The sequence below is a fragment of the Zalophus californianus genome, chromosome 2 (genome assembly GCF_009762305.2).
Source record: "Zalophus californianus isolate mZalCal1 chromosome 2, mZalCal1.pri.v2, whole genome shotgun sequence".
NCBI classification, from domain to species: domain Eukaryota; kingdom Metazoa; phylum Chordata; class Mammalia; order Carnivora; family Otariidae; genus Zalophus; species Zalophus californianus.
Genome location: NC_045596.1, coordinates 148,249,817 through 148,355,985, shown reverse-complemented (window position 1 = coordinate 148,355,985; position 106,169 = coordinate 148,249,817). Strand labels below are relative to the sequence as shown.

Genomic DNA, 106,169 nt, shown 5'->3' with positions numbered 1-106,169 from the left:
GCTGTCCTCAAATGCATCTGCACCTCCCTCCCCCAGCACTGCTGGGGGTACCAGCTTCTTTGAAAAAATATCCTGGGGAGATGTGCTCTTTAGTCAGCAACCCTGAACTCTATGAGATCATCGTCATAATTTCATACAGAAATTTTGAAAGAAGTCAATAAACTTTGGCAATGTGCTGTGGGCATATGAGCTTGTTAGAGAACACATGTAGTGATCGTGAAGAGTTGATGACAATTCAGGATCCTCTTTTTTGAGGCATCTGTTTTCATTTATATTCAGTTGTTCATCTGCTATTCATTCAGGAAGGCTTATTAGTAGCTTAGACATATTTAAGCAGTTGACTAGTTGAATCTACATAGAAAGCTAATAATATAGATAACAGTCAGAGAAGATTAAGGCAGATTTCATTTTATACACACACACACACACACAAACACACACACACATATATATAAAATACACACACAGAGACATTACAATAGCAATTCTTTTAACTGTAGCCTTATCGCTTTTATTTGCACTAGAGCACATTATGAATGATGCTGTGGTTCTGAGGCAAGTGGACCATTGAGTTCTGATTCACAACCTAGAGCTCCTGTGTTCAAAAGGTGTCCAGGACTGTGCTGGGAAATGAACGTGGGTCTTTATCCCACAGCATCAGACAGACTCACTCATATGTAAGGCATTATTTTTATGTTAAGGCAAGTAAGGTTATTTTATTAAATAGAATTCAAAATTTGTTTTGAAACCAAACACTTGGAGCACAGGCTATGTACCTTTCCACTTCTATGACTACACTTTGACTCTTCTAGCCACGTTTCATTTACTCGTTCATTCTTAAACAGAACACCAAAAGCACAAGACATGAAAGAAAATCATTGGCAAATTGGACTTCATTAAAATGAAAAACATTTGCTCTTTAAAAATGCTATTAAGAAATGCAAAGGCAAGCCAAAAACTGGGAGAAAATATTCACAAAACATATGCCAGATGAAAGACTTGTATCCAGAATATATAAAGAATTCTTACAATTTAATAATAAGACAAGTAACTCAAAAAAAAAAATGTCAAACTGTCTGCCAAGATGGTTATATAATACCTGCCAGCAGTGTATGAGAGTGATCTTTGGCATGTAATGACAACTCTGTCTCAGAAATAATGGTAGAACACAAAAATAGTCACAATCTCTTTCCAAGAAATGGAGTCCATCTCCCCCCACCACACACCCCACCACCATATTTGAAACCTGGTAGGACTCATGACTTGCTTTGACCAACAGAATACACTAGAAATTAGGTGGTGCTAGTTCCAAGCCTGGGCCTCAGGAGATCATACAGCTTCTACTCAGGAGCTTTTGGAACCATGAGACTACCCAGGAACAAGCCCCAGCTTATAGGCTGGAGAATGAGAAACATTGTAGAGGCTCTGGTGTCTAAGCTAAGGCCTTCACAGCCCAGTCAGGCTCTGACTCACAAGGACCAGCTAGCAAAGGCCCCCTACCCCCCCGCCCAGATTGCTGTCCACAGAACCATGAGTTAGATTCAGGGTTGAAGTTTTAAGCCATTAACTTGGGAGGTAGTTTGTTAATCACAATGGTTAAATGATATGGACATCTCATAACACAAGTATCTACCAAATTGGATTGTTGAGATTTCAATGAGATCTGTAGTCTGTCAGAGTAAGTACTCAAGTAGGTTAGCAATGATTAGTGCTATTGTAATTTTTTATAAACATTGTTTTGTGGGGGAGGAGGCTTTTTCAAAAGGCTGGCACTTCACGGGGCTACTGTATTATCTGATAACCTATGAAAGTTTCCATTTTGAAAAGTACATTATGAGCAATATAGGCTGAAAATGACTCTTCCTGATAAGAGAGGTGGAGACGCTTCTCTTCTAGATGATGGCTGTTAAATGTAAACACATTGTTGGTGCAGAGAGGAAGAAACTTTATGGTTCTTCTCCCTACTGATCTAACAGCTCATATTCTATCAAATTAAGCTTCTTGTCTCATGTGGCATCAAGTTGAATCAAACAGATGTACTTGAGGGAGCAGGGGAAGGAGAATGTGAAATTGATATGGTTAAAAACACAGTTTCCGAGAGGACTACATGGAGCAAGCTTGAGCAGAATATTTGATTGTTGTTTCACCATTAGTTGGAAATTTTAGCTGCATTCCATTAAAGTTATTGCAAACAATGATGCTCATCAGAATATAATATTCAGGATTTTATTCCAATACATCTTTTCATGCCCCTAAGCCCCAAACTATAAAAGGTATTTCTTAAATATATTCTTAAAACTGTAAATGCTGATCAAGCATTAATCCTTTTTAGTCTTCTTTTTTTTGCATAATTTTCAAATTTTTACAAAGTCTTTCTCAGCAGCGAGTGCATTAACTGTTACACTAACAAGTGTTGATGTAGTTCCTGTCTTTTCCCAAAAGGACTATAAAACTGCAAGGCTTTTAGGATTTAAGGCATAGATATAAATATTCAACCCAGGTGTTTCTAAATCACCTTCCACAATCTCAAACGATGCTATACTTGAATGGCTCTGGCAGAATGTCTTAGAGGGTCTTCTGTTTGTATCTAGTTATGTTACATCCAGAAGAAATGCATACAATAAAGCAAAGCCTGCTGACATATTTATTTTTAGGATAGTTCTGTCATATGAACTTTATAAGCATATTTGAAAATCCAGCTGTGGAAAGGTATGCATACTAGATAAATGGCTATTGGGCATTTGCCAGACCACAAAGTTAAACTGTACATCGCAAAGAAAAATTCTAAGCCAATGTTAGAGCAATTCATCCTTTTAAGTTAAATCTTCAATTAACCACCTGATTTCTGTCAATATCAATATAGCAATCTGTTTTATGCCTATTAAAAATAAGAAAATAGATTACAATGTTTTTCTGAAACACTCCTAAATGTGATGTCTTTTCTGGTTTTTAAACATCTTATCTAAGGGTTTCTATAAATAAAAAAGTCCTCTGTGCCCAATGTAATCAATTTTCCACTTTCAGTAAATTTCAAAGAACTCTACCCTCCACAAGAAGTGTTGGCTCAACATTCTGGTGCATTGTTTCTATTATCAAATGCATTATTTAGAGAGGAATGTCTCCATGTGTTCTAGACTTCAATCCTAAGCATTATTTCCCTCCAATTAGAAACAAAATGGCATTTATTCCTCCAAAAATAGATTTGCTGAAGCCAGAATTTATGGATATGTTCAACCTGAATAATTTTCTCTTTATGGCACCTCTGATTCTAGCCCTGTGTATTGAACAAACATCTGAACCTGAACAGTAAGTAGTTGTGATTAATGCATACATTACTTGCAATCTTTGGCCATTCAAATGTGAAGTCATTTTGAGACCCAGACCACTTGGGGAAATATTTTCTGTCTTAAATATGGTCATAAAAATAAAAGTGAATTTTGTTTGATTGAAAGGATGTGAAAAAAGTCTATGTTAACAATTTGAGGCATCAATAAATGCGATGAAAGCAGCCCAGGCCTTTAGGTTATGGCCAGCCTATGGAATTGGTTTATAAGATGTGGTTGATGCAATTAACGCCATGAATCTAAAGTGTTGCCAATGTTGCATGTTCAAAGAGAAAGCAAATGCTGTCCCCATTATCTTCCTTTCTTTGCATTGCCACAGCTTTTTCCTGTTCCGCTGAAATGAATGGCATGGTTCAATTTGGAATGTATAATCACATCTTAGTGAGCTTAGATACAAAGGACTTCATTTATTTTCTTATCCCTCCAGCTTATGTGGAACACTCTGACCTTAGTGTGGCTACGAATCCTACAACAAACTGATTTTCCTGCCCAGCGCCTTCTGCTGCTTTCATTGTTAAGCTATGTGTTAATTCCCTCCGTGCTTAGCCAATGTTTTTGCCCTTTCTACTACTCTGGATATATACATATAACACTTACGGGTAGAGCTAATAGGCAGTGAGAGGAAAGTAAGGATGGGCTACTTTGGTACCTCTGTAACTTTGAATTTTTCTCTAGTTGTCTTGTACCAACTTTGTATATTTTTCCCCTAAAGTTGTTACAAATATTTAAGTTAATGAAGCAGGTCTTCTATTTTAAGAAATCATGTATTTTTTTCTACCCTCTATAGCTCCCATTTACCACGACAATAAAGGAATGTTAAAGCTATAAACCCACATGAAGAGAATGCGTGAAGGGTTATCAGCAGAGGTTTATATCTGGCAAATGGAAATCAGATGAACAGTGTTACCTGTCCAGGAGGAAGAAAAAAGTCATAAGATGGGGTGTACCTGTTTGGAGAGCTGGAGCTGTGAAGGGAGCAAGCTTTTCAGGCAGAATTCTGGAGAGCCTCTAAACTTAGTAAAGGAGCTCCACAAAAACACCAGAGAGGGAGACAAACCGTAAGAGACTCTTAATCTCAGGAAACAAACTGAGGGTTGCGGGAGTGGTGGGGGGTGGGAGGGATGGGGTGGCTGGGTGATGGACATTGGGGAGGGTATGTGCTATGGTGAGCGCTGTGAATTGTGTAAGACTGATGAATCACAGACCTGTAGCCCTGAAACAAATAATACATTTTATGTTAATTAAAAATAAAAACGTGAGAGTATGGCAAGGAAAAAAAGACACGGGATCCAAGAAATAAAGATTTAACACAGGAGGAAGGCCAAGGAAAGTTCCATAATGAATGGTGAGTTTCCACTTAAACTGAAACCCCTATAGACGAGTATAACTTATAGACATAAAGTCAGAAATAGATACCAATTACCTTAGTCACTGTTATCCTGAAAATACTTCCTAAGGAAATAATAATGTCATCAAAGAGCTCCATGTAGAAGTGTTTATCATGGCACTTAACTGTTTTTAGGAACTTTATAAATCAGCAAAATATGCTAAGAGAAAATTTTTTAAAAGATTATGGTGTCATACCTGGCATGTTGAAGGTTAAATGTTCAACTTTTGGAAAAGAATATTTTGTAGCTACTAAAATCCAGATTGTGCATTTGAAAACATATTTAATGTGGGAAAAGCCCTTGAGGTTCATGAAAATAAGTTACATCTAAAATAACATTTATTTTTAATAACCCATATAATCACATAAATATACATAGATAAAAAGTTAAAAAAAATAGATACACCAAAACATTAACAAAGGTTATTTCTTTGTTATGAATTTAGTACAAATTTGCTCTTTGTACTTTTAAAAATTGTCAAGTGAAAATGGTCTTTTTAACATGTTGAAAAATGAACATGTGGTATATATATTCAGAATAAGAGAAGATTGTATATTCTTATATAGTCATTTTATAGGAAGTATGAAAGTTGAAGCTAAAACAAGTACTCTTATCTAAAAAATTCAAGTTTACATATTCTTTTTGACCTAAGGGTAGAGGATGTTATTTGTAACTCCTCCAAACTCATCTCTAAAAATTTAACAGGACAGTTCAGTAGTCTATTTTTACCATAAATCTATCTTAAGCAAGGATGTTGATAACCTGAAGGTTAACATATATTCATTAACTTTTTTTTTTACAAAATCAGAACAACGTAATCCAAACAGTCTTATCCTTTTTTTAAACCTAAAAACAAAACAAAAAAATCAAAAAAGAATCTCATGAAATACCTTTTGAACTTTTTCCCTTCAGTTTCTCACAGCATAACGTTTTTAGTTCCCATGAGTAAAGTACATGCTCAAAGATGTAAAGTGTGAGAACATTATCCTGGAAGCAAAATATTATTGTTAAACCACCAAATATATTTTAACATTGACCATTTCATAACTTTGAAGATATACCGAAACAATTAAACAGATCTCCTTCAACTTCTGCTTTTACAACTTATACAAGCAACTAAAACTGTACCATGAGGTGAAAGGCTAACAACTTTTTTGAAAATTCTTGAGATTAACCCTTGTTAAAATGTGTAATTTTTGTGTGTTTGAGCAAGGAGCTTTCCTGGGTATTTTCCTGTTCGTCCTGATTCACCTTCCTAATGAAATCGGAAAGTATATAATTGCCAGTACTCTTTACATTCCAGTCTTAAATGATAGTTGTTTGTCATAAATTTTTCTACGTAACTTGAGATTTAAAAAGCCACTTTCATTTATGAAATGTTAAATGATACTCTGGACCAAGGAAGTCAAGAGCAATTGATACCATCTATCTAGAATTCAACTGGCTTGAGTTGTGTAATAATACAGTATCATAGCTTTTGCATGTTTCAAAGTGTTATAGTTAAAACTCATAGTTAAAGAACTAAGGTCTGGGGCACCTGGGTGGCTCAGTCAGTTAAGAATCTGCCTTCAGCTCAGGTCATGATCTCAGGGTCCTGGGATCAAGCACCGGGTTGGGCTCCCTGCTCAGCAGGGAGTCTGTTTCTCCCTCTCCCACTGCCCTGCTCATGCTTTCTCTCTCTCAAATAAATAAATAAAATCTTAAAAAAAAGATGATTTTTCCTAAAAATTACACACAATTTTCTGGATACATCATGATACCCATACAGTCTCTAATAATAACGGTGGTATTTTGGTTCACGCAAATTAGAAGTCCATAGGTAGATCTGGCTTTGGAAGAAGCTTCTTCCAGCAATTCAAATACTGTTTTGTACCGTTGTGCCCTTTAAGATACTGGCTTCTTTGGGTTCACATGGCAGCTTTTCACTCAGGCACAAATAACCATTAGCTCCAGACTTGAATCCTCATACTGCATTGTACAGAGTAAGAGAGTCTCTCCTGGTAGCTAACGTGGAAAAGGAAAGAGGTTTCTCTTTCTCAAAAAGACCAAACTCCTTAAAACAACAAAATAAAACAAACCAAACTCCTTGTCCACAGTTGGGTTACCTGCTCATCTGTCATAAACAGTATCTGAGAATAAGTAGAATGAGTTATAATGTAAGTAGACCCACACCTGAATTCATGTCGCTTAAAACTATGCACCTCAGAAAGGGAAGGCATTGTTGCCCATTAGGAAATTTGGGTGAAGTCCCCAAAGGAAGAGAAGTATGAGAGTGCACAGCAAATAAGTGTCTACTATATCTATCACAATTACATAGATTATTTTATGTTAATAATTGTTCTACTTCCTCACTTTTCAGGGAAAACAACCAAAACAAAAAAACGAATTCTATGGTCTTTAACTCCATGACCAAAGTGAACAATGTAACATGTTTTTGACTTGAAAATAAGTCCCAGATGGATAAATCCACAAAGGCTGCATTTTCCTGTGATTGGAAGAGCAGAGAAGACAGGGATAGTACCATGACGTATCAGAAACCGTCTTAGGTAGTACTAAGAAAACCCATTGTATTTGCGTCCCTTAGGAGAACTTTATAAAACTACTGCCAGAAAGTTATGATTTATGCAGAAACTAAATCATTCTTTGGGGTAGACATTGCACTAAATTTAGATCAATTGTATATAAACAAGACCAACAAATCAGTATGTTTAATTATCTGGAATTGTACGTGGGAGATTATTTATCCTATTGGACCCATTTGAAGGCATGGCTTTTTAAAAGTGACTTTCTTTCTTTTTTTTAAGATTTTATTTATTTATCTGAGAGTGAAAGCGAGAGAGATCATAGAGGGAGAGGGAGAAATAGATTTCCGGCTGAGTGGAGAGCTGGATGCGGGGCTCGATCCTAGGACCGTGGGATCATGACCTGAGCCGAAGGCAGACGCTTAACCGACTGAGCCACCCAGGCGCCCCCCTAAAATTGATTTTCCATAGGACTAATATCAACATTCTTTGATGACTATCATCCATTTGAGACAAAAACATCCTTTCTTTTCCTTAGCCCACTAGTCAACCATTCTTTGATTCTATTTCCTCGGTATTTCTCTTTTCTATTTTCCTTTTGTCTCCAATACTGTTTCTTGGCTGTAAGCCTGTGTCTCTCCTGGACAGCGTAACAACTCCCTAACCAGTCCTGTACCTCTACCTTTGTCATCTTCTAATTCCCCTTCTAAAACTCACCCTCCACCCCAGCAATCTTTGTAAAATGAAATTCTGGTCCCCATGGCTTCCCGTTGTTTCACAAGGTAATGCTCCTTACGATGATATACAAAATTTTACCTCTCCAGTCTCATTTCTCACCAGTGATTACTACCATTTTTTTTTAACAATTTCATGCAGTGCTACTATGAATACCATGAATAAGTATCAGCTGAGAGTCATGGGGGATATGTGCTCAAAGCCCCTGGGCTTCCTCTTAGAAATTTTTGTTTTCTACCAAATCCCTGCAGTAACTTCTGGAACCTCCCAGAGTTTCATGGTGCCCAGTTTGAGAACTAGGGCCCCGAGGCAAATCTCTCTGTCTGGGGGAAGAAACCAAGGCTCAGTGTTTGAACTACTTGCCCCAGGAACCCTCGACCAATGTCATCAGGAAGGAAAAGGTGGGAAAATATGCCGGAGTGTGATGGGTGCTCAGAAGGTGGCCTTGATCTCAGGCTTTGTCTGCCTCCAACAAGGCCACTGCAATTGTTCGGTCCCACAGGTATGAAAATTGAGGGCTTCGGCCAATGTGACATCACACCTGACCTTGTACCCTTGGCATCCAGACTGCCAGCTCCCCTTCTCAACCTCATTGGCTTCACTGTGAATATGAATAACATCAAAGAAGGAATTTGAGCACTGGCACCACTTTCTAAATGACTCTATTGGGGGAAACCAGGGCCGGCAGAGCAGAAAGTGTGGATGAGGACAGTGTAGAAAACACGGATGTGGAATGATCTGGTCCTTCTCCATGACTGGCAGTTTGAAATCTTTTGCCAGTTGAGGCTGAAAGGGTTTCCAGGTGGCATGTGGAAAAGGAGACCATCTCCAGTTCTTATAAAGCAGCTGAACAGCTCTCTGGAGTTGGTCAGGCTGGACAGCCAGGCCATAACCGCTAGGACATGCCTCTTGTTGACCCTGTGTTTTGTCCATGTGAACATCTAAATCATCTGAGAGATACAAAGGTGTTGGTTTTAGAGCTGTTAAACTCTTTTAACATTGGCATTTTCTCAGACAGGTCCAGACAGTTGTCCCTCAGTACACACACCTGGACTTTGGATGGATTGGTGGGCTGGGGGTGGGGCAGTCATGAGCCGCATCTTCTTCATGCACGCAGTGGGGATGCACACTGGCCTTAGCTCCAGCACCCGGTTCTCACAGTCTTCAGGACTGGAATTCCCACTTGGCTACAACTTAGCTGTTTTCCCTTCCTTGGTGAGATTTCCGGGCCTCTGCACATCTATGGTTTCCTTTACTCATCAAATCAATGAGGTAATAAATTCCCTTTTGTAGTGAAACCAGTATAAGTTAAGCTATTTGTGCAATAGATGCAGGATGCTGAAAATACGGTCAAGTAGCTTCCAGTCTGACATATTTGCAGGGCTACCCTCTGTGTGAACTGCCAGTGCTTCAGGAAGCCCTCATCTTTCCAGGCAGTAATTCAAGTACTTAGTATTAATGTCAAATTTATTTTCTGTTTTCTATGGCTTGTGCATTTTTGGTTTCAAGAACTATTTCCCTACCCCAATGTCATAAAGACAATCTTTTATATCAGTGTTTCTCCAACTTTAATAGGCATATTCTTAAAATGCAGCTATAGCTCAAAGGTGATGTTGATATTGGTGTTTACAGACCTTACTTTTTTATTTTCATATTTATGTCTGATTTCCTGAAAATGATTGAATGGTGTAAAAAGAGGCTTTGACTGCATTTCCCCCTATATTGATAGCCATGTATTCCTACAACTATTTACTGAATAATCTATCCTTTCCCCACTAATCAGTAATGCAATATGTGTCCTAGATCTTATTCTACATACAGTCTATTTGGGGGCTCTCTGCTCGAATAGCCTGACTGCCCTGAACTACTACAATTGTTTTAAGAATTCTGATTACTGTTATAATTACTACAGCTTTATAAAAGCCACACCCCATTTTTCCTCAAAATTGTCTTAGTTTTCTTTGGGGACTTTTTCTTTCTTAATCTCTATGATCTTAAATTCTGGAGGAAAATACTAAAGGTTTAGGTTGGAATTAATTGTGAAGAAACTATAAGCTGGGTGAGAATGGACAATCTTTATTGAGTATTCCTAGCATGAAGATGGTAGGTCTCTCAATTAAGTTAGGTTTTCTTTGTTTTTATTTTACATAAATTTTATAATTTCCTACATGAGGTTCACACATCTTTTTATTATATTTGTATCTACATTCATTTTCTATTCCTTTCATATATATGTACACATATATAAATATATACATATATATATGAAAATCTCCATTCATGGCTCCTCTATAGAAATAAAAGTGATTTTCGTATAGAGATATAATACACCCAAATCCACCAAATTTTATTAATTATAAAAATTTATCTAATTGATTTTGGTTTTTCTACACAGCCCTTCTCATTGCTAAAAATCAGTGATAAAGAGAAATCTTAAAAAAGCAGAGTAAGAAGATTTCTGTAAAGGAACAAAGACAAAAATGACAGACTTCTCATCAGAAATAATGCAAACCAAACAACAGTAAAGAGGCATTTTTAAATTCCTAAAAGGAAGAATAACAAACCTGTTCACCTAAAATTGTTATACCCAGCAAAAACATCTTTTTTTCACACCTTTTGAAAATGAAAGTGAAAGGCTTTTTCAGAATTCATCACTAGCAAACTAGTGAGAAGTTAAAAAAGCCCCTTCAGGCAGAAGGAAAATGATGCCAGGAGAAAATGTGGCTCTACATAAAGCAATAAATACCAGAAATGGTAAATACATGGATATACATGACTTTAAAACAAAATTATTTAAACCTCTTTATTTTGTTTATTTATTTGAGACAGAGAGAGCACACAAGCAGGGGAAGCTGCAGAGGGAGTTAGAAGCAGGCTCCCCGCTGAGTAAGGAGCCCAACCCTGGGGCTTGATCCCAGGACCCTGAGATCATGACCTGAGCCAAAGGCAAACGCTTAACCGACTAAGCCACCCAGATGCCCCTAAACCTCTTTAAAAAAGAAAGAATGACTAAAGCACAATTAATGACAATGTTTTGTGGAGTTTATACCACACATGTAGAGGTAAAATATATAACAAAAAGCTTGAGAGGGAATGGAAGTATGTTATAATGTTCTTGTACTACTTGAATTAGTGTAATATTATTTGGAGATAGCCTATAACAAGTCAAAGATTTATACTGCAAACCTTAGGGCAACTACCAAAACCAAAAAGAGAAGTATACTTATAATAAGCCAATGAAAGAGAGAAAATAGAAACACAAAATTCATTTAGTTCCAAATAATGCAGGAAAAGCAGCCAGAACAACAACAAAAGAGGAACTAAGACAAAATGGGAAACAGAAAATAAGAAGGTGGTAGATTTTAAACCCAACCATATCCATAATCAAATTAAAAGTAAATGACCCAGACACTCCAGAGATTTTCAGATTAGATGAAAGAGCAAGACCAAATTATATATTACCTTCAGGAAGTCCACTTTAAATACACCCACAGATACTTTAAAAGATGGGAAATAATTACTATAATACTTTCTAAAAGAAGGCTGGAGTGGCTATATTAATGTCAAAGTAGATTTCAGAAGAGGATATTACTAGATAAGCAGGGCCATTTCATAATGATTGTCAATTTGTCATGAGGAAATAGTCAAAATGTTTATATATCTAATAACAGATTCCCAATACATGAGAGAACTAAATTTTTTTGTAGCCTCCAACTACAAAATTATAGTTGGAGATTTCAACCCACCCTTCTCTTAATAATTAATACATAGATCAATTGGATGTTAAAATTTAGAACTTCTGCTCTTTAAAATACAGTTAAGGAAATGAATGAGAAGCAAGATTGGGAGAAATCTTTACAAAACATGTACCTGACAAAGGACTCTTACAGCTCACAGAAGACAACTCTAATTAAAACAGGGAACATGGGACACCTTGGTGGTACAGTGGATTAAGTGTCTGGCTCTTGGTTTTGGCTCACATGGGGATCTCAGGGTCCTGAGATCTAGCCTCATGTGGGACTCCATTCTCAACACAGTCCGCTTAAGATTCTCTCTCCGCCGCCTCTGCTCCTCCCACTTGTGCTGTCTCTCTCTCTCAAATAAATAAGTCTTTAAAAAAATATAGGGAACAGCTTTGAACGAAACTTCACCAAAGAAGATATACAGATAACAAGTAAGTATATAGTGCTCAACATCTTAGAGGAATGTGAACTAGAATTACCATGAGACACCATTATGCACAGCTTTAATCGGGTCCTATTCACTGCACTGTTGAGGGAAAGATTACCACCCTAAAGTAGTGGAGATTGCCCAACATATGACACCGAATACAGGACAGATGGGATTAACAGTTTAAGTTACATGTGCTCACAGCCTGTGGGGGAAGGACACTGCATGCCATGCAGGGCCACCCGGGAGTAACACTTGGAAACAGTAAGCAATTAGGGGCTGTGGGAGGTAAGCTTCATAGCATTATGAGGTGCCCCCTGGTTGCTACATAAGGATGTGATTGGCTTCTCTGAATAACTGTCTGGCATGAAACTGGAACCTGCTACTCAGGAACAAGCAGGAACTGTGCCTGGTCCCCCTGGTAAGGAGGGTGGTTTGTCTGGAGAATCCTATCTGTGGCAGCAGAGTGGGGAGGACCATTTATGGTTAGGCCATGTGAGGCCATGTGAGGCCCTCCCTATCTTACCAGATGTCAAGACAGCACATAATTTCAGCCTTACATTCAGTCTTTCATCGCACGCACCCACTAAATGTTGATTAAACCAAGTGTTGGTGAGGATGCAGAGAAATGGAATTCATAAGTTGCTGGTGGAGAAAGTAAAATGGAACAGCCATTTTGGAAAACAGTTTAGCAGTTTCTCAGAAAGTTAAACATAACTTTGTCATGTGACTCAGCTATCGTTCTTAGCTATTTATCCAAGAGAAATGAAAATGTGTATTCAAACAAAGACTTGTATTCAAATGTTCCAACAGCTTTATTCATAATATCCTCAAACTGGAAATAACCATCAACTAATGGTACAATACAGAAATTGTGGTATTTCCACATAATAAAATAACTACTCAGCAATATTAAAGGAATGAACTACTAATACACACAATATGGATGACTCTCAAAAGCCAAATACTATGGGGTTACATTTACATGAAGTTCTAGAAATGGCAAAATTAAAATGACAAAATATAAATTTAGGGGTTGCTAGGGACCAAGAATGGAGGGAGAGGAGTAATTTCAAAGATGCATGTTCTGCTGTATGTTGATTAGGGTGATGGTTACAAGAATGTATACATTTGTCAGAGCCTAGGTTGGTGAATGTGATTGTATTTAAATTATTCCATAATAAGACTGATGAAAATACATGAGGGGAACAAACCCTCAAGGCCTTAGGATTCTACTATCAGCAAATTACCTCAGGGCGGGTGCTGTTTTAGGCAAGTTGGAGACTTGTCCTGTAGGAATTTCTTCTCACGTCCTGCGGTATTTATTGTGTTTTCTATTGAATATTTGATGGCTTGTTGCAGGAGTTTTTAAAAATTTTTTAAATATCTTGTCTACCATATTGCTACAAGCAGAAATCTCATTTTCTCTCAAAATTCACTGGCTTTTAGTGCTTTAAATGAGACCTATGTATTTTGTGCAAAATTTCCTCACCTTTTTTAATGGGAGAAACTTCTACTTGGGCTAAAAAAATATCAATGCTTAAAATATGGAGAATGATTTTAGAAGTTACCAACTTGGCAATTAATGCTACATACTATATCTCACATTTAATTAAATACATTACCAGATACAGAAATATAATAGCTAAATAAACAGGTGATTTTAAATGGAAATTAGTTTAAATCTGTTGAATTTAGAAATCAGTAAAAGTTGTCTATACAATTTTAGTCATATAGTACCATGGGGGCTAGAGGGGTCTAAATGTTCATTTATCAAACCACAAAATGAACTGAGAATGTCCTACATAGCAGGCGCATACTAAGTGTGGAGGGTACATCAGTAAACAAAACTCAGCATGTTTCTCACACAGAGCCTACAGTATAGCAGGGAGGACAGACCTTATGCAACAATTGTGAATAATGGCTTTAATAACGTACAAATTGAAATGAAGAAAAATCACAGGATGCTTTAATAGTATGTAATGGGAAGCCTAAAGCATGCTAGGGACTTAGGGAATGTTACCTGGAGGAAGTTAGGTTTAATCTGAAACCATGGGGTAAGTAGAAGTTCCCTAGAAGTGGCAGAGAGGATAGGAAACAAAGACTTGGGTTGGGGGCGCCTGGGTGGCTCCGTCAGTTAAGCGTCTGACTTCAGCTCAGGTCATGATCTCAGGGTCCTGGGACCTGAGCTCCGGGGCAGGCTCCGTTCTCAGCAGGGAGTCTGCCTGTCCCTCTGCCTCTCCCCCTCAACATCCCCCTCCTCCTGCTTGTGATCTCCTTCTCTCTCTCTAATAAAATCTTAAAGAGAACAAAAAAAAAAAGAAACAAAGACTGGGGAATAAGGAGCATTTCAGGTAGAAGGAACAGTATAAGGTCATGGAAAGTCCAGCACATTCAAAAACTGAAAAAAAGCACAATATATAAAGGGTGAAAAACTAATCCTGACCCAAAAGGTGAGGGAAAATGATTCAAAAAATGTTGCAAAACTGAGAAAAAGATAAATGGAATACTGAAATGCTTTTTAAATTTTTAACAATTTGATTTTGTTTTTTCTTAACCTTCATTCAAGTCCTCAACTGTGGTGGCATTTTTAGTTTTCTAGTTTGAATGTCAACAGACTAACAATAATCAGAATTTGAAAACACAAGTGATTTCTAAACTAGTAAGAATCACTAAGAAGATGACATACTGATTGGGTAATTTGATGAATGCTTCATGGTTCCTGCCTTCCTTTCCTCTCTACTCAAACCCAGTCCATCTATCGATACTGTTTCCTAAGTATATTTTTTTAAATATAAGATGCATTTTTTTCCTCTCTCATTTTAACACTTCTCAAATTGGATTGTACATGACGAATGGTTTTTTTGAAAAGTTAGTAAAACCATTTATCACTGAATTTTAATTTAAATGTAAAATATGGACTCCCAAAATCATTTTCCATATATTCAAGAAGGTGACTCTGGGACATAATACTGAAAAGTTAATATGTATGCAGAGGAGAATTGCTCCTTACACTTTGGACAATACAATTAAAGTAAAAAACTGGGAAATTTCTCAGCATACACACAGATATTTCAAAGACAGAACATATTGGTATGACCTATGCATGTTTAGTGAAGAATCATTTCTGATGAGACACCAAACATTAATTTGTACAAACTTTACACCTAATTTTGGAAAAAGAATGTTTTAACTCTTACACATAATTCAACTGAGTAAAGAAAAAAAGAATTAAATGTATTCAAAACCCTAAACTATACATTTGAAAGGGGAAAGACCCCAAGATTTTGAACATGGGTTATAAAAAGTTTCATTTATATGAAAGCAATTCAAAAGAATCAGAATTTGAAAGCTTAGATTCAAATGTTGGTTATGATAATAAAGCAAGAGGTATGTAAGTGGAAACTAGTGCTCCTCAAATTTAAGGTCCCTACAAATTACTTTGGGCTCTTGGTGCAGTGCAAATCTGATGCATAGATGGTGTGAATGGCTGAAGATTTTGTATGTTTAAGATTCCAGTTCAGGACCAATTAGGCAAAATAGTAGACCAATTATTAATGTAGTATCACCCCCCATGCAGATACTAAATTGCAGATAGTCCTTAAACAAGATCAATTTAAATCCAGTTTAAGAGTCTTAAATGAGAACTACATTTTCTCAATCCCATTATTTCCCTCCAGCTCCAATGTCCTCATAAACCGAGGCATCCTTACTATCTCTTTGGTAGATTACTGTAATGGCCGTCTAAACGGTTTCTCTGCCTCTAGCCTTGCCACCTCTTACTCATTCTCCAGAATAGAGCACTACAATAAATGCTTCACAACCTCAAATCTGGTTAGATATTCTGCTGCTTACCTTTTCCACTAAACACAAACTGCCCCTGGAGCCTGTGTGACTTCTCACCACCCTCCTCCCACCTACACACAATGCATGCTAGTCCTAGTGAATTTCCTTCAAATGACCTTCCTCTCAAGACCTGGTTTATGCCAGCCCTTTTGCTTAAACCTTCCCTGGCTATCCCTCATTCATCCGTTAGGACTTACATTAACAGCACAGATTAACAGCACTTCTTAAGAAGTCTTCTCTCTCCCCCAGATTAGTCAGACTCATCATACTTCCTTTTAGGTACTTACTAGATGTTATTACTTATTTGTCTTTTCCTGCTCAGCTTTTAGCTCAGTGAGAACAAGAACCATGTTTATCTTGTTCTCTGCCTATGGCCAGTGCCTAGGCACACCAACTGAGACCCAGTAAACACTTCTAACAACTTTGAGTCTAAATCCTTCATTAACATACCAACAAAGTATGATGACCCTTTTCTAGAACACAGGTTGATTATTTTTAAGATGCCATTTTATTTTTTTTTATTATGTTCAGTTAGCCACTGAGTACGTCATTAGTTTTTGATGTAGTGTTCAATGATTCATTAGTTGCATGTAACACCCAGTGCTCATGACACATGCTGATTAGATCGTTCTTCCCTCAATACATTCCTTCCATTGAAAGGATATAGCATGACTGACCAGACTGCAACTTTGAACTTGATAAAATCTTACTTATCTGGAAACCTTGATTATAATTTCATTATGATTTGGTATTCATTCATTCAACAAATAATGACTAAGTACCACTTAGTTTGTAATGAATAAACAAGCAAACAAATAATCAAATGCTAGGCACTAGGGGGAAATAAACCTTGGAAGAAAGACTGAAAACCAAAAGACAGAGCCAATGGAGATTAAAGTCATAAATAATAACTATGAAATTGGTGTAAAAATCAAAAGTATAAACATGGCATTAAAGCAACAAAGAGGAGCATATAATTTGGCTTCTGTAGTTGAGAATGGCCTTTTTAAGGAAGGTACAGTGTCTTAGAAGATAAGCCAAATGGAGGGAAAATCATTCTCAGCAAAAGAAATAGTGTGCAAGAGCAGGACTGAAGAGAATACTTTGTATATAGACAGTAGAATTGTAGATGAGGACTCTGGAAATGTAGGTGAGACTTAAAAGAAAAAGATCTTCACTGTCCTGGGCTTTGCTCAGTAGGAATAAGAGAAACTTTTAATATTAAGCAGCAGCATAGCATAATCAAAGGAACACTTCAAAAAACACACTTTTCTACCAGTGTGGCTACATTAAAGGGGGCAAGACTATAGCAGAGAGATCAGTAAACAGTGCAAATAAAGAATAGAAGTGGGATCACCCAGCCACCCCATCCCTCCCACCCCCCACCACTCCAGCAACCCAGGGTATGTGCTATGGCGAGCACTGTGAATTGTGCAAGACTGTTGAATCACAGATCTGTACCTCTGAAACAAATAATACATTATATGTTAAAAAAAAAAAAAGAAGATAGCAGGTGGGGAAGAGTGAAGGGGAGTAAATCGGAGGGGGAGATGAACCATGAGAGACGATGGACTCTGAGAAACAAACTGAGGGTTCTAGAGGGGAGGGGGGTGGGGGGATGGGTTAGCCTGGTGATGGGTATTAAAGAGGGCACATTCTGCATGGGGCACTGGGTGTTATACGCAAACAATGAATCATGGAACACTACATCAAAAACTAATGATGTAATGTATGGTGATTAACATGACAATAAAATTAAAAAAAAGAATAGAAGTGGGAATGCAGTGGCAATGGGAAAAGAGATTAACGGGTAAAATAGTATAAAGGGTAGGACTTGCAGAGGGAGATTAGGAGTAGTAATCTCTGGCTGAGTGAGACTCTGTATTGCGTTCTTGATAGCAACTGGCACTTTGTAAAACAAACACAAAACCAACCACCTGAATTAGGTTTTAGAGAAGCTAATACATATTTCTTCACCCAAGCGGGGGATGAGAGAAATGGAAAGTGAGTAAGTAGTATTGTGCCTAAAAATGATCGATCAATCCTGGCACCATTTTAATGTGAATGAGTAGTTTTACATTTATAACAATCATTAACCAGTCCATATTTTGTTTTTAAACTTTTTCATAAATATCCAAACAGGGATACATTCTTAGAGAATCTCAGAAGTCAGTTTCAGAGGCAGCAAAATAACTAAAGAAGTAGAAACACGGTCTAGTGAGGACCCAGAAAGAAGGAACCTAGTCGGGGTAAATTTTACTGATATACCACAAAAGCAAAAAGTGGTAGTAGATGAGAGACGTATGGTTCCATCCATAGGGACGATCAAAAGACATTTAAAAAAACGGGTATATAATAATTCTAGCGCATCTCCATTAGTGTCTTTCAGGATTTCAATACCAAAGAAATTGAAACGCCATACCCAATGATTTCATAAATTGATTGCTATCCAAGTAGTACATATCAACTTCAGTTAACTGAATGATTGGATCTACAAATTAGGACTTATTCCACGATACTCAGCTTTCCCATCTAAGTCCCACTGTTCAACCTTCTTGGGTAATTAATACTGATTTTCTGCTTTTTCTTACCACCTATCCATAATATAAAATTCAAATAATTTATACATTTGGGATACTTAAGTCCTCTGTTCTATATATTTTTAAGAGATTTTATTTATTCATTTGCAAGAGAGACAGAGAACAAGCAGGGGGAGAGGCAGAGGGTGAGGGAGAAGCAGACTCCCCGCTGAGCAAGGAGGCTGATGTGGGACTCGATCCCAGGACTCTGGGATCACGACCTGAGCCGAAGGCAGATGCCCAACCATCTGAGCCACCCAGGCGCCCCTGTTCTATATTTTAAAATGTTGAGTTGAACAATTTGCATTTAAAACCCTTTTTTAAAAAAATAAAATTACAATATTCTGAATGATTTAGTTGGCTTCAGAGAGAAAAATAAGGCATACATAATATACAGCATCCATTCCTACAACTATAAACTATAATACAAATTATGAAATTGATCTAAATTTTCATGACCACCACCCCCCCAAAAAATGTTCTGTGTTGCTACTGTTGTCAGTACTGGTTTTCCAGCTTCCTTCTCTCTGTGAATAGTGTAAGAAACCTGCCATTTCCACTAGAAACATTAAAACTCAAGTGACACAACAATTAAAGTTCTAATTTTGTAGTTTAAAGTTTCACACTACTCCACCTCTTCATCCCTCTACAACTTTCAGTTTGAAAGAAAGAGAGATGAACCTGGGGATTGTTAAAAAGTAAAAATTAAATGTGTAACGTTGTTACTTGAGCTCCAAGTGTTGTAGTTTGTAAAATTGACAAGGTCCTTTAATTTTTAATGCTTCCCCAAGTGCCTGTCAATTATATAAAGCTGTGCGTAATGAATGGTATAAAATGCTGTTCTCAAGTCTTTAAGTTTTATTTTTTAGTGAATATATTTATTCCATGTATTTTATGTTAAAAATGCTAGAATAAAAAAAATAGGGAGCTACTTTTTCCAACTTATTAACCCTTATCTTTATCTAGGATTTTCACATTGTTGATGTTACTTTTCTTTAATCTGTTCTAATATTTTACCTCCTACATTCTTTAGAGTGTTCCTATATGATCTTTACACAGCCCTATTCACAAAGTGTAGTACAGACAGGGCAGCACAAGCTGCAGATGCCTTTGTTGGTAGTATAATAACTAACTTTCATCCAGGTTATGGGAGAATTAAGGGGATGGAGTTAGTGAAAATTCCAATTAATTAAGGGTTTAATAACAAATAAATTATTCAGCTCCAAATAATCTCTCCAGGATTCTCCTCTCTCACTTTCTCAAGACCCTCAAGTTAATCAAAAGGGGTTTTAAGGTTACAAGCTACTTACCAAATTATCTGAGAGAAAACTTTTCTACTATTTCTAAAAGTTAAATAATTTGGCTCTTTCTTCAATAAAATCAAAATAGCTTTGTTTTCTGCAAAGATTATGTTGTCAGGGTAGTATATTCTTTGTAAGTGTAAATGTATGATATTATGAGTTGATTTACTCTTGTTTTAAGTTGTTACATAAACATTTTAAAAATTCCAAATTCCCACTTTTTACTATATTTTCAATAGCTACTTATATTTTGCATGCTATATGTAAATTAGGATTGAAGAAGTTTCAAATCACCTAATTGTATGTATAGCTGACCCTTGAACAACAACGGTGTTGGGGAGCCTACTGTCTATGCAGTCAAATCTGCATATAACTTTGGACTCCCCAAAAACTTAACTACTAATAGCCTACTGTTGACCAGAATCCTTTCTGATGACATAAAGTTGATGTAACACATTTTTTAATTATATGTACCACATACTGTATTATTTTTTTTAAGATTTTATTTATTTGAAAGAGAGAAAGAGCATGAGCAGGGGGTAGGAGGCAGAGGGAGAAGCAGCAGACCCCCCACTGAGCAGGGAGCCCCATGTGGGCCTCCATGTGGGCCTCGATCCCAGGACCCCAGGATTATGACCTGAGTTGAAGCAGATGCTTAACTGACTGAGCCACCCAGGTGCCCCATACATAGTATTCTTACAATAAAGTAAGCTAGAGAAAAGAAAATGTTATTAATAAAATCATAAGGAAGAGGGAACCTGGGTGGCTCAGTCATTTAAGTGTCTGCCTTCGGCTCAGGTCATGGTCCCAGGGCCCTGAGATCAAGTCTTACACTGGCTCCCTGCTCAGCGGGGAGTTTGCTTCTCCCTCTCTCAGTGCTCTCTCTCTCTCTGTCAAATCTTTAAAAAAAAAAAAAAAGAAAAAGAAAAAGAAAGAATCATAAGGAAGAGAAAATACATTTGCAGTACTGTGCTGTAAAAAAACCCTTGTACAAGTGGACCTGCACAGTTCTGAGCCATTCACACCTGTGTTGTACAAGGGTCAACTGTATACGTATGCTATATAAAACAGAGAGGGAGGGAAGAAAGACACAAAGAGAAAAAGGAGACTTACTTTTTCTTCTGTGTTGCACAAGAAAACTTGAAAAATGTTTTTTTTTAATTGAGTTTTTCAAAAGAGAATATAGTAAGTTTTATGGGAAATCAGTAGTTTTAATAAAAGGTAAAATACTGGTATATGAACCACAAGGTGGTGCTATAATTCCATGTTGGAAGTTAACAGATTTTTCTTTTATAACTGTTAATATCTTGATTTTTATATTTTTTATAATGGAAAAAAAACCTAAGTGGGTTCATTAATTCTAGAAATATTTACTGAAATTCTACTAAATTTAAGCTTGTATACTAACTTTAAAAATTCATGAATTTTAAAGTCTAATGACTAAACATGGTACAATACTAAAAATGCCTTATTTCTACACAGAATTTAATGTTAATAAAATTAACTTTTAATGTTAGTTTCATGTGACAATATCAAATTACACATAGAATATAAACAGATAATAAATAAAATACAATCAGATGATCTAAATAATAATAAAAAAGAAAAAAATCCTTTCTTCCTTCCAAATAATGGAATCAATTTTCTTAAAGAGTACCCAGGGTTGTTAAAAAAAAGATCATTTGTCTAGTAACGTATCTAGTAATTGAAAGTGAATTTCATTTTTCTCTTGATTTAACTTCATCTAAGACCTTTTCTCTCTCTAGAAAAATACATAACTTCCCATCACTTAAAAGAAAACAAAAACCATACTGTGTATCTTGTAATATTGGATGGCCACCATCTGTGTCTGTGCTGCTGGTCTTAAAATGTGTTATGGAATAGAGCACTAAAATACTCAACACATTTTAATGGTGAACTTTCTGACCTTTTGCTAAATACAAAAAGAAAATCATACCCTCACTCTTTCAGTGTTAACTGAAAATGTATTACTCCTTTCTGATTAAACATAAAATTGTATTTTTATTTAATTTTCAATGAGCATTTTTACCTTTTCATTACAACATATTAGTCAGTACAGATGGCAAGATGGTGTGCATGAGAGCCTCCTGGGTACAATACACAAGTCCCAGTTGGAATGTTTCCAACAGGATGTAAACCACGGTCCACAAGTCTGTACTTTAAAAAACATATTACTTAGCACACTGCCAACAAATGTCAACACAAAAATACAGTGCTGTAATGACTTCACTCTGTAAAAGAAATGTACTGGCACATAAGTTTTCCTTAAAAAAGTAAAACAGAGTAAAGAAGTATAATCAGCATAAAAATAAGTATTTATTCAATATTGAAAAAACTCATATACCAAATGGAATTCAAATTCTTCATAAAAAATATTGCAGTATATTAAAATTTATAGAGAATTCTTAAAATATACAACATGTACAGTAGCCAAAAGCCTAGAGAAGTTCACGCAGAAAATTCTATAATTGGTGATTTGGACATTTCAGTAACTCTGCGGTTTCTTCAAACCTGCAATACAATAAATAAATAATATTAAGTAAAAAAAAAGTTCATAATGAGGCACAGGATTTAAGTGGCTGAAATTATGCTTTTGAACCTAAAATAAATTTCAGTATTTTTCTTAACTATAGGTATAAATGACAAATTAAGTAGATACTATGGCCAGAGGGGAGAAATAGCAACCAAAGTCAATTATGAGTCTTTAATTCTTAGAGTGTAAGTTATTTTAATAATCATAAATAATTATGAAATTTCAAAACAATATAGTTCATTAAAGTAGTAGGCTGCATAGTACTTATGCAAGTTCATTTCATATTTCCTTTTCATTGCTCTTTAATCATTTGTCATTTCACATTTGTACAAGATACAAATATCATTTTTAGTAGTGCTTTACCAATAACTGTCTGAAAGACTGGCAATATTTTAATAATACTTAAAATGTCTCCAAACCATCCACCGACATATATTATTTTGCTAAATCAGTAATCAAATGAGATAATACTCTTGATTAACTTTCAACCAAAAATATCTCTGCACTGTTTAATCCCACAATTAATTCCATTAACCATGTTTTACATCACTTGTTGGAAACCAAAACAGTGACTCATCTCACAAACACATAACTGTAGGTGGATTTATTATCCACTAGAGTCCTGAAGGAAATTCCACACCTGATTGAGAGACCTTTAAGGTTTGAAACACATATGCACTTTCTATATATACTGTAATCCAATACAATTCCCTATAGAGAAATGAATTTCTGTTGCCCCTTTCTGTTACTTACATTTTTTTCATCCTTTCCATTTTCTGGATTGTTGTTTCCTTTAATTTAAAAAGCAACAAATTTAGGCGATTTCTCAAAGTAAACCATCATCAAAGATGGACCATGAACATGTAAAACACACTCTAAAACACTGCATTAAGTACTATTTACTTATCATAAAGAATTTTTACGAGAGATTAAGATTTATAGTTTCGCTATTTTTCTTGCCAATGGCATCTCCAACTAAATCTAATGCTTGCTTGTTCTCCTGACCTTAGAAAGGAAATCATCTTAAACAGTTGCCAGTTTTTCTTACCTCTGAATTCTCTTTCAAACCACAGTAACTACCAGTTGAGGTTCTGGGAGTTGAATCTGATGACACTGTACTATAGCCAGAGGATAGAGGAATACTTGTTTGCCTCTCCTCTTTGCTTTTTCTATCTGTGGAGAAATTCATTTTTAGGTTATCTTCCTTTCACAGTGGAGTCATATCTAAAAACTTTATGTATAAATTGAAGAAAAACAGACATTTTACTATGAAATGGCTACGAGTATAGATCCAGATAAATTTTTATTCTTTTAAGATAATGACCTAGACATAGAGATCTAGATGTTGAAAGTAGGCCAATAAAAATGACAAAAGGTACTATTACCTTTATCACAGCAATCAATTGAATAAATAGACAAGTTCATAATTTTTAAGTATAAGCTACTGACTCAGGTATATTCCTTTCTTAAAGTGGTGGTAACCATTACCAACACTGACTATACTTTTTAAAAATCAAAAAACATTCTATCCTAAGTTAAAGTGCATGGAAAAAACAATGATTAAAATTCAGAGTTTACAGATTTCTTTTTTCCTAAAGAATTGAAAAAACTTCCAGTTCCAGTATGCTGATACCATTCATTCAACAAAATGATGGCAAATTTTTCCTAAACTCAATCAATTATAAAACATCACTGATAAAACATGCTGCTATTAAATCAATCCCATAAGCCCTATGTTTTAGTCTGGATACATATGGCTGCAAAAATCAAGGCCAAAAAAAAAAAATAGGCACCCATTTAAACTGGTACACATAGGACAGTTTTACTGTAAGCCAACAGACAGCCTCAATTAGGGAAAAAGTATTACCGCCTGAGGACTGAAACGACTAGACTCTTACTTTCATCTCTCATGGAGTTGTGTGAGATGTCCACTTCTCTTACCTCTTTACTCCATTCCTCTGCTTGCTTATCAGCATGAATTTGAACAAAATGGCCAGCCCAGCCCAGGCTCAATATCATTGACTGACTTAGTATCCTAATTCCAAATTCCCAAGGGAGAGAAAATGATCTGGCTCAACACCTTTTGGATTGGTATTCCCTGGGTTAGGTGTCTACTTTTGATCCAGTTGGGTCAAGATCACATGGTAGATTAGCTACACCCACGTCTTTGGGCAGGGGCTGTTGGCAACAGTTAATTTCAAGGAATAACTTGAACCTAGGCAGGAACTATATCCAACATTCCCTAATCTTGGGTTATTTTCTATGGATAGAGAGAAGTGTCCTTTGAAAATACTGAACCAAGCTGTTCAAAAATAGGGGAGTTTTGAGTCCTAGGACAGGAAACAAAGAGTGGGAAGACAGAATAGAAGGTGAATGGAAGGTGAAGGAATGGCTCTCTCTGCTCTGATTTCTGGGGCCTAGACTTTGAGGATCTATCTAGCCATCAAGGGTGAACCTCATGATGGGAAAAACCTGGTATTAGGCAGGCTAGGGGGCTATCTGGAGAGCCATACAGGGCATTCCAGAGATTACAGAATGGGGAATATACCGAACACCAGCCATATTTGATAGCCAGATCAGTTAAGTGTATATTACTTTTCTGTGACGATTTTTCCTATTGCTTTCCTGAGCCTCTAGTCTTCCTTGTTTAAACGTAATGGTTTCTTAGCTGTGCTATGAGAGATCTGAGAAAAGACTGGTAACTAAGCTCAGGTTGGAAAGGAAAGGGGAGAGTAATGGCCCCGAAGGCCAATGTTGTTTTGGAGTTTCAGAGTCACCGCTCATAGATCTCTGTGAAGAATGGGGATCTCTAAGATCTAGATTTCCGAGTCAACTGTCTCCACGGGACCATTCATCTTTCACTGCCAACTTTGGAGAATTATGACCTGACTGCACCAAGAGAACTAGTTGGGTCCTTTGCCATTTAACTATACAGGTATCGCCCACTTTTTGAAAGTTCTCCCATTACGCCGCTCTGCTTTTACAAAAGACCCACATTAGTATCTATTTTTGCTAACTAAAAGAAATCAAGGAGGATGTTGACTTTGAGTCATTATAGAGGCCTCACACCCTAAGCGGCGAGAGTGGCCCCGCCAAGTGGCTTCCCTGGGAGCTACCCTCAGTGGCTCAGCACCAGGCCTCCACAGCTTTGAACTGTTTCTGTGAGTGACTGTGCTTTATCACAATTTAACTGTGTTCCCGTTAGCAAGATGTGTCCTTAGGTATCAGAAAAGTCTAAGAGAAGTTATTTTTTGGGTCTGGAAATGCTCATAAATTAGTGGTAATTGCTTCTTTGCTTTACACCATTTAGGCTTATGGAAGGTTTCCTAGTAATGCTCTTCTGATAGCGGGGAAACCTGTAATTTGTAAGCCACTACTTCCCAAAGAGGGAAAAATTTATGTCCAACTGATTTCTGGATATTTTGTATTAAGTATATCATACATAATTTAATATTTTCAAAAGTGAACTCATTATTTTTTCCCAAACCTTCTCCTTAATTCTCTATTTTATTAAAGTAACAACTATGTATTCAGTCACACAAGTCAAACACAAGTGGTCAGTCTTGACATTTTCCCTCTCCTTCACCACTTCTACTTCAATCAGCAATCAAGGCCTATCAATTCTAACAGCTAAATAAATTACTTCCTCTTTATCCTCACTTTCATAGCCTTGGTAGACACCCCCATTATTCTGAACTAAAGATCACTAAAAGACCATTCAAATTACTGTCCTTCCCTGTGTTACTTTCTTATAATGAATCATTATTCTGTTTTAAGATGACCTCTCTGAAACAAATCTGATCATATTAGCTTTGCTAAAAATCTGTGACCCCACATAAACTCCATGATTTTGTCTTTCCACTCTTCTGCTTCAATTTCCTTCATATGCCCACATGTACTCTTGTGATACCATAACTTTATTAACATTTTTCTTGGGAGAAAAAAGGCACAAAAAAACCCAAAGCAAAAAAAGAAAGAGCCTCAACAGTCATGCCCTATCTAGGAATTAACAATTACTGAACTGTAACTGAACACAAAAAATTTCATAGAAAATGAACATCATATGAGGTCACTTCATTACTGTGATGAAACAAAGTAAGACCACCATCACGTATGAATATGGACAAGGACACCATGTAAGCAATAAACACACAAATGACCAGCTCTCCCAACTAACATGAGTGCTTCTTCTTTTCCCCTGAAAATTTCAGCTCCTTTTTCATTCTTATCGGTCATCAAACTGTTCCTGCTTCCTGATAGCACCCAAACTAGAAGAACCATCACTTCTTTAATAAACTGTCTTCAAAATCACCCAACATAAACCCAATCCTTACAATAAAGGCCTCTTCTCACTGTTTTTTTTTTACCAAGACACAGAGAGATGCCTTACAGGCACCCATGGAAACACTATTTCTGATAAAAAGAAAAGAAATCATGAACTTCACAAAAACCATTCCCAACTTAATATAATCCTAAAGTCAGGTTGGTGAATTACTGCTCTCAACTTCCAAGTGAGATCAAACTCTGCTTCCATGTAGCATGTACATGTAAGGTGCAAAGTGTAAGAATTTATATATAAACTTGACTCTTTTAATTGATCACAGTTAGACTATAAACTTTGAGACCAGACATTTACCTTGTTCATAATCTATAAACCCATTTCAGATGGTAGCCTGTCTGCTCATCAGCCTAAGTCCTAGCACAGTGGCTTAAACTTGTATATGTGTTAGCTAAATGGGTTAAAGGTATGTTCTGTAATAATGTTAATAAAATTATAACCATGAAAATGCAAAAGCAAAGTTGGAAAAGGCAAGTTTTGTTTTGTTTTTTAAGATTTTATTTATTGTCAGAGAGAGAGAACACAAGCAGGGAGAGCAGCAGTAATAGAGAGAAGCAAGCTCCCTGCTGAGCAAGGAGCACCACGCAAGATTTGATCCCTGGATCCTAGGATCAGGACCTAAGCTAAAGGTAGATGCTTAACAGACTGAGACACCCAGGCATCCCAGGAAAAGGCAAGGTTTTGCAAATAGCAGGCATTCAATATTCTTTCACTATATAAAAAATTGAGCTCCATTATATACAGATACTGGATAGAAATATAGGCCTAATTTCTGTCTGCTAGACAGAACACAAGGTAAGATCTTGATCTCAAGGATCTCAGAGTTAAGCTTTGGAATTTGTTGAATAAATGAATGAATGATAAACGCAAAGAGGAAACATTTTACCAAATCTGAAATGTGTAGTCTAATAAATTCAGTGCCCGAACCACTATGTCATTTAAGATATGTAAGCTGGCTTTTTTAGCAATCCTAGGCTTCAGTACTCTGTAAGTTTAATACTGTCTTTGTTTAGGGGTTCTACAGTTTCTAAAAAATAAGGCTTCGGAATATTAAAATTATCAAATACCTATATAAGTCATTCTCCTGAAAACTCCTTATCATACCACCAATACCACCGCCATAATATTAGAACTTACCAGGATTCAGAATATCCATGTCATTACTAGATTCATAGTCTTCATTTGTTTCACTAAAGTCTATATATTCATTATTCTGGAATAATACAGATTAGTATTAGAATAAAATGAAAAGAAAAATGTACTTGTTTTATATTCTTATTGTTAAGCATAAATATAAAGATGACATGATGAATGTTTAAACATTTTTAATTGAACCAGAAATCGAAATCCTAAGTAAATAAAAAAACAAATTTCTTACATTTGACAAGGCCATGGCAAATTTGCTTAACCATTTCTATGAAATTTATAATTTGATCAAAGTAAATGAGTGAAAACAGGAAGTCATGATTTTAATTTTTCCTGTCCATCTTTTCTTTTCCCTATAAAAATAAGCCATTTGTGCTATTAAAGAATATAATTTCAAGCTTCTCATAAAAATCAAACATTATCTTACCTTATTTTAAATGTTCAGAGCTGTTCAAGTATTAACAGCTCTAAAAGCTGAACCTAGAGAGTTTTGCCAGGTTATCTTAGTTGATAAAGAGAAAAACAATAACCACAACAGCAACAAAATAGGCTGGATCTAAATAGGACCTCATTTCAAATAAACATTTTCCCACTACCTTAACATTATCTTAATTAGCTTTTCTAAAAGAATATACACTTAACAATGAATGAAAACTTGATTGTATCTGAGATATCCTATAAATGTTAAGGAAAGATAATACCTTTTTAGACAAAAGCATTTCTGTTTCAAGAAGAGTGACACGACTTAGAAGATTAGTCCACATTTTTTCATTTACCATCACTCTTCCTTTCATTTTTTCTTCCAAAGAGTCTAATCTACTCTCTACCAAAGTCAGTTTCTGAAGCTTTTCTTGGCATTGAGCAAGCATTGTCTGTAGTGCAGTAATCTCAGGATTAATTTTAATATCCTAAAATGAATAGAGAGGTTAAAAATTATATTACACAAACTGAAATTCCTTTAAAACTCAATGTATCCCCATTTTCACTGCACTGTGTTATTTCAATAGTTAACAACAGGCAGTACAGTGTGAGAGTTGAGTGTGATCTGTAGAAAGAGAATGCTTGGACCCTAAAACTACCTCATCTGAGGTGTATGACCTTGGTGTCTCAATTTCCTTATATATTAAAAAAACAAACAAACAAAAAAACCCCAAAAAACCCCAGTACCTACTTTATGTGGTTCTTATGAGGATTAATTTGCAGAAAGCTCTTAGAACAACACCTGGTGGTATGAGAAAACTGTCACTAACTTTTTTGTAATAGCTCCTAGCACAAAGCTAAGAGGGAGTGACCAAGAAATGACAGTGCATTGAGACTGTTCAGTTTGCTAAAAAAAGAAAATAACCTTCATGACCATGTGATAGTTTTTATAAGGGACAACTGTATACTGTGATGTACAGAAGTTACAAGAAACAGAAGAAAGACAGAAAAAGTTTAGCAGGAGCAGTACAGACTAGACGCTCTAATAGGGTCCGTGGCAATAAAGTAATAGAAAAAGTATTCTAAGAGTGAGAAAGGGATGGCAAGGGCCCAAAAAGGAAAATGAAATGGCAGGAGTGTAGTTTTTCCATTCATTAATGAAGGGAATGGAGAGTAGAGAACCCTCACTGTACAAAGAAGTATATCTCCATCTCTCACCAGACTGTAAATTCCCTGAAGCAAAGTACTATCTCTTATCCATCTTTTTCTTACCCATAACACCTGGCCCAGTACCCTAAACATAAGCAGCAAATAATATCCATTGAATCCTATACAGTACACTTATTTATTCTTAAATAATGGTAACAAAGGTATTGTATTAAGATAAATAATTCAAAAGGCGAGAGACATTCCAAAGTTTAGGTGCTGAAGTAATCATGTACATCAAAGAAATACTGGCATCTGTTAAAGAAGTCCAAAATTCTTACTTGTTGTTCAGACTTGATTTCAGGGAACTTTACTTCAGGAATCTTTATTTCAGTCGTCTTTAAGTCACACACATCAAATGTTTCACTAACATCTGTTACAGTACTTATCGTATCTTCAGGAATGTTAACACCATCTTCGTTATACAGGTGACGGATCACCACAGCTTTTTTCTGCAGAGAAAAATAGGTCAGAGCTGCTTAATGGTTTCCTCATACAACTATTTTAAACATAGACATAGTAACTTTGCAGAAGAAATATCCATCTTCCCTTTAAGATTTACCAAAGTTTAAATAACATATTAAGGTATATGTCAAACACTATCGATTAACTATTATTACTATTACTAATATTTTCTGTGATGAAATTGTTGTCCTGATTTTTAAAGCATTCTTATGTACTAGAAAAATTGAAATACCTATGCAATGATATCTGGGATTTGATTCCTATTGTTTCAGATTTGGGGGGAAAGATGCTAGACAAGTGGTTACAATACAGATGAAACAAGATTAAGGAGAGGTTGATACACTGCTGATAGTGGGAACAGGTACTTTTTTAAAAAGAAAAGATTTATTTATTTATTTGACAGAGAGCGAGAGAGAGAGCACAAGCAGGGGGAACAGCAGACAGAGAGAGAAGCAGACTCCCCGTTGAGCAGGAAGCCTGATGTGGGGCTCGATCCCAGATCTCTGGGATCATGACCCGAGCCCAAGGCAGATGCTTAACCAATTGAGCCACCCAGGTGCCCGCGGAATGAGTACTTTTATAAATGTACGGAACATTTCATAATAGGTTGCCACATAATTGACATATAATCAAGAACTGGCTCTGTGAGGAGGACCCATTACAATTTTTTTTCTAATAAAAAAGCCAGAAAATATTAGACCTTCAGCTAATAATTCAAACTTAATAATAACAAAGGGAAAGTCCTAAGAGTAAGGCATGAGGTCAAACTATGCATTCACACAAGACTCTGCCTACTTCCTTCACTATAGACAGACTGCATATGCACTATAAATATGTCATATAAGACAGAATTCACAAATCACAATCTATAGAAGGTACTGGGAAGAGAGACCATTGGCTTTAGTAGTGACTCAATCTCTGCCTATAAAGTACTGATTCCAACTTTTCTAAGTTGGAATACTTTATTTTTTAAGATTTTATTTATTTACTTGACAGACAGAGAGAGAGACAGTGAGAGAGGGAACATAAGCAGGGGGAGTGGGAGAGAGAGAAGCAGGCTTCCCACTGAGCAGGGAGCCCAGTGCGGGGCTGGATCCCAGGACCCTGGGGTCATGACCTGAGCTGCAGGCAGACGCTTAACCGACTGAGCCACCCAGGTGCCCCATAAGTTGGAATACTTTTAAAAGTCACTCAAATTTCTGAAAAGATCTGGTGTCATTGATTCAATTTTGATTAATAACAAAGAATACTTTGTTTTAAGAAAACTAAAAACAAGTTTAGGGCGCCTGGGTGGCTCAGTCGTTAAGCGCCTGCCTTCGGCTCAGGTCATGGTCCCAGGGTCCTGGGCTCAAGCCCCGCGTCGGGCTTCCTGCTCCGTGGGAGGCCTGCTGCGCTCCTTCTATCCCCCCCCCCCACTCTCTCTCATTCTCTTTCTCTCTCTCAGATAAATAAATTAAAAATCTTAAAAAAATAAAAAGTTTAATGCCTTGAAATTTTGCACCTTATTAGGACAATTTAGATTATCACTCAGCACCAAAACTGAAATAGAAGATTGAAAAATATATTTAGCATATAACTAATATTTAGTTATACTAGTTATAATAATTATTATAACTAATATATAATACTGTGTATAATATACAGTATACAACTAATATATTAGTTATAATCATAGCTCATATTTAGGAAGTGCTTACAATGCCTATGCTAAGCACAAGAAGGTTACAAAAAAGCAGTATAGGAAAATTCCTGTTTATATAAATTCGAGTTGGGGAAGGATACTGTATATAAACCACTTAGAAATTAGAAAGAAAATTGTGTCAAGCTAACGAGTTACGTAAGTTAGAGATTCAGGTGTACAAGAAGTATGGGCATTTATTCAGAAACCATGTATCTTTTAATTCCTTTTCTTATTGCTCTTATTACCTACAGCAAAAGTTATATTAAAAAAAGTAATTAACATTTTCCCTTCAGTAAAATGTTAAGTTTATAAAGGCATAAAAGTATCTCTTTTATAGATTCTATTAATATAACTCATGCAGTTTGGACTGGGGAGAAATAATTCTCTAGATTTTACTTCAGCCAGAAACTATTCATATCTTTTATCTAATGACACCTTAGTTATCTGATATTCTATCCTCTGATCTCAGAAATGGTTTGCCCAAAGTGGAACACAGCTGAAAATATAATACTAATTGTTATAGTGTAATATTTTGGCCTCAATGTCTCTTGGAGATAGAAACGCTATCTCTAAATGCACTGGACTCATTCAGCCACTAGTATGCCAAGGAGACAGGGTAGGTAAGATATTTATTAACAAAGAGAAAATATTCAAAAACCCACCCCAAAGCCAGATTATAGGTTTAGGGACTATCAATCACTGGATAATATACCCTATCACTATTAGCTAATGGTATGCTCTTCAGACATTCCCATGTCTTAGAAAGACTAGATACATAATTAAGAGTACATGTCAAGACCACATAATACAGCGTTTCCAAATCACTGCATTCTACCTGGGAAGTGAGGCAGAAGTACGGATTAGAAACACAAAGAGAAAAACTGTTCAATTTTACATTTCTACCTTCTTATAATGTGAGGACTGTCCGCCAGATAATATGGTATACATTGCTAAAAACCCTTATGCTGTATCTGACTAAAATGTTTTACTAGCTACTAGTCAGAAAAGTGAACTTGTACATTAATTAGGTAGATAATTCTTAGCACTGACACATTTTCTTTGTATTTTCCTACCTTTCCTGAAGTCATAAACCTGCCAGTGATGTCAATGCCAACAGGCTCTGTAGATGTTTTCTCAGTGCTTGAAGAAGGTTCTGACTTAACAGAACTGATTTTCTTTCTTTGTTGTGATGGAATCTTAAAAAAAAAGTATTAAGACTAATTTTACGTGAAAGCTGACATATTTAAATTATATTATTTAAATTTTCATATACAAAATACAACTACCAAATGATAAGAATCTAATGAGACATGTCTTTTGAAAACTAAGAAGTGAGGAAAATGTGTTATGTTTGAACTGTTAGCTTAGGACTAGTAGCTCAAAGTCACAAATGTGTGAAAACAAGTGACCAGTATTTAAAAGAAACATAAGGTATATGGTTACCCAAATCTGTGAACAATGCAGTAATTGTATTTCTGTGTTAGTCTGCTATCTAGGGTATTGACTTTATATGTTAAAATGCTGGGCCACTTGGAGTAAGTTAAAATCAATTAATAAAATTACCTTCTCAAGACTACTCAATTCCTTGTGCTTTTTCATCACACAATTCAAAATATCACAAATAATTTGGATTTTCCATTCTGCAAATCCACACTGGAGAAACTGCTTTTTTGTCAAGATTGGTTTATAATTAAATTGATCACGCAGAAGCTGTAAAGAGGGAATAGATCAAAATCCAAAATGATAAATGGCCACCTGCTCAGGTATGTAATAACATCTCTGAGAAGAGAAGGAGGATCATGCCAGTAGATTAAGGGTACTAAAGAGATTCGTAGGAGTGGTGTGAGTCATGACCAGGTAGGAGAGGTATTCATGTAGAAAACAGCTAGGTAGGAAGTAGCAGAGAATAGATGGCTGTCTAAGATGAAAAAACATAGCCAATGATCAAAAAGTTCAAACATCCTCATTGGTACTAGAAAAATTCCTTAACTTACTAGATAATAAAGAATACCATACCAGATGTCAGAAAACCATAATTTATTTAATTCTTACACGACATGATTTATTAGATAAGTCAGTAGGCCTCTGAGTTTCAATGTCTCATTTGTAAATGAGAGAAAGAGACTAACTAGACCAGCAATTTTCAAAGCCTATATTATAAAATCCTAGGATTTCTTAGAAGTGCTTCTCAGGTTTCCATGGAAGCTTGCTGGGGTTAGAGGCAAAGACAGGGAAGACTAAACAGATTCTATACACGTAAAAGCTCCCGTTTCATCAAATGTAATTCACTACTTAAAAAAAATTGATTTGATAAATGGGTTTTACTATTTCAACAGTGAGAAAACCAGTGCTTGAGTAAAAATTAATGATAATCTGGAGGTATTCTTTAATCTTATGAGATGTTCAGTATACATACAGTACAAATGCAGATACTGGAGTAGATATAAGACATGGTCCCAGACCTCAAGGAACATAAAATCTCAAAGTTTTAGTTCCCTCTAATTAAATTAATCACAATTCTATAAACCACAAACTACTCAAAGTCACATTTCTAACTTCTGCCAACATGCCAAATTATACTAAAATTTGATATAAAAAGAGCAAATGATAACCAATGACATTTTTACCAACTGCCACTTATTAGATTATAAAACATAAAGGGAGCTTAAATTATCTTGATTATAACAGGGACTGCATCTAAGTGAGAAATGCACATGAAAATACTGTCAACTATATGTGTTGCACATATATAAAGGGTTATTATAAAACATTACTCTTAAAAATCATTCAATGACTTCTGAAATTATTTCAGAAATTCAAAAATACCTTATAGACGGTATCTATAAAGCGCAAGTCATTCTTCGCTATGAGCTCTATATTGGATTCCAACAGAAGTTCGGCTACATAAGGTGAATATGAGGTAAGGGAATAGCTAATGATGGGCAAAGATGCTGCTGTATCTCCCTTTACCAAACTGTTCGCGAGAAAAAGAAAGAGATATTTAATGAGCATAATTACACAAAGTTAGATAAGAAAGGCAATATAAAATATGGTGTCAATAATTTTATAAATTAACACTCCAGCCAAATAATTAGGAGATAAAACCCTTTGGAGTCCATCCCCTACTCTCAGTATAGCCAAATTACTATGAAATGACAGTTTATTTTCTAAAACAGTTAGCTCTTTAGTAACAGTACAGTCTATTCACCACAGTATTTGAATTTCCAAAGCTTAGCCTTACTTGATCAGTCCATTTTCTCTAAACAAATGTACCACCTTATAGTGCTCAAGTACATTTTATGGTTTTGCAAACCCTTTTTACATTACCTCATTTGCTCTTTACAATAAACCTGCAAAGGTAAAATATCATGAATTCTACGTTACAGAGGGGAAAATAGGGCTGGAAAAGGCATCTACAGTAACTGGGCTGATCAGTTTGCATCTTCCACTTATATCAAGTTCAGTAGAAATCTGTGCCTTAGTAGAGTATGCTAATTCCTCCCGTCTAGAAAGGTATCCCATTCTTTTCTGCCTGTTATTCACTCTTATAAATTATTTGGCAAATCTCAAGCCTTCCAGGAAGCCACCCTCAATTTTCTGATCCACACTGATGTCTTACAGAATGAGTCTCAGGGCATTCAGTGTCTGATGCCTCATGCTCTGTCCTGTACTGTTTTCTACTTGTCTATACATATGGACCTTATTTTCTCAATGTGAAGTACCTTCACTGATTCTCCCACAACAAAGCAAGGAGGTATTTGTTCAATTAGCCAGTTATATATGTTCAACTGACATAAAAATGCACTTACAGAAAACATTTGTTTTCCACAAAATTCAAGACATACATAAATTTCCCCATCCTCACACCAATTTTTTTTTTAAAAGGCAGAGAACAAGTATATAATGCTAGAATTACATTTTATTTTTAAGGACAAATATAAATTGTTTCTTTTATATTTATGGGTACAGTAATACTCTACCCAGTGAGAAAACTGCTCTGGAAATCTTGTCCATTAGTTTAAAACAGGAAATGAAAACAATACTTTTGAACAGCAAAATCTGTCCACTTTATGCACATTCTGACTAGAAGACAGCCGGGGGCTACATTTAATACCTCTTGTTTTAATTCAAAAATCTTGATTATCTAGTTTCTAGGGACTTTGATTAGAAATAGTAATAAAATAGATATTATAAACTGTCACACAGACACAAAAGGGAGATGCTGAAAAAAGGTTAAAAATGGATAAGAAATATAAGACTCAAAATATGTGTGGGGGGAGTGTGTATGTGGGTGAGGGGGGTAACCTGAATAAGCAGCAGCAAGTAGTGTTACTTATTTCAAAAGACCCTGCAGAGTGCTATGTTTTGAAATAGTCTGAAAATTATTGTTCTCAATGATACTCTTCAGTCAGTTAGAAAATCAAATGTTTAGATTCCATACTCAAAAGACAGGAGAATAATTGGTATATTTTCCAAGTATTCCTATCCAGAATGTATCTTAAAATGATGCTTCAAGTAGTAAGAAGAAAATGCGGCTATTCAAACTGGTTAAGTCCCAGCAAGACAAGACAGTAGAGATGTCCCTGTTGTAAGCAAGCAGGATCTGATTGGTGCATGCTGTGGAGCACCTTCTGATTCTCACACAGAAGGCTTGGAATCGGTCATTAGAGCTCAGGTTTCTCCCACGATCCTCATCATCCTTTCATTTTGCCATCCCTTGGGGTTATAGATCTCCCTACATTCCATCCACACGTATATGTAAAGCACATCCCTAGAATATCCACTCTTACATGTCACGCACATTATTCCAGGATTCTCTTTTTTTACTGTTCAACCAAGTTTTACTCTACTACTTGAACATATAGCTAATCTGGACTTGTCCCTGGACACTTACTCATTGAATAAATGTCTAGTTAGCTACTAACATGTGTCAGGCACAATTCTAGATGTGAGGATATTGCAATGAACAAAACAAAGTACCAGTCTTCAGCTTATATTCTAGTGGGGAATACTTTCAATCAATAATCCCAGGTAAGAAGAAAAAAAAATATTAAGGGATAGAAGATGAGAAGAGTACCATATTTAGATTAGCATGAATACAGAAGAAATACATGTTGCTACATACTACAAAGCAAGTCAGTCCTATTTGGAAAGTGAAAACTACAGTGAAAGGTTCAAGTGGGGTCTATCAAATGAGTTAGCTTAATAACAATCTTTGCACATGGTGTAAGTTGTCATAAGAAGCCCATTAACTAGAATCTTCCACATCAAATAGCAAATTATATAATTAAAGAGATCCATTATACTTTAATGAGTTTAAAAGTTGTATAGAAACCATATCTCGTACAGATGTATATTGTGGTTCTACTTCTAAAAGGTGTTTTAAACCTCGAATTAGAATTTTTCATTGATTCATACTTAGAAAAAAACTCCTGTAATTCCCTGCTTTCTAAAATATTTTAATCATTTCAAGGAAAATTTTAAAACAACCCAGGTAAAATTTGTCTCTATTTAGATACACCCCCAATGTTAAATCTTACCTCAAATAATTATCAAAAAGAAAACAAATAAGTTTGATACAGAGCTTACCCAACACAATCCACCTCTTGAGGATAATTTAGTGAGCGAAGCACTTGTTCTAGGTTCCGTAAGCTTCTTTTTAAGTCACCTGTTGCCATTATTTAACATTACATTCAGCTCCAGCTTTTGAAATAATCTAATTTTTCACCTAAAAATAAATCCATAAAACACTGGTTAAGTCTATTTCTGAATCTTTATTTTGTTCACATCTCTTACAGGCACTAAACATATTTATCTTATCTTAGCTATTTCTGTGCTAACTTCTCTTCCCTACTGGTCCAGTGCGATCATCTATCTACAGTATATTCCCAAATATAAGATAAGCTTTTTCTCCCAAATACTTTCCTTACAAAAAAAAAATGTTTGCCTTATGTTCATATTCTTACAATGTGTCTCATGATATTCTCCCAAATTGTTTATTCTGAACAAAGTTCCATTTGGGAAGAGAAATCAACCTGAAATAACCTCCATCAATGATTATTTTAGATGCTTATAATGGTTACATAATAAACTCAGTAAAAAAATGGAGACAAAAGAATTTATTACAGATTTAGTCATTATTCCCAGGGCTTTGACCTCATAGTTGCCAAAAAGATGCTTTGCTTAAAAAATAAAAATAGATGAGTTAAAAAAAAATTAGGATTTGGCTTGTAAAATATGGTGGATTAAGTGCATGTTATCTTTATTTCTTTTGTTTTAAACATCACTAAAATGAAAGTAAATGATTAAAAACCATATATACTCACCAGGGCAAAATGAATTAGAGGGGATTCCACATGACAGGAGAAGTATCAACAAAAGTGTGGAAGACGGAAAGCAGATGAATAAGTGAAAACCAACCTAGCAGAGCAGAGACAGGCTAATCTTATCTGCCCATTTAAGAGGAAACAAACAGCAGCAAGGTAAGTTCAGAAATGAGGGGCCCTTAATGCTTATGAAAGGCTAAGGGGTAAGATCAAGGTGGTTGAAGTAAGGATGATTATTCGAGAGTCCATGTAAGGAGCTACTAAACCTAGATTTTTACTTTCCCTCCCCCTCACCCCCTCCCACATATTTTGTTCAGCTAGGCAACTACCTCTCTGCATCCCCAGGTTTACCAATGGGTTTTTAGATAATATCAGAGCACAATCAATAAATTTTTAAATAAGTTGTACGTCATTAAAATTTAAAACTTCTTCGGGCACCTGGGTGGCTCAGTTGGTTGGGCAACTGCCTTCGGCTCAGGTCATGATCCTGGAGTCCCGGGATTGAGTCCCGCATTGGGTTCCCTGCTCAGGGGGGAGTCTGCTTCTCCCTCTGACCCTCTTCCCTCTCGTGCTCTCTATCTCTCATTCTCTCTCTCTCAAATAAATAAAATCTTTAAAAAATAAAAAAATAAAAAAATAAAATTTAAAACTTCCAAAAAGACACTGTTAAAAGAATGAAAAGATAGTTCACAGACTGGGAGAGAATATTTACAAAACACATTGAATAAAAGACTTGTTCCCAAAATAGACAAAGAACTCTTGTAAGAAAAAAAAAAAAAACCTAGCCAATTAAGAAATAGGCAAAATATCTGAACATTCGGGCGCCTGGGTGGCTCAGATGGTTAAGCGTCTACCTTCGGCTCAGGTCATGATCCCAGGGTCCTGGGATCGAGTCCCGCATCGGGCTCCCTGCTCCTTGGGAGCCTGCTTCTCCCTCTGCCTCTCTCTCTCTCTCTCTCTCATGAATAAATAAAATCTTTAAAAAAAAAATCTGAACATTCATCTCACCAAAGAAGACATACAGATGACAACAATCATATAAGATGCTCAGTATTACTTATCATTAGGTGATTGCAAATTTAAAAAAAGAGAGATACCACTACAGACCTATTATAATGACTAGAATCCAAAAAACTGATGATATCAAATATATATGGGATATGGAACAACAGAAACTCTCACTTATTGCTGGAAGAAATGTAAATGGTATAATCATTTTGGAGGACAGTTTAGCAGATACAGAGCTAAACAGTCTTACCATACAATCAGCAAACATGCTAACAAGGTATGTACATATACTATCTTGCACGTGAATGTTTATAGCAGCTCTATTCATATCGTCAAAAAGTGAGAGCAACCAAAATGTCCTTCAATAGGTGAATGGATGAAAAAAATCGTGGTACATCCATACAACAGGATATTTAGTCAGCAACAAGGAAATGAGCAGCAACAAAAAGACATGGATGGACCTTACTGCCTCTTCCTAAGTGAAAGAAACTAGTCTGAAAAGGCTACAAACTGTATGATTTTAATTATACGACATTCTGGAAAAGACAAAACTGTAGTGACAGTGAAAACAACAGAGATCAGTGGTTAAGCAAGGACTCAGAGGAAAGGAGAAGAGAGGGTTAAATAAGTAAATGTAGGGAAATCTTTTAGGGCAGTGAAAGTATTCTGTATGATACTGCAGTGGTAGATACATGACAGTATGCATTTGTCAAAACCCATAAAACTGGACAGCACAAAGAGAACCTAAGGTATGCAGCCTTTATAAAAACCACTTAGAAGCTGGGAAACCCCAGGACAGAACCAGACTGTGACAACAGAACCTAACTGTATTACCAGTGTGTGAACCACCTCACAGAAGCGCATGGGTGGACACGGTGCTAACTAACTCTGGAAATGAGTGCAAGGCTCAAGACAAAACCACTTGCATATAAATACTGTTTATAGTTTATAAAGTTGTTTCCCAGGTACTTATGAATTAATTGATATTTCTATGCATACACACTGGAATTGAACAATTAAGTAAACATACGGCAGAACAGAAGTCGAAGCTTCTTACTGCCAGAGTGGGAATTTATAGATCAGTAAGGAGAGGAGACTAGAATGAGCCAAACCTGCCTAATCCATCAGAGTTAGAAAATTCCAGGATGAAGTCATGTTCAGCTAAATATAGATAAAGATAGTTATATACTGAAGGATTTCTAGATATGTGTATATAGACAGCTAGTATACATGTATTTCCTTTCTCTGCCAGCTGAAAGTGATTAAAAGCAACAACACCCCAGCAGTAAAGAGCACACCTCACATTCAGATCTTAGTGTGTATAATGTTCTCCAATAAAAGAAACCAGGACTCCCTGTAGAAACGGTTAAATTCTAAGACTGGAACAGAAAATATACAAGATGAGCCTGAAGTATTGCATAGTTCCAGAAAGTGAGAAAGTATACACAAACCAATTCCAAAGTGATGGGGGTATGTCAATAGGACATAGGAGACAAATGAAACAGTTCCCAACGGTCAAAGGCGAAACTACCTGAACAACAAAATTAATTTAATACTATTGGATTATAATCCAAAGTATAAGCAAAACAGAAAATGAATTACTATAGTTCAGTGTACTAACAAACAAAGGAGAAAATGTTATCATTTCAGCACATTTCATAAAATTCAACATTCATTCATAATATAATTCTTAGGACATTAGAAATAGAAGGGAACTGTGTACATTTGATGAAGGATATCTACAAAAACAAAAACAAAAACAAAAACAAAAACCTACTGCAAACATCATACTTCAAAATAATAGAAGCTTTCTTCCTGAGACTGGAAATGAATCTTGTTCCCTCATCATTTCTCTTCAACATTGTACTACAGGTCATAGACAGTACAAAAATGCAAGAAGAAGAAATAAAAGGAATAAACACTAAAAAGGAAAAAATAAAATTGTCCTAATTCACAGATGACGTAATTGTATATAAGAGTCCAAAAGAAATAAGTGAATTTAGCAAGGTTGCTGATGGGTAGAAGGCCAGTACATAAAAACCAGTTGTATTTCTCTGTATCCCTCAAGTAATTATATAATTTTTAAAACAAACTTTCTATGTATAAACCAAGTAGCCCCAAAAGTATCATAAACATGTGAATAAATCTAGAAAAGATGTACAAGACCTCAAAACAAAAAACCCTAAAACTTTCTTGAGATGTATTAAAGAAGCCCCAAATAGAGAAAGTATACAACTTGTTTAAGGATTGGAAGACTCAAAAAACTGATCCACAGATTCAATGAATTCCCCCCATCTCCCCCCCCAAAAAAAAAATCTCTCAAGGTTTTTTTTTTTTTTTGATGGAAATTGACAGGCTGATTCAAAAATGCATCCAGAAATGCAAAAGATAAAGGATAACTAACACAATCTTGATAAAAATCAAAATTGCAAGATTTAACCACTGGATAACAAGACTCATTATAGGGCGCCTGGGTGGCTCAGTCGTTACGCGTCTGCTTCAGCTCAGGTCATGATCCCAGGGTCCTGGGATCAAGTCCCACATTGGGCTCCCTGCTCGGCAGGAAGCCTGCTTCTCTCTCTCCCACTCCCCCTGCTTGTGTTCCTGCTCTCGCTATCTCTCTGTCAAATAAATAAATAAAATCTTTAAAAAAAAAAAAGACTCATTATAAAGTTACATTTGGAATTAGTGAAAATATGTACAAATAGAACAATGGAACAGAAGAGTCCAGAAAAAGACCATGCATATATTGACACTAGATTTATGACAAAGTTGATACTGAGTAGCCCTGGAGAAAGGATGGTGTTTTTTAATAAATGGTACCATGTCAACTTAATATCCAGATAGAATAAATAAATCTTCACCCCTTGATGTAAATGGTACCTCACATCTTTTACCAAATTAATTCCAGGTTTATTGAAGACCTAAGCATAAAATGTAAGACAACCTGGCTTGCTGGAGATCATAGAGGAGAATATCTTTGATCTTCAGGTAGAGAAAGATTTCTTACCTTATGACTGTTAAAATGAACCACATTAAAATTAGCAACTCTGTTCATCAAAAGACACCTTCAAGAGAGTGGAAAGATAAACCACTGAGAGAAAATGATGCTGTCGATCTATAAAACCAACAAAAAGATTCATAACTAGAATATGTAAAGAATTTCCTTCAAAGCAGTAAGAAAAGGAAAAACAGTAGAAAACAGGAAAGAGACCTGAACAAGAACTTTACAGAAGAGTAAACAAGTGAAAAGACATTCAATCTTATTTATCATTAGGAAATTCCAAAGTAAATCCAAAATGTGAAACTGTGGAACATCTGAAACTCACACAATGCTCTGGAAGGGTAAATTAGTACAATTACTTTGTAAAACTTTATGGCGATATCTACTAAAGCTGACATATAAAGGGCCTAGGAAACAGGAATACAACTCCAGAGAACATATGTACGAAACAGAGTATGGTATGTACATGGGCACCAAAAGACAGGAACAATATTTGAGATTTTAAATAAAATAGTTCATTTTTTAAATTCCAAAGAAAATACCATGGCATTATATATATTTTTTAATTTTTTTATTGTTATGTTAATCACCATATATTACATAATTTGTTTTGGTGTACTGTTCCATGATTCATTGTTTGTTCATAACACCCAGTGCTCCATGCAGAACGTGCCCTCCTCAATACCCATCACCAGGCAAACCCATTCCCCCACCCTCCTCCCCTCCAGAAACCTCAGTTTGTTTTTCAGAGTCCATCATCTCTCCTGGTTCGTCTCCCCCTCTGACTTACTCCCATTATATTTTTAAATGACTCATTGTATGGTGTAGGTCTTTCATTAAATTCTCGAAGATTATTCCCCAAAGAGGTTCATATAATAAATACAGACAGGTAAATAAATGATTAAGAATCTTTGCTAGAAAGAGCTAAAAGGCTTCTAAACTTAAGTCTAGTCAATCAGTAAGGCAATGTCCAATAACACACTTAAAAGAGATCTATTTGTAACTGTCCATGGACACTTCATAGAAGGAAAATATGTAACAATACCTTGAATAATGAATCCTCTGGGAACGAAGCTTCTTTAAAACGAAGTCATTGACATTAAAAACAAAACAGAACAATTCATAAATCAGGTAGAGTTAGTATAATCTTTTCCCCCAGTCAACATTCTAGTAGTTGCCCAAGATACAAAATAACTCCTTACACACTTTCCGTATTTATGCATAACAAGAGGTAATAAGGTCAGCAATTTGCAAAATCCTAAATTTAGTAGGCTTTCTATTTTAAGCCCCTAGCCACTGAATTCTGCTTTCCCCCCTCTTTAGGAACACAGTATCTTCCTGTTCCAAGACTCCTCTCCTTTAGCAACATGGTAAAGAACAGATTATTGAGTATAATTTACATATTCATGCACGGATTTTAGTCAGTATTTTTCCATTAATAAATTACTTCTAAATATTTACATTTTTAGGCAGAGGGAATTTCAGGTACTGCCAAATGAGAGATAACTAGAAAAAGAGGAAGTGATCCTGAAATCACATTATACAAAATACTGGCCAAGAGAATAAGCCTTATTTAACATCTTTTAGGATGACTAGGGGAGAGATGGACATAGGGAAGCAGTAAGAAAGGACTTCCCAAGACCAGCCTTTACTTTCCTGGGAAAGATGAAGTGGGAACTAATCTGGTTGTAACTGCAAAAAAAAAAAAAAAAATATTCTTAGGTACTACCATTGGCCAATGTAGTATTGTATTAAGTTCCAGACCCACCTACCTTAATATGATTCTTCTAGGGTACCTTTTTCTCCTAAGACATTCTATAACTTTAATATAAACTGTATCTCCCTCCACAGACTTTGTTTAATTCTTCCAAATGTATATTCCATATTTCTAGCACATGTAATTTTGTTTTATTTAACATTTTATGGTATCTTTCCTTTCCCTGAAGTCCTGGAACATATATCAATGTCTCACATTATTTCTACCTCTGATAATGGACTTTCTGACAACAAAGTATGTCCTTGGAACACATCCTCTTCAGTACCAGCAGAATAAGTATTTTGAAGAAGAGTAAGATACAAGTACAGGTTGGATCTGTAGGTGAAGGAGATAATAAAACAGGATAGAAAAAAATAAAGGGATAAATAAAAGAGAATTATACAAAAAATGACAGCTACTGTTCTACATTTTCATGAAAGACTTAGTGAAAAACACTAAGACATTAAAAGAAGACAATCTAAAAGTTATGCACATTTCAGCACAGTACTTTAAGAAATGAAAAAATAACATATTTTAAAAAAATGATTAATGTTTTCACTTTATAACCCTTATCAAAAGAAATTAAGAGAAAGGAGCCATTACTCCGCTTGTAGCATAGTTTCAACCATTAAGATGGACTCAATACTGCTTCCTAGCATCCTCCCTGGAGTTCTCTCTGCAAGTCAGACCTGTTCAACTAAATTTACTGGGGGAGACGTAGTGAAAAAGGTATACAGTAGCAGTTTATGATTTTTAATCTAGCTCAATCTCATTGCGATTAGAGGTCTTAAAAGATGCCTCTGAATGGAATGCCATTGAACTGAGAGTGATTTTTCTTCGAATGAAGCAAGTACACTGACTTTAATTATTATGGTCCATGGCTAAGAGTTTGTGACATAGCTTGCAACACTACATATTATCTAAAAACTGTGTATCAAAAATCGAGTAGATATGAGGTAAAATTAAGTTTATTAAATTTTCTCAAAAGATATTAGGGGAAATACTGCTCTAAGAGATAGGTAGAAAGGTCTGTAAAAGGAAAACACAGAAAATTGCGGAGAAAAAGGGGGTACGGGACAAGAATAGAGCTCAGTAGGACTGCTGTGTTCACATAAAACTGCTCACAAATATAAAATATTCGTGGATAATTTTAGAAAAATAGTCCTGTGTACCTATAACTTCGGAATCAAAATGCCAAGACTGATTTTTTTCGCAGCGAGAGGAAAAAAAAGTAAGTTGTCTAGAAGGTAGAGAAATACGGAAACCCAAGGAAAGGCAAGCAAGGAAAAATCACAACTTTCACCCCTTCCTTCTAGTCAGCGTTTCGGAGGAGTAGGATCTTTCCTCAGCTCATAGGTTCCAACCGAAGGAATCAGTCTGTAACTTCCCAACCCTAACCCTAAACTGAGAGAATTCACTGCCACGATTCTTCTTATTTCGCTGTTTATCATAAGGCTGTACCAGCTGGGTATATAGGCAAGGCATATCTAGGGCTCCCCTCCCTCCATTTGATTTAAAAGGATGAAAAGGCAGACCTGGTCATTCGCTCCCGCCCGTGGTTTCGGTTAAGAGCAGCGAGGAGAGGCTTCCCCTGCTTAATCTGGGGCGCACTCTCACCAGCCTCCCCAGCAGCCGCCAAGCAAAGAAGAGGGCCCCGAAGGCCTCTGGTCCCGCACAGCAGGGACGGGGGGAGGTGGCATATGCAACCAGAGACAGCCACCGGGACCCAGCTTTCAGCAGCGAGTCACTGCGACCGGACGCTTGCACCTGGGCGCACCCCTCGAGTCGACCGTTTGTATTTAAACAGTGGGTCGAAGCCCGCCACGCGCCGCGGTAAGACCTTACAAGCTGCCGGCTCCTCGGTGCTTCACGATTCCTCGCTGCAGATTCCACACCACGTTTGTCCAGACCACTGTGGAGACTGACTCTGCGGAGAGGCTTTCCAACGGCCAGTCCGATCCCAAGTTGCAGAATAAAAGTTTGTCTAGTGTTGATATTTAGAGTGGCTCTTGGGTGCTATGTGATAAACAGGGAATCTATAACGAATCGTAAACACCGGAAATAAAAATGCTTCTTCTCTAAGGCTCAGAACCCTAACGTCACTTCCGGCAACAATAGGAAACGTCAAAAGTCGGACAGTCGGCAGCTCTGGCTGCTGCAGGTTGACGTGCGCTCAGTTCAGAGGGATCCTGTGCTGCTCCTGGTATTCTCACTGCTGATACCTCCACCGGCGTGAACAAGTAAAAGTTTGAACCGGCTTCTCCATGGCCTGGGCACCAGTTCCTGGCTGAGCCATTTTCTTTTTGACTAAAAGCCCCCGCCCAGAGGCCGATTCGTCGCGGCGGCGGTGGGGATCGCAGGTCGCTCAGGTACAAGAGATTTCAGAGCTCTTGCCTCTTTTCTCTGCATACCCTTACTTTTCTTCTCGAAAATAAAGACAACCGGTGTTTGCCAGTTGGCAGAAACTTGCCAACCAGCAAGACTTTGGGACCAATGGCAGTGCAGAGCATTTTGAGTGACAGCTGTAATGGCTTGTTAAAATGTGGAATCTGTATCAGGAGGCGGGAGTAGGTGTGTTCCTTGTGTTTCTAGGCCACGGAGTATGTAGGTTAACTTGGGACCCCAGGTGGTGTCTCAGCCTCATTATGAAATAAAGACGAGAAATGGCAAAGATTACTCTTTTCTAGCCCAAGTGTTGCTTTTCAAGTAGAGTGTTTTCCTGATGCATAGGCAGTTTTCGCTTCTTTACTTACTTTTCAGTAATATGAATGCAAACACTTTTACTTAAGGACATGATGGCTTTGCCAGGTGCTTCAGCCATCAAACTTGTGTTAGAAATTTGGCAAATTCTTAATTTGTCTCTCGTTTGTTTCTTTGTGACTGGTTTCTACTCTCTTCTATGTCGGGTATTCCAGTTAAATATTATTAGATGAAGTTACATAAATAACAATCCTCATTGAAGTTTTTTGTTTTTATTTTTAGGTTCTGTATATAGTTAGTAATTTAATAACTGAGTCTACTTGTTTTAACAAATTGAATTTTTATTTTCAAGGATCCTAGATATTTCTCTCCAAATCAGTATATGATGATCTTTATTACTGCAAAGTGAAGCTAATTTATGTTTTTCATTTCTGCTTTCCTTCTCCTTTTAATATTTGGAGTATGGTAACCATATTTATGAGATAGGAGGGTTTTTACCCCCTAAGAAAATGGCTTACAAAATTGAGCAGATCTGAGAATGAAGGAAAAATTTTATTGTTTTTCCAGTTGAGTAGGAGACTTCCCATTTTTAGCCAGTTAATTTGATAATTTGTCTGAGGTACTGTGTTAGTTATCAATTGTTGGGTAACAAATTACTCCAAAATTTAGCAGCTAAACCAACAAATGTTTATTATCTCACAGTTTCTGTAGGTCAGAAATTTGGTTACAGCTTAGCAAAGAGCCTCTGACCCAAGGTCTTTCATGAGTTTGTAGTCAAGCTACAGTTGGGGGCTGTGATCTCATCTGAAGGCTTCACTGAGGGGTAGGAGGATCTGCTTCCAAGTACACTCACACAGTGGTTGGTAGGCCTAGGTTCTCTACACATGGGCTTTTCACACAGTGTGGTAGCTGCTTTCCCATAGGGTGAGCAATAGAAAGTACCCAAGACTGTCCATAGTCTCTCATAACCTAATCTCAGAAGTAGTGTCTCACCACTACTGCCATGGTATTAGAGGTGAGTAGTAAATCCAACCAGAAGTCTTTGGGGGCTATCCTCTAGACTGCCTAACCCAGCTTGGCTGCTAACTTTTAAGAGTTACTAGATAGGAATAACTGATCAAAAATGCATCCAAGAGAAATGTAGTCAGACAAGAAGCAATGCCAACTTGTAAAGAAATAAGTTTGTACAAGCATTATCTCTCTTGGAAAAAAGTTTTTGTTTTTTGTCTTTTTCCCCCCCTACTAATTATCGGAAGAGGGGTTTACTATTTTCCTTGGAAATTATGCCTCATGAGGGATTATGTGCATGAGAGGAATGTTTGTATTTTTAGGGTCTACATGAGCAAAGCATATCACAACTGGAGATTGTGTATTCCTTACCCATTGCCATTTTATATGGTTGACACTGTACCAAAATTAACATGAGCAAAGATAGCTCTTAAGGAGGAAAGAGGTTAGAAAAGCTAGAGGTAATGCTTTTCTAGTATAGAAAGAATGCAAGTCAGTGGCAGTCTTTATGTTGGTGTGAGAGCAAATAAGGATGGGAGAGGTATATCTTAGAATAGACGTGTTTTTCATGTCTGTTTTCAGCATTATTGTTAGGTGGCAGGTACCACCTTAAATCAGTATTACCTGGCTGTCCATCATCAGCATAGCTTTTGTCAGGGAATCACATAACCTTACAAACTAAAGGTACAGGCTTTCAGGGCTTGTTGTGACACTATTTTGGCTGTGATCTACAGTAAAACTGCATATGCTTCTTCCAGGTCTGAAAGATGTTGTAAAGCCTTACCTGTTAGTAAAGTATTACTCAGGTTTATCTTTTATAAGTTAAGTGCTTAACACCAGCCTAAATGTGTCAATTCTCAAATTATAGGTTTGGCTTTTAAATTGAGATTCCCTGTCAGGTTTACATATTTCATTTATAGGTTACACCAATTAACGAATGTGATTTTGGGCCCTTATATATTTGCAAAATTTCAAACAGTTGCTTGAGAAGATAACACAGTTGAAACACTTCCATCCACAATACCTTATGATAATAACTGCTAAATAAGCTAAAACATGCATTATAATTTATTATATATGATCAGTTTAATAGGGAGTTTTTGTGTTTACTGTGCTTTTGTGTAGATTAAAAGACATTTTCCTCTTTTCATAATATAAAACCATTGATTTACCAAGAGATTATCTTATTGATCACAGTGCATTGAAGTTAGTCATTCAAACTTATGATTTTAGTTTACTACTTATCCAAGTGCTATATACAACTATTTTTTCCAAATTTCGATTCAAATTTGGAAACTGAGGTTAATCCTTTTTCTGGCCTGTGATTAATTGCATCAGAATCATTAATACTGAAGTCTGTGAAACATACATCTAACTCATTGCTTTCTCATTGAATTATTTTACTATTTTAAAACAACTTTAATGAAATATATCTACTTCTAGGAATTTGTATTCCCTGTTTCTTTTTTTCTCATTTTGTTTTTCTGACAAATTTATTGGTATATATTCTATAATAAAACTAAAACATCCTGACTTGGATAAGTTTACATTTTATTTGGGACAAATACTTTAGTGACATAGAGATGATAAAAGATATCTGTGGTTTCAAGTTTAGGCATCAGGTTTAGTTATGAACATAGGGAAAAAGAGACAGAAAGAACAGATGCTTATACACACACATACACCCCTCCATCACCTCTTCATTTTATTTATTTTTAGGATTTTTTTTTCTCATTTAATTTTTATAGAATCAAAGAACTTTACAGTTAAAAGAGAACTTAGGGATTGATCGTTAGGTTCAAAACCCTTGTTTTACAGGTGAGGAAACTGAGACATAGAAATTTAAGTCACTTTTCCAATACGGTTAATAAAGAGAAGGAACCTGAATCAAATCTAGGTTTTGTGTCTGTCTCTTTTCATTACTAGATATTTTCTCATCTCATTTCTGACTTTCCTTATATTCAGGCCTCCCTCAATATTTTAATATCTTGTTTTATTTGTCTAAAAGCTATTCAGTGAGAATTACAGTTTTTGTTTTGCTTTGTTTTTTAATTCTTCAACTCATAGGAATGGCCATTTTCTTTAGTGAGCATGGAGTGTGGTGTGCCCCAAGGAGGTGGGTTGAGATATGCTGCTGTGGCAGTTGTTGATTACAAAGGGTTTGAGTAAATAGTGCAGTTAAGTAAGAACCAGTGTAAGTAACAATAATGCTGGTGAGAAGTATAATTGCTTTTACTTTAAAAGTTAAAGCAGGTGAGAAGTATGATAAATATATTTTATTTAAAGATTAAAACAGTGGGGGCATTTCTTGCAAAACGAGCCCCCCCCAAAATAAATAAGACTAAAATTCTCAGCTTATTTGATTACATTTAAATGACACATTTTAATTTTTGCATTTGTTTAAATTCCATTTGGTAACACTCATTCTAGAATCAAATTAAAGACCTGGAAAAAAGCTTCAGAAAGTAATATTGTAATTCTTTTTGAATTAAAAAAGAACAACAACGTACAAATGGTATGCTTTTTAGTAACACAAACTGCTCTTGCAGGACCAGATCTTTAAATTTAATGAGTGGGTTTTTTTTTATGTGTTTAATGTACCTTGTGACCTCTTAGTACTTAGCTATTTCCCTTTTCTCCTTAGAAAGACCTCCTTGTGGGCTTACCCTTCCTTCTTTCTCTACAATTGTTGCCATTCAGTTTTAGGGGTGTGATTGGTTATCATGTTTTTTTCTTTCCTCCCCTTTTTTTTCTTTTTTTAAATTTCTCCACCTAGTGTGTTCTAAACTACTTTGGTGGTCTGTTCTTTTGGAAGTAGAGAAATAAGTGCTGGACTGCCCATTTGATTCTAATTGTATTGGGGAAAATATTTTCTCACAGGATTTCTCATGTTCTTATGTCATTGAGTAATATCACATCATTTGAAGATTTTTAGAACCTAAAATAATCAATCTATTTGTTACTTTCTAATTGAAAAATATTGAAAATCTCTAAGAATATAAAAGTAAGTGAATTTTCTCATCTTTAAGTCTTAATAAAATTAGCATTTTAGACATAACACTTTTGGCACACATTATAGATCTTTATCTGAGATAAGAAATTTCTTATTTCTAAATTCCACTCTTAAGATGTTTAGGAATTACTGAAGAAAACTAACTTTTTATAATGAGTTATTTTAATTAGATAATTATTTGCCAATCCTCCCATACCAGTGATTTAACAGTGTTTGCTCAAGAGACTTATGGGATTGGTTTGCTTCAAATGAAAGTATTTAAACAAGAATGCTTTTTTGATCCCACAGACTCATTTCTATTCTTCCCATCTTCCAAGTGTATTTTCTACTTAAGTGGTATGTAAACCATTCTTTATTACCTAGAGTCATCTCCACAGCATGTGCTTTTTGCTTGGTGCCATGGAATTACTAAAAGCACTAGTGCAGTTACCTTTTTCTTATAGAATAGGATTTTATTTGATGTTTAATTTGTTACCTAGAGACATTTTGATTAAAGTTGCTTCACATTTTACAGATAAGCTTTATACTAGATATACCAACAGCTATTAATAAATCCTATCTCATGTTTTTGTGGAACTACTCTACTCTTGAAAAGAGAACAAGACATTACAAATACAGCCAAAAGTACTATCTATGTTAGAAACATAGCCTGGTTAGAAAAGAGTAATGGTTCTGGGGCACCTGGGTGGCTCAGCTGTTAAGCATCTGCCTTTGGCTCAGGTCATGATCCCAGAGTCCTGGGCTTGAGCCCCGCATCGGGCTCCCTGCTTGGTGGGAAGCCTGCTTCTCCATCTCCCACTCCCCCTGCTTGTGTTCCCTCTCTCACTGTGTCTCTCTCTGTCAAATAAATAAATAAAATCTTTAAAAAAAAAAAAGAAAGGTATTATGGTTTGTATAAACTTTAATAAATTGGTGACTAGTGTAGTTGTTGGTGATTAATTTACACTGACTTTAGGTGGAAGTATCATTGTGCTATGTTATACCAGATTAATTTTGTATAAAATTATATTTCACTTTTTAAAAATGAGAAAACTACCTCCAAAATCATGTCAGAAAAGTATTGCTGTTTCTTAGATTTGGACATTAGAAAAAAAAGTTGAGTCAGGACCTTCTGCTTTACTAATTAAAAGATGCTTTTAGATATGTTATCTCAGTTAAGACTTATAGCAATCCTGTAAAATAGACAGGAGTAATTTCCCCCTATTTTATAGGAATCAGAAGCCCACAAACCTTGCTTGAAATATCTAAGGTCACACAGCATATGGCATAATTGGAGCTGTAACTTTAAATTCACCCTCCAGAGTAGCAGTGTCAAGAAAACTTACATATTTTTCTCAAGCAGACATCATATAGTCTACATTCCCTAATCTCAGCATAATAAAACTAGAAATAAATTTTAAAAGTCAAAGAGGCCTGAATGCCTATTTTTAGAAATAGGCTCTTCCAAGTAATTATTACACCGATGCACAATAAAAATTATTAATGTTGCTGTTATTTTAATAGAAACCAGGGTATATAAGACTTTAGGAGATTTAAACAAACTCTAATTTTTAAAATATTTTTAATAAATAAAATCATTTCTATACGTTAGAAATGATTATTTGAAGCAATCCAAATTTACATTAATGTACTTTGATTTTTAATGAGATAATTATACGAATTTTCTCTTTAATGTATTTTGCATTTACATTTTTATGAGTTCAAGGAGGAGGCACACAAATGCCAGTCCTTTAGCATTTATACCTTTACCCAATTATTGATACAGCCTATGTAAATAGTTAAAACATAGGATTTGTATCCTTAAGGATTTGTATTCCTTGATCATGTCTTCTTTTGACCTATGTGGTAAATTCCATGAAGTCAGAGAGGATTCCTAGGTTTTTATTTTTTTTAATTTTTAAAAAATTTTTAAAGATTTGTTTATTTTAGAGAGAGAGAGCACGAGCAAGGGGAGGGGCGGAAGGAAAGGGAGAGAGAACCTTAAGTAGACTCCCTGCTGAGCCGCAGAGCCCTACCTGGCTCTCAGGACCCTGAGATCATGACCTGAGCTGAAATTAAGAGTCAGTGCTCAACCGACTGAGCCACCCAGGTACCCCTGATTCTTTTTTTAAGGCAGTTTATTCAGGTATGATTCCCATACCATAAAATTCACCCATTTTAAGTGTACAATTTTGTTCCCCCTTTTTTGAAGTTATTGTGGATGCCCATGCAGTTTCAAGAAATACAGAGAGAGATCTCTTGTTCTCTACCTAGTTTCCATGGATGGTAACATTTTGCAAAACTGCAATATACTATCACAACTCAGACATTGACATTAATACAGTTCATCTTTTTTATTCATATTCCCCCAGTTTTATTTTTACTCTCATGTGTAAATGGGTATATGAAATTCTGCACAGTTTCACATATCTGGCATCACACTCAAGATACTGAACAGCTTAGGCACCACAGGGATCCCTCATGCTACCTTTTTATGATTATACCCACTTCCCTCCTGGATAATGATGGTGAACATGTTACCACATGCTTATGTGCCATTTATTATATCCTCTTTGGTGAAATATCTGTTCATGTCTTTTGCCCCCTTTTTATTTGAAAATTTTGATTTCTTTACTTGATTTTTGAGAGTTGTTTATGTAATTTAGATACTAGTCCTTTGTCAGATATGAGGCTTTCAGATATTTCTATCAGTCTGTACATAGTTTGTGTTTTCATCTTCACATGGTCTTTCAAAGAGAAAGATTTTGATTATAGAGGTACACCTTGTCAGTTTTTACTTTTATGGATCATGCTTTTGATGTCAAGTAAGAGAACTCTTTACCCAGTCCTAGATCCTTAAAATTTCCTTCTATGAATTTTAGAAAAAATTAGAAAAGGTTTTACAATTTTATGCTTTACATTTAAGTCCATGATGCAATTTCATTTAATTTTTATTTTTTTTTTATTTTTTTTTAAACTAATTTTTTTTTAAAGATTTTATTTATTTATTTGAGAGAGAAAGAATGAGAGAGAGAAAGCACGAGAGGGAAGAGGGTCAGAGGGAGAAGCAGACTCCCTGCCGAGCAGGGAGCCCGATGCGGGACTCGACCCCGGGACTCCAGGATCATGACCCGAGCCGAAGGCAGTCGCTCAACCAACTGAGCCACCCAGGCGCCCTCATTTAATTTTTAAAAGATATGTGAAGTTTAGGTCGAGGATCATCTAAATCTGTTTTTTTATCATTGTTCATCATTCATCCATTTGTTCACTCAACAAACATTTACTGAGCACTTTATAGATCTAAGGCACTGTTTGGTATGGATTTATCCATGTAGCCTATTGTGTGGAATCAATTCCTCGTCTTAGTACTTACAGTCAGTTTTTACTTTGCATGTTACTATGTTAACTGAAATGAGCATATTAGAGATGTGGCCTTGCCTTGCATGGTCTCATGGTCACTATTAATAGTTAGCACAATACTGTGCAAAGCAAGGACTGCCTCTATACAGGCGTACCTAGGAGATATTGAGGGTTTGGTTCCAGACCGTCACAATAAACTGAATATCACAGTAAAGCAAATCAAATGAATTTTTTGGTTTCCCAATGCATATAAAAGTTGATTACTCTATACTCTATAAGTGTGCAACAGTATTATATCTAAAAAGTGTACATACCTTAATTAGAAAATACTTTATTACTAAAAGATGCTAACCATCACCTGAGCTTTTGGTGAGTCATGATCACTGATCACAGACCACCATCACAAATACAATAATGAAAAAGTTTGTATTGGGAGAATTACCAAATTGTGACACAGACAAAGTGACAAATACTGTTGGGAAAATGGCATGATACACTTGCTTGATGCAAGTTTGCCTCAAACCTTCAGTTTGTTAAACTCACTATCTATGAGGTATAGTAAAGCAAAACACAATAAAACAAAGTCTGTGTGTATATACATTTTAAAAATTTGTATAATAAATTAAAAAACTTAAAAGCACAATATGATAGGTGAGTTCCAAAAGGATTGTCTTAACATGTTTGAGTAAATATTAGTATTCTATAATTAATATGCTTAAAATATGAATCTCAACAATTGTAACATTGATTTTAAAGATCTAAAAAATTAACATTCTAAAGATCTAAAAAAGTGCTATTCAAAAAGCACTTTAAAATTTAAATTACTGTTGTTGTAAAGATCTATAGTAGAAATTTCCTCTTATGGACAGATTTATTTTGTGATACTGCCAAAAGGAGCTTTGACATGTTGAATCTTCCCATGAAGTCTTGAAGTTTTCATTTCTGGAAACAGTTGTGATAAAGATGATGGTAGTACTTAAGTACTAGGACTTAAGACAAAAAGGTATCTCTGTTATCACTGACTGATGACTAAGTACTTGACCTTACTTGCCAAACTTTTTTTTATATATTATACAGTATGTAAATCTAGGCCAAGTTAGCTGCTGCTTCTTACTTTATATATTTACTAATTTTTTCTAGTAGCAAAGGTAAATGGCCTCTCCCCCCAAATTTCACAGATCTTAAATTAATGAAATTTAGAAGCAAGACTATAACTACTCAGGTAATTAAATCCAGAATAATCGGGTGTACTCTGAAATGGAAAAAGCAACATAAGATTATCATTTAAAGAGGGTTGAGAGATGAATACAAAACTACCTGTTATTATAAATTACCTGCTGTGGGCTAGGTTCTCTAAATGTTATACCCTTTAAGTCCCATGGGATAAGAATTATCCATTATTGGGACACCTGGATGGCTCAGTCGGTTAAGCATCCAACTCTTGGTTTTGGCTCAGGTCATGATCTCATGGGTCGTGAGATCCACTCCTTGTGGGGCTCTGTGCTGGGCATGGAGCCTGCTTGAGATTCTCTTTCTCCCTCTGCCCCCCCCCCCCACAAATAAATCAATCTTTAAAGAAAGAACTATCCATTATTTTACTGATGAGGAAAATGAAGACCACAGACTATATGTGAATCAGATTCTGTGTTGGAGTTTGAGCCAGATCTTTTTTCACATCAAAGCCTATGAGAAGAGAAGCTGCAGCTGGGGACAACAATGGAGGTAATAAGCAGGGACAGAAAGAAGAGATGAGAGCCAGTGAAGAAGAAACAGATGGTAGATTGCCTTTGCCATCTGTGGGCTCTAACAGTTCTGGGCATAAGATTTGGTGGTTAGGAATAAAGTCTTTGGACTCAGACCTAAGTTTGAATCCTAAATTTTACATTTGCCAGCTAGGAGATCTCAGGCAAAGTTGCTTAACCTCTCTGGATCACAGTCTCCTAAAGTATAAAATTAGAATAATAATTTCTACCTATTAGGGTTGTTGTGAGGATTAAAATGAGATCACATATAAAGCTTTAACAGAGTGCTTAGCACAGAGAAAGTATTAAATGGTGGTTTATAGTACAAAAACTATTATTAATATCTTTTATTAGATATTATATACATAATATTATGTACAAGAGGGAACACAGCCAGGAATTCCAAGCCTTAAATATGAACACAGAAAGAGTTAAAAGGGGTATTTTTTCCAACTTTCTTTAAAAAAATTTCCTCCATCCTTTAAAAATTTTGATCAAAAATGGCAAAAATAATTCTTGCTATTTTGATATTTTTTTGATAGGCATCTCCTACTTCTCTTAAGCCATAATGCTGGGCATTTATTTCCTTAGTGATGGTTTTCAGTGCGTATTACACTAAACCCTCAAGCAGTAATTTTTAAACTGTGCGCACATCTAACAAAGAATTTTTTCAAATTCACAAGCCTGGATTCCACACCAGATTTCTGTTTACAAAAAAGTTGTAAGAATAATGAAAATAGCTAGTATATACTCTTTACCCATATTCATCAATTTGAAAATTTTTCCAACATTGCTTTATCACTCTCTCTATAGAGAGATAGATATTACTATTCTTCTGAACCATTTGAGACTAGGTTGCATTTATTATGCCTTAACACTTCAGTGTGTTTCCTAAGAACAAGAATATACTGCGATACAGCCACTGTATAGTTATCAAATTCAGGAAATTTAACATTGATACAATATTTTATCCAACCTTCATCCCATAGGTCTGGTTTTTCAATTATCCCAAAAATGTCCTTGAACCTTTCCTCAGCTTTTCTTTGACTTCACAGCATTTTTGAAGATAAATTCTGTCATTTTACAGACTCCATTTGGGTTCATTCCTCTGATTATGACTCATGTTTAGATTCAGTTTACATATACATGTTTGGCTGGAATACTGCATAATTGATGATGTGCCCTTCTCAGAGTATCATGGCCAGAGGCACATGTAGTCCATTTGTCTCTTACTCGTAAATGTTCATTTTGATCATTTGGTTAAAAACTATCTTCATAATTTTGGTAATCAGTGAGTAGTATGTGAGAAGATACTTGGAGATGCTATAAATATTCCATTCTTTATCAGATTCCAGATCCAGCATCCACTGATAATTTTTGCCAGAATTATTTTTCCCACAACGATTATAAAATGATTCTTCTAACCCATTATTCCTTTTACATTTATTAGTTGACATTTTACTGTAAAGGAGACCTTTCTTTTCTCCTTTATGTGTTTATTGATCATAAAGGTAAACTCATGGACGCTTTTTTTTTTGATGGGTTATAATCTATTACTGTCCTTATTTTTATTTTGATGCTCAAATTGTCCTAGGTTTGACCAATAGGAACTTTTTCACAATGGCTCCTAACATCCCTTTTGACATTATCTAATTGCTTTTGTTTTGTTTTGTTTTGATTTTCTTCAGCTCAATGGACATTTGTAATCTGCATTTAAGAAGCACTGTCTTAGTATTTTCTTGGTAGCCCTTGAAGGGGTCCCAAGTGGACTGGAAAGATTAAAGTTAGGAGAAGGATGTGTCTTTTTGCCATATTTATATGTTACAAAGCTTCAGTTGGTTCCTTCTCTAAGCAAACTCTCAAAAATATGTAATATGTAGAGTTTATGATTTTGTTTATTAGATTAATATTAAAATTAACTTGTTAACTTTTACCAAAGAGTCACTGGATGAAATCAGCAAAAAATAAGCCAAGCAATCATTGTGCAAATGCTTCAGCCACACTTTAAATGATTAAACATTGGATCTTTGAGACAATAACATGTTGATTTGTAGGTATATGCACCTGTATAGAGCTGGTGGCTCTTGCTCTGGGATGGTTGGTTTGATAGCAATTACGCTGGGCCACTTATAAATGTTAGAAGAGAAGGAGAGTCGGGGAGTCTTTTCTCTAGGGTTCAATTTCTTTAGAGGAAACCCTTCTTCATTCAACCTGGATAAGGGAAAGGGGTTAGAGTATATGCCTAATCATTCTAGGCACTTGATGCTTGTGTGTTGAGGGATAGCTTATGGTCTGTTGGCCCATATTATTTTATTTAATTTTCATAAAGATTGTAAAAGGGCTAATCTTTTTCTTTATTGTATAAAGATGGAAGCAGTGACCCAGTAATCCCTTGATTTTTGTTTCTCATTTTACTCTCAATTATTTTCATACTTACACTCTTGTTTTCGAACTCCAAAAGCTTTTTGAGAGTTCTGCAAGGTACATAAGCTTCTGCTTAAGTCTCTGCACTATTCCATACTGTCTTTCTCCTTCCTCTTCTTGGCTTCATTAGTAACCACTACTCCTTCCACTTTCATGTTACAGAAATCTGTTAAAATGTTTTGTCCACTCACCAGCCTATTTTCCCTCTCTTTTAGGCTTAAGTTTTCCCTTTTTAAAAATTTCTTTTCTCTCGTTTTAATAGGAAGGAAAGTTGATTAAATATATGTGTTCACTCTTAAAATTTTAACAAGAAGTTAGGAGTTGACTATAAAAGATTTTCCCACAACTGAGTTAGAATATTTCTTTTACTTAGTAGTATCTAATTGATACCTCACAAATCATGTTAATGAGATGGTACTGTACTATATATATTTATCCTGGTCCTGGATTAAGACCTATTCCTGAAATCATGTTAGCATGATAGCATGTTAGCATATCAAAATAATTTTATAGTTTAAGACTATTAAAATCAAGCTATGTAATACTGAAAGAGCTTTTTCAGAAGGAAAAGCACCATATATGCATAATAACTCTGGATGTAACAGGCCTAAAATATTGTCAGGTAGAGGTGAGACAGATCATTTAGAGGTGATAGTGGCTGTTTGTTCCATAAATGGACCTTTAGCTAAGCGAGAAGCTTTATTCATTCTTATTGATATTTTTCCAAGACTATTTATTTTTGAAAAGTGCTGGAATCTTCCTAAAGTCGTGTTAATTTCCATTTATGTTATCCCAGCTACTGTTCTATGGTAGCATAAGACTTTAGGAACACAATGTTAAATTTGAAATGTAAGATAATAAACAAAAATACAAAATTCCTTATACATGAGATTAAAGTAATAGTCTCGTTCTGTCTCGTTCACTAATGTGACATATTTACCCACACTGCCACTGATTGTTCACAGCTGTTCAGTTGAGTTACTCATCCCATAACCAGGAGTGCCAGGCTTTTGAGTCTTCTATCCATGTGAGACATTTGCATATACATGTACTTACATACATGAGTACATGTGCAAGTAGTACAGAATTGAACATAAATATTTGGCCCTTACACAAAAACAGAATGTAATAGCTCTGAGACATAGGGAGCATTACTTGACTACTGTATGAAAATTATCAAAATTAATTAAATTGATAGGCATGTTTGCATAATTCCAGGAAAATAGAAATTCTTGAATAATATTCATTTGCATGTTTGGCCATTGCTTTATTTGAGATTCTTCATCCAATTTAAAAAGGAGTTCTGAGATTTATTTTATTTTGCATTACTCATTTTCCATAAATGTAAATTTAAACTTTAAAATTTACTAAATAGTATCTAAGTCTTTGTTTGTAATTATCAATCATTATCATTCTGAAAAATGAGAAAATATAGCATCCTAATTGGCTTGGGTTTTTTTTCCCCCATAACTTTTTCTCTTCTCTGGAGGGAAGAATTTCAACTTTGAAATCTTATATGGAATTTTTGTTGGAATAATTTCTCCTCTGTTATGAAATTTTAATTATTTCCATCAGCTGAGAAATAGTAAAGCACTGTTTCTAACTTTGGAGACTGAGAGAAAATATCTTTGCTTTCATTTTAAAGGTCCTTCGAATTTTATAAATCCTCTGAACATGATAAACTTTAAACAAAATAAATTCAAATTTGGAGGAAAAGGCATCGGGCATTTTAAATTGTATTAATTACAGTTGATCTTCCTTATTTGCAGATTTTGTATTTGTGTAGTCTTCTGCTCACTAAAATTTGTGTTTATCCCCCAAATCAACACTCTCGGCACTTTCACAGTCATTCTCAGACATGTACAGACCTGCAGAAAATTTGGGTCTCTGACATGCTCTTCCCACGTAAGGTCAAATAAGGCAATGTTCTGCTCTCTTGTTTTAGCTCTCATATAGTGAACAAGTGTCCTTTTTTTAATCTATTTATTGGCACATTTTTTACATGTTTGTGCTTTTTTGTTGATGGTTTCACTGTTTAAAATGGCCCCACGCTTACTGCTAAAGTGCTGTGTAGTGTCCTAGTGTAAGAACCTAAGTGTGATGGTTCTTTAGAGAGAAAATGCCTGTGTTAGATGAGCTCTGGTCAGCTTTGGTGAGTTCAGCGATAATAAATCAACAGTGTATATATATTTTTTTTAGTATAATAACTTTTTATTAGACATCTACAAGACTGTGGTATCTTGTAGCTTTTGACCAGGTTTATACAATCTCAATTTTTCAATAGTGCAACCTGTGCAAGCAAAAAAAGCGGGGGGGGGGGGGGAGGAAAACAAAAGGAAACAAAAAAACCAATTGTCCCTTCACTTGTTTTTATAAACATCTATTATAGGCGAAACAAAACTTACCCGTATTATAGATAAGTGTCTATTCACATTTGTACAAGGTGTCTTTAAACAGAAACATGCATAAAACAAGATTATGTATTGATCAGTTGGCAAAAATATGGCCAGGAGCTTTCAGGAACCTAACCCTGCGTATCTCCTAGGAACAGTGGTTCAGTATTGGCTAATTCACTGTAGTGACTTTATAGAGCATAACTACCAGGAATTACAAGAATTGACCATATTTCTTTTATTTGTATATTAAATAGACTATGCTCTTATAAGAGCATTGTTTCCTAGAAGTATCTATATTCCTCAACCTGTTTTGAGTGAACAAATTATCAGCAGTGATTTCATCACAAAAATCCATATTTACAACAAAACTATTTATTTCAAATACAAAAAAATTCTTTTGTGTTTAATTTTTTTTCAGTTTGAAACTCTGTATATTCAATGATTCCACTACGCAGCTGGTATTTTTTGGGCTGAATTCCTGGCACAAATGACAGAGTACTATATCTTTTATAATGTTGTGTTTTAATTTTGAAAATCTTTATACTAAGATTTTATTAAAACTTTAATAAGAAATCTGAAGATTGTATACTTTGAAGTCAGATTTTGATTGATTCAGTTCAAACACCTATTTTAAAGAATTTTGAAATCATGTAAGACCCCAGCATGAAACACTGTCATAATTTATATCCTTTAGAGCCGGATGTTGACACATTACTAATAATAACACAAGAATCTGTTTCATGCCATTGTTATTGGCACTATCATAATACATGCTGAGGTTTTAAATTTTTTGTGGAACATAATACAGGCTTTTTTATTTTTCAGGTTTGGGTTTGGTTGGTTGGTTTGGCCATCAATATAAAAGAATTGCGTTTATGAGCAAAAGAATAACCATGGCTGAAATATCAAGTAACTAAAGGAGATGAAGAATTGTGTGTATCAATATGAACAAATGAGTTTATTCAGCAGGCATAACATCTGCACAACTGAAGTATCATTAAATTTACCAAGTTCTTCTCATTTTCATTTTATGAAAATATGATCTTGTCACAATAAATACCTAATATTTTTGTAGCTGTGGAATGAACTTTATATGCATTATCTCATTCCCAATACAACAGCCTTTTGAACTATAGATATTATTATTATGTAATATGCAAATTATCACATTACATATGAAGAAACTAAAGCTTAGAATAGTCGAATTCCCCAAGATCCTGTAAGTTATAACCAGTGGAGTCAGAATTTAAACTCAAGTCTGTTCGATTTCAGAGTCCACAACATTGTGCTCCCTCCATGACTTACTCTGCAGCTTCTGCAATGGATAGCATGTCGTTTTGAGAGTTTTATCACTTTTCTGACAGTTCCACCCACATTCCACATCACTGTTACCCTAAGGAGGTTGGGGATGGAACTCTATAAACACCCTTTCCTTTCCCAAAGCATAAATGTATGATATTAATCTTCCTCAAGGGGTTTATCATACTCTGTTTTTGCCCAGTATGAAGAACTGCTTTAAAGGGAAAGGTACATTCCAAAAGGGCAATTTGTGGTATTATTCATCAGTAGGAGAATAGAAAATGCAGTTTCCTTTGAATTATGTGTACATGAACCTCAAACTTCCACCCTCCCCATCAAATTCCCCCCCCCCCCCCCAAGAGCCAGCTGCTAGCTTTACCTCTTTCTACCTGCCGGATACTTTCTAAATCACATTATTCAGTGCTCAATTTAAGTGATTCCCCATTAAAGTCCAGAGCCTAGGGAAATCACCCTGATTCTGTGTTCCCTAGCAACATCCCTGAGAATAACAACAGCTGCTTAACAGCTGCTTAACCAGAAAGATGCTGCAGGGGAAATACACAGAAATTGATATTAAATGCTTTAAATCTTGAGACTTCAAACGTTATAGTTACCATGTTGTATTATTTACCTTTAGTGGTACAAAAACAAAAGAGAAAAATAAATCTGATCATCAAAAAGGGGACAAGGTATGCTAAATGACCTTAGCAAGCAATGTGCTTTTAGATATTTTCTTGCAATGATAAACAGGGAAGTAGCCATGATGGAAATAAAATACCTTTCTTTATGATTTTGAATCTTAAAATGTTAAATTTGTGTCAATTAAATTTTACTTACATTGTAATATGATATGGCTTTGTTTAAACATTTAGCAAACTTAAAATTCCTTATAAATTTTTGTTGATAATCTTTACTTTTTCTGTTAATCATTATTACTTTCTCTGTACTTTGCCTTTTCCAGAATGTCAAATAATTGGAATCATACATTATGTAGCCTTTTCAGATCATTTTCTTTCTCTTAGTAATACACATTTTAAGTTTCCTCCATGTCTTTTCATGGCTTCATAGCTCAGTTCTTTTAGTTCTAAATATTTCACTGTATGTATGTACTACAGTTTATCCATTGACCTATTGAAGAATATCTTGGTTGCTTACAAGTTTTGGTAATTAGAATAAAGATGTTACAAACATTTGTGTATAGATTTTTATGTGGACTAAGTTTTCGACTTATTTGGGTAAATACCAGGATCACAAATGCCAGATCATATGGTAAAAGAAACTGCCAAACTGTTTTCCAAAGTGACTGTACCATTTTGCATTCCCACACCTTTGCCCGCACTTGGTGTTGTCAGTGTTTTGGATTTCAAGCATTCTAATATATGTGTAGTATTTATTATCTCATTGTTTTGATTTGAGATTATAGAATAACATATGATGTGGAGTGTCTTTTCATATGCTTATTTACTACCTATAAATCTTTTTTGGTTAGACATCTGTTGATCTTTTGCAAATTTTTAAGTGGGTTGTTTTCTTACTGTTGAATTTAAAGAGTTCTTTGTATATTTTAGATTCCAGTCCTTTGTCAGATAAGTGTTTTGCACATATTTTCTCTGGTTCTGTGTCTTGTCTTTTCAATCTTTTAATATCCTATATTAAAAATACAAATTTATTATAGCCTAATCACTAAGAACTGCTACCATTATTGTGGTGTGTATGTTAGGGATAAAAGATTATTTTTTGTGGTTTCTTTGTAAAACTTAATTTCCCCACATTTAAAAACTATTAATATGTTCCTTCTCTTTGAACTCCCCATCCCTTTATACCTTAAGCTCTTGGGATTCCAAGCAGTTCGCTGTAAAGAAGAGTGAAAAATTATCCTGGACTGTTTTTCTGTTCTGATCAACAAGTAACCCATTACAGTGGTCATTATCCAAATAATAGCCAATAACTCAGTAAATATACATGTGGAACATACCTTTTTGAATACTGAAAAAATATATCTTTGACATTCTTTGAAATTCCTAATAATTTTTTAAAATTTCTAGTCACCTCTGGAGTTTTTTTTTTCCTTTCTTTTTTTGTTAGTTCTCATTATAAACAGTTAATTAAAACTATTTTATAGATAGCCCATGCTATGAAATTTATTTTAATGATTTTATATGAAAATCAATCCTCCACCTTTTTAAATTGCATGCACACACATATTAGTAGTCAACTCAGATTTATAAAACAAGAATATTTTGATTGGAAAAGAGATCATGGAAGTATCTATATTAGTTAAAAGCTCTTCCTGATTTCATGTTTTTCTATGAATTTATTTGCCTAGAAAAAGTTACTTATTTTAAAGCCAAGATCAGGGGTGCCTGGGTGGCTCAGTCGTTAATCGTCTGCCTTCGGCTCAGGTCATGATCCTAGGGTCCTGGGATCGAACCCTGCATTGGGCTCCCTGCTCAGCGGGAAGCCTGCTTCTCCCTCTCCTGCTCCCCCTGCTTGTGTTCCTTCTCACGCCATCTCTGTCTCTCTCTCTGTCAAATAAATAAATAAAATCCTTTTAAAAAAAAAAAAGCCAAAATCAAATAGGAAGTCTAGGCCAGTAGTTTCCTAATATTTGTATACTAGGCAGTCCAATATTTCTTAACAGCTAAATGTAGAGCCGCTCTGGTTGGAGGTCAAATGAAGGTAGAGGAGACTGGAATATGCTCTCTTCTACCTTTTCCCAGGTACCTCTGAGGAATCCACAGGGCTATATGGAGAAGAACTGGAAAGTTAGTCTAAATTATGATTTTTATTTAAAGCAACAACAAAACCAAATAGTCATTACTAAGCTATTTATCATGGAGTTCTAGGTGTCTAATTTATAAGGTTTCTGAATTAGACTTCAGGGCCTATGTTACATTTTATTACAGTCTACAACTTAAGTGTAGACTGGCAAGAATTAAAGGAAAAGCCTGTTTCACAGCTGTTATGCATCTGGGAGTTTGGTTAAAAGGGGCTAGCTTAGCTTAGCCTGAGTCGTGATAAAAAGCAGGGTCTAGAGGCCTTTTAACTAAAGTCCTGTGCTCTGATCAGAGCTGTATTTAATACTGGCCCATAAGTCCACATAATTATAATTTGTAAGAGTCTTTAGGACATCAGTAACTTCTAAATCTTACCATGTGAAAAATGATTATGTCACCTGTGGACTTTAAAAGTAGTTAGCAAACTGGGATAAAGGTGATGATCAAATCAAAGATTTCTGCAACTTTCTCTGTCCAAGTTTTGTACTTAGGATGTTCCAGCTATTCTTTGTAATATACCACTCCTTTTAATGTGCTTTAATGAGGAATGTTAATTCTGGTAGATTAATGCTTCGTGTCACAGTTGACCTTACCACATTCTGGCTTTCTCCCAGGCTTGCAGATGGGTCAGGGGCTGTGGAGAGTGGCCAGAAACCAGCAGCTACAGCAAGAAGGTTATAGTGAGCAAGGCTACCTCAGCAGAGAGCAGAGCAGGAGGATGGCTGCCAACAACATTTCTAACACCAGTCAGCGTAAACAAGTCCAAGGAGGCATTGATCTATATCATCTTTTGAAGGCACGGAAATCTAAAGAACAAGAAGGATTCATTAATTTGGAAATGTTGCCCCCTGAGCTAAGCTTTACCATCTTGTCCTACCTGAATGCAACTGACCTCTGCTTAGCTTCATGTGTTTGGCAGGACCTTGCAAATGATGAACTTCTCTGGCAAGGGTAAGTCCATCCTAACATCTTTAATTCAGATATCTCTAAACACAATCATGCTTAAATGTTATTTTTATAATATATATATAATATATATATCATGTATATGTATATAAATGTATTATGATGTATTTCTTTTTAACCTTGGTTTGTATTTTGACTTGTTCTTTATTAAAACCCAGAAAGATAATGAGTCATCATCACAGTCAAATTTGATATTGGGAAAAGAAGGACTGTATAAAGGAAAATGACTTTACAGTTAGAAGAGAAGTTACCAATGAAGAGGTGTCAGTTTATTCTAGAAATACAAGTTGTTGGGGTGTCTGCCTGCGTCAGTCGGTAGAGCATGCAACTAACTCTTGATCTCAGGGTTGTAAGTTTGAGCTGCACATTAGATGTAGAGATTACCTAAAAAAATAATAAAATATCTAAAAAAACATACAAGTTAAGTGAGAATTTATAATCCAAAACTTGAAGTGTTCGCACCCCTGGTAGTTTGTGCTTCCCAAATGAAGATTGTGTGCTTACTAATTTATATACTTCTATCACAGAGGCGCTTGTTAATATAAACTGTGGTGAATGTTTCATCTACTTATTTTTTCTAACCAACATTTCATCAATGAAGTAGGAAAATAGTAGAATGAAATGAGATAATCTGCTTGCTGAAGTAAAAGTACACTATAGAAATTATAGCCAGTGATTCTATCAGTTTAAATTTAGCCTATAAATTTAGAAATGTTTGGAATAGAATCCATGTAACTTCAGGTACTTCTTAAATAACATCATATACTTGAGTTGTAAATATGTTACCAAACTTACAAGAATCTTTGGATCTTGAACTTTGTAGTATCTAAGGTTTATTTAAATCTCATTTCTAGTGATTTAAAACATGTCTAAAAACAAAGGTCTTTTTGTGACTTTAAATAATTTCTAAATGAAAATCTAATTGAGAGAATTCATAAATTATCCAAATAACCAAACTTTAGTAAAAATGTATTACCAACAATATTTCTAATGCAGGCTTTCTGATGCTACAGAATTACAGTATTAAATATATAGTTAATTTCTCAACATCTAAATAAAGAAAAATCATAAGCATCACCCTGTTACTCTCTCATTGTCTTGTTATAGTGAAGGTACTGTGAAAGTGAGAGGAACTTAGTGTTTATGGTTATTAATTTCTTAATCGGTAAAAGAAGAAATAAAAATACTTTAACACTGGCTCATTATTTGTTTAAAATTTCTGCATTTTAGTATTACCAGAAAACTTAATTTGTAATCCTTGAACTCTGAATAAGAGTTCAGAACTCAGAATATTTGAACTCTGAAAAAAAAGTTCATTTCTAAGCTTATCTGAACTCAATCAAAATGTCCTCTTTATCTGGGATTTAAATCTGGGTGTGCATTTCTGAAAGAAATGCTTCCTTTATTGTTACCACATAATTATGTCTATTTTTATGACACTTGTTTTTTTTTCCTTAGTGATAAATTGCTTCTATTTTAAATTGAAGGCCAGCTTAGTTTTTATTTTAACTTCAGATGTGTCGAATACTTTTTAATGTTGAGAGGTTCTGTTATTTTCACATAGCTCAGTAATAAAAGTCAAAAGCTATAGGACTAAAGTTTCTGCTAAAATATTGATAATTTTCTAAACAAACTCCTAAACCCACTATTTTAGAATCAGGGATTTCATCTGGTTGGTAAAAATAATGCAAGGATATAAATATTAAGAAGATATTCTCATTTAATTATATATTTTACCCACTACCCTCACAATTTTTGATGTTACAGGCTGAGACAGTAACTTTCTTGTTACCCTATACATTGTATGTATGTGACATGAAATTTGAGTCAAAAATCAGTAATTAATATCAGAAAATGAAACTATTTTAATATCACTACAAGTAGGTGTTTTTGAACACACAATTTCAGATAATTTTGAGATAGTCATTAAAAGTGCACTAAATTCTCTGTATCTCTAGAGTAATGCACTTATATTTAATGATCTGTGGTCTAATGATCCAGAATTTCTAGGCATTATAATAAGATAAAATGAGATAAAACTTTAGCTTTCAAATAATAACCAGTAGCTAATGCCTTTGTAGAGAGTTGGACACAACTATCCCAAACTGCAAAAATCAGTATTTTTTTATTATGTTAATCACCATACATTACATCATTAGTTCTTGATATAGTGTTCCATGATTCATTGTTTGCATATAACACCCAGTGCTCCATTCAGTACGTGCCCTCTTTAATACCCATCACCAGGCTAACCCATCCCCCCACCCTCCTCCCCTCTAGAACCCTCAGTTTGTTTCTCAGAGTCCATAGTCTCTCATGGTTCGTCTCCCCCTCTGATTTCAGTCCATAGTCTCTCATGGTTCGTCTCCCCCTCCAATTTCAATATGTTTTAATATGAACTATTAGCATCTTAGGTTTCACAGAATTTTTAAACAATCATGTATCACTGTGATGGTAAAAAAACAGTGTTTTGAAGCAGCATCTTAGAACAGCTACTCTTAATGTCATACGCAGCTTTTGATGTATGTACTGAAGTTAATAGCATAATTTCTATGTTTATTTTGCCTGTTATCAATATGTATATTGTTAAAAAAAAAAAAACAACAAAGTTCTCTGCCTACCTAGCAATCTTTGCCTCCATTCAACTTTACTTTGCAATAGATCATAGTTACTTAATCCTGTTTAGCTTCTTGGTTAAGATTTCTAGTTCTGGAGTAAGACTCCTTGGGTTCAAGTCAACTCTTTTATCTTTTACTGTGTATGTGTCTCTTTATCTTTAGCACCAACATCAGAGCATTGTTGTAAAGATTAAAAGCAAGTTAATACTAGTATAATGTTTTAAATAGTGTCTAACATCTAGTAAGCACTGGGTAAATGTTATACGTTAATAGCTATCATTGCTATTGTTAGTAATATTTTCTATTTAACTTCAAATAGTACTCATGAATATTATTAATCTTCAACTCGTGTTTATTTTTTTATTCATTTTTTTAAAGAAGGCCCTTTAATTTTTTTTTGAAGATTTTTATTTATTTATTTAACAGAGATAGAGAGAGAGCTTAAGTAGGCAGAGCGGCAGACAGCGGGGAGAGGGAGAAGCAGGCTCTCCGCCAAGCAGGGAGCCCGATGCAGGGCTTGATCCCAGAACCCTGGGATCATGACCTGAGCCGAAAGCAGCTGCTTAACCGACTGAGCCACCCAGGCACCCCTCAACTCGTGTTTATTAAGTACTATCAGAATTGCTAAATTGAAAGCATTTGTGGATCATACTCTAGTAAACAAATAAAAACAAGTACAGAATTAAACATTTTCAACTTTAGAGCTGTAAATTTCATGTTACTATTTTATCATGTGTATACATGTTTAACTTAGGAAATTAAATATAGTAATGTTTTCTTGTCTGATTTTATATTTTATAGGTTATGTAAATCCACTTGGGGTCACTGTTCCATATATAATAAGAACCCACCTCTAGGATTTTCTTTCAGAAAATTGTATATGCAGCTGGATGAAGGCAGCCTCACCTTTAATGCTAACCCAGAGGAGGTAAGTGAAGAATGTGAATATTTGAAATAGTTGAACTTTACTACTATCTTACTGCAGTTTTCCGATGTAATAAACTTGCAAGTAAAGTAACAAGTCATTGAATATTCCTTTTCAATGAAGAAATCACTGAGAAGCCCACTAAGTAAAGTTAATGTTATATAACAGTCATTTCTCTTTACCTTACCAGCTCACATTTTAAATCTTTCTACCTGCTCATGTTGTGTGGCAGCTTCCATGACATATAGGCAGTCCTCTACTGGACCTGATTAAAATATGACCACATTGTATGTGGAGAGCACAGAATATGTTCATCAAATTTTATCTGCAGCATTTTCTTCCTGTTTTATTTTTCTATTTAGTAACAATGCTACTTTTATCAGAGACAGTCACAAAGGACATTGTTCATTTGTGACACATCAAAATGTCTTCTTAATGCCTTTAACAGTCCATGTTGCCCTAGAAGCTGCTTATAGATTGTCATAAAACTGAATAATTTTATCCAAAAATCAAAATATGAAGACCGTTCTTTCACTATTTTATTTTCCCTATTCTCATTTTTATATATATCCTAGAAAGGTACAGATTCTCAGAAAAGTTGTTTGTTTTTTTTTTCCTCGGAAATGTTTAAATGTCTGCTAGGCTTATTCTTAGAAACCTAATAGAAATTATACAGCACTCAGAACTACTACTTCTAGGTGAATTCTTTTCTGTGGAAAAATTTAACTGGCAGTTATTTTAATTTAATTTTCAAAAACCAACTTTTTTTCATTTGTTGTAGAGGTATTAAGGACTATTTAAATTATGCAGTCAAATATTTTTTTAAAATATCTTGACTTTTGCTATGTTATAATTAAAAACCTGTTTCCCCCATGTAAAATATTTGAATATTAAACAAATACTGATTTTATAAATATGCATGTAATATATATGACATTTTAAAAATTAAATTGATTTTTACTTATTACATATGATTTCTTAACTTTTCCTTGTATACAATTAAAAAATATAACACCATTGCAAAGCTTTACTGATACACCATCCATTATCAGTTAAGCCTTTGCCCCACAAATATAACAAAATATATATATTATAAAGACTGGTATAAATATTTAAGAAATTTGTTCTCTCACTACTGTTTAGTAAGAGTTTTGACGTTCAGATTGAATAGAGGACTGATACTTAATTTGGAAGGCAAATGAATAGATAAACTGTCAAATTTAGGTTTTGTAACTTATCCCTTAATTGTAAATTTTTTCTGATGCATTTTATTATAAACTACACTTGATTTTACTTTATTTTTGGTCAAATCCAAGTTCTGTTCCTTCCAAATATATAGCAACAGTAAGCATGTCACTTTTTGATCTTGCACTACGGCATAGCTACTCTGTACAAGAGATTCTTCTACACTTACATGTTTGAAGAATGGCATGGTTTCAAAGACTTCATTATTCTGTTTATTAGAATTTGACATTACTTGTAGCTAATTAAAACAGTTCATATGACAAACTTTATAATAACTTTATAATAAGATACATAAATTGCATTAGTCTAATGATGATTACTGGAGAACCTGGTACAGTAAATTACTTTAGATACATAAGGAAAGGCAGCTATTATAAGCCCCAGTCTTATTATGCCCAGTTTATCAAGGCATTCTGTTTCCTGTCATGAATTATACTGATAATGAGCAAAACTGTCATCTTTAATTCATATCACTTGCAAATGTTACATTCTAAGGAAAGTATAACTTGGTAAGTACTGAGTTGTAGATTTACAGAGTCAGAAAAGTTGGATGTAACTGCTGATATTGATTATGGTAAGTAGTCATTCCTTGCTAAAAGAGTACCAGTTTTTAAAACAAATTATAAAGCCATCATTTTTATGCAAAGATGAAACCACAGATAGGCCCTCATATACTAGAATATGATATGGATAGTTTTAAATATCTAAATTGGAAAAGCTAGATGTCAAAATTTGTTTCCATCTTTGCTACACATATCAGACTATAGAGTTCTTGTTACACCTCCTCTACTGTGTTTGGAGGGGTGGGCAGAGAAAAAAAATAAAATTAAAAGACCTCTTCTTATCTAACAAAACTTAAAAAAAAATTTTAAGTTGAATGTTTTCTAAGAGAGGGGATTGAAGTTATGAATTAAAATAAGATTTTTAGATTTTCAGATTTTACTTATCCATCCTACCTTCCATTGTTACTGAGAGTTGGCTGTATTTTCTTCTTATTCACTCCCTTGCCTGACTTAAAGATATCCTAGAGCATTCCAGAAGTGTTGAATTCACTATTCTGAAAGGGGCACACAGTGCTGTCAAGAGGCATAGAGCTGAACCTTTCAGAGTGACTTGTGGTTCCAGAATTCTGATTCTATGCTTTTATGAACATCAGTAGCTTAGCAAGTGTGATCTGATAGCAAAATAGAATCCTATCTTTACTAGAATGCACCTAGGTTATAAATAGGAAAAGAAGGACGTTGAAATAAATACACTTGTAGATGCAGAGAAATGAGGGAAAGTATTTTAACAACTATATTCTATACTTTATTTCATTGACTAATACAAATAATAGCAACTTGGTTGTTTATCCAAGTCAAGGCTTCAGAATTAAAATCATGTAATTGAAAGAGTTATCCTAATAGATGTTTTTATATAGAACTTATCTGTATGAGTCATACTTTAGCCAGGTCTTAGAATGACTCTTGCCAAGATTTTTGAGCACTAGAAATCAGGAAGTACTTTTTGGAGGTTGATATCCGCCCCCTGCAATTGAAGCACTATCATCAGATGTGTTATTTTGGGTCCATTTAAGCCTGAGAAGTAAATTAGTTTTGATAATATGTGTAAATATAAGTGTCATTTATTGTAACTACCTGAGGTCAGATGTGTATAATTGTTCAGTATTATAAAAAGTCTACTTTTCCATAATTTCTAGTTCTGTACTTATCATTTTGATAGCAAGCATCATTAAAATATTATAAAAATGAGAATACTTACAGCCACAGGGAACAAGATTCTCCAAAGGACACCGTTCATGTCACGGATATGGGTAACCAAGCTCCACAGCGGCTGCTGGCAATGGCTCATGGGGTGGGGGAGAACTTCCGCACAGCCTGTGGTACGATTCTCTAGCACGCTGTTGTTATCTGCATGACCTTGTGATCTCAGCTGTATGTCAAGTCTTGATCTTGTGCATGAGCTTGTGTACTTTGTGGCAGGTGACCACATTCTAGTTGAGGAATGTGCTAAAAATCATCTCTTTACGTTAGGCTGTATTTCCCCTGCATGTACAAGTTACGTGTGTTGATTTTATTCTGCTAGCCATATTGTAATAAAGTAATTTAACTTCTCAACCGACTAGCTATATTCCCTGAACTCCATTTAGTATGAAACATTTTCTCTTCTTAGTTATTTTTAAATTTGGAGTCTAAAAAATTGGGAACAGACATGGTTTAATTTCAATATGTTATAGGTTTTATTTTTGTTTGTGTAAATATGTTTTAAAAAATGTTATTGAATAATATTCTTGGGAGGCCTGGGTGGCTCAGTCAGTTGAGCATCAGACTCTTGGTTTCAGCTCAGGTCATGATCTCAGGCTCTATGGGATTGAGCCCCTCAGCAGGGAGTCTGCTGGAGAGTCTTCCTCCGCCCCCCCCCCCCCACCATGCTCACATGCACTCGCTCTCTCTCAAATAAATAAATAAATCTTTAAAAAAATAATAATATTCCCATGTGGGTCAGTAAAAGCAGCCTTTTAACTATATAAGCACAATTTTCTTGCCTTCATAAAGGAAGACCCACATGCATGCATACAATGTTACGCATAATTATTAGATTGATCTGGGATAGAATCTATTATGAGAAATATTTTAAATTGGACCTGTACACACATTTTAGATGGAAATGCATAAGCAATTTATTTTTGTGATGATGTATTTTTGTTGTTGGACCAGCTAAAATATAAATGAGAAATTTGTAGTTCTCCATTTTAAAAAGGAACTCAGGAGTTTATACTGAGATATTAAATCTTACTGACTCTCTGCTCCTGTATATAGCAACAAAATGTTCATTACCATTACTTCATAGCATAGCAACAGTGATGAAAAAAACTTTTATTTTTATTCCCAGGGATAGAAAACCCTGATTGGTATCATCAGAATGTACAGATAATCATTTTCCAAATGTGTTCTTTGGAATCATTATTCCTCAGGATAAAGGACATAGTCAAAGAAGTTCCCAAGTCTAATAAATTTGACCATGATAGGTTATGATTAGTTGGCTTATTTAAAGAATAACTTTTCAAAGTCTTTAATACACTGATGCACATTGTATGTGCTGTATGTAGTATCATTCAAATTTATTTGATATAGTGTTAAATTTATTTGACAGTGTCTTTTTCTTTTGTTTTTTCCTTTGGTAAAGTAAAATTCCAGGGGACACGTTCTGTGATATGCTAGTATAGAGTATCTGTATCTTAAGTATGTGTAAATAGATGTGTTCCTAAATGGATAGACAGCTAGCTTGACTACCCTCTTATTCACTAACAGTTATCTGATGTCTGTTTTACCAGTAATCCTTTTTCTTTTGAAAGTCTATGAATTTATATTTGTTCTCTTTCTTTTTGTCTGATAGTATTTTTAAAAAATTAAAACTGAGAGTTGTGCCTTGAAAGACTGAGAGATTTATGAATGATCTATATTTTGATTATCATCTAATTTGTTAAGGAAAATGTTACTTTGTAAAATAAAACCTGATAGAAATATTGAATTCAAATAATTACCTTTAGACATTGATACAAGTATTCATATCAAATAATTTAAACAGCTCATTTATCATTATATCCTTCATATCTCATTCTCTATACTAACTCTGTTATCTCTTGCAACACGGGTATTTTCAGCGAAGGCTGACAGGCCACTAAGATGCTTTTAAGTTTGGCAAATGTACTGCCCACTTTTCCCTGTATGTATCACATAGGGTGTTTGGGCTGGAATGATCAGACAGTTTAATAGTGGCTTAACCGTATATGTTTATTTACCTCCAAAGAGACACAGAGGTGGGTATCCCAGAGTTATTTCAGTGATAGACTGATCTCATCACAGACTCTCAAGGTGTGTTGACTTCTGCCTTCTTTTGATAATAAGTTGGCCACCACCACTCAAAATATCACATCCTCATATGAAAGTATCCTCCTCACAAAGATAGGGGGCAAAACAAAGAAACTCTCCTCAAATTCCTTATGCTTATTAGGAAGTAAATATCTTTTCGGGAGCCTTCAGTGCACTACTTCTGATTTCTATTGGACAGACTGAATCACATGACCATTCCTAGACCTATTGAGAACAGAAGAGAAGGGATTACCGATTGGCTTAGAGTTATCATGATTTAGCAACTGACTGAAATGCTAAAAGCAATGAAAAGAGTGAAATGGCTTTGAGGCAGGCCCAAGCATCTGCAACTCTAGTTTTACTAGTGAGCCACTTACAAAATTTGTTTTTCTGCTTCTCTTATTTCTGGGGTGTACTGGTTTAGAAGCCTTAGTACCCAAAGGAGGAATATTGATAAGTGGCACAACAATTCAGATTGGTTGCTGAGACTCCCTATTTGTGGTTTTAGGTCCTCCTGCCACTGAGCAAAAATGACCAAAAAAAAAAAGGGGGGGGCCACACAATGGATGGGTGTCAGTAATTATGCTGTGGTTGAAGTAACGAGGTAACAAAGTGGGGAAAACAGAAGGATAGAAGTGGAACTCAGGAGATGTCTTCCAGGTCCTTCTAATACCACTATATTCTATCATAGAAGTAATTAAAAAAAAAAGTCACATAGCCCTGTATGGGCAGGGTTTAAATCACATCACTTAGACAACTCACTAGATAAAGAACTTCAACCAGCTGAAAGGGTAGCTCCATTCCCAGACTCAGGAGTTGTACACAGTTTATTCCAAGATAATCATGCTAATATTATTCCTCTTGGTTAGCATCCATGCAATCCAGTTCTGACCTGTAAGATTGAAGGAACATGTGCAGAGAAAATTTTAAGTTTCAGAAAGAGACAAAAGAAGGTAGTACTCTATCTATGTATATGCGTACACATGTGTACATGTGTATACTTCTGGGACTAATATATGAGGATATAATGATAGGAACAGATGCAGCCATCTTGTAGCCATGAGGGCTATTAATAACACAGGGCAAGTAGAACATTAGGAAGAAAGAATTGGGTCCATGAGCCTAACACCCCTGGAGCCAAAATACTTTGAAATTTCTTGTTATATAAGAAAATAAAATCCCTTTACTTTCTTGAATAGGGTTCCTGTTGTTTGCAATCAAGAGCATCCTAATGCATCATCATCACCATCATCATTATTACCCAAACTCATTAAGAATTTGATATGTAATCCTGAATGCAAATTATTTTTTATAAGAACAAACAGTGCTAATTTTCATTAGCAAAGTAATTTTATCCCCAATTTGCTGATGAGAATCTAGTCAGAGCAAAGGAGCAAGTTGATGCTAAGAGGAGTCCCTTACTGTGTATAGCTTAAAAAGCTTTCTTCTCTATTGGAATTATTTACCCGAAAGAGCTAAAATACTCAAGTTAATTGGCAAAACCCCTTCCCTTGATTAGTATTAGAGTCAAAGTGAAAAACTATGCCTCTCAGACACTGAATATTATCCTCTGGCTACATAATTTAATATTTTCAGTCTGGTTACAACAGTCAGGTCATACCAAACTGGAGGCCATTCACTTTTTTGAGGGCAACATGGTAGGTGTATGGGTGTGTGTGGATATCTCTTATCTCTCTTTTTTTTAATATTTTTAAAATTTTATTATGTTATGTTAGTCACCATACAATACATCATTAGTTTTTGATGTGGTGATCCACGATCCATTGTTTTCGTATAACACCCAGTGCTCCATGCAGTACGTGCCCTCTTTAATACCCATCACCAGGCTAACCCATCCCCCCACCCCCTCCCCTCTAGAACCCTCAGTTTGTTTCTCAGAGTCCACGGTCTCTCATGGTTCATCTCTCCCTCCGATTCCCCCCCTTCATTTTTCCCTTCCTTCTCCTAATGTCCTCCATGCTGTTCCTTATGTTCCACAAATAAGTGAAACCATATGATAATTGACTTTCTCTGCTTGACTTACTTCATGTAGCATAATCTCCTCCAGTCCCATCCATGTAAAAGTTGGGTATTCATCCTTTCTGATGGCTGAGTAATATTCCATTGTATATATGGACCACATCTTCTTTCTCCATTCATCTGCTGATTTCAGATCAACTTTATTTTACACACTGCCCTGACCATAATAGATCTTGACTACCCTCCCCTTCCCTTGTCACCGAGTCATTCCAATACAATGACTCCACAGAAGTATGTGGACTCAGGGCAAACCTTTTAGAAGCTTCAAAGAGAAACAAATTCCCAGGCCCTCTTTTGTCTTAATCTAATTGAAAAAGAGATTCAGACCGAGAATATTGTATAGCTTATTCATCAAACCACCTGATGCATTTTGCTTTTGTTTTCCCTTGTACATCATGGGAGATACTGTTATCTCATTTAGTGTGAATTATCTAGGGTAAATATAAACAGAAATTAGTGGACAATGTATTAATCTAGGACTTTCAACTATAAGAAAGAATAAAGTTAGACTATTTGAGCACCACAGCACCCACACTACAAATTTTAAAATGTGCAGTGCTGAAATGACCAACATTTTTTCTTTGCTTGAATTTTACTTTTGTTGCCAATTTAGATAAATATACCTGGTGAGTTTACAATATTGTGTTAATATTCTAAGTACATTACAAAGAAAAATCTGTTTGCCTTTTATTTCCTGACCATATCCTGACCATCTTAATACGTCCATGTTCTTTGTTATCTGATGTGACCACAGTTTCAGTGAAACTTGACAGCACTTTCTAGACCTAAGTTCTCAATTTTAATGTCCAAGGTAGTTTTCTCTCCTACACATCTTGTCTGAATGTGGCAATTGCAAATACCAATGTCACAGTGAATGTCACTGTAAAAGATGAATTCTTTATCAGAAATCTGAAAAATATTTCCTCAGTTCTTGGATGTCATCAGTTGTCAAGCATCCATCAGATTAATTGCAGCTTTTGAAATATGGAAGTATGAAGGAAACACTACATTAAATACAAATTTTTTACCAACTAACTATAGTATACGTTTATCTCTAATATTATATAACATTTTCTCTCATGTCATAAAGATTTTGAAGATGCCTTCTTATAATAAAAATATTAAGATCTGGGCGCCTGGGTGGCTCAGTTGGTTAAGCAACTGCCTTCGGCTCAGGTCATGATCCTGGAGTCCCCGGATCGAGTCCCGCATCGGGCTCCCCGCTCAGCGGGGAGTCTGCTTCTCCCTCTGACCCTCCCGCCTCTCATGTGCTCTCTCTCTCTCATTCTCTCTGTCTCAAATAAATAAATAAAAATAAAATCTTAAAAAAAAAAAGAGTACTTTAAAAAAAATATTAAGATCTTTGTGAACCACTTTTGGCCACTAGCAGGTAAAGATAGCATCAGAGTGACCTGTTGCTTTTTATTATTTGTACTGGTGACTCCAAGTTTTGAGAATTTATAATTTGAGGCATTTCAAAGTATACTAGAGTTTTGATCCAACTCATAGGTTTTTGTTGTGGTTCTGTTCTGTTCATTTTTTACCCCTTAGTTTAATTATATAATCCTTAAAAGTCATAGCTTCTCTTGAAAGCCACCTGGAGGCTTTGTACAGATTTAAACACTCATTCAACAAGTATTTATTAAGTATCTGTCCACCTACTAATTATATGACTTAGACCTTGTAAATTATTTAACCTTTGGGCTTCAGTTTCCCCGTCTATAAAAATGGGGACAATAATATTTGTGATGAATATTAACTCATATTCACACTAACATATTGTTAGTGCCTCTAAGTACTCCCCAAAATGTAGCTTTATATTTATACTAGAGGTACAACTACAACAACTTAGACTATCAAGAGCTAAGCACTGCTGTAGGCGTTGGGCTTCATCCTCTCTTGGAACTTTTGGATTCTAGTAAATATTTGACACCTGAGTCATGTTCCTTCATAAAGTATGTATCAGTCACACCAACATCTGCTAGCTTTAAAAGATGATACCCTTTGCCTTTAATTTCATTTTCTAGCATGTGATGAACAATCTTTTGCATATACAGTAACTTTTTGTGTCAGTGGTGATGCTTAGTATAATCTTTTTGAGGACATTTTAAACAGTAATTAGGTGTCCAAAATTACATTCAAATTCAAACCTGCGTCGTGGCTGAATATGGTGGTAGGATGAATAGATACTTTAATTACATGAATGAGTATACACATGTGCTAGCAGTGAAATTATTATTTAAATCCCAGCTTGCAAAAAATAAATAAATAAATAAATAAATCCCAGCTTGCTTCTCTGTTTGTCTACCATTAAGATTTGGAGTTTTTCTTAATGTTGTTTATTTCAAAATTGCTTCAGAGCTGTTAAACTATATTTACAAATGTACATTTTAAAATCTAGGTTATATGAAAAAACTAATTTTTATTTATCAAAGCAAAGTTGTTCATTTAAATCTATTTGCATGTGATTTTTACAAGCAGGAATTCTATATTAGCCAATATTATATTCAAATGTGTTACTTTCTCATTAGTTTGAATTATTTTTAATTGTACCTTAACCTAATAGAGTTTTATTTACAGATTTTGACTAGAATGCTTTCTTTTTCTAATTTACAGACAGTTTAGAGAAGAAGGGGCCTTTCCAAGAAGCTTACTTTAGCTACCAGCAACTTGTCAATAATATTAGTAGTAGTAATTTATCATTAAGAATTACCTTCATGTTCTTCATCTTATTGATCTATCCCAGTCAGCAAAGTGACACTTTTGGGGACTATTAGAAGTCAAAGTGTGACTCTTCTTCTGTTTGAGTGTATTAAAACTAACTAATTGGAACTAACTTTTATTTGTTATTTAAAACCTAGATAATGACATTTATGTGATTTTGCTGATGTCATTGCTTTCTCTCCTATGAAAAAGAAGCACAAGGATCTGTCTTACATTTCTCCTCCATTTCCCCTGGACTCCATTAGAAAGATTTTCCATTTTTCTTTAGATTTTCTTTGAACTATCCCTCCTGTATGTGAGATTTCCCATTGACATCTTCTGGCTAAAAATAATTTAGGGTGTATGTGTGACTATTCTTAGCAGTCCATCAACATTGTACACCCTGATGTATGGAAAATTGTTTTGGAAAGCTGAAATCCTTTCCACTTCAAACAAGGTCTGTAAATGAGCTGACTTCATTCTGTATTTCATACTCAAAACTGAATAGTATGATTCTTCATTATCCTCCAGAAAGTTTAATTCTGACTACTTTCAGTAACAGTGTAAGAAGGAATTGGTTGACCAGTGCACCAATGCAAGATGTTTATAATAGGGGAAACTGGATGGGATGGACAAATTGGGGAGTAGAGCCAAAATGGGAACTGTCTATACTTTTGTTCACTCTTCCTGCAAAACTGAAAACTGCTCTAGTAAATAAAATCTATTAATCAAAAAAAAAAAAACAAAAAGAAGGAATTGGTGGCAGTATATCAGCACTGTCTCTTCACAACTGTCACTTCCCCCACATAAGAATGGACAGTGTGTGCTCTCTGTTCTTCCTAGAAAGAACTTCCAGGCAAGACTGGAATCTGCAGGTCAGATTTCAAACTGACATCAAAATCATCTTCACATTTCTGTCCCAATTGTCATGACGTCCTTTCCTCTTAATTATAACTAAGTCACACAGAGGCTTCCATTGAATAAATAGCCTATTTATAGGCACCTCAATAAGAGGAGAATTTTTCTGGTCAATCTTATAATCTCTTTATATAGGACAACTTTAAAAGCCTTGGCATAGTTTTTACTTTAGTCTTGGACTCTAGTGACTAGATTAGGAATAACAATTATACTATGTATAAACAGCTTAAGTTAGCATAAAAAAAAGCAATGTATGACATTTCTAAAGTCTATGCTGAAGGTCAGTGTTACAACAGAGAAGAGTGGTATAGAAATTTACAGAAGAAAACCCTGCAAAAGTTAGTGGGTAGAATGAAATGAAATGAAAGGGCAGAACAAAAACTTCCATACTTAGTTTTACAACTTGCTCATTAAATAATCTTCTGCATTGACTTTGCTTCAACTAAAAAGAAGGTGTTAATTTATTATTTGCACAGTATATATATCCCCAAATGGATTTCACCTGTTCAAGTTCTATGTGTTTTTTTCCTTAATGTAGAATACATATTCTCTGATTAAATAGGGAGAGTGAGAACTGCTGACTGAAGAAAAATTAATAGATTTTACATTTTGCTTAAGTGATTCTGACAGGACTATAAAAAACGAAGAAATAGTATCACCATCAGTGCTATTTTCCAACAAGACAATGAGAATACTCCATTTGACCTATAGAAGGCTGCCCTCTCTGTGATGTGCTTATTATTTTCTACTATCCAGAAAACAAATATCCATAACATTTTTTGTGTCTCTTAATTTTTACATTTTTTAATGTGAAAAGATGACATTTCAGTTCATTTCACTGTGGCTAAAATACATATTTAAATATTATTGTATTACTTCTTACTGAAAGAAAAGGTAGAAATCTAGATTGAACTCTGTTTTATAAATATTTATTGTTAAAATTTAAGGATTGTTATTTTAAAAGTCTTCAAATGTCCTTTAAAAATGTAGTGTCCAGTTTGCTTTCTATTATATAATGCTCTAAGGATAGATTCATTTCCTGAAAAATAGTATAACCATGGTTCTGGATTTCACATTGTATACAAAGGCAAATTTGAACAGAATTAGTTAAACCAAGTTTTTTTCTAAATATCTGTATTATTTTCTGTAGGAAAACAAGGGTACCACCAATTTTGTTTTCGTAGTGATTTCTGTTATAGATACAAACTGCTACATAATGTTTCTGCCAACTGTCTGTGCCAATAGCAAGTACTTTCAGTACCAGTGGTTAGTGAGTTTGTTTTTTTTTTCCTTAAGAAGGTATGTTTTTTAAGTCAGTTTTAGGTTTGCAACAACAGTTGGTTCTTTTTCATTTGGTTTTGCATACCTAGTTTTCTAGAATTCACTCTGCTACCTGTGTAATTTCTGGTCCTGAACATATGTATGGTAGATTTTGCTTTTGAACCACACTGTGGATAATAATGACTTGAATCAAAGAAATAAGACTTTATTAAAAGGGGAGAGAAAATGTGGGTATTGATGTAATAGAAGAAATGAAACAAAGTAGATGTATCTTAAAACATGAATTGTATGAAAAGAGCCATTCTTACAATAATAAAAAAATAGATGACTAACACCTAATACATTTCTTCTTTTTATTTTTTAAGTTTAAATCAATTAATTAACATATAGTGTAGCATTAGTTTCAGAGGTAATTTAATGATTCATAAGTTGTATATAACACCCAGTTCTAATTACATCACATCCCCTCCTTAATGTCCATCACCCAACCCCCTCCTCCCCTCCAGCAGCCCTCAGTTTGTTTCCTATAGTTAGAGTCTCTTATAGTTTGTCTCTCTCTCTAATTTCTTATTTTATTTTTCCCACCCTTCCCCTATGATCCTCTGTTTTGTTTCTTTAATTCCACATTTGAGTGAAGTCATATGATAATTGTCTTTCTCCAAATGACTTATCTTGCTTAGCATAATACCCTCTAGGTCCATCCATATCATTGCAGATGGTAAGATTGCATTTTTTTTATGGCTGAGTAATATTCCATTGTATATATATACACCACATCTTCTTTATCCAACACATTTTTTTCTTCATTCTAAATTACTTCTTGGGTGCCTGGGTGGCTCAGTCATTAAGCGTGTGCCTTCAGCTCAGGTCGTGATCCCAGGGTCCTGGGATCGAGCCCCGCATCGGGCTCCCTGCTCGGCGGGAAGCCTGCTTCTCCCTCTCCCACTCCCCCTGCTTCTGTTCCTGCTCTCATCTATCTCTCTCTGTCAAATAAATAAATAAAATCTAAATAAATAAATAAATAAATAAATAACTTCTTAATATTGGTGTAAGCTATCCTTTCATGATTTCTTGAATTATTTGTTTCCCTCCTAAACAAATTACATCAAAACAGTTCACCACTCTGATATGATTGTGTAAGTCTTGGGGCTATCATTTGCATAAGTTTTTAGTAACATACTCTATGGAGTCTACCTTACAAAATTTCTTAATTTTTTTTTAATTACAGCAAACATCTGTTCTATTAAAGAAAACTTAAAATGAGATGGGATGAATTTACATTAACATCACCTGGGTTCTCCCTGCTGCTTGGCACTCCTTTTGTTTATTCCTAGTGGCTTCCCAATGTATCATATGTGGAATTTAAGAACGGGGAATAGGAATTTATTCCTAGTAGATTCCCATTGTTGATAGAAATCTTTACCACTTCACTGTGGGATCCAATTCAGCTCTTTTCCAACTCTTCCTAGATAGTTTATGCACCCTAAGAAGAAAATCAATATGTGCTCTCTTTTCTGCCTTTATCAGTTTCTTAATATACCTATCTCTGAACCAGCACTACTGTCCTGTCCTCCAGTCTCAGAAAGCATTACCAACTCCTTAAGTCTATGTTCATGATCCAAGATTTTTCCTTCCCTCTTTTGACCAGCTTCATTAGTTTCCATAATTCTATCTTCTATATCACTTAACTCGTTCCTCTGCTTCTTCCATCCTTGTGGTCATTGCATCCAGTTGGTTTCAAATCTCGGTTATTGCATTTTTCATTTTGGCCTGATTGGTTTTAAGCTCTTTTATCCCTGCAGTAAGAGACTCCCTTGGTGTCTTCTATGCATTTCTCAAGCCCAGATAGTATCCTTACAATTGTTGCTTTAAAATCTGAATCAGGCATATTACTTATCTGATTTGATTAGATCCCTGGCTGTGACCTTTTCTTGTTCTTTCTTTTGGGATGAATTTCTCCATCTGGGTCTTTTTGTCTGGGTCTCTGTCTTTGTGTTAGGAAGGCCAGTACGTTTTCTGCTCCTGAGAGTAATGGCTTTATAAAGAAGAGGTCATATACTCTCCAGGGCTGGGCGCTTCAGGAAGTGTCTCTGGTGTATGCTGTGTGCACTCCGCCACTGTGTTTTGGCTGCTCCATCCCTCAGGCCAGTCCTCTGCAGGGGTTTCTCCTTGCCTGCAGTGGGGAGTGTCTGTACCCTGGCCAGAATGTGATGAGTTCTAATTCCACTTGTATTTTCAGTCTTTCCCCTGCTCCCCTTTGTCTACCTTGCTGCTCTCATTATCTCTTATTGTTCCTTTGTCAATCTTTTCCTCTCCCTGTTGATTTTCTTTCTTGCATCTTCTGATGTGCATGGGTCAGAATGGTCTTGAAAAAACAGTTGTTTCTCTTTTTGACCTCTAATGTTCTTTAATATTTTTCCCTCCTTTGTACTAATAAATTTTTCAAGCGACTGGGCTATCAATTTCCTTACCTTGAGCTCATTCCTTAGCTTTCTTCCTAGACTTGAGCCCCCATCACTCTGTGGAAAGAGACCCCTTGAAAGGCACTACTTTCTTTTCTTCCAGTCACCAAATCCATTACCTTCTTTCCCATTTTCATCTCCTTGAGCTACCTAAAGGAAAAAGGAAACTAGCCATGTTCTATGCTAGACACTTTCATAACTTCACACTAGCTACTTAAATAAGATTTTTACTGATTAAGAAACTAAGGTTTGGAAAGTTTGAGTAAATTATGTTCACAAAATCACAGAGCCATGGTTTGGTCCTTGTGAAAATTATGCTCTTTCAACTATACTAGATAATTGCATTGTATACCCTTTTCTTTACATTTCAAAGACTTTTAGCCTCTGGGACATTATTCTGTCCCTGCCTTCTTCCATCTCTGCTTACTCCTTTACCGATTCTTCTTATTCAGGATCCTTAGTCTGTACCTTCAACCCACACTTGTTTCTTTATATCTTATTACATTGTCAGCTGCCTATTTTGCCTTCCTAGTTTTATCTCTCATCACCTGAAGTTCAACATTTTGAAGTCCAAACTCATTACTGTTTTCTTTAAATCAACACCCTCTATAACCTGTGAGTTTCTCCCCTGTCAGTCATTTCCCTTTTCGTCTAAGCCAGAAACATCAGTTAACTTAATCTTTCACTTTTCATTATTCCTTGACTTGATAGCCAGCATGGTAAAATGTGCTCTCGCTTCATATATTCATATACATACGTAGCATATGTGGGGTTTTTCATATGTTTTTAGGATAGATTATTTCCTTTGCATTTCTGTTGCTTTAAGCCTGGACAAAGGTAGTAGCCTACTGTCTAATTTCCCTTTTATTATTTCTCTTTATATTACTGTCAAATTTATATGGCACGCCATTGCTTCATTATGTTAAAAAGGCTTCAGAGGCTTCCAGTTACATATAAGGGAGAAGATAAACTCCTTACCTTAACATTCACTGCTTTTCCTGTTACAGTCTAGTTCCAGACTTGGCTCTCAAACCCAAGGTAGTTCCCCTATTTTCCTGAAAATTGCCTGATTTTTTATCTTATAATGCTTTTGCTTATATAATACAACATTGACTAAAATATTCATTTCCAGTGTTCCCCTCATTCTGAGCTATTTAAACCACTACGATTCTTTCAAAGTAGACATTCCAGAAAAACCTATCTAAATGTCCTGTCTCACAGTGATTTTTCCTTCCACTGAACTACTGAAATGCTTATTTTTCATACCTGTTCATTTAGGTCCTATTTAACTGCCTTGCATCATTGATTTGTCACATATGCGTATTCTACTTATTTGTGTCCCTGTCTCATCTCCCCAGATAAACTTTAGATTTTCTTAGAGCAAAAATGTTTTATACTTCTCAGTGTCTGTCACTACCTTGCATATATCCCTTGCACTTAATACATTTTAAATGAAGATGTAGATAATTTTAATATATTTGTTTTGACCTAATGTTTCAGAAATGCTTTTAAAGCAGATACAGGGGCACCTGGGTGGCTCAGTCGTTAAGCGTCTGCCTTCAGCTCAGGTCATGATCCCAGGGTCCTGGGATCAAGTCCTGCATCGGACTCCCTGCTCAGCAGGAAGCCTGCTTCTCCCTCTCCCACTCCCCCTGCTTGTGTTCCCTCTCTCTCTCTCTCTCTCTGTGTCTCTCTCTGTCAAATAAATAAATAAAATCTTTAAAAAAAATAAAGCAGATATGTACCTACATACGTATCTATACATATATACACACATATGCACAGATATACATATATCTACTTTACAAACTAGTCTTTGGGTGTTCCTCTTTATATTTAAATCTAAAGTTAAATGGATACTTCTTTTAAAAATCACATTACTGGGGCACCTATCCTGTTAGCAGCTAGAAAGACTAACCCATTTGTCTAGTTATAGAGTGGATTTCAAAATTTTGGATTTTTTTTCCAAATTAATATTTATGATTACTTATAAGAATATCTCTTTCTGGGGCATGTGGGTGGCTCAGTTGGTTAAGCATCTGACTCTTGATTTCGGCTCGGGTCATGATCTCAGGGTTGTGAGGTCAAGCCCTTACCTTAGTATGCACTGAGCATGGAACTTGCTTAAGATTCTCTCTCTACCCTACCCATGCTCAGGCATATGCTCTCCCTCTCTCTCTCTCTCTCTCTCTCTTAAAAAAAAATCACATTAGTAAGGAATTTAATATTTGTAATATGAATATTATTTACTCTTGTGATTTTCCAGAGAAATATGAATCTTAATGTATATATCCAATCTATTTTCATGATACGAATTTCATTTATCCCACTATAACTTTCCTTTAAAACTATTTTTTTAAAATAAAATCCATTTTGGTCCAATAGTCTTCTTCCAGATGACAAAAACTTCCCTTTATGCTATGGAGCCAATTCATTATAGGACTGACACCATCATGATTTATCTTCAAGTCATATGACAAAAATGTCTTAGAATTATTCCCATGTGAAAGAAAAGGAACCACACTATGGCGGTAACAATTCAGATAATTCTGCAAGTTGAACCATGTAGAGTTTGCATAATGGAGTTAACATGTATATGGATTAAGCAATCAAATAAACTTAAGTAGTAATAATTTGAAGATTAAGCTTATTTTGGAAATGTAAAAAAAAAAAATTGAATCAGGCAAATAACAAACCATTGGCCTCGAACAACTCAGCTGTAATTGCAAGTGTAGCCTTCCTTACATGGCACTAACCTCCCTCCCTATTACGGACACTCAGTAGCCATACTCCTACATCATCTAGAATAGGGATTCCTAACCTGCAGTCCTTAGATGGGCTTCAGGCACTTAATGTATATTTAAAAAATGTGTATGTGCATTATTCTGGGAAGAAGTTCTATAGTTTTCATCAGCTTAAGATCTTCACTAAAACCACACACAATGTCTGTTCTTTTTCCTTATGATAAAGCTTTTCAGATGTCTTAAAGTCTTAATATTCTTTCCTAGGTATCTTCTTTAGGCCTAATATCAGTACATCCTTCACATCTTCCTAATCTAACAGGGATTGACCCTTCAACAATCTAATCAGGTCCTGATTTCCTTTATGCAGATAATTTCTAGTTTGTCAGTATACCCCACAAAATCTGCCATCCAGAATCTGACACTTTTGTAGTGAATTATGTGGACAATAGTGAGCTACTGCCTTCCCTTTTTCTGGAAATTATGTTAGTATAGACTAATATTAATGTTCATGATTTCCTTTGTCTGTGAGACACTACATGCATTCTCTCACTCTGCTGAGAGCTCTAGTCCTGATTAGTAACATGCTATGTGGTCTGGGCATATCTCTGTACCATTCTTCTAAAACTATATTAAAAATGAAAACTTATACCACTTATTAAACAAATGTAGAGTTATTCAACCAATCTCATACTATGTTTTCTTTAGTAGTTCATTGCTTACCTAACAAGATAGGAATTTGGACGGTTGCCAGCTTGCTTATTGAAGAAAATTATAATCTGATTTCATGCCTTTTCCTATTTCACACCCCTCGACCCATTACTTTGACAGCCCTTCTGAAGTAATCTTCCTTTCCAGAGAAATCTCAGACTTGAAAGCTAATGCCTCCTTTCCTCATAAAACCAACAGAGTTGGCTAATTTCAAGCTGTGCCCCTCGTTTTCAGGACTGGGTTTAAAGCTGTTTGTGTTCTTGCTTACTCCTCTGTATGTGATTGATTATGGAGTCTTCAAAGTAGGTGAGAGATTAAATTCTTAAAACATGTATTCCTTAAAAAAGGAAATTATCAACAACATATTTTAGGAATGCTTACATGAGGCAAATACCAATGCTAATTTGTAACTAAGGAGCATCAAATGATACTAAAATGCATATGTCATATAATTAGAGAATTACGTACTATTTAATGGATCATTTAGTGTTTTTTTAATATTTTGTATAATTTTAAAAGTTGATTAGATTTAGTTTTACATCTCTTAAATATTGATTTACAAGTAGGTATAGATAAAGAACCTATTAAATAATATTTAGTTGACATTCCTTGGGGTTTGAATAGCTTAGATTTAAAATTAAGCACTGCAAATGCTTCTGAAATATTGTTATTCTTTTAAATGGAGGAATTTTGGAAAAAATCAAACCTGACAACTTTTACTAAGTAGATGAATTAAAACATACAGTCAACTCTCGATTATTCAAACTAATGGAGGAAAGGATGGAACAAGGATTACTGTTTCTTTAGTTCCTGCCCCCTCAGTTGCTGAAAGCCTCATTCCAAACAAAAGTCTTTGGCTTTCCGTCTTGAACATGTTACATTCCTAACCTTTTATCCAGGATGCAGTCTGAAATACAGCTTACAATTGAGTTGACAAGAACATTTCATATTATCACATTCTGCTCTTCTCAGACACATTTTTAAATCCAGTACTTTAGCACTGCTTTTGTACTATTAAGATTCACATGAGAAACTGATAACATTGTCATTAGGATATTATCCTCATGGCTCATAAAATTAGTTTTATAATAAAAAATCTTTGAATTATAATTTACAGATAATTATAACCTTTCAAAGGCATTACCTCGTGGTACCAAATTGCTTTTTTAATTTTTTTTAATACAAAAATTTTATGAGACTTTTTTATCTTGAAGAGTCTTTCATAAAAATTCTTCCAACTTTTTGAATTCTTAATGAGTGCAATATTTCTGAGTACTATATGTGTTTGTAAAAGGGAAGAAATGCTGAAGGAATTTATGTGTGAAAACAGTATGTTGCGTGTATATAATACATCATTTTCTCTACTAATTAACTGCACACAGTGTGCTATTATCCAGACATAAGTATTCATGGGAACGCATGTATCTGGATAACTACGAGTTGAAATAAACACAACCTGCCTTTTATTTCAATAACTGCACATTCAAATCCACATAAGGTATTTATTTGAATGTGACCTCCATATACATGAGAAAACGTTGGTTTCAGTGTTCAATTTTTTTGTTGATGTTTTGTTGTTACTGATTTAAATCTAAAATAGGTACAAACTGTGGATAATGCTTCTCTGGAAAACTTTGCATGCAGGGAGAAGGAAATTCAAAGATAAATCCTATGAAAAAACACTGAAATTGTTTTGTCCTATTATATTTTGCCTCCCTATATATTGAAGCTAAATTCTTATTGAATGTAGCGATGCTTAAAGGCAAAGTGTGTACAGACCATAAACCCACCTGGAACTGTGCCTACTTTACTTTAAGTTAAATAACTTAATTATTTTTCTTTACAGAATAAAATTGTTGATCTTTGATTTGGAGAATCTTTTTTTCCCAATAAGTTTTTTCCTTGAATAGTGTATTAGAATATGTCTAAGAGATCATGTTTTCTATTAGGCAGTGGAAGTGTTTGGTACAAGGCTTATTTCAAAGTCTACATAGTAGTTTCCCCTCCTCCTGCCAACCACCAGCACCATATAAGCCATATTTCTATATAGTTAGTTTTAACTGACATGAGGCAGAAAATTGAATTAGGATTTCCTTAGGAGTCTTAACTTTGAATTTCCTACTTTTCATTGCATGTAAACTATCAACCACAAGTAATAGTTTCAGCTCAAGTTCTAGCTTGTATTTTGCATGTTAAAGCTATAAAAAGTCTATTAATGCTGGACAGAATTTATGGCTATTGTTCCACTATCGCCTAATTGTTAAAATTTATAAATAAAGACTGACTTTATTTATGTAGACTTGTCTTTCTGCCTTAGGGAGTGAACTACTTTATGTCCAAGGGTATCCTAGATGATTCACCAAAGGAAATAGCAAAGTTTATCTTCTGTACAAGAACACTAAATTGGAAAAAACTGAGAATCTATCTTGATGAAAGGTAAAAAAAAATTAAGTTTTCATCAGAAATGAATTAAGTAATGCTTTTAATGAGTTAAGCTTTACTTTTAAAACTATACCACATAGCAGTCATCTAGTTGAGAAATTTTTCTCAACTATTTATAACTGCCATTGTAGCCTGAAAGCAGACAAACAGTATGTAAACAAATGAGTATGGCTGGGTTCTAATAAAATTTTATTTACAAAAATAGGTAGTGGGCCATATTTGGCACACTAGCTATAATTTGCCTATCCCTACCATAACCAATTGATAGAAATTAAAGATGATCATATAATCATGGTTGAGTTCAGCAAGAATTGAAGCATAGTATTACAAAGTATGACTATTTATTAATTGCCATTGATAGAAAATATGTATAGACATACACATGTACTTACACAAATATTTATATAATTGTAAATAATCCAAATGTACATAAGTGGAATTGTTACGTCCATAAGACAGGGTACTGTTGAGTCATTAAAAAGAATGACTTAGATCTGTGTGTAAAAACGCTGTTCACAATATACCATATGAAATAAGAAAAGCAAATATTAGGAAAAATATATACTATATGTTGACACTTTTTAAAGTCTACATAAATAGTTGTTACCTCTGGTGGTGTGGATTGCCGTGGAAAGTGAAAACTCTTATTTTCATAGTTAAAAACATAAAGAATTCTGTTGCTATTTGAATTTAGCCAAAAAAAACTTGAAAAGAAGCTGCCGCTTTTAATATTGCAAAATTTATTTTTTCTTCATTTTATAATTTAGAATTACTAGTTTCACCTTGCTTTGTTATAACCTATTCACAAAAAATTTAAAAATTATTTAATGTCTTAAATAATCAGAGCTGGATTTTTTAATTTTAAGGATTATGTATACTTTGTAGGATTAGCTAATCTCAGAATCAATAATAAAATATTTTCATCCAAAACATAATTTATGAGTCCTTATCATTTTTTTAGTAGAGAAATGTTAACTAAAGCTGTGTCTTTTTCTTTTTCCACTAGGAGAGATGTCTTGGATGACCTTGTAACGTTGCATAATTTTAGAAATCAGTTTTTGCCCAATGCACTGAGAGAATTTTTCCGTCATATCCATGCCCCTGAAGAGCGTGGGGAGTATCTTGAAACTCTCATAACAAAGTTCTCACATAGATTCTGTGCTTGTAACCCCGATTTAATGCGAGAACTTGGCCTTAGTCCTGGTAAGAATATATATAGTGAATTCCTTCCAGCCCCCTTCCCACCTCCAGGTAAAAATAGTAGTATATGAGACATTTTTTTTCTCACCTTGGGGAAACATGCTTTCAGTAATTACAAATACTTCTCTTACTACTTATAGCAATGACTAATTCTATAGAATACAGCATTTATGTGAGCTTAGAATAGTTTATCAGAGCTGTCATTTATATGTAGTAAACACTGTTTTAGGAAGAAAATTAGACTTAGCTATAAATTTATTAAAATTATTCTTGATTGAGAATTGGATATTACTAATTCAACTAAAAACTTGAGAAATTATTTTTAAAGCTTTTCATAGTCCACATATTACATAGGTAACACCTAGAATTTTTCTACTAAAAAATTTATTTTTAATACAACTAATTTTTATAATTTGTGTGTATGAGTATATATGTATGTACATGCAATATAACCTGAGTATCCTACGTATTTTTTCATTTGACAGAGCTTTACTTATCGCTTCATCTCAAAAATTATATTGTGTTGATTTAGTGGCGGTTACAAAACACTTACCCATCATATGAAATTTGTTGAAAATGCTTTTATAAAACATAATATTTGACTTTGCTTTATTAAGACTGCAGGATTCTGAAGTAAAAACCCCATAGTAGTAGCAAGTAGTTGTAGCATATAATAATAAGTATCTTGAGGTTTGTTACTATTTTGTTAGTAAACATCAGATATTGCTTTGGGCATATATAAAGACATGTTGTTGTTGTTGTTGTATGCTGCTCAGGTTTAGCAATCTTTTCCCTAAAAATTTACTTCTGAAATTAATACGTAAATTCCATGTACCTTAAAAATACATATCTCAAATGAGAATATTAATTTAATAATCTTATAAGTTGTTTACGTTTTATTTTCAAGGACTGTTAATATATGTCTTTGTCATTAAATATTTTCCAATTAGATTTTTATAAAAAACATTCTATGTAAATATATATGTGGGTTTTTGGTTGTTTTTTTTTTTTTTTTTTGAATGGGAAGATAAATATACTAACAGTACAGGTGTATTTTATGGATAGTTGAATGGGAGTATCGCATTTGAAAGCAAAGATGAAAATAAAGCCAATTCTGAAATTTTTATATTTAGAATGAGCTTTCACTATAAATTCCTATTCTAAAATGCTTTATGAGTTGAAGGAAATACTCACGAATTGGTGGTCAGGATGATCAACCATCCCTGTTTGTCCAGGACTGAAGAGTTTTGCAGGACACGGGATTGTCAGTGCTAAAACTGCAAAAGGCCCAGGCAAAGTGGGATGACTTGGCCATTCTATGTTTAGTTATAATCTAATCTCAATTTCTTTAAATTATGAAAATTTTTGCATTAGATAATGCCTTTGGGGCCACATTTTTCAAACCACCTAATAATCTGAGGTGTTTCTTTTTAATTCCAGATGCTGTCTATGTACTGTGCTACTCTTTGATTCTACTTTCCATTGACCTTAGTAGCCCTCATGTGAAGAATAAAATGTCAAAAAGAGAATTTATTCGAAATACCCGTCGTGCTGCTCAAAACATTAGTGAAGATTTTGTAGGGCACCTTTATGACAACATCTACCTTATTGGCCATGTGGCTGCATAAAAGCACAATTGCTAGGACTTCAACTATTAACTTCAAACTAAAGTTACCCAAGGACTTATTTAGCAGATATGGGGCTTACATTAGTGCTGGTCATTCTAGCCTCTGTATACAATCAAGCTCGAGTGTATACGTTTTTTTTCTTTCACTGTTTTCTTTTTTAGTAATTTCCTTGGGGAACTAAATAATTTTGCAGAATTTTTCTTAATTTTGCTTATCATGTTTTGCACAAAGCAGAGCCATTGTCTGACACAGCTGTGTAAGAATGTTAAACTGACATTATACTCTAAAAGATGGTATATTTGTGCATTAGATTTGCTTGAAAACTACTCATTTTCATTCTTTTTTAAAATACCATGTAATGTGTACATATTTAACTAAAGAGATTTATAATCATAATTATTTTATTGTAAAGATTTTAACTAAAGCCTTTCCTTTTTCTCTCAAACTGAGTTCTGAAATTTATTTGATTCTGATCTGAGCTTATGACTGTCTTCATAAAAGTTGGATCTGACTTGGATAAAAACCAATACCAGTTTCTCTTTCCTTTGAACTTTGAAAAGAATATTAATTTATTACTAGTAATAAGCAAAACAGGCACTTATTTTTATAATATAAATTCATCACTTGACTTTCCATTTTTAAAAAGTTCTGGGTTAGTCATTTCTCAATAAGTCCTTTAAACTATTTGAGATAACAAAATACGTTAAAATCTAGGATTCCCATACATAGGAACAGAATGTTATTAAAACTTATATCTCTTGTAATTAGTCAAAATTTACCATTCTCTTAACTTGATAATTTCTGTTTAGAATCAGTTGAGAAAGGGGTATTGTGAATGAATAAATTTTCCTTATTCATTCATTCAAAAATATTTACCAAGGACCTTCAGTGTACTAGACACTGTGCTAGGTAGTAGCGATACCTGGACATGGGCCCTGCCTTCATAGATGTTACATGATTGGTAACAAAAGGAAAAGTACTGCTTCTTGGAGAGCAAATGTAGGAAGCATATCTTAATTAACAATTATTTAATTTTGAAACACTTAGCATTGAAATGATAAAGAACAGTACATTTATATGGTAAGCCAGAAGTTTCTTGGGAATACTGCTAAGGAAAAGCATCAGCTTTGAAATGAGACACTATGTTATGAGTAGAGCTGCTAGTTTAGGGGGTGGAACTTGGAGGATTAGAAACTTTTTACTGGAAGTGTACTGTCCCAGCTTCTTTCCAGATCTGGTCCTAAGTAAGTAGTGGTTGGTAATACTACAACTGCAAGTGATATCCTATAGAATTTTCAATGACAACACATAAGATAATCAGATAATTTCAGAAGTCAAAGGGACTTTTAGATTGTAAGTTAACAAGTTCTCAGATCTTGAGGAAAATACCTAAATTTTCACGTGTGCATAATTTCGAATTCCGTGACAAAGTGTTTCTTTGTAATTTTTAACTTCAAAACTGATTTACTGGAAAGTTTCAGAAGACCAACAGTAATGATACCATTTTATCGTTTCTATTTTCCCATGAATGGCAGGCATCTTGCCCTCTCTATCTCCTTTTCTTTTTTCTCTTTTTTTTCCTATCCCTATCTCTCCCTTACCATTGGGTTCTTTCTACCTCTGTTTTAGCTTTACTCTTTTCTTTCCTTCTTTTTATTTTATTTTATTTTATTTCTTATTATTATGTTATGTTAATCAGCATACATTACATCATTAGTTTTTGATGTAGTGTTCCATGATTCATTGTTCGTGCATAACACCCAGTGCTCCACGCCGAACGTGCCCTCTTTAATACCCATCACCAGGCTGACCCATCCCCCCACCCCCTCCCCTCTAGAACCCTCAGTCTGTTTCTTGGAGTCCATAGTCTCTCATGGTTCATCTCCCCCTCCGATTCCCCCCCTTCATTCTTCCCCTCCTGCTATCTTCTTCTTTTTTTTTTTTTAACATATAATGTATTATTTGTTTCAGAGGTACAGGTCTGTGACTCAACAGTCTTACGCAATTCACAGTGCTCCATTTCACAGTTTTCCCCCTTTTTCCTGTTTTATTTTTTCCACCCTGACCTGATTATAATTGTAGATGGGCAGTATTCTTTTTTTTTAACATTTTCTTCTGAAAATGTTCAAACATAAAAATTAAAATATTTTATAGAGAATACGTATATAACCACTATGTAGATTCTACAATTAAAATATTAATGCATTCACTTTAGCTCATATTTATCCATCCCTCTGTCCATCAATGAACCTATCTTATTGTTTTAATACAGGTAATACAAGTTTCGGACGTCAGAATACTCTTTCTTCCTATAGAATTCAACTTGTATATTGTTAGCTAGAGACCCAGTTTTTTAAATTTTTTTCTGTATAGGTAAAATTTGCATTCAGTGAAATACATAAATGTGAAGTGTACTAATCCATGAATCTTAATAAATACATACAGTTGAGTCAGCCAAGCCCATATCAAGATATATAACTTGATACAACCTATTTACAGTTAATATTTGTACCACTGCACATAAAATATAGAAACCTTGTAACTATACAGGAGTGTTTACCCACTTCCTCCATTTGTTATTTTATAGTTGTCATATGAGTTACAGATAGCATGCATTACAAACTCCACACTGTAATAATTTGCTTTGAGTAGTTGTATAGACTTTAAACGAGGGGGAAAATACCCTCGTTGATATGGACCCACATTATCACTTCTAATGCTTTTACTCCTTTCTGAATCTCCAAGTTTCCTTGTAGTATCATTCGTGTCAGCCTGAAAAATATTAACATCTATGACAGTTCAGGTCTGCTAGTAATTAATTATCCTAGTTTCCTTTTACATGAAAATGTCTTTATTTTGTTTTCCTTTTTGAAGAGTACTTTTGCTGCATATATAATTCTGCATTGACAGTTTCTTCCCCCCTTTCACACTTTAAAGATATTCCTCCACTGTCTTCTGGCCTCCATTGTTTCCAGTAAGAAGTCAGTATATTCAAATTGTTTTCTCCCTGTCTGTATAAAATCCCATTTTCCTCTGAAAGTTTTCTTTTGTCAAATATTTTTCAGTCTCATTTTTCTTTCCTCCCTTTTTACACATGTGCTAAAACTTTTGATATTATCTTACAGATCTTTTTTTTAAATCTTTTTTTCCTCTTTTCTTCAGTTGGATTATTTCTCTTGATCTCTGTTCTAGGACACTACTCTTCTGTAATTGCTCTTCTTTTAAGCTCATTCAAGGAAATTTTTTAATTTCTATACTTTTTGATTCTAGAAATTCCTTCATTTTTATAATTTATATTGCTGTGCCGCTGAGATTTCCTATCTTCATTTACTGTAAGCACAGTTAACCTTACAACCTTGAACATAGTTAAATAGCTGCTTTAAATCTTTATCTGCTCATTTCATCTTCTTCGATTGTCTCTTCTTTTGAGAATAGATTATATTTTCCTGTTTCTTCATATGTTAGTAATTTAGACTTCGTCCTGGACACAGCAAGTAAAATATGTAGAAACCCTGTATTATGATACGTTTCTCCAAAGACTTTTTTCTTTTTCTTTTTAAAGCTGGAAGTTAACTGGCAGAACTCAGTTGCAAAATCTCTTACTGCCCTGAAGTAGCTCAAATGTCAGTTCACTTCTTTAACCTAGAATCTTTTCTGTGTGTACATATCTCAGAGAGAAGCCAGAGTTTGGAGTGTAGTTCATACACAGAAATTAGGATGCTCACTCTTCTTTTCTTGCCATTATTTCTTTCTTCATTTTCTTGCAGCTACTATTGCCCCCAAACTCTGCTCCATGGTTCTTCAAGTCAGTAAAACTAAAGGCTCCAGTGATGCAGACTGGGGGCGCCCTCAGGCAAAAACTATAAAATGGGAAATTCATCCAACTCTAGTTTCTTCTTCCAAGTATTCTCTTCAATGTCAGCCTGAAAAATATTACTGGGTCAGCCTTTATTGGGTCGCTTTCCATTTCTATACTTTGTCCAGTGTTTGTGGTTTTATCTGTTCAAGGATTGGTCTGAAAGAGCTACTGGGCCATCATTTGAAGTAGAACCCTCTTTAATTGGGCGGTATTCTTTTTACTACTTTCTATGCTTACTGAATAGGGATTCATTCCTGGCATTTTAAAAACCAGGTGTGTATAAATTTAAATGTTTATTTTTTAAAACCCCATCATAATAAACATTTACTGAATGCTTAACTCAATTAGAAATTCAGTGTTTTCCAGTTTTCCAGTGAGGTCCCACTGGCTTTTGGGGAAGGATGTTCATTATGGGGAGACTGCTCCCTACAGTAGAGGACATCAACATGCCTGGATTTTGCCTGCTAGATGCCAGTAGCATCCCTCAGTTATTGTGATGTATAAATAATGTCCCCACGTGTTTCCAAATGCCTAAAGTTCGGAACTAGTGGATCTTCTTTCTAATAAAACAAATTTGTCTTTCTAAAACACAAGCTCCTTTTGACACATCTGTTTAAAGTCCTCAATATCTCCCTTTCTACAAAATTAAGCCTCTTTAGCATGGCATATAAGGCTGTACAATCTGGGGGCACCTGGATGGCTTGGTTGAGCATCTGACTCTTGATTTCTGCTCAGGTCATGATCTCAGAGTCCTGGAATTGAGCCCCGAGTCAGGTTCCATGCTCAGCAAGGAGTCTGCTTCCACTCTCCCTCTGCCCCTCCCCACCCATGCACACACACTCTGTCTCTGAAATAAATAAATTTTTAAAAACAAACAAAAAAGGTTATACAATCTGGCCTCAGCTTATCTTCCTTTAAAGCCTCATCTCCAGTATTCCTCAATTGTGATCTGATCTGTCTTTGACTTGTACAAGCTGGTCTTCCTGTGATATCCTGCTCTCCTTTCTAGATCTAAAGTTCCCCTACTCATCATCTAAGATCCACCTCAAATATAGCTTATTCAGCAAAGCTTTCAAAGACTGCCTTTCTCTAAGGCCTGAACTAGGTAAGTGGCAGAGGACTTAGGAGGAACAAATAAAAAACAAAAACTGAAAATTGATGGGATTTAATGATTTTGAAGTAAGGTGTTTGATGTAAGGATCTGGTTGTCCTACTATCAAAGGTAGCTACTAAGAGAAGCAACCAGTGGAGTGATATGGAACAAATAAGATCCCAACTTTTGGATATTTTTAATTTGAAAGTATCAATAGAACATTGGTTGCAGCTAGAGAATAAGGCTAGAAAAAATCAGGGCTGAATATGTAAGTTTGGGGGTCTTATTATTATTTAAAAGGTGTTTTGTTAAGTGAAGCACTGGAGAAAGGTGCTCTAGGAAGTTTGTTAAGTAAAAAGAAATGTTTGGGAGACACAGCATTTTAGGTTTTGGTAGAGAAAAAGAAGAGTTTGTGAAGACTATAGAAGGACCGGAGAAGAATGGTGTCCTGAGAGCTAGAGAAGTGGAGTTTCAAGAAGGATGCTGGCTGAGCTTGCCTTTGGTGCAGCTCAACAAGTAGTTTTTTTCCCATCTACACTCAAGCTTCTTTGAGTCTACCTTTTCCACTTAAGGCTGAGTTCTTTAGTTACAGTAGTGCTAATGGCTTTTATATTGTCTCTGACCAAATATTCTCTCACCCAATGCGTAATCTGAGCTCTACTGAAACCCACAAGGGTACTTACAGTCCATTGCAATTCAGGCCTGTCTACACCTTCCATCCCCACAAAGGACGAAGGGCTGTGCTGTTTCAAGGCCAGAACATAACCCATACCAACTGGGTACTTCTAATGCATTTTTCCTATACCCAATTACCAGTTATGTTTTCTAATATACCGGTTTGTTTAGTTTTCTTTTTAAGAAGGCAAAGAAAAAAAGTGCTCAAAAACTTTGAGTTCTCCAGATTTAACATCAGCAGGATTTTCCCTAAGTACATTTGTTAAAACTAATGCTCCATAATCTCAATGAACCCTGTATTTTCAACCTTCCTTTAATTTTTCTTTTTTCTTTTTCTTTTCTTTTCTTTTCTTTTTTTTTTTTTTTTTTGGAAAGCTTGTAACCTCTCCCTCACATTTACCTGTTGAAATGTTATTTGCTCTTCAAAGTCCTCTTAGATTCTTTCCTCTCCAGGGTAACTGTTCCAATTCTTTCAGGTAGAAATTTTATTCTTATATCTCCCTCAGTACCTAACATAGACCTTGGCCAACTGAATTATTTTAGATCTGGTTTAGTTTGTACATAAGCACATAGGAAGATGGCTTTACTGTGTCCATTTTCTAAAAATATATTTGGAGCTTTCAGTTGTACACAATTTATAAATTGGAACATTAGATTTAACTTCTTAAAAATATTTAAAAACAAATTCAATGTGTGTATTATTCTTGATATAAATTCGTCTCTAGAGGACTTCTGATTTTAAATATTTGGATGAATCACTACTTTAAGACTGTCTTTTTTTTTTAATTTGAAGAGTTTAAGTTGATCTTTTTACTTCTCTAAATTGATCTTTTACTTAACATTTTTTACAGTATGATTAATATGGTGCTTGATGAGAGTAAGCTTATTCAGAACTCTTAACATTTAAGATAACTTGTTTATTGTAATTCGAGTCTGTTTTGCTGTGTTTAAAATGAACTTCTTAAATATCATACTGCTAATTGCCTAGTTTCTCTTTAAGCATTCATAACTGAATACGCCCACTGTGAGAAGCCATCCTAAGGAAATAATCCAAAATAGGCAAAAGGCAGTACTTACATCATTAGTTTTGCAATTGTTTTTAATTCAAGGGATTAAAAAAAAAAAAAAGATATAACTGGAATGCCCAAAACTTGGGGCTGTTCAAACAAATAACTAGCAGATATTTGAGTACACACTATGTACCAGACACTATGTGAGGCACTGGTCAAGTGGACCAAAATACATCCTTATCATGTATTACCGTGAAGCTATGATGTTTATAAATAATATGGGAAAGCAGTTACAAATCATGAAAGCCAAAAGGATATGAAATTATGCATATATGTGTATGTGTGCACATACACACACGTTACAATTACTATGTAAAACACTGCAAAAATCTGATCAGAAAACAGACACTAGAGTAAAATATACCAAGATACGGAATGATCTTATTTCCTCTTTCAAATATTATTAAGGATCATATATTTTAGATAGAACCAAGTAAATTCCCCGAACTGTTCAGAAAATAAAGATAAATGGTGCCCCTAAATTAACCAGTATAGTTTCCCCTCAGAATGTTTCCATGTATTTTTATTCAAAATTCGTTTTATTTTTAAAAGACACTTGGTTGATCTGTTAAATCATTTCTGGACAAATGTTTTGTTTTCAAGCTTCAAAAAGTGGATTGTTTTATATTATTTTTGTCTCATCGAATTAAAGACCAACAAGAGAAAGATACCAAGTCTTTACTGAGGAAATTTTCATTTGTTAAAAAAAAAAAAAATGTCTTTCTTCTTGGCGCGGTTGGACAGGAAGGTTGGATTTAATTTAAAATGATTAATGAGATTTTGTCAGGCTCCTTGACTTTACCACCACTGCAGTTTGTCAGTGCAACAACCCAGGGAGTCCGGACGCCACTCTGTCGCCCAAAAGCACTCTCCGGGGAGAAAATTAACTGGCAGAAGTAGTGCCAGGTACATGTCAATGGCATTGTCTCCTGGGTATCGACAGTTTAAAGGTCTGAATCAGAAATATGTAAGTTTTGGGGACACACATACTTAAGATAATGTTTTTACTCTCTTTGCAAGTAGCTAATCACTTTTTAAATATTTCAGTGGCAAAAAAAAAAAAGGAAAGAAAAAAAATATTTAAGTTGTTGATGCTTTCCAAAGGAAACTATGTAAAGCCAAAATCTTTACTAATGTCTCTCCTCCCTAATTTATTTTAAAAGTTAAAATAAACGAGGATTCAAGGATCTCAGGTTACTTTCTGCTTTCCTTTTTTTTTTTAAGAATTAAGGTGAAGCATTCTTAGAAAGTGAAATCATTTTTCACTTTTGAAAACACGTCTTAGCCATCAGCATGACCCAGTTTTATCAAGTTTTTAAATTAAGCTGAAAGGTTGTGATCTGACTTAACACACCCTTTTATGCTTATTTGTGCACTTAAGTTTAAAAACTAATCAATGTGATTAGCTAAAACCAAAGTACTGAATATGGTTAGTTATGGATGGTTAAAGCAATATGTGTTTCTGGCTTTGGTGTTAAACTGCAAAAGAAAACAATACCAGTGTTGATCATCTTCTTTAAAAGCCTGTCTGAAAGAGTTCAGGCAAAAGGAATTTCTTCCAACAAAATCGTAGTGAAGCTTTGAGGATATGATAAGACATCTGAAGACTACCTTTGTAGAAGTTTAACATAACGAATATTTGCCAATTTTTATCCAAACAAAACATGAACAAAGAATGCTTTCATGTTAAACAATTTCAGAGGAGTCCTCTCTTCTGAATGGTGAATGTATGCAACCCGAGGAGACAGACCCTATACCAGCACCAGACTTCCAATGAATCTGCTTGTGCTTCTGCTGGAGACAGCCTGAGAAAAACACAGGAAAGTGGAAACGTCTAGAAAAGTTGATCAAGGCCACTGCTCTTACTGAGAGGACAATAAAAGAAGCAAAACAGAGTAACTCTGGGTATATACCAGCTCATCCTCAACCATCACATTGCCTTGCAGTGAGTTTCTGTCAAGGCAAATGTTATTTTCCATCCTGAGGCCATCAAATCGTTGATTGTCTCTCTAAAACTCTCAAAAATTATACACACTATTTTTAATAAGTATCAATTTTAGTGTTGCAATCTAGCTGCTTCGTTTTACGTGTTTCCCCCCCCCCAAAAATGGACTGCAGTATTCAATGTAGGTAATCATGTTTATGAAGGGATTCAGTTACTCATTTTATTTTACTTTGGAGATAATTTGTTTTTACTACGTAACTCAAAATAAATATACATATTTTCTGCTTCCCTTAGTTAATCTTGGAACAAAGAAAATAATGCATAGTATTTTCCAAAATACCACCCCAAAAAGATTCTGGCCATTGTCAATAATAAGCCAGAAAAATGAAAATCTCTTAGTGAGGCCAAGCTCAGATTAGATTAGGTGAAATCCAATGCCCTTGTAACAGTGTTCCCAGGGTAGCATTTATTACCATGATGAATTTGTTGGTTCTGGGTCTGGTTCTCAGCCTCAAAATCTGGTTTTGTCAATAGCCTTTAAGCAGTGTATTTTTCACGGCATTGGTTTTTAAATCTAGAACTGAAGGTTATGTTACAATAACTTACTGAGTGTGATCAGTACATTCTCTCTCTTTATCAGCCTTCAGAAAGTCAATGGATAATCATGGAGTCAGAGCAAGGGAAGTTACCAGAATCAAACACGTTATATTTTGTATCAAACAGCATAGCCAAATGCATCACACTCTCAATAGAGATGATTTTTGCATATTTAGAGTTTGATAGCTGAAGTCACCTTGCACTAGGTATGGCCAGGATTTGGCTTCATATTTCTTTTTATTTTTTTTTAAAGATTTATTTATTTTTGAGAGAGAAAGAGAACATGAGCAGGAGGAGGGGCAGAGGGAGAAGCAGACTCCCCACTGAGCAGGGAGCCTGACTTGGGCCTCCATCCCAGGACTCTGTGATCATGACCTGAGTGGAAGGCAGACGCTTAACTGACTGAGCCACCCAGGCGCCCCATATTTCTTTTTATTTTATACTGTTAAGTGAAACAATGCTTTGCCTTTCTGCTCCTCACCGGTTTCCCTTTGCATTGACTCAAAGCGTTTCTAATCCTTTTTTTCCTCAAGTTTTTATTTAAATTTCAGTTAGTTAACACACAGTGTAATATTAGTTTCAAGTGTAGAATTTATTTTCTAAGGCTTTCAATTATTATTACATTAATTTCTTTAAAACCTTAATATAGTAGATCACATTACAGGCATGGCCTGCTCCCTAAAGCCATTCTCATGCATTTTGTGCTTTTCTCACTATTTAAGGGAAATCTCATTTCTCACATACTCAGGTTCACTATACCCCCCAAGTACCTATAACATGGCATAAATTTAGGACTTTTTTTTTTTTTTACAGTATAGAGATGTTTTAACTTAAGTATTCAAATAAGCATTTAAAGATGGCTCATTTTTTTGGGAAGAAGGAATTAACCAGGTGCTATGAAGAGACAAAAATGAAGAAAACTGTCCCTTACTATCAAAAGTTTCAGTGGGAGGAAGGCAACCATAATCCATACAGTTCTATAATACTTTATATATAACACTACCATTTTGCAGAGGTCTGGAGAAGTTATGTGACTTTTGGAGGCTGACATGAACATTTATAGGAATCAAGAGAGGCTGACTCCCAAAGTACATTTTGTATATTACTAACCTTAATGAACAGCAGAAGAAAATGTGCTAAAAGATCTTAAAAAAGAAAAAGACAACAAGCATTTTAGAAAGAGTGAACAATTAACACTCACTAGCTGAGGGGTGCCTGGGTGGCTCATTCGGTTAAGCAGCTGCCTTCAGCTCAGGTCATGATCCTAGGGTCCTGGGATCAAGCCCCACGTCGGGCTCCTTGCTCCATGGAGCCTGCTTATCCCTCTGCCCACCACTTCCCCTGCTTGTGCTCTCTCTCTCTCTCTCTGACAAATAAATAAATAAATAATCTTTAAAAAACAAAACAAAAACAAAACACTCACCAGCTGATTGTGAAGAATGAATATTATTTCAATAGGTGTATTACTGGTTCGGGGGAACAGCGTGTGTGATCTAAGGCATGGCAACAGCACCGAGGAGGGGCGTGGAATGGTCACTAATCTGCTAGAACTGGAGGATAAGGTGTGAGCAATGAGTTAGTGGAAGAGACGACCAGAAAATACAGATTGGAGAAAGCAAGCTGAAATAGAGTTGGTACTTTAGTTGTGTAGGCAGTTGGAAAGTTTCATGAAGAATGCTGTCATTTCTGATCTGTGACTTAGGAAGATCTTTCTAAAGCCCATCTAAAACATGAAGTCGAAATGCAACAGAATGTAGTGCATTCAAGGAAATCAGTGAAGAGGCCCCTGTACTTACACAAGCGAAATATGGAAAGCTTGACCTTCAGCATCGATACCGGGCGTGGAAATGGAGGAAAGATCCGGAAGACATTTTGGAAGTAAACCATCTTGGCAAACTGTGGGCTGTTGGATATAAAGAGGAAGGGGTTAAAAATTACTCTAAGTAGTCTGAAGAAGATGTTGCCATTACAACACAATAGAGGGACACAATTGAAGGGCAAGTTTGCTTGGGTTGAGTGTAAGGTGGTGATTAGAAGGAGAGAATGAGCTCCCTTTTCTCAGTTAGATGTAAAGTACAAATAGGACAATTACATGAATATTATTCAGCAGTTAGTTTAGAAATGTATAATAATGCAAAGATTAGAGATGAAAGCTGAGATAACATTTTGGGAGAGTCCTTGGCATAAAAATGTAGAAGAAATAGCAGAGGAGATACGTATATTGTCATGACCAATTAGCACAGTGCATGAAAAATTGTAGGGTCTAAAGAAATAGTTGTTGAATGAACACATTGATAAGTCTTCTCAAACCACATATCCAAAAATTTCTAACATGCCTTGGGTATAAAAAATTCATCCTGTTTCAATTTAAAAATCTTTCACAGTACAATTTTAGAACTAAATGACCAAGGTACTGTCTGTTCAGAAAATATTCCTTTTGGACATGAGGTGTTCTACTTATCAACTATTCTTTGTAAATTGATAGACTGTAATTGATCCCATAATTGGAATACTCAAAACTAAAATTATCCTAAAGCAAATTAAATCTTGCCCTGGTAACTAAGACCCATGCAAATCTGCCTCTACCCCCACCTGAGTATTTCTCAGAATGCCTAGAAACTCTGGTTGTTTTCACACCTCACTGCGCTTAAGAGTTACAAAGCTTCTTCTAGGTTATGTCTCATTGCCCTCATTTCTTCACCAGGATACTGCCCGATAATACATTTATAACTGCAAGCTCTCACAGAGCCAAAATGGTTCTGTTTTCTGCAGTCCTCACTGTCTTAGAATAAGTGTCTTCTTAGAAATGTGGGGGGGGGAGGGGGACTTAGCCACAGTCTTTGAGGCCCTTCTGACTCCTGCACTGCTTCTGCCTTTAGCCACCAGTGGCTAACTTTCCCCCCAAAGCCCTTCTCAGTGTGCAAATCGGCCAGACATCTCTGTGTCACCAGCCTCACCAATTTCTCCAGCAGGCCCACACTTGGCTTGGGACCACCCTAGTGCTCCTCAGCCTCTCCAGCCAGGCACCTGCCTCATAACTTGGGGGACTACAGAGTTTATTGTCTAAACCAGGACACTTTTGAGAGTGCTAAAATGCTAAACCAGATGGTACTTCAAGACACCAGGCATAAACTAGGAAGTATGGTCACCCTACCCATGACTATAATACAATGTGATAAATGCAATAATAAAAGTTTAAACACTTTTCAGTGGAAACATTGTGAATGTAACGCACCAAAGGGTCAAAATTTGTTTCCAATCAAGAACATCTCTAAATTATTTTCCAGTTGGCATCCATGATAAAAACCATACCGTTAGGCTGGGGATATTTGTACCATGCTGCACAGCAGAGCCCTGGCTGTACAATAGAATGTAAGCTTCAGGAAACAAGACACTGTTTCTTTCATTCACTTCTCTATTCCAAGCACCTTAAAAAGTCACTGAAACATAAGAAAACATCAATAAATATTTGGAGAACGCATACAGGAATGAATGAATGAGCGAATTCATTCCGGAAGGAAGGCAGGTTTTGAGAAGAAGGCAGAGGTCATATCTCGCCTGGCCTGATAGGTGGTGGTAAGGCATTTGGATCTTATTCAAGTGCCGTGGAAAGGTACAGAAGGATTTAAACAGAGGAGTGACGTGGTGCAATTTATGTTTTTGAAATAATACTTTGCTACGTGAGGAATGGATAACTGGCTGGAGCAAGAATGGAAGTAAGGAGACCAGTTTTCTCAGGCTTCTGAGGTTGGACAGATGAAAGCCAGGGAGGCTTGGAAAAGGATGGTGGCCGGGGGAATCTTAAGAACTGGGTGCTGCTAAGGTTTTGGCTGTAAAAACTGGGTAGATGATGGTGCCATTCACTTGAGATGAGGAACATTGGGAAGGAGTATGTTTAGAGAAGAAATCCAAAGGAGTTTATCAATTAGAAAAATATAAAAACTAGCTAAGAATTAGGGAAATCTTTATGACAAAATGTTAACTAAAAAGAAACCCCTACAAATTGTATACAGTAATTACAACTCTGAAAAAAAGATGTTTGTGTACTAAAAGACATAAGTAGAAAATATGGTTGAATGAAAACTTTGATTTATTGGGGGATTTTGTGGTTTTTAAAAATTTTAGTTTAAAGTTTTACTCTGCTTATTATAATATTATAAAAGTAAAATTCTGGTTAAGAAAAACACACAAACAGTAAGTCCATAAGAAAAGCCTAAAATGAATGCAACCCAGAATACAATTTCATTATAATAAATTCATTAAAGAATTTTGTAATGGGATTACTTTAAAACCACTAAAAGCTGTATTCTGAGGTCTTAACATCCAGAGCAGAAGTAATGAGGGGTCGAGGGAGAAGGAAGAGAGGTAGAGAACAAAAAATAAATAAAAAATAAAATAAAATCAAACTCAGATTATTGATATAAAATTCTCCTGGTAAAGACCTGAAGAGAAGGAGATTCCATGAGCTCCCATTATAATCCACTCCATACTTTTAACTCTAATTTCCTTAAAATTCTTCCACCTTTTTCTAACATAAGGTCCCCGAGTCTCCCTCTACTTAACTTTGAAGATTTTTCTTACTTCGCTGTCAGTAGGAATAACAACTAGCTGCCATCTTCAGTTTAAGAGCACTTTATATACCTGAACCCCTTGTAATTGTCCCTTCTGTTCATGCAGAGAAATTCTTTTA

At 35.1% G+C, this 106,169-nt stretch overlaps 2 protein-coding genes across 12 annotated transcripts; one reads left to right on the top strand and one right to left on the bottom strand.

The window, feature by feature from the left end:
• Positions 1–22,200: 22,200 nt before the first annotated feature.
• On the bottom strand, positions 22,201–45,740 carry CEP44 (centrosomal protein 44). 10 transcript variants are annotated; one of them, XM_027599319.1, is made up of 13 exons: positions 45,636–45,740; positions 44,018–44,126; positions 43,080–43,111; positions 37,286–37,424; positions 34,523–34,670; positions 33,260–33,406; positions 32,770–32,892; positions 29,832–30,002; positions 28,626–28,832; positions 27,916–27,991; positions 23,488–23,612; positions 23,193–23,230; positions 22,201–22,417 (listed from the first exon to the last, which is right to left on the bottom strand). In XM_027599319.1, the coding sequence occupies exons 4-13, from the start codon at positions 37,372–37,374 to the stop codon at positions 22,369–22,371; spliced, it is 1,173 nt and encodes a 390-aa protein (XP_027455120.1). In that variant the 5' UTR covers positions 37,375–37,424; positions 43,080–43,111; positions 44,018–44,126; positions 45,636–45,740; the 3' UTR covers positions 22,201–22,368. The 10 variants fall into 10 exon arrangements, with proteins under 10 accessions (XP_027455120.1, XP_027455122.1, XP_027455118.1 ...); XM_027599321.1 differs by lacking the exon at positions 45,636–45,740 and adding an exon at positions 45,326–45,459 and having other exon boundaries at positions 44,007–44,126; XM_027599317.1 differs by lacking the exon at positions 45,636–45,740 and adding an exon at positions 45,326–45,459.
• Positions 45,741–46,021: 281 nt separating this feature from the next.
• On the top strand, positions 46,022–93,898 carry FBXO8 (F-box protein 8). 2 transcript variants are annotated; one of them, XM_027599328.2, is made up of 6 exons: positions 46,022–46,159; positions 65,103–65,439; positions 68,874–69,000; positions 89,288–89,406; positions 90,419–90,615; positions 92,053–93,897. In XM_027599328.2, exons 2-6 carry the CDS (start codon positions 65,111–65,113, stop codon positions 92,238–92,240), a joined length of 960 nt encoding a protein of 319 aa, XP_027455129.1. In that variant the 5' UTR covers positions 46,022–46,159; positions 65,103–65,110; the 3' UTR covers positions 92,241–93,897. The 2 variants fall into 2 exon arrangements, with proteins under 2 accessions (XP_027455129.1, XP_027455131.1); XM_027599330.2 differs by lacking the exon at positions 46,022–46,159 and having other exon boundaries at positions 65,106–65,439; positions 92,053–93,898.
• The last annotated feature ends 12,271 nt before the right edge of the window (positions 93,899–106,169 follow it).

Coding starts and splice junctions, on each gene's coding strand:
- CEP44 (XM_027599319.1), bottom strand. CDS start 37,374: ATGGCAACAGGTGACTTAAAAAGAAGCTTACGGAACCTAGAACAAGTG. Junction 32,893..33,259: donor AATTGAGTAGTCTTGAGAAG/GTAATTTTATTA, acceptor TTTTTTTTTAAG/ATTCCATCACAACAAAGAAA. Junction 30,003..32,769: donor GGTTTATGACTTCAGGAAAG/GTAGGAAAATAC, acceptor TTTTCTCTGCAG/AAAAAAGCTGTGGTGATCCG.
- FBXO8 (XM_027599330.2), top strand. CDS start 65,111: ATGGGTCAGGGGCTGTGGAGAGTGGCCAGAAACCAGCAGCTACAGCAA. Junction 69,001..89,287: donor TTAATGCTAACCCAGAGGAG/GTAAGTGAAGAA, acceptor TTTCTGCCTTAG/GGAGTGAACTACTTTATGTC. Junction 90,616..92,052: donor AGAACTTGGCCTTAGTCCTG/GTAAGAATATAT, acceptor TTTTAATTCCAG/ATGCTGTCTATGTACTGTGC.